Source organism: Squalius cephalus (genome assembly GCF_949319135.1).
Source record: "Squalius cephalus genome assembly, chromosome: 15".
Taxonomy (NCBI): domain Eukaryota; kingdom Metazoa; phylum Chordata; class Actinopteri; order Cypriniformes; family Leuciscidae; genus Squalius; species Squalius cephalus.
In genome coordinates, this window is record NC_137136.1 from 20,354,972 (window position 1) to 20,473,971 (window position 119,000).

General features: G+C 36.7%; 12 protein-coding genes across 19 annotated transcripts; 7 read left to right on the forward strand and 5 right to left on the reverse strand.

The window, feature by feature from the left end:
• Window positions 1-2,466: 2,466 nt before the first annotated feature.
• ube2s (ubiquitin-conjugating enzyme E2S) lies at window positions 2,467-7,786 on the reverse strand. The gene is made up of 4 exons (XM_079894769.1): window positions 7,309-7,786; window positions 6,347-6,494; window positions 6,066-6,256; window positions 2,467-3,997 (listed from the first exon to the last, which is right to left on the reverse strand). Exons 1-4 carry the CDS (start codon window positions 7,309-7,311, stop codon window positions 3,653-3,655), a joined length of 687 nt encoding a protein of 228 aa, XP_079750895.1. The 5' UTR covers window positions 7,312-7,786; the 3' UTR covers window positions 2,467-3,652.
• A 1,237-nt stretch (window positions 7,787-9,023) lies between these two features.
• Window positions 9,024-12,699, forward strand: josd2 (Josephin domain containing 2). Its single transcript, XM_079893972.1, has 5 exons — window positions 9,024-9,199; window positions 9,328-9,456; window positions 10,146-10,271; window positions 10,356-10,550; window positions 12,219-12,699. Exons 2-5 carry the CDS (start codon window positions 9,335-9,337, stop codon window positions 12,328-12,330), a joined length of 555 nt encoding a protein of 184 aa, XP_079750098.1. The 5' UTR covers window positions 9,024-9,199; window positions 9,328-9,334; the 3' UTR covers window positions 12,331-12,699.
• A 1,885-nt stretch (window positions 12,700-14,584) lies between these two features.
• On the reverse strand, window positions 14,585-42,248 carry ttyh1 (tweety family member 1). 3 transcript variants are annotated; one of them, XM_079893644.1, is made up of 15 exons: window positions 41,509-42,247; window positions 37,282-37,450; window positions 31,494-31,723; window positions 29,477-29,588; window positions 26,608-26,948; window positions 25,442-25,537; window positions 25,117-25,189; window positions 23,406-23,481; window positions 21,693-21,748; window positions 20,975-21,067; window positions 20,778-20,870; window positions 20,518-20,657; window positions 18,562-18,729; window positions 16,300-16,378; window positions 14,589-15,163 (listed from the first exon to the last, which is right to left on the reverse strand). In XM_079893644.1, exons 2-15 carry the CDS (start codon window positions 37,414-37,416, stop codon window positions 15,080-15,082), a joined length of 1,776 nt encoding a protein of 591 aa, XP_079749770.1. In that variant the 5' UTR covers window positions 37,417-37,450; window positions 41,509-42,247; the 3' UTR covers window positions 14,589-15,079. The 3 variants fall into 3 exon arrangements, with proteins under 3 accessions (XP_079749771.1, XP_079749770.1, XP_079749772.1); XM_079893646.1 differs by having other exon boundaries at window positions 14,591-15,163; window positions 18,669-18,729; window positions 41,509-42,246; XM_079893645.1 differs by lacking the exon at window positions 16,300-16,378 and having other exon boundaries at window positions 14,585-15,163; window positions 41,509-42,248.
• Window positions 42,249-43,003: 755 nt separating this feature from the next.
• leng9 (leukocyte receptor cluster (LRC) member 9) lies at window positions 43,004-48,729 on the reverse strand. Its single transcript, XM_079893807.1, has 7 exons — window positions 48,440-48,729; window positions 48,212-48,298; window positions 46,681-46,771; window positions 46,335-46,465; window positions 46,086-46,243; window positions 45,831-45,999; window positions 43,004-44,709 (listed from the first exon to the last, which is right to left on the reverse strand). Exons 2-7 carry the CDS (start codon window positions 48,276-48,278, stop codon window positions 43,706-43,708), a joined length of 1,620 nt encoding a protein of 539 aa, XP_079749933.1. The 5' UTR covers window positions 48,279-48,298; window positions 48,440-48,729; the 3' UTR covers window positions 43,004-43,705.
• Window positions 48,730-49,392: 663 nt separating this feature from the next.
• On the forward strand, window positions 49,393-60,464 carry flcn (folliculin). Of its 4 annotated transcripts, none has more exons than XM_079893951.1 (13): window positions 49,419-49,613; window positions 49,907-49,954; window positions 50,743-50,943; window positions 51,031-51,177; window positions 51,259-51,480; window positions 51,593-51,759; window positions 52,772-52,863; window positions 53,277-53,440; window positions 53,531-53,644; window positions 54,961-55,084; window positions 55,680-55,805; window positions 55,943-56,045; window positions 58,779-60,464. In XM_079893951.1, the coding sequence occupies exons 3-13, from the start codon at window positions 50,743-50,745 to the stop codon at window positions 58,984-58,986; spliced, it is 1,668 nt and encodes a 555-aa protein (XP_079750077.1). In that variant the 5' UTR covers window positions 49,419-49,613; window positions 49,907-49,954; the 3' UTR covers window positions 58,987-60,464. The 4 variants fall into 4 exon arrangements, with proteins under 4 accessions (XP_079750075.1, XP_079750077.1, XP_079750076.1 ...); XM_079893950.1 differs by having other exon boundaries at window positions 49,425-49,700; XM_079893949.1 differs by having other exon boundaries at window positions 49,393-49,954.
• Window positions 60,465-60,927: 463 nt separating this feature from the next.
• LOC307172036 (uncharacterized protein) lies at window positions 60,928-63,813 on the forward strand. The gene is made up of 5 exons (XM_079894045.1): window positions 60,928-61,438; window positions 61,610-61,722; window positions 61,907-61,975; window positions 62,393-62,524; window positions 62,710-63,813. The coding sequence occupies exons 1-5, from the start codon at window positions 61,426-61,428 to the stop codon at window positions 63,055-63,057; spliced, it is 675 nt and encodes a 224-aa protein (XP_079750171.1). The 5' UTR covers window positions 60,928-61,425; the 3' UTR covers window positions 63,058-63,813.
• A 953-nt stretch (window positions 63,814-64,766) lies between these two features.
• grwd1 (glutamate-rich WD repeat containing 1) lies at window positions 64,767-69,946 on the forward strand. Its single transcript, XM_079894629.1, has 7 exons — window positions 64,767-65,017; window positions 65,993-66,110; window positions 66,239-66,401; window positions 67,227-67,437; window positions 68,181-68,323; window positions 68,411-68,602; window positions 69,378-69,946. Exons 1-7 carry the CDS (start codon window positions 64,804-64,806, stop codon window positions 69,684-69,686), a joined length of 1,350 nt encoding a protein of 449 aa, XP_079750755.1. The 5' UTR covers window positions 64,767-64,803; the 3' UTR covers window positions 69,687-69,946.
• A 955-nt stretch (window positions 69,947-70,901) lies between these two features.
• Window positions 70,902-74,874, reverse strand: cdc42ep5 (CDC42 effector protein (Rho GTPase binding) 5). The gene is made up of 3 exons (XM_079894630.1): window positions 74,724-74,874; window positions 74,500-74,568; window positions 70,902-72,865 (listed from the first exon to the last, which is right to left on the reverse strand). The coding sequence occupies exon 3, from the start codon at window positions 72,855-72,857 to the stop codon at window positions 71,952-71,954; it is 906 nt and encodes a 301-aa protein (XP_079750756.1). The 5' UTR covers window positions 72,858-72,865; window positions 74,500-74,568; window positions 74,724-74,874; the 3' UTR covers window positions 70,902-71,951.
• Window positions 74,875-76,488: 1,614 nt separating this feature from the next.
• atg12 (ATG12 autophagy related 12 homolog) lies at window positions 76,489-81,316 on the forward strand. Of its 2 annotated transcripts, none has more exons than XM_079894634.1 (4): window positions 76,489-76,645; window positions 77,756-77,892; window positions 80,054-80,116; window positions 80,774-81,316. In XM_079894634.1, exons 1-4 carry the CDS (start codon window positions 76,543-76,545, stop codon window positions 80,831-80,833), a joined length of 363 nt encoding a protein of 120 aa, XP_079750760.1. In that variant the 5' UTR covers window positions 76,489-76,542; the 3' UTR covers window positions 80,834-81,316. The 2 variants fall into 2 exon arrangements, with proteins under 2 accessions (XP_079750760.1, XP_079750761.1); XM_079894635.1 differs by having other exon boundaries at window positions 76,505-76,821; window positions 80,774-80,993.
• LOC307172333 (germ cell-specific gene 1-like protein) lies at window positions 81,290-91,372 on the forward strand. The gene is made up of 7 exons (XM_079894631.1): window positions 81,290-81,616; window positions 83,873-84,184; window positions 86,254-86,433; window positions 87,502-87,549; window positions 87,662-87,814; window positions 87,966-88,077; window positions 89,027-91,372. The coding sequence occupies exons 1-7, from the start codon at window positions 81,607-81,609 to the stop codon at window positions 89,397-89,399; spliced, it is 1,188 nt and encodes a 395-aa protein (XP_079750757.1). The 5' UTR covers window positions 81,290-81,606; the 3' UTR covers window positions 89,400-91,372.
• A 950-nt stretch (window positions 91,373-92,322) lies between these two features.
• On the reverse strand, window positions 92,323-96,962 carry rcvrn2 (recoverin 2). 2 transcript variants are annotated; one of them, XM_079895835.1, is made up of 4 exons: window positions 96,273-96,581; window positions 95,911-96,177; window positions 93,287-93,398; window positions 92,343-93,018 (listed from the first exon to the last, which is right to left on the reverse strand). In XM_079895835.1, exons 1-4 carry the CDS (start codon window positions 96,282-96,284, stop codon window positions 92,933-92,935), a joined length of 477 nt encoding a protein of 158 aa, XP_079751961.1. In that variant the 5' UTR covers window positions 96,285-96,581; the 3' UTR covers window positions 92,343-92,932. The 2 variants fall into 2 exon arrangements, with proteins under 2 accessions (XP_079751960.1, XP_079751961.1); XM_079895834.1 differs by having other exon boundaries at window positions 92,323-93,018; window positions 95,911-96,962.
• A 7,405-nt stretch (window positions 96,963-104,367) lies between these two features.
• On the forward strand, window positions 104,368-105,833 carry LOC307173034 (transmembrane protein 100). The gene has a single exon (XM_079895836.1). The coding sequence runs from the start codon at window positions 104,410-104,412 to the stop codon at window positions 104,842-104,844; it is 435 nt and encodes a 144-aa protein (XP_079751962.1). The 5' UTR covers window positions 104,368-104,409; the 3' UTR covers window positions 104,845-105,833.
• Window positions 105,834-119,000: the final 13,167 nt, after the last annotated feature.

The window sequence follows — 119,000 nt, forward strand, 5'->3', positions numbered from 1 at the left end:
GTGGAGCCACATTACACTCACATATGTGCGAACATCTTCCTCCGGCCGCTTGCAAATGATTGAAAACATAAAATGTGACATGAACATGTCGAACATTTATTTTGTTGTTTTTTCCCCGCAGCGCAAACCACGAAACTTCGATAAACATAGAGCGCGTGAATCATAGCCTATGCGCGTGAACGATTGATCAGTCAATTAGATGACATGCAGCAATGTAGTTCAACTTGAGAGACTTACCTGAGCTGAATTCTGTTGATCCTCACGACAGTCTCGCATCTTACTCAACCCTGAGCGACGATGACGGCTGGGAAATTATTTCCACAAACTGTTGCAGCACTCCTCTATTGATGATAGTCTCGTCTTTTGGCAACAAAACAACAGTTACAGTCACTAATTTCTTTCAAGGATTTTCTCTCACCTACCCCGGTTGTTTCCATGTTCGTAGCTACTATAGAGAAAACATCGATTTTTATCTGATCGTGCACAACTTATTTGCGCGTTAACGTTATGTAGCCTACTATGAAAGTATTCCAGGTGATATAACCTTTGCCTAAGTCCCTCATATATTTTTTATAACGCTCAGAATGACGTGCGCCATGAATGTTTTCCCCCTCTGTGTTGCTCCTTAACGTTGCCGTTAATCGACGCCGCCTGCAAAGTGTGCACACAAGAACATTCCGACTCTGTCACGAAACACCGGTGGAATGAGGCGGGTGTTCTCACAGAGGTCCGCTGCGCTGAATAGTGCGTTTATTGGTTTCGCGAGACGGTGTTGATGAGGGTTTGATACGTTGATTCCAGACCGCTTCAAGTGTTTCCTTTCTCAAACTACTTCTCATCCTTGCCACGATTATGGCTGGCTAAGCAATATGGTGTGTGTGTGTGTGTGTGTTGAGGGGAGACACACTGATCGGTTGCCATGGCAACGATGTCATTTGGTTTGTGACTCTAATAATCTTGATTCCTTACACCCTTAAACAAGAATGGGTTGCAGAAAAACAGTAAGGCATCGAAATAAAGACATAATAGCGTTTGCCGAATGTGGCAGTGACGGATTTAGCAAAGAAAATGCAAATAAAAAAATGCAACCAAAAAAAAAAAAAAAGCCAACCCTGCATGATGACACAGCCATATCCTATTCTTTGCCACAGACTATGGTAAAAGCTTAACCTTCACATAATACTTAATAGAAAAAATAATAATAAAGATGCCCAATGATTTAAATACATACTGCTCGTTGCCAAATGATTTATACAACCTGGTGGCTGTAAAGATTTTCCTTAATTCAAACGAAGATAGGCTACTCATCGTGGGTTTCTTTTCAATAAATACAACTTTGTTTTAATTAGTCCTTAGTTAACTAAGATTACTCATCGAGTCAAATGAATGCATGATTAAATCGGCAATACATGTCTTTACTTAATATACTCCTAATCTAAATGAGTTGGAGTTGATAATCACACATCCTCTGCGGCGGTGCAGAATGCTGAACCTCTGCCGCCGGCTAAACGACAGCCGTCAATAACCATTTCAGCACCATGGAGAGCGATGCAATCAACTCTAAGCACAGCACACAATCCACGGAGGACATGAAATATTAACTAGCCTACTCGGTGCAGTTCATTTGTTTTTCTTGACACAGATTCTCACAGGTGAGAAGCGCGATCTGTTTTGCAGACTAGTAGGCCCTTATGTGCAACAGAGATTTTAAAACCTTTTTTAAAAATAAATAATTAAAAAAAATTATAAATAAAACTATTTGAATTTTTTCGATTGTTGTATATATGTAATTCAAACTAATATCTTCCCCCTCATCGGCTTTTCTTCCTACAGACAGCAATTAGCCGGTGTGCACTTAGCTATTCCTATACAGGTGGGTGGGCCGCTCAGGCAACCTGCGACGAGAACCTACCATCCGTTCATAACCCGCGCAAATTACAGCCCGCAATGCGCTCTCTGGGGGGTGGGAGGTAACCTGAGTATGGCATAAAATGTTTCAAGGGGCGAAATACACTAATATCTTGTTTTTGAACGTCTCCATCAATATACAATGCTTCAAAAGCAAATATTGTTGTGCTAGGTGAACGCAGCCTAAACGGAAAGACACTGTGAAAAGTGCAGTTGGCAACTTGAAAAAAGTGAGGAAACCCGTTGCCTTAAAATTATGTAAATAAACCGTAATTAAACGTTTTAATTACGCATGGTTTATTTACTTAATTTTAAAGCAACGGGTTTCCTCAAAACATTTTTTTAAGTTAAGTCAACTGATCACTTTTTACAGTGAGTGATATGGAATAAAAGTGCAATTCTGCAAAAACACTTACATCTAAATTGATTTCTGAAAACATCCTGCAAACATTTTCCAACACACAATGCCAAAGATAACTCCTGATATTCAAACTTTCTCAACCAGTTTCAATTGTTCAACATGCACACACAAGGATATACATTTTTTTTTTTTTTTTTGCCAAATGAAAGAATGAACCAAATTGCTCCCTAAAATTCTTTTATTTCTTATTAATTTAAATAACTTAATGGCCACAAAATGCCCCATTGTTTATCCACAAGCTTTCGAAACACTGGCAAACTGTTTCAGCAACATCCTGCCCAAAGTTTATGTTAGAGAGGATCTTTTGGAACCGAAGGCCCCATAAAGTGTAACAATGGGCAACAACAGACTACCAGAGAAGATTCCTTAACAGCCTTTTGATTGAGAGACCAGTAGAGCCAGAGGTAAATGCAGCTGTGGTCATATAACAGCGGGTAAATGTTCTTATTGACAAGTATAACTAAACAAATCTATTTCAAAGATGAGACAGATTGAACACCCCTTCTGGCTCATTTCATGATTAACTATTTGCCCCATTGCTCTACCTCAGCTGGCATAAAGGCTTTAAGAATTCTCTCTCAAGCATCAGTGTCGGGTAAAATCAGCCTTTCACTTAAAAACGGAAAAAAGGCCTTTTTAAAAGTGAACTACAAAATATAAAAGAACAGACAAATTGAGTAAAAACTGGAAACAAATTAAAAAAAAAATAATACCACACAAATATGCACTCACAAAAAAAGACATTAAAAAAAAACAGATTTTTCATGAATAATATTCAGACCACAATTTTGAACCCCCTCTCTGTTATTCCTGATCTTGCATCTTTCATCACAAACACAACGATCATATCCTGTGCAATGTACTATTCTTCATTAAACCCCTGAAAAATCCTCATCTGTAACGTAATGGGTTCAGTCCAAATGCAATAGGACAGAATTACAGTAGCTGTCCCGTCACACCCGCTATCTAAATACATTACATCAAAATCCTGCTGATGGTCATTACATAATGCTAGAGGCCACAAATTAATTTGTCCAAAAACTTTTACTACTTTTTTCATATTCTGAACAATTGTAAAACATTTGACAGACAGATGAAAAACCCTTTTTGTCAGTGAAACAGAGATAATTGCCACAAGGACAGTTCAAGTCCTGAGAGTAAGTTGAAAAGAGACATCCGAACAAAAACGAGAGGAGTGATCTGGTAGGAGCATGAGAAAATTAATGTGCTATCCTAAAACGGTATAACAGTTTAAGGAGGTGAAAAGGGGGTCTGCACACTTCAATATTTATATGTACACAAAAAACACATTTTCATTCTCTTTTATAGCCGCCTCAGAGCTCGTTTTTTATCTGTTTTCTTCTTTGCAACTATATTAGTATTGCTACTACTTGTGCCGCTGGAGCTGCCGTTTGAGTTGTTGACGCCAGCAGCCATTGTAGCCAAACCAGCCCCGGCTACACGTTTGTTTGGGTCTCCTGCATGTTTCTTAGGTTGGGGTCCATCAGCGGGCTCCTGAGGGGCCCCTGAAGTGCCTCCCATAGCGTGGATCTCTGTTAGAAGGTGAGCCCGGGATGCATACTCCTTATAGTCCTCCAAAAGTAACCTCCCAGCCTCTTCGTTCAGAGCCGACTCTGGGTTAGGATGGATTAGAAGGCACTTGATGGTCTGTGACAGAAACGGATAATTAGAGGGGTGTGGGTGATTCATAAGAGATGCATAATACATATATGAAGTCCTACAATAAGAAGTTCAAAATTTCTAAATATTTCGAAGATCTGATGATGACAAAATGCCTGTTTCCATGGCCACATCTAGCCTTGGCTGAAATTGTGGTCAGTTATACAATACAGCTACTCTTGAAATATCAATACTCTTTTTATATATTTACACTGACCATGACAATCAAGTCTGTTACAACAGTGTCAAGCAAACCGAACTGAAAGGAAGATTCAATGTCCAAATACATAAAGGATTTTATAAATACAATGGGATGTCTGCTAGAACTAATAAAAGGTTTATAAATAGCACTATTTAAATGATTGCTATTTTGCTTGTTTCTTGAGCCCCAAATCAGCACATTCAAATAATTTCTGAAGGATCATGTGACACTGAAGACCAGAATAAAATTGATCAAATAAATTCAGTTGTGGTGAGCATAACATTAAACGGAAAAATTATGTGATCCTTTACTCACCTTCAAGTTTTAAAACTATCATTTTCCTCCTGTTGAACACAAAAGATGATATTTTAAAGAATGTTGATAACCAGACAGTTGACGATAGCCACTGACTTCCATAATAGGAAAATAAATACTATGGAAGTCAATGGCTACCGTCAACTGTCTGGTTATCGACATTCTTTAAAATATCTTGTGCTCAACTGAAGAAAGAAAATCATATGAGTTTGGAAAAACTTGAGGATGAGTAAATGACAAAACTTTTATTTTTGGGTAAACTATCCCTTTAAAGGATTAGTTCATCTCAAAATGAAAATTTCCTGAAAATTTACTCACCCCAATGCCATCCAAGATGTCCATGTCTTTCTTTCTTCAGTGGAAAAGAAATTAAGTTTTTTGACGAAAACATTTCAGGATTTTTCTACACACAGTGGACTTCAATGGCAACCAGTTCAAATCAATGCAGTTTCAAGTGCTTCAAAGGGCTCTGCACGATCCCAGCTGAGGAATAGGGTCTCATCTAGCGAAACGATCTGTCATTTTCTAAAAAAAATAAATATGTATATACTTTTTAACCACAATTGTTCGTCTTGTGATGGTCTGCGATGCGCCACGCATTGCGTCATCACGTTGGAAAGGTCACGAGTCACATCATCCAAGTTATTTGTGTGTACTCCGGTTCAAAAAGGGTAGGGAAGGGCGAAAAATTCCATCTCATTTTCTCTTCCAACTTCAAAATCGTCCGACATCTTTGTTTTAATTTATTATTATTTTCTTCTTTTTTTGTGACCTTTCCAACGTGATACGTCGCAGACCAGCACAAGACGAACAATTGTGGTTAAAGTATATACATTTTTATTTTATTTAGAAAATGACCAATCGTTTCTCTAGATAAGACCCTTATTTCTCGACTGGGATTGTGCAGAGCCCTTTGAAACACTTCAAAGCCCTTTATTTGAACTTCAACATTCTGGTTGCCATTGAAGTCCATTGTGTGGATTAAAATATTTTCCTCAAAATACTAAATTTATTTTCCACTGAAGAAAGAGAGACATGAACATCTTGGATGGCATTGGGGTGAGTAAATAATCAGGAAATTTTCATTTTGAGGTGAACTAATCCTTTAATGACCAAATATTTTATACACACACACAGTGAGACACAAAATCGAATAATGTGGCAGAGCTTCAGAGACGATACATTTCAGAAAGTAATCATTTAATTCAGGGATGGGCAACTTCGGTCCTGGAGGGCCACTGTCCTACAGAGTTTAGCTCCAACCCTGAAAAAAAAAAAATCACCTGCCTGTAACTTTCTAGTAATCCTGAGGACCTTGATTAGCTTGTTCAGGTGTGTTTGATTAGGGTTGGAGCTAAACTCTGTAGGACATTGGCCCTCCAGGACCGAAGTTGCCCATCCCTGATTTAATTGGTATTGCCAAGATGTTATAGAGGTAAAAAAAAATCCTTGGTTATATTTAAGGCATTTTGTTTTAGCAGTTTAGTCTAGGTTTAAAGGGACAGTGTCCCTTTACAAAAAGAGTAAAACAGCACTTACTAGCAATACATGTCTCAGGCCCAGCTCTGCCTTCCAGTCTCTCTTCAGTACATTGACACAGATCTCACCCTTGTGCCCAACATTAGGATGAAAAATCTTTGTGAGGAAATAGCCTCTGGGAGGTGCAGCAGGAAAATCCTTCCCAAGGACCAAACGCATCCTGAACACCCCTCCTGCATAGGGAGTTCCTTCTGTTGTGTAAAAGGGGAAAACAAAGTTTAAATGTAAGCCAAGGACCTTATAAAAACGAGAAACGACCTCTTATAAACTGCACTTCTCACCTGGTCCCTCAATGGCAGTGTGCAGTTCTGTGATATCCTCTTCACTGGGGTAGATTTTGATCCCCTCCGGAGGGTCTGCTGCCAAGGCGGAAACCTCTTTATACACGAGTCTCAACACTTGAGGCGGCAAGTTCTCAACGTTTGAATTCTACAAGGAAAAAACAAAAGAACAGCTCACAAACAATTACAGCATTAGTTGCTACAAATCGACATTTGCTGGTAAGGCAACGCACGTTCATGACATGAAGAAAAAGACGGCTTAAAGGGATAGTTCACCCAAAAAAAAAATTGTCATTACTTATTCACCCTCAAGTTGTTCCAAACCTGTAAGTGTTTCTTATTTCTGTTGAACACAAAAGATGATATTTTGAAGAATGTTGGTTACCAGACAGTTTACAGCACCCATTAACTTCCATTGTAAGAATAAAAAAATACTATGGAAGTCAATGGCTACCGTCAACTGTTTGGTTCACAACGTTCTTTAAAATATCTTCTTTTGTGTTCAAAAGGAAAAAGAAACTCATTCAGGTTTGGAACATCATGAAGGTGAGTAAATGACAAAATTTGTATTTTGGGTGAACTATTCCTTTAAATTATAACATTTGTACTAATTTGTGGTACATTTCATAACACAAACCGCAAAAATAACTCGCTGAAAATGAATGGCACACGATCAGTGAAATTTAGCTAGCAACAGATAGTTTGACACCAGTACAGTGAAATCTGTTCCGTTAACTCAAGACAGTGATAATAGTTTAAATAAAAGTAAACAATCTACAAGAAATTAAAATCAACCATGTATGCAAAATCAAGTTTCAGTTGCACATTAAGTTAAAGCTTGTAACGTCTGCTAATGAACAAGATAAACTGCTAAAAAGTAATGAAAATAAACAGAAAATATTTTTTCTTATATTAACCAAACAGTTGAAAGCATCACTCATCGTCGCACAGTTTAAACGTACCATTTCCAGTTGTGTGGGGTTTTCTGATAGCCTCAAATGAGAAAGCTCAGGAAACTGCTACCAAACCAGCGACTAGACTGATCTGGTGATCTAGAGCTAAATATACGGAAACCACTTATAACGAATCTAAAAGTTGCAACCAATCAAGATTGCGAAATATATTAAGACGGTTAAAGAGTATGCAAATGCGCTAAATCTAAATTTCTCTATAATGTCGGTCGGCTTGCTAGTGTAGCTATCAAACCAGGCTAGGCTAACGGTGGGCTTGCTAAGTAATGTAGATGTCTGGCTATTCTTCAGAGCTTTCCCTTGTGAAACTGCTATCCGATGTTGTCCTCATACGAAATCTGCCATGTAGATGTTTTAAAGTCCAATGGGTTGTCAGTTTCGTCTCTGATAAAGTTGATTTGTTCGATGGCTAACTGTCACAGACGGCTACTGTAGCCTGTTACCAGCTAGCAGTCTTTGACACAGGAACAAAAATACAATTCGTCTAAGAAGCAGTTCGAAAGAGGTTTAACCAATCAGAACGCGAGAAAGACTGCATGTGCTCAACGAGCAAATTCATCCAACCAATCAGAAGCTTTTGTTGCGCTGACGTAGCAGCCCTTGGAGACCTCACGGACCAGAGAAAGTTGAGAATGCGAAAAATGCTCTTTGGTAATAGGTGCGTTTGAATAACTCGTGCCCTCCCAAAGGCAGGAACACATGTTGTTTCGATTGATGATCCAATGAAAGACTTCAGCGTGTTGTGTCACTCTGCTAAAATGTTGTTTAACCTAAATTATTTGTGAATCTAACCTGCTATAATGAGCCATCTCTTGTAGTGTGTTGTGAATCACATAATTCGAACGCGATAGTACTTCGGTAAAATCCACCCAAAAAAGTAAATGTAAAACTGATTGTAAAAGCTATTTATATAAACGATTTACAGTTTTTTAAGTTACATGCTTAATATTGATCATTTACATTATCAGTTAGATATATGCATTTCTCTTACCCAATGCCACTAAAATTTAGTTAAAACTAGTGTTTTACCCCATTAATCAGTCATCATTATTACTGATTTAATCAAGCCTGCTAATAAATAAGTGACTGAGAACCCACAAAACATTCAGACAATACAAATGTTTGTAGTACTAATTAACGGCCGCTAGAGAGCAATCGCTTCGTTGTTTGCGCTAATTTGAGTGTTGTATTCTTTTAGTCGTAAAAACACTTTGTAGATTGTTTACAACATATAAGGCACGACATTTTACAAAATATAAACAGTTTAAATTATACAGCAAAAAAATAAAAATAAAAAAATAAATAATAATAATATATATATATAAATAAAGGCACCGCTGTAGACTCTATCATTTTAAAAGTTCTGCATAGTTTATCTATTAATATTATATTTAATAACAAACTGATTTTTAACATGTATACAGTATTGTTTACAAAAAAAAATGCTTTGGAGCCAGACCATTTTATTTTATATACTATATTTTACTATATAGATCTTCCTCAATGCATTTCCTTATTCTATCCCATTTGTATTTAAAAAAAAAAAAAAAATCATTTCGCGTAGGCAAAAGAGGATTTTTATTTATATAGCAGTATTTATACAGAGAGTCAAGATTTATACAGTATATATAATAACAGCGCCCCACTGTGGAGCTCCCATGACTCCTCCATGACTTCACGGGGCGTTCCCTCAACTCAACAACAACACAACTTCCGGCCGATCCTCACGGACAACAATCGATAGCGTCCTCCTGTCAGAGATTATTGTTGGTGTAGTTATCAACAGGGGAGGTTTAATGGAACAATAAAGATTAGTTTAATCTCGGTGGTAATAGTTTTACTGTGGATAAATCATTACACTGCGGATTCTGTCTTCCAGAAGGTATGATTATGATGATGTTGTATTCAGTCATGTGCTGTCAGCTCGCGTGAACGAGTGACTACATCATGTGTTCTTTCTTGGGCGTGTTTATATGTTAATCGACGGGCTTAATGTACTTGTAATGGCAGGGCGAGTATGAGCGAGGGCGAGGTGTTTCATGAGAAACAGAGACTGGAGCTGTGCGCCATCCATGCCTTGAACAACGTGCTTCAGGAGAGAGTTTTCACCAAGGAGACCGCAGATGACATCTGCAAGCGGTGAGCGCGCGCTTCACTTCGTTTATAGTCCCCATCAGGATATTAACATTTACCGTTCTTACTTTTAATGTGCTATTGCAGTATTTATTATAAAAATAACACAATTTATATATATATATATAAATATTTATCCGTGTACAACTCATATGTCCTGGTAATCTTAAATTAAAAATAACTTCCCGTTGCAATGACTTCTCTTCTCCGATGACGTGTTTACTGGCGCGAGTGTGGGACATCCTGTCAATCACATGAAATCACAGCAATAGCAAACAATCAATCAAACAATCAAAAACAATCAATTGCTGATGGACAAAATCAAGGCTGTCTTACAGTTTTTCTTGTTCGAGAAGCCACTTCACTCGAATATATATATATATATATATATATATATATATATATATATATATATATATATATATATATATATATATATAAGTTGCTGGAATATGGCCATGATCTGTCGTCCTACATGGTTGTTTAAGAAATGAAAAGCTACACACTCCATCAATTAGGGTTAAAGAATGGTTGCCAAACATATAACATTTTAGAAACGGCAATAATCACTGCAATAATAATGCAATCAGACGTCAGTATACGTATACGTGACAATAGGGAAGAAAAGTCTGTTGTCTCTTCTCAGTCTTGTGCTATCTTCTCAAAATCGAAGTTGTCTGATTTGTTTCTTGCAGGCTTGCCCCACAATGTGTGATGAACCCACACCGCTCAGTTTTGGGCACAGGAAACTATGACGTCAATGTCATCATGGCAGCTTTGCAGAGTCGGGGGCTCGCTGCAGTTTGGTGGGACAAACGCAAGTGAGTGTGACTTTGTTAATCATGAGCTTCACGATGATCATGAAAGGTGCATTCACTTTTCTCCATTTCTGTCACACACTATAGGTCGATACAGAATTTGTGCCTGGACAAAATTGAAGGCTTCATTTTGAATGTCCCATCAAGGGTGTCACTGGGATTTGTGTCTCTCCCACTGCGACGCAGACACTGGCTGGCAGTACGGGACGTCAACGGGCAGTTCTATAACCTAGACTCTAAATTAAAGGGGCCTGCCTGTATAGGTGGAGAAACTGAACTCAGGTGAGAATTTTACTCAGAATTAGTTCTTTTTCTACTACTTCGAAACTACTTAATAAAAAGTGAAAGTGACAGTGACATGTAAAGGCCAAGTATGGCAACCCATACTCGGAATTTGTCCTCTGCATTTAACCCATCCAAGTTAGGTGCGCACACAATAAGAATAGTGAGTAATGAACACACACACACACACACACACACACACTGTAAACTGTGGACACACACACCCGGAGCAGCGCCCGAGGGTTAGGTGCCTTTCTCAAGGGCACAACTGAGTAAAAAAGAGCCATGTATTTCCAGATGTCACTGATAATCAGTGTACTGTTACCCAGACACAACTATAATAAGGTAATTTAATAAGAAAAAGAGCAGGATTATAATGGCAGGTCCATGGAAAATATCACAGGACACAACAGACATACAGTCAAACCAGATCATATGATCTCTCGGACTCCATTTACCCTTGTATTTATCGCGGTGATCGCATCATCTAAAGTTTTTTGAGATTGTTAAATCGCTTATGGTGCCCACCATTCGAAAGCGAAAGTAAAATGCGCACAGCCACATGGGCATTCATAACGGTGTGCTGGCGCGGAGCGGAGCGAGAGTTTTCAATTAACTGAAAAGGGATTTCGCTTTGAAATAAAATCTTCCGCCATCGTCTTGTCAGTCAGCTCGCCTCACTCTTGTCACTTGATAAGTGAAATCTGACTCCTGCTGCTGATCTGTGCTGTGACTCTCATTCGGCAGAATCGGCACACGCTGCATTGAGCAGACGGGTTCAGTTTTTAATTGTACTGTCTGTTCTCTAACTGAACTAAATTATTTTTATTACTATACAAAATCAAAACAATGGTGGGGACGGTGCCGCGGTGGGCAAGTAATGAAACTGGTGTTGCGGCTGAACACCGTGTAACACTGACTATCGAAGCAAGCCTAACACACAGCTCATATCTCCATCCCTTTAAGTTACTGAAAGTGGAACCACACACGAAAACCCACATTTCCAGATTCGATTCTGATTCACAAGCTCTTGATTCGATACTGATTCAGTTTGATTTGATTCTTCTACACTGTCTATTTTATGTGTAAGAAATTAAATTATACAGCGAACCTTCTAACCTTCAATAAAACCCACAACAAGCAGTAAGTTTAAGAGTAACCTTGTATTGTTGTTATCGTTATCTAAAACTATTGAAATAATTTTTGTTAATTGAAAGAAAGCTGAAATGAAAATATAAATATTAGATGAAAAACTTGGAAACGTTGCCTTGGGAACTAACTGAAATACGTTTAAGTTGAGGAACTGGCATAAGACTAAAGCTAAAACCGTAATAAAAAATAAATGAAAAGTATTTAGAAATATTCAAATAAAACAAAAACTAAATGACTCAAAAGGCGGGGCACTATCACATAGAAAGGGCAATGAAAGGCAGGGTGGGTGATTTGTTCCAGAAACATTTCTTTGTTATGCTGGTTGAAACACTCTTCACATCCTGATAGCAATAATGGTCTAAATGTATTTATATGTGTATATATATCGTCTGTGGAAGGCGTAGGACCATAAAAATAATTTTATGGATATTATTATTAGAAATGTACAGACACCTGTATGCAATTATTAGCAAATGAATCCCAATAAATCTTGATCTTCATTCTTCTTCCTCCCAGGTCATTTCTCATTGAACAGCTTTCTCAGGATGTGGCAGAGATGCTGCTTGTCGTTCAAAAGGAAGTAGACGACGATGGGACGTGGCTGAAACCAGATGACACCAGGAAGTGATTCAACCGAACATTCTCTCTCTCAATGCGGCGTAATCGTGGAAGAGAAACACTGGAGCGCCGAAAAGCTTTGTGGAGAGAGCGACACTACAGGAAGATGGCAGATTCATTCACAGACACTCACACACTAAGGGAAGTCTGAGAGAATGATCTAGTGTTTAAAGGGACATGTTTTCTCATATGAAGGAGCCTTTTATCTGAAGTCACACTGGCTGTGTGCTTGTGGGGAGACGCTACTATATCTGTGCCAGTCACTCTTCTCTTTCTCACTCTCTTTCTCTTTCTCTCAGGAACTACCATCTCTCTCTTTATCTTTATCTATGCACTCCACTGCTGAAGTAGATCAAAAATTTGTGTGTCTTTGTTACAACTATGCACAGAAAGGGTACTCTAGTGTTCAAGTATGTATCATTCATTGCCTTTTAGACATCAGTGTACAGTCTTACTATGCATAAACAAGGGAGATAAGAGATTGTAGCTCTATCTCACGTCCTTTACTCTTTCAAGCTTGATTGCAAACTGCCTCATTTACATCGACTCAGTGAAAACCACCAAATGGAGGGAGATTGAATACATTTGATTTGTGTTATTTATTTGAATTTGATTGAATTTCTACTTTGACTGTTTTTGCTCATGCAGTGCTTGTGGTAGTGTAGCAAAATGGAAGAGCTGTTTGAAATCGTCATTACGGCTACAAACGCTGTTGCTTTTGTCTGATTACTAATGTTTGTTGATTAATGTTGTCCGAGCTGGATTTTAATGTCATATAAATGATATTTAATCCAAGTCAATGATTCACTCAGTTGAATTTCACAGAAATGATCACATTAAGTGCAGAGCAGGTTCTGAATTTAAACACAATTTAGGGCAAATAGGCCACAAAAATGCACGAAAAATGTAGGCTATAAAATAAATATGAATTCAAAACATTCCCCCCCCCCCCCTCCCCCCCCCCCCCCCCCCCTATAGCTGTCAGATATTTGTGGTGGTGAATGTGTGGATAATATGAAGGTTTTTTTAATTGGAAAAAATCACTGAAATTACAGAATGTGAAGAAAACACTCCAAAACAGATTTTTTTAATATATTACTTTATACAATGTTTTAGTATTATTTATATACAGATTGAATTTGCTTTATGTTTATATTTTTAATTAATTAAAATAATTAGATACAAATAATTTAACAAAAACGATTTTAATCTTTAGAATGTAACATATCGCCGTATTTATATAATATCTTATAGGCTTAATATTGACTTAATTTTATAGGAAACAGCTGTAATTTATTTCATTTAATGATTCAGTACTGGACATAAATGGACAGCATGCTGTTTTTTATATGGTTAGCTGAAATTGCTTAATATTTAATTTTTTATATATATTATTTAATATAAGAAATAGGTAACACTTTACAATAAAGTTGCATTAACATTAGTTAACTACATTAGTTAACAAACTAACAATGATCAATACTTCTACATAATTTATTATTCTCAGTTCATGTTAAGCTCAACATTTAAAACTTGTATCTGTTAACAGTTAATGCACCGTGAACAAATATTTTTTAATAACTAACATTAACAAAGGTCAATAAATGCTGTAAGAATATATTGCAAACAAATGAGACCTTATTGTAAAGTGTTACCAATAAATTAAATATCATGTGAATTAAATATTTTGTTATAAATTAATATTGTGTAATATATAAATGAATATTATGATTGAAAATATTGCCCTTTATATAAAAAAGTTTTATATAGGTTAAACCCACTATAGTTTTATATAGCGAGATGCTTGTAGTGCTTTGCAACAAAAACATTTTCAGACATTCCACTTTTGTTACTCTATTTTTATTTCATTTATATTAGACTCTGTAGTGAAAAAGGATGCCATTCAAAAGGAGCATTAAACCATAGAAACTCATTTTTTAAGGATTAACAACAGGTTGATAGCCAAGAGAAGGGACCAATGTAATTTCCAATATATATATAATGTCTTGAAGACCTCTGGCACACACAGACACAGATGGTGTTTGCAAGATGTCCTGATGATTATTGCTGCTTACATTGTGGCCATTGCATTGCAATTGGCAAAACGCAGTTGTATTGCTCAGAGCCAGCAGAGGAAACACACACTAGCCCTCAACAGTTTTTTACAGGTTTTTTTCTTTTCTTTTTGATCATCAAAATGCATTAACAATCAAACGTTTATACAGTGAATATATATTCATATATTTATATTATATAAATAAATAATTATATAGTATCAGAGGGTATACAAGGTAATACAGAATTTCCACTTATAAAATAGGGTCCTGTCAAATAGTAAAAAAACAAAAGAAAGAAAGGTGAAGAGAAAACTGCATAATCATACAAAGAAATTGTGCCATCGCCACTATGCATCTGTGACTACATATAACAATATAAAAACTCCAAAATAAAGTGGTTATACATTTAAAAATAGACCACTACTGTAACGTCAATACCATCTTGTTTCCACCAGCTATATGTACAGCATGACACTAGAGGGAGAGGAAGTGACAGGGGCGTACGACTAAATGAAGCGGATGGCTTTATCTGTCACTCACTTTGTAAGTTTGTTACACCCAAAAGACTCAATGGTACTGACGTTACACACAGATATTTAACATCTAGAGTTTTAAATTAGTCTCTCGTCTCATAAAGTGTCCATCCATATGAAAACTAAACCTTGCTATATATCTTTCTTTTTCTACTATACAGAAAAATAATTAGTGCGAGTACAGGTTTCTTGAATGGGAGGGGTTGGGGTGTGATTGACTGGCGCCGTAGCCGGTCAGCATGCTGGGAGAGTACTGTACTTTCAGAGAACCGCATGGAAGTATTCGGAAGAGGAGCCAGATCCACAAGAGGAGGAGCACAAAGAAAGGAAAGAAAAGTAAATATTAATTAATTAATCAATATCCTATTTATCCTACAGTTGTTTTTTCACATTTTTTTCACAATGTTGCAAACTCAGCCAAGCTTCTATAAACAGCACATTTTTGTTTACTAAAACTGATTTAAATGAACCGGAAATTATTTCTGTACGACAATGCAAATGTTTTTCTGTAAACTATTAAATTATGTTTAAACAATACTGTTCAAAAGTTTGGGGTCCGTAAGATTGACGGAAATTTCCGGCTAGAATAAAACCGGAATAGTATTTTTTTTTTTTTTTTAAAGCAGAGGATCTGTTCTTTCTTTTGATATATTGCATTTTCAATATTCATACAACAAAATATTCTGTGGGCCATAAACTTTTGTGAAAATTATCAAAAAAGGCAACTTTTTTTCTTAAAAATGCTGGCGGGGAAAGAGTTAATACTTTTATTCAGCAAGGATGCATTTAAATGATTAAAAGTGACATTAAAGACATTCATAATGTTACAAAATATTTCTATTTCAAATAAATGCTAATCTTTTGAACTTTCTATTCAAAGACTCTTGAAAAACATTATATTGGTTTCCACAGTTTTCAACACTGATAATAATGAGAAATGATTTCTGAAGGATCATGTGACACTGAAGACTGGAGTAATGATGCTGAAAATTCAGCTTTGCATCACAGGAATAAATTACACTTTATTATGTGAATATATATATTTTATATAATAAATATACTATAATATATTTCACATTATTACAGTTTTTACTGTATTGTTGATTAAATAAATGCAGCTTTGATGAGCGTCTTCTTTCAAAAAAAATAAAATATCTTACCAACCCCAAACTTGAACGGTGGTGTACGTGTTCCACAAAACACGCAGGACTTTTATAGGATTATATTAAAAAAGAGCAAAAGCTTGTCTGATAATATGGACAGATGGCGATTGGTCAGTAACGTTTTGAGGCGGGGCTTAGCGAATGGTCATTCGGTCTGATCTGTCCGTCAGTCTGTTCATGAGAATGCCACAGATTGCAGTGATGTCACAAAGACAAGGGAACTCACAGAGGGGGGTGGGGACTGCCTGTCACTCAAAGGCAGGTTCTCATAACCAGGGTTGCCATTGGAGGAAACGTTTGGAGTCCTGCATAGAGAAAGAGAGAGGTGCAGAGAGGAACAAGGTAAAGGACAATGGAGAGGAAAGGAAGCGGACAGCAAAGAGACGGAAGAATGACATGCCACAGTACGGGACACAGAGCAGGGAAGGACGAGAGCCAGGATCCAGGGTGGAAACAGGAAGAGAAAAGGTGGAAGAGAGTTAGAGAGATGTGACATTTTCACTTTTAAGAACCTTTAGAATCTAAGAGGACAGAGAAGGATATTTAAAAGGAGACGTGAATGTGAAATATATATAAATATAAATTTAGCATATAGAATTTGGATTTATTTCATTTTAAAGCATATGGAAATGTGAATGAAGTGAGAAAAAGTGTTCGCGTCAGATCTAATGTTATGAAAATAGCACATGATCTTTACAAACAGAATCGGTGAAAGAGAGAGAAACAGGGGATGTAATAAAGCAGGGAGAGAGAAACTGCAAGGCAGATTGCCATAGATTTGAAAAGAGCGATGTATTTTGGACAGCATGATTTCTGACAGCGGACAGAAATATCAGAGGGGGCGGGACTTTACCTATATTGTGGATCGTCTCTGATTGGTGGATCTAAGTCTGTCTTGCAATGACGGACAGACCGATAGACAGACACACAGACAGACAGACCTCTGGACTCATGTCTGTTTTTTTGGCTGGACTGTGACATATACACCTGTCTGTGTGTCTGTCTGTGTGTGTGCATGTGTTTGTGTTTGTCTGTCTGTCTGTGCGCTCCATCTAACACCTACCTGTCTACCTGTCTGTGTGTGACTGGAGCTTTATGTGTTTGTCTGCCTGCATAACACTTTCTATATTTGTATGCATGTATGCCTGTATATATTTTATAGTGCAAAGGTCATTCATACACAACCTAGATGCATAGCTGCTAATGCAAGGAACTAGAATATGTGAGTTTCTAATGCCTAGACAAATATGGAAGACTAGAAGTGCCACTTAAAAATAATCAATTTAAGATTTCAAAAATAGAAATGTACAAAATGGACTAATAAATATACACGTTTAAAAGTGTTTATTTAATTCAGGTTTAAAAATGCACCATTCGAAAGTTTGGGATCAGTAAGTCTGTTATGCTTACCAAGTTTAATCAATAATACAATAAAAAACAGTAACATTGTAAAATATGACTATACTTTAAATTAAGTGTTTCTTATTTTAATACATTTTCAAATGTAATTTATTCCTGTGATGCAAAGCTGAATTTTTCAGCATCATTACTACAGTCTTCAGCGTCACATGATCAGTGTTAGGGAAAGTTACTTTTAAATTGCATTACTCCCTACTTAGTTACTTTTTATGGAAAATAATGTGTTGTGTTACTTTTGCATTACTTTTGTGTCACTTTTGGGTACTTTCACAGCAATAGTGCCGAACGAGCCCCCTGTCTGACAAGGGCACTTAAAATCGTCCTAATAGAGATTAATCGTCATTCAGAAATTATTATATGCTGATTTAGTTCTCAAGAAACATTTCTTATTATTATCAATGTTGAAATGTTTGTGGAGGCTAGGAGTTTTTTCACGACTTTGATGAATGGAACAGAACAAAAGAAAAGTGTTTATATGAAATAGATATCTAAAAACATTTAGAATTTACATTATACATTTCTTTTCTATTTTTTTTTAATCAATTTATTGCATCCTAGCTGAATATAATACAATGGTAGTGTAGTGACAAATTGCAAAAAATGTATTATGTTTTAAACTTTGAAAAATGGATAAAGAAAAGCATTTAGAAAATGTAATTGGCCAATGTTTTTTCTAATTGCAAGCTACTGAAATATTATTTTATTTCATTACATTTAGCTAACATTTCAAACTTAAATTAATTACATAGTTTTAAATATGTCCATTTAATTGTCAGTATGAAAAGTTATTAATTTTATTGTTTTATTGTTACATTTAACTACATTTTATATATAAACTGAAAACTATTTATTAGCATTTTTATTTTAAATTAGTAAATTGACATTTGATTCCTTCATTTAAAATGTGAGTGGCACTCCTAGTACTCCAGATACTTAAGTAAAATAATTAAGGAGAACAATTGAGGTTCTGCTGTTGAGCTATGTGTGAGTGATGTACACAACCTTGTGTTGGTTTATGGGTAGGGTCATTCTGTCTGTCTGTCTGTGTGTCTGTGCATGTGTTACTCACGGTAACGGAGGCGCGCTAGAAAAGGGGGGAGTCCAGCCGGCCCCCTGGTAACTATAGAAGGGGGGCAAGGCCCCTCGCTGGGAGCCCGTGGCCGTCGGTCTACGTGCCTGATGAGAAGTGAAGGGGTCCTCGCTTTCGCTGTCGGAGTCCTCGTAATCCTCTGAATCACTATGCCACCCAGTATGAATTATGGAAACATAAAAAAAGTGGGAAAAAAACGTCATGAAATAAGTATATGCTTTATGTGCTTTGTGTTATGTATGCATTTTTTAAAAACAAAGGCTTTAAAGACATTTACTGAAAAATTTCTCTTAACTACATACATGTTGATATTGTCATGAAATAAAATAATCCCAGTCTAGAAGGTAATCCTTTAATCTGTCCCGCTCCTCTTCGCCATTTCAGTAATCTAGGCATCTGCCATCTACTGTCTGTGCAAATGGAGTTTGTGCTCTGAACACAATTTTACTGCAATTAAGAACTGCAGTCACCTCTGTTACTTTAAACAATTTGATTTTCCAACATCAGGCACTTCGAGGGAGTGTACCAAGTCAGGCTGAATCAATAGTAAGTGACTGAGCTTTCTGAACTAATGGTAATAGCGACATTAATACCATACCATATCCAGATAAAAGGAGTGAAGTGCATTTAAGCTCTAATGCCCTTAAGTTGAGATCTTATTTCTCTCATCTGTGCATTGCTGATAAGAGCAGTTGTCAGTGTTTATTCTGTTACCACAGGCCCATTTAAGTCAAACCATACTGGACCTCCATTAATGCTCGGCTGCATTTGTAATTGAGGATGATGGAATCATGCATAAAAAATCTGGAGTTTTTCAGATTCCTGTCGAGCATTAGTCTCTATATTCACATTACACATACATCGACATAGACTATGCATTCCTATGCATTCCCATTTTTCTGTATAAAAAATGTGCTTTTTCATTCTCATCAAGCACCTTCTGCATTCATGAACACAGTGGGCTGCAAAAAGTCTAAGACCACAATGAAAATCTGGTATTCAATCTAATCTAATTAAAACTGCAACTACAAATAATGTTTTTGAAAAATGTAAAACAAAGAAACGTAATGATCAAAATTAGCTCGGGCACAGGGTTTTCCAAACTGGGGTTTGTGAGTTGATGAAGCAAATAATTAATTAAATCATGTAAATGTAAAATTAAAGTAAATAAATAATTTTTATTTAAAAAAAAAACACACTAAAAAAGATGCAATATTTTATTTGTTTACCTGGATGTCATGTGACCTTTAACGGACATAAGAGAACCATGAACATGCAAATGTGTAAATTATTGAAATATTAACTTAAATCTCATCCCATGTAAATATTTGGCTTAAAAAAAAAAATATTTTTGTTTGGGAATCCCTGAATTAAAGCAAAAGGTGGATATACCAATGGAAGCTTGTTTTCGCCACTGAATATATATATAAAAAAAGAAGTAATTCATTGTGAATTCTGACTTTTTTTCTAGCAATTCCGAGGAAAAAAGTAAGACAAATTGCAATTACCTTTTTTATTTTTTACTCAGTGGCAGAAACAAGCTTCATTATATACAAGATACTAGGAAATTAATGTAAAACATTTTATGTAAACATTAAATAGTTATGATATGTTATGACATGTAATGAAATTTTAAGAAAAATGCAAAATAGAAGCATTTTAAGCAGTTTTCTGTTTCTTGATTTATTACACGCTTTCTAGAAATAATAGAAATAAATAACGTCTATAATAAAATTAATAACAATTAAAAAATGTAAATATATATCACCATATGATATAGGCTGTATAAACTAATGTTTACTTCAAGTGCAACACTACTTGTTTTATGTAGCTCATCCATCTTAACTGTCGGCATGAATATAATCGGAAATGCCATTTCTGAAAATAACAGCAGATGGGATGATAGACGGGGTGGAGCGATGAAGTTCACCTAACCTGTGGAAACTCCTCCAGGCTCCAGGGAGGGAGCAAAGAATAGCTGTGAACGCCAAAGCGGAGAGAAACGAGTACAGGGAAAGATAGAGCAAGCCCTCCATCCCATCATAACACAGGCCTTTCAGAGAGTCAACATAATCCTGAGAGAGCGACATGAACAAAGGGAGGAGATTGAGACAGTTTGTTTTAATATAAAAAAAGTATAGTTTTAGTTTCTCACTTGCAGTCAGGCTGAGGTGAAAACAGGATGCCATGTTTACCTTGTTCAGCCCTCGACAGTTGAGAAGTGCCACCAGCTGGTGGAAGTTTCCCTCAGTGGTGTTGAGGATCTGCTGTACCTCCCTGAGTGACTTCTACAAGGGAAAATAACACCGAAGCTAAGCAGTGTGTTGTGATCCACTTAACTGTACGGCTGCTATTGATCTTTCCTCTCAGTTTGAAAGCAGTGTTAACATACCTCTGCCTTTGGGAACCGTGGGAGGGCGTCTCTCTCCAGACTGGAAAGGTGAGAGTGGATGCTGGAAAGCGCTCTCTGGGACTGGGTCAGTATCTTATGCCCGTTCAACAAACAGAATTTCACTGATTTAACAGAATTTCACAGGCTAAAACCTGTAACTGCATTTTTAATGCATATTCTGGTCTTAAGGCATGATTGCATTTCAGCCTCTTTATGAGAGAGAACCTACTCAAATGGATTTATGAAGCAATATAATAATTTCCAATGGCTAAAAAACAATTGTATCATTTATGGACTATATTAAAGGAAATATTCAACACAGTAACTCAGAAATCATTTTCTTTTCACTAGAGCAGCAGTTCTATTACACAGTCAGTTTGAAACTGGCCTTTCGTTTTCACATCAATATTGTTATTTCACTGTCCTTATAATTTCATTTATGACATCAAATTCCTTTCTTCATTCATCAGTCCCTCTAAATACACTGTCAGTCTAGGTCTTGATTACAAAATCTTGATTACAATGTCATAATCCTCTTTATTCTGTTCATCCCCACCGTGACATAAATGGCATTGCTTTTTAATCTTAATCTGTGCTTTGTGACATCATTATAATTCTTTATACTTGGGGAATTCTGCCACGTGATATCATCAACTTTCTATTTTTTGCTGCTTTAGTAACCTCTATGACATCACTGCCATGTAACAAGATTGCGCACCTGTTGAAAAGGGCTGCTCATTTTCCTGCTGCAGGTTAGGTAATAATCCAGGATTTCTATTTAGAGAAAAGAGAGAGCGAGGAAAATAAAAAAAGATACAAGGCGTGGGTAAGACTGTGTGTGCGTCAGAGATGAGGGCAGATGGACAGGTAGCTCTGTTCCAAAACTTAGTGAGTTGCCTCTCTGCCTACATATGCAGCTGCCTTCCAAGTGGCCGTTCACACGGAAGCATTTTTTGCATTCCACTGTGCTACTTTTCCGTTGTTTTCTATGACAACATCATGGACTGTAAAAAAATATGGACGTAGTATCCGTGACGTTACCCATAGGCTTCTCAAGAGCATTTTTGAAGCCCAAAGTGGGCGGAGCCGGCCATCGCCATCTTGGCTGCGTCAATGCGCGTCACTCCCGGATAACCGAAAATGGCCAAAGAGGCGGGATTAGCTGAGGTGACGTGACAGCTAACAGACAGCAGATAAACGGCTATCAGCGGCAATCCACCTGTCACTCAAGTGGCCACGCCCTTAATTATGCAGAACTTTAAGGCTTAATATATTTTAAACGGATGAGTTATAAAAAAATTCACCCCCTTCACAGTTGTCATGAAGGGCAAAATTAGTTATATAGACCAAAACCACTTTTTGTACCAGGCTATAAACATATGTTTTTTCTGATGCAAAGTTGGGCATTTTAACATGGGGGGTATATGGGATTGACTCTCTTTTGGAGCCTGTCTCTAGAGGCCAATCGATGAATTGCATTTTGATTCAAGAAAAAGACCGGATGGTTGCCGCTTGGTCAACATGAACTAGACGGACACGCTTGACAGAGATATTTTAGCATGCAGAGTTTACATTTACTGTTGTTTGATGAATTTTCACAATTTTGCATTCCACTTTTCTGTGTTTTGACTGTTTTCTATGTCAATGTTAACTAGACAGACACGCTTGACAGATATTTTAGTAGGCAGCTAAAAATATGTTTACATTTAAAGCTACACTGTGTAGGATTTTCTCCCATCTAGCGGTGAAATTGTTTATGACTACCAACTGAATAGTACTTTCTAGCCCCTCCCATTCCGAGGGCGTTTTAACTCCTACGGTGGCCGTATTATTTCAAATCTGCCGGCAGTCGCGAGTAATCTCCCCCTCGCATTCGTCACGGCGCCACTGAGTGTAAAAACGCGAAAGGCGAAGCTTGAATTTCCAGGTATGTCCCTCTTTGGCTAATATATTTTCAAGATGGAGGCGCAACATGGCTGCCGCCATTCGAACGACTTGCTCGTTTGTATTCTAAATGGCAGATTCTACGCTTACGAGAATACTTGCTTAGTTGGTAGAAGTAATTACACATTAATGAGTACATATCATTTTGAAAGAACAAAGTGTTTTTTGCAAATAATCAACGAATCCAGTCATTTCATTAGGAATCCACAGGATCAAGATATTTTCATGAAGGTGAACCATTTCTCCACACAGATTTTGCAATGGGTTCAAGTTGGTCACAATGATTTGTCACGTCAACCTACAGAATTTGGACCTTTGGACCATTTTTTAGCCATAATTCAGTTGAAAATTTGCTAATGACACAGATTGTGCTTTTTTGAACAGCCTTCACATTGGGACTATAACTGATGCCCTACAATGCTGCCCATGTAGGCAACTCAATAAGTTTTGAAACAGAGCAATTGCGTATGAAAGAGCTTTACAGCACCTGTGCTTGTCCTAGAGTTGAAGTGAGTGGAGTTAAGCACAAATGTGTTTGGGTCAAAGCAAAAATCACTCAGGGCCTGAGAGAGAAAGAGAGAGAGAGGGATAAAAAAAGAGCAAGAAAGGGAATTGAGCAAAAGCAAATACAGAAGAGAGATGTTAACAGTGTGGCACAGTGACCAAGTGACATACTTCCCTCAGTCTCACTCGTCCCACTGCTCAGACTGCTATTGATCTACAGTATTCACTGACACATATGCAAACTGCCCCTAAATCCTCATCTTTTTTCTCATCCCTCAACCAGTTTTCAGATCTTTCCTCTTGTCCACTCTGCACTGTCTGTCTCTTTAACACACACTTTAATTAATCAAAGTGAATAGCACTCATATTACCAAGAGATTAACAAGAGGACTAAAGAGGGTCAGGAGAAAGAGAGAGAGTGAGCGCTGGAGAGAGGACAGGAAAACTGAGAATGTGTGTGTGTATATATTATAAAGGGGAAGCACTAGGCGATTGTTCCCGTTGGCTGGAACTGGACAATGAAACTCTTGTTTTGAAGGCCAGCAACTGCCATCTCGTCCTGTCACTTTCTTTCTTTCTTTCTTTCTTTCTTTCTTTCTTTCTTTCTTTCTTTCTTTCTTTCTTTCTTTCTTTCTTTCTTTCTTTCTTTCTTTCTTTCTTTCACATCATCGGTATGGCCATTAAAGATTTTGGTTGAGGTTCTTACTGGTGACCCATAATATTTATCCTTCATATATACTCTACCCTTCAAATATCTAAGCTTGGTGAACTTTTTAGTTTTAGTTTTTAAAAGAAGTATCTTATGCTCACCAAGGCTGCATTTATATAATAATAATAATATTGTGGTTTTTTTTTTACAATTTAAAATAACTCTTTATATTTTATATTATAATTTATATTTAAAAATGTAATTTATTCCTGTGATCAAAGCTGAATTGTCAACATCATTACTCCAGTCTTCAGTGTCCTATGATCCTTCAGAAATCATTCTAATTGTCTGATTTGGGGCTCAAGAAACATTTCTTATTATCAAAGTTAATATTTTTGTGAAAATAGAAATATTTTGTAACATATTGCCTTTTTGCTGAATAAAATTATAAATTTCTTCCCCAAACTTCCCTATACCGTTTTGAACAGAGTATTTACATTTGTAGTTTTACATTTATATTTTCATATATTTTTGAAGTCCAGCTGACCATTACTGCTGTATTCCTTTCAGCACACTCACTCTCTCACTCGCTTCTTTTTCTTTTCCTATTGCTTTTAAGATCTCTTATGCTCATCTTCAACACAGCATCCATGTTTCCTTTTTTTTTTTTTTACAAAGAAACACAGACACTCAGATTCACACACATTGAAGCTTTAATCTCTGCCCTATTTTCCTCCCTTTTTGGGATTGTGCCATGACTGCTGAGTTCCCAGAGTGGAAAACCGTTTTCATTATAAAACACGCACAAACACACTCTATTCCTCTCTTCCTCTTTCATAAGCAGACAATAAGTGACTGCATCTTGGCTGGTGTGACCTTTGAAAACTTAAAGTCACATTCACAGAGCTTTGGCTGGACACAAATGCCTCTGCAAAGCGAGCTGACACACACTCATTCACACACAGATGGCGGTATTCTGTGCTGGATGTCCGCTTGCGGAGAGCTGTTGTTTTTCTTTCGGGCTAGATGTTGCTTGAATACTCACCACCACTGTGGCCGTCTCCAGGCCGAGAGAACCCCAACTCAGAAACAGAGCCAACCAGGCCAGCACTGTCATCCTGCAAATGCACGCACACACACACACACATTTTTACCATCTGCCTCTCTGTGGCTGAGTGGGTCAGTACGCAAAAATAAAACTACCCTTTTTCTGTACGCATTTTCTATCTTAGCATATTCAGAAACATAATATACATAATAAAACATTACTATGAATGTTTATGTTCTTTTTACATTATGCAGGAATGCTGTGTGCATATCAAATCTACCAGACACTCACTTAAAGCAGTTCAGAAATGAGTGTAACTCACAGAATAAGTAGCCAGCGGGCCTGTTTGGCTAAACCCAGAAGAATAAAGAAACACACCACCAGATCCAGTAAAAGCAGCAGCACGTACGACAGCCACCTAAACAACAAACACAGAACAGACATTTTCAGAACATCTTCAATACAGTGCTTTTCAGACAGTGAAATCTCAAAACATACACCACATTTTAGCAACACCTGCCAATGGCAAATAAACTGAATGAAAAATAAAATAATAATAATAACACTAGAAACCAAATTAATTTGCCACTATTTATTTTCTTATTATTTATTAATTCCTCATATTGTCAACTGTATATATATATATACACACACACACATCCTGTTTCAAAGTTTGGGGTCAGTAAGTTATTTTATTTTATTTTTTGATTTAGCAAGGATGCATTAAACTGACCAAAAGTGACAGGAAATACATTTATGATGTTAAAAAACATATTTATGTTTCAAATAAATCCTGTTCATTTGAACTTTGAACTCTATGGTTTTCACAAAAATATCTAGCTGTTTTCAACATTGATAACAATAAGAAATGTTTCTTGAACAGCAAATCATCATATTAGAATGATTTCTGAAGGATCACGTGACACTGAAAACTGGTGTAAAGATGATGAAAATTCACAGAAATAACTGACATTTAATAATATATTAATATAGAAAACTGAGATTGTAAGAATATTTCACAATATTACTGTTTTTTGAGCTTCACAGGAATAAATTACATTTTACAAGAAAATAGAAAACATTAATAATTAATAAAAATTAATAATATCTCACATTATTACTGTTTTTACTGTATTTTGATCAAATAAATGCAACCTTGATGAGACTTCTTTCAAAAACACTTACTGAGCCCAAACTTTTGAACAGCACAGGTCAGAGTATCATTCTTACACTACAATATTTGAATCAGTTTCAAAGGATTGTATTATGGACAAAAAAGATTTTCTTTGCTCTTTTACAATAAATAACTTTTATGGACCGTGACAGTTTAAGCTTCAAAAATCTTGACTAAGAATAAAATTCTTCAAGGCATAGAATATGGCCCTTTTGAGCATAATGTTTTACGATACATTTTTATCAACTAAAGATCAACATCTATCAACACTGAACACACAAATCTGGACAAATCTGCTTTTGACATCTCCTCACCTATAGTCTTCATTCACCATGAGGGTGTTGGCTGCCCAGCCTGGGGAGAAGGGCGCAGGAATGCTGTTGGCGGATGGACTGAGAGTGTTGGCTACAGAAGGTGGGGCTGGGGTAAGTGCTCCTACTATACTTTCACTTCCATTCGCCCTGTAAAATCCATCTCCGATGGGAATCAGACCTCTTCCCAGAGTCAGGTTGGAGAGGATAGACACGACCCGCTCTGAAAGACGCCTGCAGGAGCGTGTGGGCACGAGCGCCGGCTTATGTCCGCCAAACACATCCTCCAAAGAGGTCAAGGGTCCTGAGACAGACTGCTGCAGCCCAGCCACGGTGTCTGAAACCTGGACATTCAAGAGGAGAGGATTATAATGAAATATTTCACTTTGAATGGCATGAACCCAATGCATTTGTACCCAGATCTGATTTATGAACATACTAGCTTAAATACAAAAGAAAAGGGTAACACTTTACAATAAGGTCCCATTAGATGACATTAGTTCATGCATTAACTAACATTAAAGGGTTAGTTCACCCAAAAAGTATGTCATCATAAGACTTTCATTCATCTTCGGAAAACAAATGAAGATCTTTTTGATGAAATCTGAGAGCTTACTGTCCCTCCATTGACAGCAATGCAACTACCATTTTGATACTTCAAATAGTTTATAAAGTGGTCGTAAAAAAATAATCCATATGAATTGGATTAGCGGTCAATTCCAAATTTTCTGAAGAGTCAATTGCTTTATATGATGAACAGATTCAATTTAGGCCTTTTTTCACATATAAACATTGATCAGCGAACATAAACAGGTTCAACCAAACCTGCTTGAAGCGTGAAAACAAACCTCATTGGTTGCTGCGGAAGCTCAAAAGTGCTGAGTAACACGAGAATGAGCCTCATTGGTTCTTGAGGAAGCTCAAAAGTGCTGAGTAACACGAGAATGAGCCTCATTGGTTCTTGAGGAAGCTCAAAAGTGCTGAGTAACACGAGAATGAGCCTCATTGGTTCTTGAGGAAGCTCAAAAGTGCTGAGTAACACGAGAATGAGCCACATTGGTTCTTGAGGAAGCTCAAATGTGCTGAGTAAAGGCCCGTTCACACCAAGCACGATAACTATAAAGATAACGATAAAGATAACTATATATGCGTCCACACCAACGACCAATAACGGCCTTTTTATTCTAAGCACGCGCGCGTCCGGATGATCCAGATCCATTTTAAATGCGCGAGACCTTTAAATTAGAGTGGATTCTGATTGGCTGTCAGTGTTTTATCGTTCGACAGCTGGAAAAAAATCGTTCTGAAAGTGATCCCAACGATATCGTTCCTCATATCTTTATCGTTATAGTTGTGGTGTGAACTCTGTTATTCTTTAATATGGAGAACGATTTTTAGAATTATATCTTTATCGTTATCTTTATAGTTATCGTCCTTGGTGTGAACGGGCCTTAACACGAGAATGAGCCTCATTGGTTCTTGAGGAAGCTCAAAAGTGCTGAGTAACACGAGAATGAGCCTCATTGTATTCTCGCACGTCAAGCGAACATGCTTGAGCTTCCGTTTATCACAACTGATGTGTGAGTTCATGAATATTTAAATGTGAATAAAATCCTAAATTCAATCTGTTCATCATATAAAGCGATTGCGTCTCTTCAGAAAATGTGGACTAAACCGCTCAATTCATATGGATTAGTTTTACAATCTCTTTATGAACTTTTTGAAGCATTACAGTGGTAGTAGCGTAGCTGTCAATGGAGGGACAGAAATCGCTCAGATTTGAATAAAAATATCTTCATTTGTGTTACGAAGATGAACAAAAGTCTTACGGGTTTGGAACACAACATGGAGGTGAACAATTAATGACAGAATTTAAATTTTTGGGTGAACTATCACTTTAATAATGAGCAATACAGTTACAGTATTTATTAACCTTTGTTGAAGTCGGCATGAAACAAAAGTTGTGATAGTCTATTGTGACGCATGTACAAGTAAACCGGCTTTTCGAACAAGAAAAAATATAGGGCGGGACTTGATTTTGTTCGTCGGGATTTGATTGGATCGTTGGACTGTTGTGGTTTTCTGTTGCTGTGATGTCATGTGAGTGACGTCATCAGAGAAGAGAAGAGATGTCGCTGCAAGAGGGAGGGGAAGTTTTTTTGATTAAAGATTACGACGGCACATGAATTTATAATAAATACTGCAATATTCCATTATAAAATTCAAATTCAAAATCAAATTTGATTTCACTGGGCCTTTAATGTTATTAACTGTTCATTGTTAGTTCATGTAAGCTTAGGCCCCTATTATCACAACATTTGATTTTAATGATAGTAAATGTATAGTGTAAAGTAAATGTTGAAATTAACATTAACTAAGATTACTAAATGCTTTACAAGTGTTTTTGTTTATGTGGTTAACAAATGGAACCTTATTGTAAAGTGTTACCAAGAAAAGAGTAGAGGAAAAGATGTGTGGGATATAGAGGACAATGGAATGGAGTGGAAAAAGTGGGAATGAATGGAGAGGGTCTTATAAAAGTACAGTAGAAGTAAAGTAGGTCATTAATCAGATTGACACACATTCATCGATTGACCATTTGAGCAACCAGCCAAATCAATACACGGAGAGGATTTTATCTCACATAAATGCATTCAAACACTCTCTCCCTCTCTCACACACACACACACATTCAAAACAGATAAGACTCATCTGAATCCCCCTGTTCGGCAATCACAGTGTAATAAAATCATGGAGTGTGTTTGCTGAACATCCTGTATTTCTTTTGGTCCCCTGGCGCTTCAAAAGGAGATGGATGGAATAAGCTTTTGTGTATGTATGAGCGTGTGTGTGTGTGCATTTCTGTTCTCACCAGAAGATCGATGGAAGCCAGCGTGTAATTGGCAGTGAGCAAGGATGAGGTCAACTGATACATCCCATCGTTCGCCTCACTGTTGCCGTAGAAACCAATGCCTATGGCAACACTACAAAAAGCAGAAATATGAACAAGGAAACAAGGAGAGGAGACAAAGAAGGAGAAAGTGAGAGGGAGGAAAGACAGCATAAATAGAGAAATGAAAGAGAGAAAGAGAAAACCAAATGAGACATGTTTAATCTAGTTACACGTATACACTACCCTGCAAAAATATGGGGTTGGTACGATTTTTAAATGTTTTTGAAAGAAGTCTAATGCTCACTAAGGCTGCATTTATTTGATCAATAATACAGGAAATTTTGTAAAATATTATTACAATTTAAATAACTGTTTTCTATTTGAATACATTTTAAAATGTAATCTATTCCTGTGGTGCAAAGCTGAATTTTCAGCAGCTTTTACTCCAGTCTTCAGTGTTACATGATCCCTCAGAAATCATTCTAAAATGCTTTTTTAAATATATTTTTGATACATTTCAAGAAAGTTAAAAAGCTTTTGAGTATGAAATCTTATAGATTTAATTAAATACATAAGATAAAATTAATACATCCTTGCCTATTCTTAAAAAAACAACAACATTTGAATGATAGTGAACATATTAAATGGTTTTCATGCAAACATACTAAAAAAAAAAGAGTACTGGAATCTAAACCATCAACACTGAAAATCCACTCATTTACATATCTATTTCACATTCAAATATTCAGATTAATGCTTAGACCAGATGCTTGTCCAATCCTTTCCAACCTGCCAAAAATAGCACAGCCCAATCTCTCGCTGTTTGACCCAGATTAAGCCAAAGAAAGCAAAAGAGTGTGTTTATGTGTTTTAAACTATAATTAATATTGCGATGCGAGCAGTAAAGGTGTTTGTATGCCTATATGCAGTCCTCGCTGTAAATCAGCATGTAGCTTTTGAATCCCTCAGAAAAAGAGGTCAACATGGATGGGAAGGGGGTGATGTCATGGGGGGCGAAACACGTGCCACATCAGAACGTTTGCATCATGAAATCACGCACAGAGCAAACCAAACCAACTCTTACAGAAACAATGATAATTTACACAAGCATTTTATGTGTGACATAAACAGCATTAATACATCATGCTGATGGTTCAGATCAATGAGGCTTGAAAAACCATTGGGTTTCATATTCATAAATATGATAAATGGGATGTTTCTGTATAATTGAAGGAAACCAACCATCCTTTGCAATTGTGCATATGAATGAGCTTAGAAGAAATCATGATATCTTTATCTAATGCAAGTCTAGAAATGGGGGAGGGAATAATATTTCGCTTATACAGATAAAGGCATTTGCTAATAATAGAAGCCCTGAACAGTTTACTGGTTCTGCACTCTGATGTGTGAAAGCACAACATGGCGCGAGTTAAATACAGTGGGGAACATTTCTCTTTTTCACTCATCAGTACTTTCCCACAGGGACTGAATAGATGATGTCAGGTGCTAAATGTCATCTAATCTTTAAATGATGCAAATTGCTTGATCCCTGAAGTAGTCATAAACAAGACACAGATGAAGTCCTGTTGTTGCGCATCAAAAATATAACACAATACACACAGAAATTCTGGAGGAGCATATATATATATATATATAAGCTGACTTTATAGACTTAATAAATCAAAATTTCGGGTATGGAACAAATATTGCAGTCCACCAAACTTTTCTCTGGTATTCTGCTACGCGAGAAAATTTTTACTTTGTATGTGCTTGTGTTTCCATTCTCCATATCTGCATGTGTCTCTAAAGTCTAGTGTAACCGCACTTTTACGCAAACAATATAGATATAATTTTTTGTATTGCATGATTATGGTGCCACAAAATATAAAATAGAACTTCAAATTTAGAATTCTGACTTTTGAATTAAAAAAATATCCTCAAAAGACAGTAGCCTAATCACTGGCATATTAAAATGACTGTCATTAACAGGTATTACCAACACAATGTGACGGCTGCAACTGATACCCATGTGACACAGCAAATGCCCCGCCCTTTTTTGCCACTGTATCCATGGACACCGCTGGCATCATCGTCTTCCTCCTCTTCCTCTGCATCCCTGCCCCCCTCACCACGATGGCAGCAGCAGTAGTGGATGAGGAAGGAGAGAACGACAAGCAACGAGAGGACGAGAGCAATGGCGGAGAAGCTGGAGAGGACCAGGAGAGTCTGTGAAAAGAGAAGATGGAAAAAAAGAGTAGGAAGAAAATACTTCTTACGTATTCATTTAAGTACTAGCTGGTTTAGCGCATGACATCAGTTTTTTTAGATGATGTCTTTGGTCTAAGAAATCAAGATTGTGAATCAAGTCTTGAATCTGATCATCATTAAACTCATTTAAGACTTGTCAAAAAATGAATTACTTAAAGATTTCAAATAAAGTTACACCGTAAAAAATATGTTTTACTTTTTACAAGAAAATACTATTTTAGTCTTTCCACTTCAAAATGTCATGTTTAAAACAATGTGTTATTTGACTTTTTTCTTCGAAATTATTTGTGAAATTTACTAGCAATTTCTGAGTACGAATTGTTTAAATTAAAAGTAAATCTTACTTTGGTGAAAACATCAAATTGTTTTCAGTGTAAAAAAAGCAGAATATAGGCCTACATACTGCATAGCTGCATACCTTTAAAGCACATGCATGTACTATATTGAAACCAGTGTGACATAAAATGGAGGATGTCTCTTTAATCTTATTGGCTAATACAGCATGGATGCTCCACTCAAAGAGAGAGAAAGGGGAGGTATAATTAAAGTCAGTCAGATTCATACACACATTGTCCATTCAGGTTACATATACTATACATCTGCAATCTGGTCCCAATCCATTTTCCTCATGTTCTCCCCATGATCCCCTTCTCCTTTCCCCATGGTTTCTCTCCATGCTTCCGCTCACTCATCCCTTACTGTTCTCCCCCTTTCTTTTTTTTTTATCCACGCCACTGGATCTCTATTAATAATCTGTGACCTACTTAAATACATTCACTGCTTTTCCCTCTGATTCTCTCTCTCTTGTTTTTTTATCTCCTGCTCTCTCTCCTCTTCGTTGATTTCTCCTCTCTTCACAATTCCCACTATTACCCAAAAGTATTTCGCTCTTTCATTTCTCCTCTCAACCATCTCTCTTGCTCTCTCGCTGTCCGTTATTTTCAAGCACATCTGTCTCTTATCATCTGCATCTTATCCTGTAAATCCATTCAGGCATCAAGCATAATCTGGCTTTGTCTCTTCCACCTTTATCCATTTGTGGTGAAGCTATTTCTTTTCCTAAGAGCAATCTCACTGTAGCTGTTTAGTTTCTGCATTGATAATGTCACCACTAGCCTGAAAAGACAGATCAACCATGAACTCTGAGGCTGTTTATCAATGATATATTCTTCTGTTAGAGTCATTGGTTCGTATTATTTTATCTTATTGTTTCACAGTGGAATTCCTGGTGAAGAAATACATTACCCATGATGCTGCAGAGAAATATCCACCAATCAAAGAATTGCAACAAACAAATGGGCGACTGCATTGATCGCCCGCTACCATAAAGCACTGCAAATGATGTAATCGATTTGTAAATTACTAATATTTTACTTATAATCAACAAGTGTTTGCACTTTTTGTGGGCAGTCGACCTACAATTTCAGTGTGACGTACTTATAACTGTCTTTGCAAATCTGAATACTTAGATCAGGAGAGGAGAAAGTATCATTTTAACAGAAAAGATTACACACTGAAGCAAAAGCATCAAACAGCATGCATCATTTTTGTTTCTATTTAATCTCTTAATGCAGATATATATATATATATATATATATATTAGTGGTGGGCTGTTATCGGGCGATAAAAAAAATATCGCTGTTAATCTATTCTCAAAGTTGGGTTGGGAGCTGGGTCTATACTAAGCAAGCTATGATGACTTTCACCTTGATATTTTAGCGCGGATTCGGTTCGGTGTTCGGTAAGCAATTTCAAACCGAACGGTTCGTTGGACCATTTTTCCTGTTGACCAAAATTTCGTTATTTCAAATGTAGGCGGGTCGCGTGTGGCAAGCGCGCTCATAGAGCTGGTAAGTCCCGCCCCTTCCGCTAACCCCACTGGACCTCTAGGTTGAAAAATCGTCAATGCAAGTGAATGTGAGAAAATAATTATTTTCTGGTCCCGTTTGAATTTTGCCATGAATGTGAACATATGTTGTCTGTGAATTTTTAATATAATTTTTCGTGTGAAGAATGCTACAATTTAGCGGGTAGAAGCTTGATACGATTAGACAGAAAGAAAGAACAGCCCATTTGGTTTGAATGGTGACATTTGGGTACAAAACACACAGGCATCTCGATCTGTCTCCATAGATTATCGCAGCATTAGCACCGTGATTTGACAAGTGGAGAGAAAATGTGTAATGGGGTGACGTCACATGGCGACATGTAGTCTTTCTCGTTATGTCTTTTCCACAACTGCTAGACAAAGAATCATACAATATACTGTCAAATTCATAACCGGTCATCCATGAAAACGAGTCCCGTCGTATTCTCCACAAGCTGTAGAGGTGAAGACAACAACTCCCATGATTCCGCGAAATCAAGGCGTCATCAAGCTACGCCTTTTTTTTAAATAAACGACCTCTAGTGGCGAAAAATGACATAGTGTGCCTTTAACTAGCAATTATAAGTTTTAGACAAATCTGAGACAAATTTTAATAGCATATATATATATATATATATATATATAAATTAGTGGTGGGCATAGTTTCATTTTTTTAATCTAGATTATCTCACTGTAATCTTGGAATTAATCTAGATTAATCTAGATTAAAATGGCTCATTTGAATTCTCCCGAAGGCATTCAGAATATGCGTGTGCTACCCAAATAATGACTAAAGGGCACGTGTTTCTTAAAGACAAAGTGACATTTAAAAGAACTTGTGAAGAAATGGCAGAGATTTTTTTTTTTTTTTATAAAACTAACATAATAAAGTATGATTTTTTTTTTTTTTTTTACTTTGATGAGCATATAAAAGAAAACAGCTCCTTGGAAAAAATGAAATGTAGCCTAATATTGTAGTAGTTATAAATAAAGGTCTATTTTTAGTTCAGATTAACATTTGAGGGCAGCAATTTTATTCATAATGTCAAAATAAAACCAACGTAATGTTACTTGAAAGCATTATAGCCTACTATTCCTGCCAAACTTCCATGGTTGCAGTTAGTTTTACTACAGTAAATCCATGGTAAATTTTGCAGATCTGTGGACACTGGATAGTTCATTCATGGCAGAATGTTTCTTCCTGGCTTACGCACTGTTTGATCCGTTAATAACGGAGAAATGTGAATGTTTCTCACTAGATCTCGCAGCGATGTTATTACTTAAGTAGCGAATTCAAATGATTTATTTACTGGATCTCTTGATCAAGATCGGCTCGCGCTCCTTTGGTCCAAACTGATAAACAACGGTCCGTCAACCACACAATAACGAGTAGCTCAGTTTCGTTCCGCTTGCATTACGTTTGCCATTTGATGTCGGACAATGTTGTGGTCCCGCCAGCGTCTCTTACATTATAGAGCTGGTAAGTCCCGCCCATCCGTAAAACCCCACTGGACCTCTAGGTTGAAAAATCGTCAATGCAAGTGAATGTGAGAAAATAATTATTTTCTGGTCCCGTTTGAATTGTGCCATGAATGTGAACATATGTTGTCTGTGAATTTTTTATTATAACATTGTTCTTGTGGTTTTTGGATATTTTGATCCAAAAAATCTTACATAGTGTGCCACTGCCTTTAAGTTCACATGTCATGTTAGAACTAACAGCGATAGTTTAGAATGTTTTTGAGAAGTTACTAAAGCAACAAGGAGGCGGCTTTTATACAAGAGTTCAATAAACAAGATATTAATAATTAGTAACTTGTAGGCACAATATTGCCATTTACTTTCTATGCTTTTTGCTCTGTCAACAAAGAAAAGCTCCAAACGAAGCCACAGCACAACACACCACTAGTTTTGTTTCATTCCTGAAGGCTGAATAATTCGGTTAAGTGAATTATTCAATGAATCATTCATATAGACTGTCACATGTTTTGTTCTGGCATTGATCGGTGTGGTTGAATGAATCTGTTGAATAAATGAATCAGTGACTCAGTCATAAAGTTACTTGTCACCACCACACGTATGCATGTTATTGAGAAAGTACTTCCATAGACTAAGAGCCTGTCTGAAATGGTTGAATCACGGACTTGGATTCAAATTTGAGAACCAAAACTAATGGTACATAAAAAAAAGCTACATATTTATTAATATTTTACATATTTAATATTTTCTCAACCAAAATGTAATGTACACATCCTCATTTAGGCCACAGTCACTGCTTCATGGTTCCTTTTCTAATGTGTCGGACATATATAGTCATATCTTTTATCAAAATGTAAGTGATGTGGAAACATACACTTAAGTAAACGGATCTCTGTCATAATGGAGTTTTTGCATCTCATTTTTACATCAGTCCATCATGCTTTTAGTCTCTGATAATGCAAATCTATGGTTCTTTAGCGACTGACATTAGATAATTTGAGATACAATTTTGAATTCATCTTTAAACTGCAGACAGAAAAGTGCTTTTAATGGTTTTGACTATGACACTCCAGTTTAATCTCTCTGAGAGTGTGTTAGAGTGTAAGAGAGAGTATGTCATGCGAGTCAATGTGTAAATATTTCTGACAGCATGAACAAAGACATTTCTGCAATTATTTTCAAGGAAAAGCACGGCTAAAGTAGTTCCAGGCAGGTATTTTAAAAGTCCTTACAGCCTACAACAGCAAAAGAACCAAAACCCACAATGACACTGACCAAGGAAATAAATATAGTAAACATAGGATAAAAATGACAAATTATGTCCATGTTTTTTGCCACAAAATTACGTTTTATTATGTACGGAAAGCACATAGGCTACTCTCTTTCTCCAGCTCTCTCTCCCACTCAAACGCACACACATAGAGTATGGACACACACCCGCACAGAAACGTGTTGTCAGCGCTGCTCTGATGATTTTATCATTAAGATAGTTTGACAACTTAAAAGCTACATGAATTTCTCACTAGCGAAGTAGATAAACTTACAGTTTCCTTATTAGTAGAGACGCTGCTGCCGAACACTGTTGAGAGACGCACCAGACTCAGGTAATTCACAAACGCTTAATCTCTCTCTCTCTCTCTCTCTCTCTCTCTCTCTCTCTCTCTCTCTCTCTCTCTATATATATATATATATATATATGTTATTAACTGCATTAATAACTGCATTAGCCTGCTATCAATGGCTCAAGCCTCCGTCACTAGCTCTAAAATTATGTTTTGGAGTTAGCAATGCGTAAGAAATTAGTGCCACACACAAGAGCATTTTAAGGACAAAAACCTGACAAATGTCTTGAAATACATCATTTGAACAATGTTTTGAGGTGCGGTTACCGTAGTGTAAGCGGAATAATTGACTCCGGGCCGTTGAATTATTGAAAAATAATGCATTACCACCTCAGGTATGCATTATTATTCTAATAATTCAACGGCCCATCGTCAATTATTCCTTACATATTGCAAACAAAGGAGAGAAAATAAAGAGCGAGACAAAAATATATGTGTGTCTCTACAAGCCTACCGCCAGCTGTCAGATGTGAAAATTGTATCTGAGAGTGAGAAATAAGGAAAGGGCAGAGGAGAATTGAGTGTGCTTGAGAGAGAGAGAGGGTTACCTGCTGGTACTCCCAGCTGTCTGGAGTGAACACGCTGTCTCGGGTCTGCAGGGTCAAGTCCAAGCGAGGAATAGCATGGCATAACCGTACCCATACCGATGGGGTGTAGTTGGGGACAGTTGCTATGGCCGCCATGAATGCAGTAAATCACCTCTGTTTTCTCAAATGTCTGTAATGGTTGAGAAACATGTGATTATTAAAGGTGCAGTAAGTGATTTCTGAGAAATGCTGTTAAAAGTGTATTGGACCGAGAACCACAACACACTTGGAGCCAATCAGTAGGGGGCGTATACACTCATGTTGGGGGAGGAGAGAGAGTGAGTGAGAAGGAGATTTGAAGAAAGACTGTAGAAAGCAAGATGGCTGAGAGACATTACAACAGAGAAATCACTGGAAAAAGAAGGGTTATGATCAGGCAAGAGCTTTAGGACCCGCGTTAATATTAGAAAAACTTTCCAGCGCTGGAATAAACTATACGGGAAGGCCGCTTAGTAATATTGAGAAACATTGGTTTTGCTATGTTTCACATAACTTTGCTGTTATTGTAATGTTAACTATAGTAACAGGACAGTTTTGAGTATCATTTTTGGTCTGGAGCTGGTCTGCTGCTCGCGAATAAACAACAAACTCTTGCTTGTAATGTATATATTCTTGTGTACAATGTTTTTTTGTTCTTCCTTGTCGTTTGTTCGTAATCTTTGTTTCATTTTTTGAGTAACATTATCTTGCATTGTGTATTTGTGCATTTTGGGGGCGGAGCAAAAATGGGAGGAGTGTGTTTGTTTAGGTTGATTTCAAATATCAACAGTGTTTTTCAGAAATCGCTTACTGCACCTTTAAGAGAACACACCAAGATTGGACTGTGAGCCAGCTATATAATACATCACTTAAAAGGTTTTTTTTTTTAATTAAAAACAGATTTCAGCTTTTTTACTTATATATAGTAAAGAAGCTGAAATCTGTTTTATATGAAAGTCACATTAAAACTACCTCAAAAACTAATTACACATCATTTATTTTGATACTTTTATGTATAGATTACATTTAGTCTCATAAATGTCCTAAACCTAGATTATGAAATATATCCACTATAAAAAAAATTTTTTTTAAATCTATTATAAAAATATAAATGTATTATTATTTTTTTAAAGAAAAATAAACTAACTGAATAAAGACTGAAATAAACATACATTATTTTAATATTTATTGAAATGTGAAATTCATTTCTATATTATACTATATTATATTCTGATTTATTTTTAGACGAACATTTTGTAAATTTGTGTATTGCATAAATATTACATATATTATTAAAGTCAGCATGAAATAGAAGTTGCGTGACATTTATGAGTGAAGTGGCTTCTCGAACAAAAAAATGGGATGGTTCATTGGATGGTTGTGGTTTGCTATTGCAGTGATGTCATGTGAGTGACAGGTCACACCAGCAAACACATCATCAGAGAAAAGATGTCGCTGCAAGAGGGTGAAGTTAATTTGATTAAAGATTACGAGGGGTTATTTTTAATAAACTGTAATATTCCATAGACAATAAAAATTGTCAATTTTGATTTCATGGTGACTAATTCTGTACATTATATATATTATGTTCACATGTATGTGAATAACTGCAGTGTGTGGACCACAGGTTTTCACCAGGTTGAATGACTATAAAGTGATTTGATTTATTTACTTGATTTTTATCTTTTAATGTGGGGAAAAAAAGAGGAAAAATCATTTAGAAGTCTCTGAACAAACCAGAACAAGGAGGAGGAGAATGTAGCAAAAAGGAAAAGGGAATAACATGCAGAAATAACAGGGGAAACAAGGAATGGGTTGAAAGTAGGTTAAGTAGAGACACACACACAAATGTTTTCATTACCAGTATAGAGGTCCACTGGGAAACAACATGGATTAAGTGCTTAGATCATCAATGTTAAGAGAAGAGGTTTCTAAGAGGATACTTGAGCAACTGTTAGATCTTGATACATTTGAAACATCACTATGGGGTTTTGGAGGGGGGCGAGTGGGTGCTACACACAAAATCATACAATTCATCAGACATACACAATAATTATGACCTCATCTGGGGCTATATTTTGAAATCTTGTTCTCAAGATGGGAAAAATCATTATGATATCATAAGGGTCGTTTTTACATTGTATTTAAATTATGATCTCATGATAAAACAAGAAGACTTCATCTAGATTTTCAGTAATAACTCATCATAGACCAAGTCCTTTATTGATTTATGGAATGCATTCCAATGACTTTATAACTTGAATTTGTAAAATTCAAATGACCTGGCTAGGTTTTATGCATTACTACATCACTATGACATAGTGTCTACTACCAAACTCACTACCGTGCCTTTTGCACCACCCCCTGTCCTGCATTGTTTGGACAAACAGCTGACCCTGCCCCAGTTGTCTAGATCTTTTGGTTAACAGAAACCTTCCAAAAATCATGTCTGTCAAATGTATGTCTGTCATATCTGATTCTGACCACTTAATCCCACCAAAACAGTTCACATCTCACATCAATAAATTAACAAGAAATTGCAGGCTCCATCACAAATATCCCTAACGATAGTGTCTGATGTGTTTTTGTTCATAATGATGTCTGTAGGCTATGCCTATTGATTTACTCTTAGAGAAGACTACCAGCATGCAGTGGGTCAAGACAATAAGCTGGTGAATTGTGGTATATGGTTGGTACACATTATCACAAGTGTCCTCTTCTCAAATGCATATGTGAATAAAAGCAAAATTAAAGTGAAACGGTGTTATGGAACGGTTAAACATGCATACTGTGACTCAGACTGGAACGCTAGCACATCTGAACATGATGCATTCTGTCAGCTTGTTATAAGGATGGTTCGCATTGCATAACGCAAGGGAAATAATGTGAGTTTGGAAATGGAGCAAGGAAGAACAATTTTGTGCAGAACAATAGAGGGACAAAACATCTTCCATCTTCTTTTTCATTCTTTTCTATTCTGGATTGAATAATGCTTAACATCAATCGTCCATTCTTTAGCTTCACTGTAATTAACCACAACAGAATTATGCTAAATAAAAAACTAAAATGGTTTCCAGGATTAATTATGATGGTTTGTCATCCAAAGCAAGCTATTTTAATCTCACTGAAAAGTCATTCGATTTGTTGGAATTGCCATTTCATGATACTATGAGGAAGCATTCATTTTTGGCTTAGCTCTAGCCTATGACATTTCATGAGCAATAAACCATAAATGTATGACAATGATATATATGTGTATCCTAAAAATGGTACCATGTCCTTGAAATATTTTCCCAACAAAAATTTAATAACAGTAGAGATTCAAAATTCTAAATATAAGCACTTCCCAGAATATTTTTGCCAGTGTCGTTAATTCAGTAGTCTGATTTAATAAAGAATGAATGAACTGATCATTGGTCACTAATACTGAACTATGCTATTAATAAATAAATAAAAGCATTTTAATTACTTATAACTCCATGAATATCCAAAGCCTAGAATATCTCTTGAAAGCAATAAATCTGAAATAATTGTCCAATAAAAAGAAAATGATGAGGGTATAATATAGTTTGTCACACACCATTAACATTTAAAAACGCTTTTATAGTACTCTGTTGAAATAATTTCTTAATCATGTGTTTTATACACATCTGATCATTATTTTTCTGCTTTACTGGACATTTTTTAGTGCTGCTGTGGCTCAGAACAGATGGATGGCCCAAAGGAGGGTCCAAAGGAACTTCATAAAGGTCACTGGAGGCCATTGTTTGTGTTTGTATGCACTTGTGTTTAGTGTCAATAACTAAAGGAGCCTATTATGAAGGTATAACGTATGTAAATATACAACAATCCACACACAACAGAACTGATCCTAATCAAATAGATATTGATGAAACCTTCAAAATGACCAGAAACAAAATAGGCCAGAACTGATTGATTGCACTTATGTGAGTTGACCCGGTGCGAGACTGGACCAATCGATCTCTCTCTGACTGACTTTACTTGTTTATGGCAATCATATTTAACCACGCTAGCGCTTTGTCTGGGCGCCAAGATACATTACATGGATCTTTTGTTTGAATGGACTCATGATTCCCTCGCATAATAAATTAACTGTCATACATTTTCGCACAGACCAATTGACACGGCAAATGAACCGCACAGCAGGCTATACAATTTTATATCGCACATTTAAAAAGGGTTGCCCACCTTAATTTGCAGCAGCCTAATGTGGTGCTTCCACGTCTCTCACGCTCGTGTGATTTACTTTGCGATTAGATGCTATTACTGAGACAGCTGACCGTTAGAACGGGTTGCATCCTGAGTGATGAGATCTGTTGTATTGGGCTTCAAGAGAAAACTATGTATTTTCAGTTCCAGTGTGCGCCCAGTCTTTGTGTTCGCTGATAGATGGGAAACAGGTCTTGAGAGAGAGATCGAGGCGAGAATCCCTGAGGGATGTTTTAAGAGAGAGGGATGAATCCTTCAAATCCCGACGCCTATCCGTCGGTTTCACTCTCTTTATTTGAAACCCGCTGAGAACTTGAATCACCGTCCACAGTCGCGCGAAAAGACGCCCAGAGTCATAAAAAAAAACTTCTGAAATTAATTGTTCCAAGTCAGAATTCGCGTTCAAACAATCCACAACTATGTCGTCGATGTCGTTTCCACAGAAAATAAATGTTCAGTCTGCAGAAGTAGCAAATCCATAACATCCAGGGCAAATGAAATCCATTCAGTGTGTTCGCTTTAAATACTAGCTAACTATGGCTATTAAAAAAATGGCTAAATATTTTGGGTGCGAAATGGTGTATTTATTTTAATTGTGCCATTTTAAAACTCAATACAGTCTAATTTAAGTAAGTGAATGACAAAAAACCGGTGTGGTCCTGAGGGTCCCAATGATCAGGACTGAACTTGGCTCTCTCTCTCTCTCTCTCTCTCTCTCTCTCTCTGTGTGTGTGTGTGTGTGAGTGTGAGTGTGTGGGTGTTTGTGTGCTAGAGACAAAAGGGGATGGAGGGATTTACACATGTACTGTAGTTTGAGTGCACAACAACTCATAATGACAGAGAGTAAAAGAAAGGTGATTGATTGTGAGAAAACCACATGTACTCCATATACAGGATTATATTTTGTGGGGGAAAAAAAAGACAATATTGGTTTTGCAAATGTTATCCATTCAGTTTAGCACAAACTCTCAGGGAATTCCCGAAAATGCTTATGATTATTTACCAGAAATTAAGTAGGTGATGGGTGGTGAAACAAAGGGTTGAAGGGATGCTAGACTCTCGGTGGCCCCAGAGGTTTAACCGAGATAGGAGGATTTAAAAAATACAATAAAAACAACAGATCGAGAGAGGGATGGAGAGATGGGTATTTGTGTGCCAAGGGAGTATGGGGGGTGGGGGGGTATATGTGAATGCATGAAAGAGGGAGGGTGGCGTTGGTTTTTCTGTGTCACTGAAAGAGAAAGCGAGTGAGGATGGGGGAAGGGTGCTATATAGAGAAGCACAAAAGGGAGGGATGGAGAGACTGCACAAGCATTCATATATGTGGGCATGTATCCAGGAGGAAAGAAAATTATGTTATGTATGCAAGACTTCCTCACTGACATCTCAGACAGAGCTGCTACTGTAACACGCATACATGCAAGAAAAAATATTAATAAAATGTGTCATTTAGGGTTTTTTTTTTTTTGTCTCTGTTTGGACATACTAGGTCTCAAGACATTCCAGGGGCTAAATGATCGGCTGAGTTGTTTGTTTGATCTTGAATAATTGAGAGCTTATTCTATAAAAACATAGCTGAAATACATGGTGTATTACTTATTTATATGCAGTCCACTTTCAACAACAAAAAAAATTACACACTCGCCCTCAATGAATGACTGAACAAGGACGTGAAGAAATAGTATTAAGTGAATGCGGTATGTCTTTACCTAAACGAGGGTTAAGAAATGCACACACAAACCTCAAGTAAGAGAAGACCTTGTTATATTTGTACAGAAATCTACAATAAAATAAACCGTTTCAAATTCAAGTGTCAAAGCTATTCAGTTATTTGGCCATTCAATTTAGCTTCTGCATTGAAATATGACTACTGTACATAAAACAAGATATCAAAAGATGACTAAATATAAAGAACATTCAATGTCGGTAATGCTTGTGTTGTCGAAATTTGATTGAGTTTGTGAAGAAAGAATATAAAGAATAGTGTCTGCTTTCCTCACTGCAACAGAGATAATTTAGAAATTATTGTAAACATATTTTTAAAATTCATTGTCTTTGCAACTATTAGATTTAAAATAATCAGTCATGCTGTAGGAAACCTGTTTGTCTAAAACACATTATTAAAATACATTGAGTATTTGATGTAGTTATTTAATAACCATCATCTCTGACACATTTACACATTGGGCAGCTGCACATCACATACAACCTGATAGAAACCGTCCTCTGTGTTTGTGTGACCATTCACACAAAGATAGAGTTTATTTACTTCAAGCTTGCCGAAATTCACGTCTTTGGCCAGTTTTATAGCCCCTATCCCTTCAAATATCTTGTCTGTCATGGGCTTCCTCACTTTGGCCAGGGTGAGATGGTACGAAGGGCATCGGGAATGGCGGTGAAGCCAGCCCTTCTCCTGGAAGGCTTCTTGGAGAGGGGAATTCAGGCTCTGGACATCTGACAGGGGTTGTGGGGTCACGTGGAGAACAGTCCCATTAAAGTGCCTTAGTTTTAGGGGGAAAGACACAGATATAGGGGGTTTGTGGGAGTTTCTGACTGTGGTATGCAGGAGCTCAGCAGCAGCGCTGACTTCCTCTGGGCTATTGAGAACAAGCAGAGAGAGAGTGATGTGTAAAGTTTCCGGGGTCACCCATAGCGGCTCTGACTGAGGAAGGTGGGAGAGGACCTTCCTCTGAATGCGCTGGAAGGCCAGGAGAGCAGCGGGAGAGTCCACACGGCAGCAGATGAAGTGAGTGGGTCTGCGTGGTGGTGGGCGCCTCGGCTGTGGTTGTGGCTGAACGAATGATACCGGCTCTGGTTCTGGACCACTCACTCCATCCCAGCTCTCCTTCCATTCCTCCACTATTTCAGCCGGTTCTTCTTTCTGAGTGATGGATAGCTCCTCTGCCAAATGATTCAAACTGAGATCTTCAGTATCTGCCATCTTTTTGTTTTCTGGTGCAGATTCTTGTTGCAATGGTAAGACGTCATCACTGGTTCCTTCCTCGGCATTTTCGGTTAATGAGTGATCTATGGCATCTTCCAGCTCTTGTTTATTGTTTGTTGTTGTAATTGTAGTTACAACCTCATCCTGTTCTTCAGAAAAGTCAGTTGCTTGCTCTAGGTCATTTGAAACATCTGCTGTGTTGGTGGTCTCTTCATGTTGTCCAGTATCAGGTGTGTCTGAGAATTAAATAATTCCAATATATTACGATTAAGTGGCATGATGCTATTTTTTTGTCCTATATTTGTTAAAAATTTCATGGTTTTAATTTCTGTATTAAAATTAAGGCATAAAGTCCTTATATCATAATAAGAAAAAAAAAATTATTCTTGAAAAGAAAACCTTATTAAGTAGTTTAATTATTATTACTGTTAATTTTTATTTTATTTTTTATTGTTTTACTGCTTATTCATATTTAAAAAATGTTTGTCTGCTATGTTTTATTAATAATATAAGTATTGTAATATAATGTGTCCCAGGTTAGTCTATAGGAGCCATGATTCCACTCATAAAAAGTCATGTGGTGCGATAAAAAAAACACATGGTCAAACTAACAGTCATTACATTGAAACCTTTCTTGAAAATGGTACTGAAGTTATTCATAACCATAAGAAACTGACATGAAACTGACATCTCTATGAACTTGGCACACATGTTTTAAACTGGATTTTTTAACTGGACTTTATTTTTTATTGTGGACATTCTTATATGGCATTGACCCAGTGACCAACTGCTGGACAATACAGAGCAAAATACTGGTGAATGTGTCTAGCATGAGGTTTACTTCGTTAGTTGAGTCTCTACCACTCAGAGTGACTGACAGACCTGTAAGACAGTCGACAACTGTCCCCAAAATGACATCTGCCCAAGAGCCTGTTTTCTAGGACAAAATAATAGTAGGGGACTTTAAGCAACAGCTGCTGATGGAACGGCAATGGCTTTCTGCCATTCTATTGCGCATGCGCGACTTTAACTGCTACTTCGTGACATTCTCCTGTAACAGTCTACGACAGGAGAACAGCTGATTTGCCATAGTCATTAACATGTGACAGATTAGATCATTAAATGTTCTGTTTTATGGTTATGTGGTATCTGTATATCATTTAATTCCAAAAGCAATCCTGCTGTTGCTGTTTTTATGACATTTTTTGTACATATAATTAAATGATCCGTTACGCCCTCCTCTTTATTGTTGCTTAGTGATTTATGTGTTCTTTGGCTACGGCAGTTAACAGTTTACTTCCGTTCGCCGTTGCCATTCCCTCAGCAGATGTTGCTTAAAGTCCCTACTGTCGCTCACCTTGCTGCTGATCCTCACCGCCAAAAGGGGGCAAAATAGTCTGCCCAGTGGAGCCGAACACCCTGTCAGTGCGACTGTCTCTATCCCACAACCGCTGGCCTTTGTAGGTGAAGTACTGGATCCTGTGACGAGGGAGAGCTAACTCCTCAGAGAAGTCACAGTCACACACCTAAAGATGAACAAATGAGTGTTAAGGCTGGGTGTGACCATACATGACACATGATAGTGAACCACATTAGTACTGATGTAACACACCTGAGTGTCCCATGAGAAGTCAGAGAATGGGCGTTCCAGCACCCCAAGGAAGCGGTCCAGGTGACCAACTACAAAATCAGCTGGGTCCACTGAGGCGTCCCATATAATTCTGGAGATGACATCATCGGCTGTACGCATGCGTGGCTTCTTCTTACACCCTGAGACAGAAAGGCATCTATTTGTAGTCATGAAGAGTGAATTTGGAAGGTAAAGTGTGTCTGCACTTCCTCACTAAATCTATCATCACACCTTCCCTCTCAGTTTTTATATGCTGCTTTTCAGCATTAATCTTTTTTCCATTTTTCCGGCTCTTGCTCTGCTTTTCTGTGATGGTTGTTTCATCTTCCTCTGAGTGTTTGCTTTGAGGGACGTCAAGCATGCTGTGAAGTCAGGAAAGAGCAATGCATTATTTATCCACTAAGCTTCAATGAGTATGCCCAACATCTATCAAATTTTACATCTTTTATGGCAGCTACAAGACGACAACTGCTGTACACCAACTGTTGTTTAAATGAAAATATACAGATAATAAAGCATGTCTACCATAAGGCTAGTTCACTAGTTGCATCTCTATGATCCAGAGTGATTGACAGACCTGTGAGACAGTCGACATCTGTCTCCAAAATGACATCTGCCCAAGAGGAAGTGCTGGCAAATGTTTTGGCTAGTTTCTTGTTTCATCTCATCTGGTACGAAGGGAAATGGAAAAAAAAGGTTCAGTAAAATCATTCACACAGCAAAGTGAATATACAGCAGTATGATTATGAATACATTCATGCACCAACTGATAACACAAGATAAGGTTAATTTATAACTATTTGGACAATAGAAGTTAAGTTCTCCCAGAGCAGTTAAGGTAGACATCATGTAGTGGTTTGTGAAGATGTAAATGGAGGTAAACAGGCAAGTTTGCAAGGGACAGAATAAACGTCTAAGGCCAAACGTTGGTTTCAGTGCAGCATGTTTGAACTCATGAGTCATGTCTTCAACTCCACCCACCACCTACACTTTTACTTTTACACACCCGTTGTGGCAAAATAAACAGACGCACTACAGTTCGAAAGTTGGGTGTCAGTTCAATTAATATTTTTTTTTTTTTTTGGCAAGGACAAATTAAAATGATCAAAAGTGACAGTAAAAACTTTTACAATCAAATAAATGCTGGTCCTTTTGAACTTTCTTGTCATCAAAAATAAAATATTTTTTATCACAGTTTCCACAAAAATATAAAGCAGCACAACTGTTTTCAACACTGATAATAATAAGGAATGTTTCTTGAGCAGCAAATCAACATATTAGAATGTTTTCTGAAGGATCATGTGACACTAATGATGCTGAAAATTCAGTTTGCCATCACAGGAATTATTATGAATTATTTTAAATTGTAATAATATTTCACAAAATTACAGTTTTTACTTTATTTTTGATCAAATAAATGCAGCCTTTGTGAACGTAAGAGATTTCTTAAAAAAAAAAAAAGATCTTAGAAACCCCAAACTTTTGAACGGTATTCTATGTACAACATTTACCTGAAAGGTTGGTACAGACTACGAACTAAAACTCCTCATGTAACAAAAGATGACAATTTGGTTGCCTCAACAGAAACACAGCACAATTTTCCCCTTTGAAAGCTTTTGGACCAGGAGGTTTTAACTGAAAATAGCACAATAATGGCGTGTCCCTGTAAGTGCTCTTAAGACTTGTGGTGTAGAAGCAGAGCTTTCTTTGTGAAAATTATATTCTCTACTCTCCACTTAGAGTAAGCCTACAGCAATTTTGTTCAAAACAAACCTATACTTAGCGAGAAATCATGAATAAATTAAAAAGGCTTTTCACTGCCATCTTCAGGTCATTTGCATTGTAGCCTCCACCTCTTCAGTATTTGTTATAGGCGGTGACATAAAAGTTTTATTATCAAAGTAGATCAATTTGTAATTTTCAGCTAATTTTGAAGTAATATATTTTTTAAACTAGTAAAAATAACAACAAATGAAACAGTTTACTAGCACTACAAACCATAAAATGCTAAATATAACCTTTAGAATTACATGGTTTTTATATTTTATCAACTTAATTTCCCGATGACATGTGTAACTCAGTGAAGTGTAATGTAACTTATGTCTTACCTATGAGGATTTGTCTGCCAGAATCCTCTGTGATGTCTTCCTGAGTTCTCTCTTCCTCAAACTCCATATTTGACAGCTTCAACAGAGCTTCATGAAAAAAATGTGTTACATTAACAGTCATTTAGAAAGCAACCTAACACCAATAATTTTGCCATATTGTACTGTAGTCGGTAAGACAATATATGTATAAAAGCTTTTTGGTATAATGAAGAGCATGAACCATCCTACCTCAAGTCATAAAGAGTAAGACAAACTAGGTTCGAAGTCGAGTCGACTGGTTAGTGTTAATGTTGACCTGTACATGATGACATCATCTGGTAATGACTCATATTCTTGCGCGAATGATTTAACCAAATACATTACACGCCAAAACAATGTTTGTTGTCTGAACATACTGTTTTTATTGTTGGCTGTAACATTCACTGTACATTTTATAATGTAGTTCTTTATTATTTTCAATTCTTCTTACTATGCTGCTAGGGCAATGTCCACAAACACAACTTCCGGTTTCAGGTCATGGGTATTGTAGTTTTTTCCAAAAGCATTATTAATGGGATGTCCGATTCATTTCCGCGAATCGATTCTTTCGAACACTTTTGTTCATACAAACCTGATTCAAACGCATAATAAATACTCAATTTTCCAGCACATACTACGGTGTATTCGTGATTCAGATGTTTTATTAATAATAAATGTGTTGTCATTTAATGTGTCCCAGGTCAGTCTATTGCAGCCATGACACTCATAAAAAAACATTAAATATAAATTGCATTTACAATGAACAAAACTAATTTACATATCTCGCCTGAACTTTTGGAGTTTTTTTGGAGAAATTTTGGAGATGTTAAAGGGATGATTCACCCTTCAAATGAAAATTATGTCATCATTTATTCACTTTTAAGTTGTTCTAAACCTGTATGGATTTCTTTTTTCTGCTATTTTGAAGAATGTTTGTAACCAAAAGGTTGTGGTGGGGCATCATTGACTTCCATAGTATGGAAAAACCCCCACAACTGTTTGGTTATTACTAACCTTCTTCAAAATATTTATGTTCAGCAAAACGAAGAATCTTACACAGGTTTAGAACAACTTGAGGAGAGTAAATGATGATATAATTTTCATTTTTGGGTGAACTGTCCCTATGATTCATGAGCGATTCATTCAGACCGGTTTTGTAAACCGGTTCAACTGAATCGTCGAAAAGATCCGATTCATCAGAAGATTCTTTCATTGACCAGGGTTCTCAAAAGGCATTCAGCGGATTACGGTAGAGCCCATAATTAATTAAATTACTCGAAATAACAAACATATAAATGTTTGCCACCATGTAACTACAACAGAAAACCGTATTCGTGGATTATTTGGCCTGTACCGATGACCATTGAGAGACAAGAGCAGCTGTGTGAGTCACGCACACGTTGTTGTGATCTTAGCGCGTGACTTCCCCATCACATGATGCATAAGACTGAAAAAGGATGGACCTAACAATGTAAACACGATAAAACTTATTATTACGATCGCATTTCAGCGCCTATTTAGTAAACTGTACATCGGCGAGGATAGTTTGCCATTTATGTTTACTTGTAACAAATTACATTGTAACGTTAAGCGACATTGATAAATAGCCATGCAAAACCTGTAACATTAGAGAGTTGCTATTGTCAATACTCCATTGCAATGTTTTGCTGTTAATAGTTGACTGGCAGTACCAGTCGGCGCAAAAGCTCTACCCAGCTGATAAAGGTAAGGATATTGTGTTGTTGTTTTTTCTATATATAATTTTTGCTTGCATTTAGATTTAGTCATGGTACCACATGTGAATATGTCACCATACTTCCCCAGTTGATCACAACACATTAACACTTTAAATTTCCTGAAATGTTATGTTTAAAAATGCAAATAAGGCACTATCTAATTAAAAATGCCTTAATTTGCAGAACAGAAATCTGAACATTGGATTTTGTTTCATTTTGTTGACACTTTTTACAGAGAGGATTTAAGATATCTTTTCATCACTCAAGAAAAAAAATCACCATACTTTTAGGAATCAAATATTATATAAATAAGTCGAATGTATATATGAACAAACCCCTCTGTGAAAAACTTCAGAATGTATATAGGAATCAAACTGATATAATTAATTCATATATATAACATATATAAATAATTATGTGTGTTACTGAAGTGGAGATTTCTGGCTCATTTTGAGAAAACAGCCTTTAAACATGTTTTATTGAAATCTACAGACACAAATAGAGAAAGTGTAGCACTTGGATGTTTTCCACTAGTCTGGAAGAAGATATGTTATGGAAGCAAAATCTCAAAATGTACAATGGTTTTGCCTGTACAGTTGATAATGTTATATTTAATTAGTTATGTTTAATGCCATAGTCATTGGCATCACTGTTAGGTCCCTAATCTAAAACTTACCCTTATTCTATCAAAGTCAAAATGTAATATATATATATATATATATTCTTTTTTTTTATGATATTGCATTTTCTCATATATAACCTTTCAATTTCCTCCAGATGAACGCTTTAGTTGCCCTTTGCCACTTCTGTGAACTCCATGGCCCTCGGACGCTATTCTGTACAGAGGCCGTCCACCCTCCATCCCCATCTCCTGGTTCAGCCATTCCTGGTGACAGGGACCGAGATGGGGACCGAGAGGGCGAAGGTCTCACCATGAGAGCCAACAGCTCTGCCACACAAAGAGCAGACATGTGTGAAGTGAGAAAGTATTCTTGTCACAGCCGAAATATATAAAAAAATGTCCTTCTCTCTAATATTGTATAATCTCTGACTTTCTCTCACCAGGGCTGTCGCTCCCTACCTGCATCTCACCCAGGCTTTGTGAGTGTGGACAGTGAGACAGGAATCCGCTATCTGAGCCATCAGCATCCCCGCCAGCCACAGCTCTTCAGTGTGGTGCGTCAGGCGTGTGTGCGCAGCCTCAGCTGTGAGGTATGTATACACTTGATTGCATCAATGAATAAACAAAAAAATGCATCTATGAGATACTTTTTATATCATCTGCTTTTGCAGGTTTGTCCTGGTCGAGAGGGGCCCATCTTCTTTGGAGACGAACAGCATGGATTTGTTTTTTCTCATACGTTTTTCATCAAAGACAGCCTGGCACGGGGCTTCCAGCGCTGGTACAGCATTGTCGTGGTAGCTATGGACAGGATCTACCTCATCAACTCCTGGCCATTCCTGTTGCGCCACCTGCGGCTAACCATTCAGAGTCTACAGAACACAGCACTCAAGGTACTGGACTGCAGACCCACTTTAGTACCGTGACTGATGGAGTGCCTCTTGGAGTGATGAGCTGCTTGCAGTGTTGAAAATACAATGTTTTGTCCTGTTTGTTACCCTGCAGGTGTTTGACAGTGAGCAGTGTGTGTGTCCTCAGAGGGCTGTGCGTATGAACAGTGCCTTTTCTCCGGCAGTGTTCCCCCACCAGCGCAGCGGCAACGCAGCCCGCTCACTCACATCTCTAACCCAGCACCAAAACCTGTGGGCTAGTCTGCACTCCTCATTCAGCTGGTGCGTAAAACTCTATTCTGAATATTTTTGACTTTATAACTCATTTTGTGACTTAATATCTCACAATGTTACTTTATTTCTCATAATTGCCACCTTACGTCTCACAATTGTGACTTTCTATTTCAAAATAGTGGCTTCATTTCACATAATTGTGACTTATCTCACAATTGTCGCTTTTTATCTCATTATTCTGACTTGATATCTTACAATTGCAACTTTATATCTCATAAGTGTGACTTGATATCTCACAATTGTAACTATATCTCACAATTACAACTTTATTTTTCATAATTATTACTATTTCTCATAATTGCAACTTTGTCTCACAATTGTGACTATTTCTCTCAATTGTAACTTTATATCTCACAATTACAACTTTTTTTCTCATAATTGCGACTTTTTCTCATTATTTCAAATTTGTCTCACAATTGTATGTCTCACAATTACAAATTTATTTCTCTTAATTGAGACTCACAATTGTGTCCATTTCTCATAATTGTTACTTTATATCTCACAATTACAACTTTTTCTCATATGTGACTTTATAGCTCACTATTCTAACTTTATTTCTCCTACTTGCGACTTTATTGCTTCCAATTGTGACTTTATATCTCAATATTACAACTTATCATAATTGTGACTTTTCAAAAAAATGTATGCATTTCTCATAATTTTGACTTTATTTCTCATTATTACGACTTTATTTTGTATAATTGTGACTTTATAACTCAAATTGCTACTTTATATCTCACAATATGTGACATTATTTCTTATTTTACACTTTATTTCACAGCACTGTTTGAGGTATCATTCATGTACCTGTGACAAACATTTAACATTTGGGGTTAGGAGTTTGGTCAGATCCCTAACCCTAAATGTGTATGAGCAATAGTAATAGTGATTCTTTTCTTTGGCAAACACCACAGCAAACACACATACAATTTAGGCCTATCTATTTTGTATTTTTAAATCATAATAATTCCTCTTACTTTGTTAATTGTCTATACTGTAGGTTGCTGAAAGCTTGTGGCAGTCGGTTGACTGAGAAGCTTTTAGAAGGAGCACCAACAGAAGACACACTCGTTCTCATTGAAAGACAAACTGGTAAAATGAATACACAAAGTAAAATAATTCAAAAAAACATTGAAGAAATAAAGATAGAAATTTTGTTTAGTTAAAAATGTGATAAATGTTATGTTTCTATTCACAGCTCAGTTTTGTTTTTTAGCATAGGATACTATTGATTCCGTAGGAATATTTTAATTAGTGTGTCTGCTAAATTGATTTTTAAACAAATTGATTTGTGAACTGTTAAACTGGGTGTCTGGCCCAGATTTTCCTTTTCCAACATTCTGCTCCTGAGACTGACAAACAAACAGCTCTCAAGAAATTGTTCAGCTTTTTGCTCATCTTTTATAGTCTGAATGATAGCAATGACTCTGCATAACCTAAGGTTATACTGTAGACTTCAGCATTAAAAAAGGTTCACCGCAACATTGTGTACAATTCTCTCACAGAGCAAGAGGAAGAGATGAGTGGCTGGGATGGTGCTGAAGGGGGCGGATCTAACTCACAGGCCAGCCAATCAGAGAGTGTACAGACTAAAGACTTTCAATTTGACGATGGAAGACAAGAGGACCTTATTGGGCCGAAGTTCAAATCATTGAGACATTTAAGACAGGCAAATAAATGTTTACTCTGTTACCAACATCAATTTGAAAAATATATATAAATATTACATTTGACAATGCTATTTTGGATTAATTGGCAGGTCCTTGGTACTACAGATTTCAGACAACTGACATGGCACGTTCTCATGGGAAACCAAGTCATATGGAGAGGTGCAGACCCTGGTCTTATCCAGTCAGCTTTTAATGTGCTGAAGGTTAGCCAAATACCTATATCCATCACACTAATCAAGTGATTCCAGGTCTACACCATAAAGCACATCTGTGTTATATACAGAGCCTGCTCTCCCTATAAGCGAACTAAGCGGCTGCTTAGGGCCCCGCCGCCACTAGGGGGCCCCCTAACTACAGATGGTACTCGCCGGTGTCGCCGCGGTTTAACAGTCAACCAAAATCGTAAAATCGTTGTAAAATCGTTGTCTTCCCTGGACTTGGAAATTTGACCGCAAAAATGAAATCGGGTGCAGAAAAAAGGAGAAAAAAATCCCATTATAGTAGAGCTACTACTCTAACGAAATCCAAATTTTAAGAAGTTTTTATTGTAGAATTATTTTTGCATGAATTTTTGAACTTGGCACGTTACACAATGCACAAAGAGCCACCTATTGCATTTTCTGCACAATTCGCGGTGCTATTTCACAGCAGCCTCGGAGGGTGCATTAAATTGGACATTATCCCATTATAGTAGAGGCACTACTCCAACGAAATCCACATTTTAAGCAGTTTTAACTGTAGAATTATTTTTGTATGAACTACATGTAATGTGCAACAATGACTCTGTAAAATGTAAAAAGTGTTACCTAGAGTTTTTATTAGATTTATGTATTTATTTTATAACTAAACATTTTATATACACATTTGGCTAATGCTTGTTCGCTGAAGTAGTATTTTTGTAGTTGGAATATATTAAAAATAAATACCAACTCAAACTAGAATCTTTTGCAGAATTTTTAATCTCTTTGATACATCAATATAGAAGAATATGTTTAAATCACTTTAGAAGGAAGCAAAGAAATTACTGGTCCAACTTCTCCCTCTTTTTAAAGTGTGGAAAAGGGAAAAGAAGTTCAAAGATGACTTTATTGAAGATTTTTTAATACTAAAGGTTCTAAGCTGCCTAGTGGACAAAAACAGTTAGTGCTGTTTTAAAATTTACAAAGCATTCAGACAGTAATAAAGTAGATGTAGAAATTTGGCAAATCTGTAATCTTTACTTTTACTGTTTCTGTGAGTGTACTTTAATAAGCAGTAAAATAATTGTGGGCAATCATGTTAAAAGAGGTACAGATGAAATGTGTAAGGGTTAGATTGTATACAGTTGCTGGTTTAATACTCCATTATTCACTGCAAGGCAGGGCACCAAAATTATCCTGCTTAGGGCCCCCAGATTTACAGAGCCGGCCCTGGTTATATCTATACACTTCCAGTCAAAAGTTTGGACACCCTTGACTGAATTTGTTTCTTATGATCTTTAAAAACGTATCCTGAATTCAGTTTTCTGACCATTTCACAGGCTTTGCTTCCAGTTGGCTGTGTCCGAGCAGTTCCGTACAGTCCTCACTATGAGGAAGCATATCGATGCAACTTCCTTGGCCTTAGCCCTGATGTACCAATCCCAGCCCATGTCAGCTCTTCAGGTACTGTACTGTAAAATAATCTGCTGTTTCTTTTCTGTTTCACTGCAAACCCCCTTTTGTATATTTTTGCTTGACACAGCTAGTTCGTTTAACTTTCGTATGTCTACACCACATTAAAAGACACTTCAGATCCAAGCCCTGAGGGATTTGAGCCCCATTAACCTATTGTATTCTGATTCCATCTTTGCAGTGCTGCCGTAGCTGAGATCACTTTGGGTCAAACATACACAAACAGTAACACTATGCATAAGTGACACTGAGAAATGGCAGCAGTGCTCTCGTAATCTTTATCCATCAATTCAGAGATTCATATTGTTTTTATAACATGATTGTATTTTATTTTAATCAAGACAAACACACATGGATGTAGCAGAGGCCTCAAACAAAGTGTTTTGGTGTTTTCTTTGTCGGAATGTGATTTACATCATATTTCTCAACTTCTGTGTGACTGTTTTCTTACTAAACATAGTGAAATTGTTTCATAACTCAGTGTCAGGTTCATCTCAAAGTTCAACACTCATTAAGAATCCTAATGGTGAAACCCCTTTCCCTCTTTCTTTCTTTCTTTCTCTCGCTCTCTCAATCTGTCTTCCAGAGTTTTCTCTGCTGGTGGATGTACTTAACGTTGAGCGCGGTTGTGTAAATCCTGTTTCGGATGATGACATTCTCTCACTTTACCAGTTCAACATTAGCAGTGCCAACACACAACCAACGGATAAAGGTAAACACATGGGCAAATGTAGGATTGCCACAATCTTTAAAGATGTATACCCCTATTCAAACAGACACACTGTTTATTGCATTTGTACTATATACTGTATATAATGTGGCTTCCTTCCTGGTTTTTCCTTCTCTTAGGTCCAACTCTGTTGAATAAGATCGAAGTGGCTCTTTCTAATGAGAATCTGTCGGTGGAGGTGGTCTCTCTCTGCCTCCTCTGTCTGAAAGAGGAGTGGATGAAGTAAATTAGCACTTTTTCTTTAGATATACCACTATTTCATTAAAATATATCCTTTTAGAAGCAGATGACAGTCTGTATTCCATACAAATATCAACTAATTTATCCAAAAATGCTTGCTCAAGAGTCAAGAGTTGCTTTTCATTTTGATTTATATAATTTTGTCTAATTTATTACATTTGTATATAAACAGTGTGTGTATATATATATATATATATATATATATATATATATATATATATATATATATATATATACACAGTACAGGCCAAAAGTTTGGACACATTACTATTTTTAATGTTTTTGAAAGAAGTTTCTTCTGCTCATCAAGCCTGCATTTATTTGATCAAAAATACTGAAAAAAATGTAATATTGTGATATATTATTACAATTTAAAATAATTGGTTTTCAATTTATTATACTTTAAATTATCATTTATTTCGGTGATGCAAAGCTGAATTTTCAGGATCATTACTCCAGTCTATCAAATGATCCTTTAGAAATCATTCTAATATGATGATTCATTATCAAAGTTGGAAACAGTTCTGCTGCTTAATATTCTTTCATAACCTGTGATACTTTTTCAGGATACTTTGATGAATAAAAAAAAGAAAAAGAAAAAAAAAAGAAGTAACTGTTTTCAAGATAGAAATCTTTTATAACAACAATATACACTACTGGTCAGTAATTTGGGGTCAGTAATTTTTTTTTTTTTTTTTTTAAATAAATCAATAATTTTATTCAGCAAGGATGTGTTAAATTGATAAAAAGTGATAATAAAGAAGATTTATATTAAAAAATATATATATATATTTTGAATAAATGCAGTTCTTTTTAACCTTTTATTCATCAAATATATTAGGCAGCAGAACTGTTTCCAACACTCATAATAAATCAGAACATTAGAATGATTTCTAAAGGATCATGTGATTGACTGGATGTCACATGTGACACTGAAGACTGGAGTAATGATCCTGAAAATTCAGCTTTGCATCACCGAAATAAATGATAATTTAAAGTATAATAAATTGAAAACCAATTATTTTAAATTGTAATAATATATCACAATATCGCATTTTTTTCTGTATTTTTGATCAAATAAATGCAGGCTTGATGAGCAGAAGAAACTTCTTCGAAAACTATAAAAATAGTAATGCGTCCAAACTTTTGGCCTGTACTGTATATATATATATATATATATATATATATATATATATATATATACACACTTTGATGAATAGAAAGTTCAAAAGAACAGCATTTATCTATAATCTAAAGCTTTTGTAACATTAAACACTACCGTTCAAAAGTTTGGTGTCAGTAAGAATTTTAATTTTATTTTTGGGGGAAAGAAATAAAATAAATCAATACTTTTATTCATCAAGGATGAGTTAAACTGATCAAAAGTTACAGTAAAGACATTTATAATGTAATGAATGAAAATATTCTATTTTAAATAAATGCTGTTCTTTTGAACTTTCTATTCATCAAAGAATTTTGAAAAAAAATTGTACACAACTGTTTTCAACATTGATAATAATAATGAATGTTTCTTGAGCATCAAATCATATTAGAATGATTTCTGAAGGATCATGTGACACTGAAGACTGGAGTAATGATGCTGAAAATTCAGCTTTGATCACAGGAATAAATTACAGTTTAAAATATATTAAAATAGAAAACAGTATTTTAAATTGTCATAATATTTCACAATATTACTGTTTTTTTCAAATAAATGCAGCCTTGGTGAGCAGAAGATACTTCTTTTAAAAACATTAAAAATCTTACTGACCCCAAACTTTTGAACGGTAGTGTATATATATATACCGTTCAAAAGTTTGAATAAGTAAGATTTTGAAAGAAGTCTCTTATGCTCATAAAGGCTGCGTTTATCTGATCAAAAATACAGCAAAACAGTAATATTGTGAAATATTCTTACAATAACTGTTTTCTATATTAATATACTTTAAAATGTCATTTATTTCTGTGAATTTTCAGCATCATTACTCCAGTCTTCAGTGTCACATGATCCTTCAGAAATCATTCTAATATGGCAATTTGCTGCTCAAGAAACATTTATTATTATTATTATTATCAAGTTTGAAAACAGTTTTGCTGCTTAATATTTTGAGGAAAGCAAGATATATTTGATCAAAATTCTTAGAGGTATAGAAATAAACCGCATTTATTTGAAATAGAAATCTTTTGTAACATTGTAAATATGTTTACTGCCACTTTTGTTTAATTTAATGCTTCCTTGCTAAAAAAAAGTATTAATTTCTTTCAAAAAATTGTTGCAACTGTTGAAGTACTGTTACAGTATTTATATACGGCACTTTCCACAATTGTTTACAAAATAGGGCCTGAAATGTGGGAGTTTTTGGTTGCGCCAAAGATTTAGGACCACTGTTACATAATACTTTTTTGGTAGTTAAAATGAATGAATCATTAAAAATAGCTTTTACTACAATGAATGAACGGTTACCAAAATATACTGCATTTGTGGAATGTGCCATTATATTTATTTGAAAAGTCAGGTAGCATTCACAAAGTGAAATATTTTGCCAGTTCTCCTTTTTCCTGTAATTCTCCTTTTTCCCCCTCTCTCTCTCTTATTCACTTACTCGCTTCTTTCCAGTTTCCTCTTTGTCCTGTTTTCGTCTTGTCTGTTTATTGTTCCCTTGCTAACCTTCTGTGCTTCCTCTCACCACATGCTCTTCTTTTTCTCTGTTACAGCAAAGTAAAAGTGTTGTTTAAGTTCTCCAAGGTGGATGGCAGAGGTAAAGAGGACACTCAAAAGGTTTTGGCCCTGCTGGGGGCCACGGGGCCCGGGGAAGAGGACAATGTGCGTCTTCTTAAGTTTTGGATGACAGGACTCAGCAAGCTCTACAAGAGCCATCTGATGACTGCAGTCAGAGGTGGAGAAAGAACTTTGAGCCAGTGAGAAAGAGAAAGGGGACAATAGACCCATTGCTAGAGTTAGATGAAAGGAATGTGTGAGTGCGTGTGTGTGTGTGTGTTTGTAGTCAATTACGGGAAAAAGGGGCCAAGCCTGAGAATCTGCATGGTACAGAGAGAAAGTAAAAGCTACCATAGTGATTGAAACCTAAAAAAACCTTTTACTTAAGGCATGTGCATTTAAATGGAATGTTTTTTTTACCGTCATGACTAGACATGTCCATTCACTGTCTTTTTCACTGTGTTTAATATAGCACATGGTACACTGACTTCATGAGAACTATGCAGAGTATCAGTTGACATGATGCTGTTAATGTCCATTATAATTCACGTCATCATAACATATCTCTGTTCATCTGACATGTCTGAGAGAAACTGTCTGTTTTATCAGCAATTTTATTTATCCTTATTTGTTAACTTATTTTAAATAAATGGATTTTAAACTCACACATGCTAAATAAAGACTGTACGCTGTTTGTAAATCTTTGTAAAGTGCTACTTTAAGTAATGTAATTATTCATTAGTGGAATGTGATTATTCTAGCTACTGACCACAATCGTGATCATCTTGTGGCGAATAATTTTCACATTTCTTTTGGAACACAAAAGAAGATATTTTGATAAATGTCTCAATGTTTTTTCTCGCCATGCAAAAAAAAAAAAAAAAGAGGTCCAGTGTTGTTTTGGACTCCATTGACTTCCATTGTATGGACACAAATAGTTATTGACATTATTATTAACTATAAAAATAGTTAATAATAACATTATTAAACATGTATTCAAAATATCTTCTTTGGAAGGACATGATAGTAAATCATAACAGAATTTTCATTTTTGGGTGAACTGGCCCTTTAATTGCTGAACATTTCTGAAATATTTAGCAGTGACCCTAAACCCATTAAAGTTTTTACAACTTGTCTCAAAGTGCTACAGGACCTCAAGTTTTGTAATAAACACTTCTAACATGTACCCCTACCATAAGCACCTCTTACATAAGGACATACTAGTGTTTCACAATTGCATGAGCGTAACTCAAAGGATCAGGTTATTTCTTCCTGTATTACTGTACACCGTGCAGAGCAGAAGTGATATATCACTCTACACACACACACATATTTAGGTATTTTGGATGTGCAAAATCATTTTAGATTTAAAAATGTGTAATGAATCTATAAATGCAGGTTAAATAATAATTAAAAATAATTCAGCTAAATGTGTTGTGTAGGTGTGAATGTCACCCTTAAGAGGATTGCAAGATACTCTTTCCTGTCTGCACGGGTTGATTGATGATGGCATAGTAGGAATTGCTGGATCATTGCCACGATATCTATTACTCACATAGATAATCATGAATTTATTTATTCCAGATGGTAAAAGGCAAGCTTTACTTTGCATAAAACTTTCTCATTTTGTTTTTTGTTTACTCGTTACATTGTAACATTACCACACTATAAAAAAAATTCCCAATACAGAAAGTGTTTTATTTCACTCATTAATTATGCACTAAGAACAATTCTTTCTTTGATGCCATCTCTCATGTAACTCTATTTGAACTAAATGCACCACAAACTGACTGCTTTGTCTATATAAATGACGGCATAGCTGAATCTTCTCATTTTATAGGCATCACATGCCTAAATGACTAATCTAGAACAGCATGAATTACATAAACATGTTAAAATATAACATCCTTTTATTACAGACGTGAAAGCTTATGTGCTTAGTCATCATTTCACTTGATGAGTTGTGGGATTGAGAAAGCAACAGACATGGATACTTGAGTGGGGAGGAGGGAAATTAAAAACAGACTGCCAGAGTGCATGACTATGACTAAGCCCGGGAAAGGCCGTGCATTGAGTACAGATAAAGAGAGGAGAAGAGGGGGAGTGCATGCTGTTTAATGAGGTAAAGGGGTGGGGAGCTTTAAAGAGAGCGGGGAGAGAGATTGAACCACCAGGACTTTCACTTTCAGTGAGCAAACAGCCTCCACACAGTCTGCTCCAGTAGCCTACAACAACAGATCAAATGTGCTGCTCACTAGCTTGCCAAGCCTCAAAACCAAGGGATTTATAAAGGAAGAAGGAAAGTAAGAGTAAAATAAACAGGAAACTATCATCTCACAGGAAATAGAGGAATATCTTGCTCTCCATCAGAATTTTCCCCCCAGAAGACTTGGGAGTTTCCAAGTGAGTGACTGGGATTGAGCCAGAGAGGGGCAGAACGCAGTGCAGCTGTCAATGAGGGATCGAGGAGAAAGCGCAGCAGTAAGAGGAAGAGGAGACGTTGGTTAGTAGTCTCTGAAAGAGGCAGCTGGGAAACCCACCGAGACTGAGATTCTTCCATAACTTTCCTGCAACAATCTGTCGCGCAAAAGGACTTGGTTAAGAAGAACATGGGGAATATGGGCCGCATTGGCCGGTAGAAGCATGTCACCAACAGGTAACGTGATACGCGCGCAGCACTGACGAAGGTCCATCAATTGATGCGCGTATTAAAATGGTTGTATAATCAGACAGTGTGTATGGTGTTCGCGACACTAAAATGCCTAGTTGTTTTGAAAAATCTTACGGCTTTTAATGCTCTGAACCTTTGTTTACCTTTGCCTTTCAGTGCTGTTACTTCTATCAATATTGACTGTTCAAGGAAGTGGGTGCAATGATTTTATGAAGACGACGATCAGAAATCTGCAGGACTCTATAAACATTGAAAGAACGAACGGATTCGTGAGTTTCGCCCTTTTAAAAAACTGCTCATTGTTTATTAGAAAGTTCACAATCTCGTGTATCTCTCCCGTGTCATTTTGCACTGACCTTATTGTTGTTCTGCGGTTTTGGTAACGCTTGAGAAGCCCATGCAACCTAAAGTAAAGATCAAAGGATGTAAAATGACATTTTAAATGTGTTGCAGCCACAAGTGTTTCCGAAGAACTACGTCGTGTCTCACTACTTCAACGACAGCGCGCTGTGCAATGAGCCGGTAAGAATGACAGTTCTGTACGGGTCATTGACGTGACGCTCAATTTTGATACATTATACTTGAATTTTACAACACTTGACATTTTTTGTCATTATGAATCATTAAATCAAAATGATCTGTTGGATATGGTATATATCCCCCCCCTAGAAACATTTCCCCCAAATCCCATTCTTACTATCATGTCTCAAAAATGATAAAAAAAAGTACCAAAAAAAGTTCTTAGAAAATTACATTTCTAAGAACTTGTTACATGTTTTTAAAACTAGAATTTCTCCTGATTTATCATCTCAGCCATCCTTGTTTGTCACAATGACAACAAACATTTATGATTTTTGTCAAACATCATAAATGTTTACTATGATTCATTGTTTGTTACAGAGAACCAATTTTGCTCAAGATTACATTGTGTGTGTTTAGTGCTGTGTGTTCAGTGCTGCTGTGTTCCTGTCAAATTCCTGGAGTCAGCTCTTCCAGCACCTCAGTAGAGTTCACCTCAAGTACAGGTTCATCAGTGAGCTGATTTACACGCTGGACAGGATAGCAAAAGAGGTATATCATCATATACAGCTATTTCTTTCTAACACACTTTGATCAAACCCTACTTCTTGCTACAACACTGTTTTATCAGATGTTGTAGTAAGTTTTTCATTCTTTATTGTAGGCTTGACAGCTTGAACATATTCTGTCATCTGAAGTCAGTGGGTTTTTTTTTTTCCATATCTTTTTGTAAACAGAAATTCCCGGATCGTCCAGAACTTTCTGATTTCCCATCTGTTCAGTCATCGCCTGAAGGACTTCTCTCCTTCACCTCATCCTTCTTCACACGATGGCTCGATTTGAATTGTGCTTTCGGAGAGCATAACTGCATCTTCCCCACACCAAGTGAAGAGGATCAAGAAAATCCAAAGGAGGGAGAGAATGTGGAGAGTCGTGAACCGGTGGATGAGCAACAGCCTGTGATAGAAGGAGAGACGGGTAAAATACAGCTCGACCGGGGTCCGACCAACAGCTATACACGTTGCACAGCTTTCACTCACTGGAGCTTATCTTTTCTATGGATAATTTCAAGTCTGATCTGGTGAAAGTCAAGAAATCTGTTTTAAATATGCCTCAAAACTTGCCCAGAAGAAGGCTTCACTTTGAAAGGACAGCTACTGTGTTGCCTTGATTTTAGTCAGTTTGGATGCTAATTTTGTTTTACACTGATAAATAAAGCTTGGCATTTGCATGAGATTTCGAAGAAATGCTCTCTGGATAAAGTGGCTGGATGCAGTTATCAGTTCTGTTGGAGAAAGGGGATATTTTGGAAACCGGCACATGGCTAATATGAGGTTCTCTTTTATGTACAGTATGTGAATGATGTTTTTTTCTCCTCCATCATGTCTTTGCACTGATTGTTTCTATCACTTATCCAGTATTTCTATCATCTTATACAGTGAATTGTGTGTCATCCATGATAATTCAGGTAAAACCTGTTGACTGAATGTTTTAACATTGAATGTTGTGAAAAAGCAAAGAATAGATGAAGCCAAAAAGCTCTGCTTATCGCTCAGTGTTCAAGAGCGAACAACTACACTCATGTAATACAATTAATTCAATCCATATTAAATACAACTGTAGCATAGGAACCACAGCACCTGCTTCTTTCTGAAAAAGAAAAGACATTTACAAAAGGGTTACACAAGTCATGTTTACAAGTATTGTCTTGCATAGAGAAGGTTACTACTATAAGCAATGTTTTACTCAAATGAATTTAACATTTTTTGGTGTACATGTGTTGTCTGTTTTTACATGTAGATTTTTATACATGAATAAAATCTTCTTAAGATTAATTCGGTGTTTGCCTGAACTGTCTATTTATTGCGATTGTTTTTGAAAGAGACTATACGCTTTTGTTTGTCAGAGTGTTTGAATGAGGACTCTCTAGTATCAGCTGGAAGGAGGGACTTGCAAATGAGGGCACAAATAGCAAGACAGCACAGAGACCTATTGTTCACACAATTCTGCTGTCCTACCACAATAGCCTAGGGCTGACACATCTCGAAAACACGCATGAAAACACAATTTCAACACACAATAATTTACATTTCAGTTGCATATTGTTGAAATTAAACTAGGTTGTTCATAATGTTGCAGGATTTTGCCCCGTTACATTTCAGCATTTGTTTGTATTAGCACAATATTTATCCAAACCACATGCAAACTAGCACCAACCCATCTGGAGGGTAAAATAAATCCAATCTTAATTCTACTTAGATGGATTTAGATGGATTTTGGGCACTTTTCAGTTGGACTTTATGAAAGAGAATGCTGGCCATTTTAAGATTATGATGGCCAGGTTAGAAGACTTAGACCAAGACTTTAAAATAAGGTCCCTGTAGTTAACATAATCAGTTACTATAACTAACAATACATTTGTTACAGAATTTATTATTCTTAACATTAGTTTGTAGGCTATATAAGCTAACTGTTCTTTGTTAGTTCATGTTAGACCATTAGCCTAAATAATATTAACAGATACGACTTTTGATTTAGATAATGTAGCCTATTAGTAAATGCTGAAACTGACATTAAATGCTTTACTAGAATTTTTCATTGTTAGTTCATTTTAACCAATGCCATCGCATAGATTATATTTCAATGACCAGATTTTTAGAAAATGACTTAAATGTTAGAGATATAAGAATAAGAAGGATTTCTGGAAAACACTCTGTCTGGGACAACAATTCCCGCTAGCCCGGGGAATTGGGTGCTTTCCAACTCTGTACAGGGCTCGGCGTGCGCTTTAAACCACGTGATGTGAAGCGGAAACAGTCCGTTCTCTCAAAATGTCCGCGGCCGATGAAGACACGTTGCCTCAGGAGGATGATGAGTTTGAGGACATGGAGGCGAGTGGAAGCGACGAGGATGATGTGGAGGGAGGTGGACAGAACGGGGACGTAGAGGAAAAAGTTTATGTCCCCGGTCTGGAGGCGCTTCAGCCGGGAGAAGAGCTCGAGATGGACCGCTCCGCTTACCGCATGTATCACGAGTGCCAGACCGGTCAGTTTGCTGAACATGTCCGACCACTAGACATAGACAAGCATGAGCCATTTATTCATAGATGTAGTTTGCTCTATGCACCATATTGCATACATCTACCAACAAAATAAAGTACTATGGCAATTCATTTGGGACATGTAGTAACTTTATTAGTGTCGTCGTGGTACAGTTTGAAGTTCTGTCCAGAGAATGACCATGGTGTTTGTATTACAGTCTGTTTGTAATTCTACAATACCCTGAAACTGCCACAGTTTTTTGTTTGCATCTGTGCTAAGAGAGTCTGGGTATGTGATCCTAAAGTGTATTTCACATGTGTATATCATCATTGAAAATTAAAATGTCAGGTAATTATGTGCAATTGTCCTGAAAATACTGTCACAATATCCTAATGGCAGTGTAGGCTTTGTTTTTTTCAAAATAATAATAATTGTTTTTGTTTTTGTTATTATTATTATAATATTTTGAATTGAGGCATTATTTTTAGGACCATTTACAAACTCTCATTACACGAATGCATTCTGACATGTCGTAATACATATTATTACAGTAAAAAATTTGCACAATAAAACAATAATGCTAAACAATTATTATTATTATTATTTTTACAAAATTAACAAAAGCTAGTCAAACAAATTGTATTGTCATTAATGGTACTTTTTTATCATTTTTGTCACATGATAGTGAGAATGGAATTTGGGGGAAAATTAAGGTGTTCTTCATCAAACCGATTATTCTTTGAGCAAAACTTTTTTTATTTTCTTACTTAGATTTTTTTTTTTCTATTCTTAAAATGAATGAAATACTCATTTTAGTGAAAATGAGTTCTTGACCGGTTTTGTGAGAATGTTTTGAAGCCTTATTAACGTGAATTAAAATAGAAGTTTTACGTTAATAACCAGCTGTATCTGTTTTAAAACCATACTTGCTCTCTTCTTAAATACATATATAATAGGTGAACTTCTCGTTCCCCTGCAGGTGCCCCATGTCTGAGTTTTGATGTGGTGCGTGATGGTGAAGGAGAGGGGAGGGAGCAGTTTCCTCTCTCGATGGTGCTTTGTGCTGGAACACAGGCGGACACTGCGTTAAGCAACAGGTAAACTGGCAACAATACTGGCAGAGCTTGTTACTTTTCATTAACTTCAGCAAACATCTAATACCTTTATTATGTCTGGCTTCTTACAAAGACCTAAAGATAATGAAATGTTCTCAATCTCAATCCAGGCTTATTGTCATGCGCATGCACAATCTTCATGAAACTGACAAAGAAAAAGATGAAAATGAAAGCAGTGATGGAGAAAGTGACGAAGATGAGGAAGACGAGGATAAGAAACCACAGCTGGAACTGGCCATGATGCCACATTACGGTGGGATCAACAGAGTCAGAGTAAGTCAAGTTGCTTTCATATTTAATCTACTTATTTATAAACTCAGCAAAAAAGAAACGTCCCTTTTTCAGTCTGCTTTGTTTTAAAGATAATTATGTAAAATCCAAACAAGATTTACAGATCTTTAGATCAGGGTTTAGACAATGTTTTTCATGCTTGTTCAATGACCCATAAACAATTATAGCATATGCACCTGTGGATCAGTCCTCAAGACACTAACAGTTTACAGGTGGTAGACAATTAAAGTCACAGTTACAATAACTTGGGACATTAAAGAGACCTTTCTAGTACTGACTCTGTAAAACCTGAATCCTGCTGCAGGACGCATGAGGACTGCAGAGGTGAACAGTGCGATAAACTGCAATGAGGACTGCTATTTTTGATATTGACCCTTCCTTTTGTTCAGGGACTAATTTGCCCAGTTTCACAGACAAGGTTTAAGCCTAGTCCCAGACTAATATGCGTGTTTGAGCTGTTTTAACTGAAAGCAACTATAAATAAATAGATGCACACCACCAGTAATGTTTTTTTCTTTTTCTAAGGCATGTGTATAAAAGCTTTTTAAATGTCTAAAATTAACTAATCCGATCTTAATCTAAGCCCTGTCTGTGAAACCAGGCCTACATTTCATTTCTGTTTGTCCAAAGTCTGTGAAATTTGTTCAGTTTGTCGAAATCAGTTTGTTCATACAAATGTTTACTTATAAAAAATTTGCTGTGAAAAAATGATTTTTTTTGCCGAGCAGATATCAGAAATTTAATCCAGCCTAACCCGTTTAATGTTCTCACTCATCTAAAGTTCTTATTATCTTAATACTTGAATAGGTCACCCAGCGAGGGGAACAGGCATTGGCTGCTGTCTGGTCAGAGAAAGGCCAGGTGGAGATTTTTGACCTCCGACCTCAGCTTGAGGCAGTACATAGTTCATCAGTGATGTCGGCCTTTATCAAGCAACAGAAGGAAGCCACGCCCCTTTTCAGTTTTACTGGTCACATGTCAGAAGGATTTGCCATTGATTGGTCACCCAAGGTACCAGGTGGGTAATATGAGGTGTGTTCGACTTGAAGTGGCGCAGCGCTGACCAACTGGTGTATGACATCAAAGTACCATGAGATCAATTAGAGAGCAGACGGCTCCATATGCTTTTTAATCCCTCTCGCGGTACTTTGATGTTATACACTGTTATACATCTGTCTGCGCAGCACCGCTTCAAGTTGAACACAACTATGGATTGTGACTTTATACACTGTTCCAAGTTATTATGCAAGGGACATATCAGTACAATACACATTCAGATTTTAGTTTTTCAAAGAAAGTGCTTGTTTGTTTTGTTTCTCATATCTTTTTAGATAACTGGTATCAATCTCAGACAGGTTTTTTTAAGTAGTTTGCCAGGTCTTGTTCTGGTTGTTCCACATTATTAAGCAAGTCTCAAACATCTTTCTTCCTCCTCCCCATATTGCATGAGAACTGTAACTTGCTTAATAATGTGAAACAACCTCTTTAAGAAGGTTTTCCATTTACCTAAGTTGACCTGGCAAACTACTTAACAAACCTGTCTGAGATTGATACCAGTTATCTAGAGAGTAATAAAACAAACACTTTCTTTGTATAACTAAATGTTTATTGTACTGAAATCCCACTGATATGTCACGTGCATAATACTTTGGAACGCAGTGTATATGAAAGACAGAACAGAGTCTTATCTCTATATAAATAGATGTCTAGCGACTAAAGGAACTACTAAGATTCAAATAATTTAATGTTTACCTACCTTAGGACGCCTGGTAAGCGGCGACTGCAAGAAGAACATTCATGTCTGGGAGCCACAGGAGGGTGGAACTTGGAAGATTGACCAACGGCCTTTCAGCTCACACAGCAAGTCTGTTGAGGACCTACAGTGGTCACCTACTGAAGCCACGGTGTGTCAGTCTACAGAGTAAGATGATATGAATGGATATTGATTGATGGATGTAATGTCTAAATGAGTGTTTCTCTCCCACCCCCAGGTTTTTGCATCGTGCTCAGTGGATCAGTCCATTCGCATTTGGGACTTAAGGGCACCACCTAATTCTATGCTTTCAGCCAATGAGGCTCATTCTTCAGATGTCAATGTTATCAGCTGGAACCGGACTGAACCATTTATTTTGTCTGGAGGAGATGATGGCCTCCTGAAAGTCTGGGATTTAAGGCAGTTCCAGGTGAGCATGAGCAAGAGGAAACCAAATATAAGGTTTAATATAAGGTTTTATTATCCAACTAAAGGAAAATAGCAAAGTGAAACAGGTCAGTCTGGGATCACGTGAAGAGACTAACGCAATTGAGGCCATATAAACCCATAGCAGAACTGTGGGAACTGTTTGCCTGGTATATTGTTCCAGGATGTTTGGAACAACCTACCTGCAAAATACAGTACTCTGAAAAATGCTGTTAAGTTCGGATATTTTCAAATGTATAGCTTTTAATTGTTCATCGTCTCTAGGATTTCTGGAAAAAAAAAACCCCCAAAAAACTCTTATGCCCACCAGTAAGGCTGCATTTACAGTAATATTGTAAAATATTATTTCAATTCAATTTCTGTTTTATATATTTAGAAATTTAATTTATTGTGATTATTATAGCTGTATTTTTTAGCAGTCATTACTTCAGTCTTCAGTGTCACATGATCCTTCAGAAATCATTCTAATATGCTGATTTAGTGCACAAGAAAAAATGGTGTGTTGTTTAATGTTTTAGTGGGAAACATGATGCATTCTTTTAAAGGATAAATGTTTCTTCCTGGTTGAATATAAAAGTACGAAAGAACAGTATTTATTTAAAATATAAATCTTTTATAACATTAGAAAAATATGTAACTTTTTATCTATTTAATTGGTTCTTGGTAAATGATTTTTTTTTTTTTATCTTACTGATCATAGAGTTTTGACTAGTAGTGTATAGATATGTTTTTTATTATTATTATTATTATTTTTTCAGTCTGGACATCCAGTGGCCAGTTTTAAGCAGCACAGTGCACCCGTGACATCGGTCCAGTGGAGCCCTGTTGACTCTAGTGTGTTTGCCGCCTCTGGAGCTGATGACGTCATCAGCCAATGGGATCTGTCAGTGGAATCATGTGACGTGGGAGGACAGGCAGAGGGCTTAAAACAGCTACCACCACAGCTACTGTTCCTTCACCAGGGCCAGAAAGAAGTGAAGGAGGTCCACTGGCACCCACAGATTCCTGGAGTTCTCATTTCCACAGCGCTGTCAGGATTCAACATCTTCAGAACTATTTCGGTTTAAGTGTGTGTGTGTGTGTGTGTGAGAGAGAGTGAAACAGACAGATTTGTTTCAGGCAGAAACGGTGTGCATGTGTATAATTTTTAATGTACATATACATAGATGGATGAATGGAACATCTCGGTATGCATGACTTGTATGCATTTCTATCATTTTTCCACCCTTTTCTTGTACTTGTGGAACCAATTTTTCAACCTTTGAGACAGAAATGATGTAATTGTATGTGACAAATTACTAATTCGTTAAAACTCCGTTCTGAATCATCAAGTCTATTGGTTGTCTGTTAACTTCATTTATTTTACAACCAGCATATTTTCCAAAGAGCCACATTTCCTTGGGTATCTGTTCAGTAAAAAAAAAAAAAAAAAAAAGTTTAGAATTGTTTTCTCAGGCAAATTAATGGACATAACAGGAAGATGTTTCGGTCTGAAGGCAGACTGCAGGTTTTTGTTAAGGTTCATTTTCAAAAACCATAGTAGCCTTTTCACATATTATATAAAGAGAAAAATGTATTGTTAGTCTTTATTTCTTCATGGAAAAATTAGAAAACTCCTCAATTCCTTTTATAAGTTTTGCACAAAACAATTGTAAAGAGTACTGAAGGAAATTTGATAAGCTTAACTAGATAAAATCACATTATATGCAAGTTTTAAATACAATTTAGGTTTTTATGCAGCCAATGAGTGCTCTGAATTTTCCCTCAAGGCTGAAATGAAAACTAATATCTAATGAATTCAGTGATTCTTGATGGAAAGAGGAAATGGTTTTAATATAAAGGATGCCCTCCAGTGCAAGTATGAAGAAATAGCTTGTTTACGGTTTTAACAAATTAAGAAAAAAACAAATTGCAAGTACTCCACTTCCAGCAATTGTTCGCTTTTTCCTTTGATCCTTGGTTGATGATGGTCATGAATGTGATGTTTGTAGATGGAGAACAGGAATTACAAAAATAACATGACACGTCATTTAGAATTATTCTGAAAAGTTTTGTGTGGAACTAAAAATCCATCCATTCGTCCACCTACACATACATAAATAAAAACATCAGGAAAAATTATCCCTCACTGATACTATCAAAATAAAATGGGAGGGAGATAAAGATAGTAAAGAATTCATTTATTTACCTGATTTTAAAATAAAAATTATATATCAATAAAAATAGCATTACAGAAATGCATTTACCTTCCATCAGCACATTCAAAGAATACAAAATGCTAGTTTGCAGTTTTATAAAACTTTAATTACACATTTTGGTCTATCTACATTATTTCAATTGGCAGAGTGGTTTTGAGTGTAAAATAATTACTGATTGTCCGTTATAGTATTCAAATCATACAAATGTGAAAGCAAGATAAAAGCAATTGCTTTAAAAAAATAAACCCAACCTATTAAAGCTTTTCATACTTCCCTTTATGAATCTGGTCAAAACCTACATGATCAACCAGAATATGAGTTTTGTTTGTCATTCACAGTTTAAAAACTATGCATTTTGCACTTGTTTAGCTTTAAGACTATTTTGTAGTGTGTAACTATATTGTGTGCATTTCATTTTTACACTTTCTAAAAGACTACATCTCCAAAAACAAAAAGCAATCTGATTCCTTATTGCATTTTAGGATATGTATGTATGTATGTATGCATATGTAATAATGAAAACTCCCAGGAGAAAATTCCAGCATTTGTGAATGCATTCAGCAACCTTGCAACTTCCCACAAAAAGAAAAGCTTCTTTGCTGGCTTTTCAGAGAAACTAAGCAAGACAAAGATGGAAAACATCTTCAGTGCCTTCTGTAAGGCACTGTATATAACCATAATATAAACAATAATTAATGTGGTGTTTGGCTTTAAAAAAAAGAGTCTGTACTGCAGGTGTTCACTCTCCACTGAGATTAAAGCTGTATCCAGTTAACTGAAGAAGGTAAAGTGCCCTATAACGGAACTATTAAGTGGAAATATTAAACAGTTTTATATACCTTGGGAATATATGCAGACAATTTTTCTTGGGTTATTCTTTAAGACGACACTGACCATGGGAGACTCTCAAAATTTGTCTTTCTTTCATAAAATAGACTTGAAAATGAGCAAACACCATCATAAACTTCAAAAGTGTGGAAAAGAGAGTTCCAAATAGTCCAGTTATTACCTCAAGAAGGAAATTTTCATTAACTCTCTGTGTTTGGATTTTTTTTAAAGATTGATTCTGTTCACATGATCCATCAATTCTGCTAATTGCTTATTTCTGGTCCTCAAATCGCTCGTAATGTCCTCTTATAGGCCAATCTCATCATCGAACTCGTCCTCAAAAGTGTATCCTTGTTCTCCATTGACGCCCTCCTCCTCTGAATCTGTTTCTGAAAGATGTTGGTTTTCTCTCCTCCGGTCCAACGGTGAGACTCCCTCATATTCTGAGCTCATTGAGGAAGAGATGCTTGGAGAGTTGTCCTCCTTCCGATTAACCATCTCTGCTTGTCTTGGGTCTTTGTCGTAAACTATTCTCCCACTAATCTCCTGCATCTCCTTATTTGGTCTCAAGCTCATTTCTTCTTCACCTTCCACGTCCAGCCCCTCAATTGCTTCCTGCCGACCGATGATCTCATCACGCTTGTCGCTGAATCGCACTTTAGGCCTCAGCCCTTTTGATTTCACGCCATTCATCTCGTTCAGTTGCTCATCTTGTTGGCTCACCTCTTTGGTCACGCTTTCCATTCTCATCCTCTCATTCAACTCATTGGCAGCACTCCTTGGCGACATCATCACATCTCTTGTGCTCTTGCTGGGACTAAACACCTCTTCGCTGTCTTTGTGAAAACCCATGGTCAGTCCATCCATCACTCCCAGTACATCTCCTAAAATCGAAGGCCCTAAATCAAAGTCGAGGTCAAAGGAGGAAACTGAATCGGCGTGCCGGAGCTCACTTGGACCGATATCTTCTTTGGCATATTCAATATCATCATTATGGTTCATCTGAATGTCTGTGGTCTCTACAGTGGCTTCCCCGACTGGTTGCACAGAGTTGGGATCAGGACTAGAGGGGCCATGGCTGGACAGGAAGGAGGTGTCACCAAAAGCGTCTCCACCACGACCAATGTGCATGGTGTGACGGAAATCACCCAGGGGAGCAGAGATCATGGTGGGGTCCAGACGAGGGGCTCGAGATGATTTGTGGAGTGGCATGGTAGCAACTGAGGAGCAAAATTGCAAAGTAAGATGAAGGGAAAGGTGTAATAAAAACATTTAAACAACTAAATGGTTTCCATTATATGATATATTATTATACACTGGCCGGCCCAAAAAAAGTCGCTGTTTAGCTTTATATAGGCAACTGCTTAAGAGTCAATGATTGGATCATTATTGCAGTGATTATGTTTCTAGCATGTTATATGTTTGGCAACAGTTCTTCAAACCCTAATTGATGGAGTGTGTAGCTTTTCATTTCTTAAACAACCATGTAGGAAGTCACTTACATATTTAAATCCTCTTTTTTTTTTTTTTTTAGTCAGGCAGTGTATTATATTATATTATAGTTAATTATTATTTAAAGTTGCTAGTTATTCACATTCCTAAATCTCATTATACTGTATTAACTGTATTATAATATAATATAATAACACAGTAAAAAAATGATATGATCAAAGAGTTGACAACATATGTTTTACATTGCTTTAACTCATCAAAATAAGTTAATATATTTTCATACAAGATTCAGCTCATTTTTTAAGTCAGTTTAATGTCATTTAAGTTTAAATGACTTAAACAACCAAGTTGATTGTACTTACTGTAAAAATTTAAGGCAGCAACTTTTTGTCTTATGCTGGTATTATATTATAATTATATAATGTTGCTTGATATCCACATTTCTAAATTCCCTAAATCATAAATAGAATATATTATATCACTTTATTTATTATATTATAGTTAATTATAATTTAATGTTGCTTGTTACTGACTTTCCAACATTTCTTTCCTCAGACTGTTTTCTCTGTAAAAGCTTCAGTTTCAGTCCAGTGGGACTCAACTGCTCTGTTTTGGGTGAGGTGAGATTACAGTATAAGACTCATGTTCTTCAATTTGTATATTTCCAGATTTGATCAATAAACAGGTTTGAAATCATTACGTTGCACAAAAAAAGAGCTATGATTGCGTAAAGGTAGTGAAAAAGAGGAGTTGACAGACGCCAAATCCAAGCTCGGACTTGTATGTGAAGAGCGTGCTTAAATGCATTCTTGCCTCGAGCATTCTCGCGAGGTTGAGACCTTTTTTTTTTTTTACAGTCTATGGTTGAGACGCAAAGTCTGAGAAACATTATAAACGCGCCCACGGTTAGCCTACATCTTTTAAAAAATTAAATCTATTAATTAATTGACAGACAGAAATGTCACTCGTTTCTGGAGCCTATAGGCTAGAACACCTTTGAAGCCCAGGGATGGTTTATAATTAACTCCCAAAATTATTTAATAATTAAATAAAAGTTATTCTTTGCCTAGTTGTTAAAATCCATTTTTTGCATCATCCGAGAAGCTTATATATATATATATATATATATATATATATATATATATATATATATATATATATATATATATATAAAGAGTAATTATCGAAATGTCTGTCCTAACCATAGACTCCTAACCTTTTCATAAACAACTGCAACAGCTGGAAAGGGTATCAGTTCTAGTCGTCTTTACCAGATCTATTAACCACGGGTATAAAGTAAAAATCTTAGGTTTAACGTACTTTCTGAAGTAAAACACCTTTATACACATTTTATACACATTCGATGAAAACGAAATAAAGTAATTGCAGCCAAGTAACTTACCAGTGCTATTAAAATTTTAAGCAGAAGACCTGCCTGTTGCCCAGGAAAGCGTCGCCCTGTCCAATGAAGCTGTAATAGAGCAAAAATCAACGTGTGTATCAAATATTATTTATAGTTTAATGCAATGAAGGTTTCTTAAAGTGGGAGTAACGTTAACTGCAAAAGTTACGCGCCCAACTGAGTTACCGAATCAGTTTCCTTCCAAACGAGGGAATTAGACTTACTTTGATCACCGTGTGCTTGTCAACGGGATTGTACCTATTTTCTCCACTTTTAACCAAATGATTCTTTAAATATCGCTTTCCTTCTTTTACAGACTTTTCTGGCGTCGCTCTTCTCTCCGATATTTCTTTTTTTTTTTTTTCCTTTAGGGATGGGCAAGGAAGTGACGTGATGCTTTACATGGGAGAGCTCTGGCAACAGCTGTAATAGTGAATGAAAGTAGTATTTACTGACTGACGCAGCGCTGCACTGTTTTCCTTTCACAATGATTTCACATGAGTTTTCTTTTTGAATTTTAAACCTCACTCAAGTGTAGAATCAGGAGTAAAAGTGGGGCTTGTTAGGGTTGAACAAGTGAAAAATGAAAAGTTGAACAAGGCAATTGGTCATTTAAAAAAGTAATGAACTTTTTTTTTGTGAGGAGAGGAGACTATTTAAAATATAAGAGTTATTGTTATACCATTGTGTAGGACTGTTTGTACATTGTGTGTTTGAGTTTATTGCCATGGGTGAATCACAATGAAAACACATTTTGGAATCCCGTCTGTCAACATTTTGCACACAGAGCTTGTCGAAGCAGAACCTGTTCTAATGCTCTGTTTTGTTTTTGTATCTCCATGTATGGGCCTATCACTTTCACCATCAATATTATAATAGAAGTACAAATGTTTGATTTCTTTGATTTCTTTGTGTTAAAAGCGTGACATGAAATAATATAAATATTTGAGAATGGAACAGTTTATTCAACCTTTAGACACAATATAAAAAAATAGGCCTTTATACATTTTTATATAGCCTATAAATTATACATTTTATAGGCTAAATTATATAAATGTATCAATCAGAAGATAGAAGGTTGTATACAACAGGTCTTTCAGCAAAATTTTAATTTTGTTGACAGTTTAGATTCCTTTCATGCATCAAATATGATGCTATAGGGTTAAGGAAACTGAGATCTTTGAATGAATTAGATTAAAGGCTACAACTGACATTCTTTCTGCTTTGGTGGCCTACATATCCTGCCTGGAAAGAGAATTCAAGGATGCTGCAGCTGAGCCATGAATCACATCACATCACTTCCTCTTTCTTAGCACAGCTTATGTCACACACTATCACTAGGGTTACTAATACAATGATGAATGGCTGGAAGTGTTGTCAGTGCATGAGGTCACATATAAAACCCAGCATTACTGAAGGAGTGGTTCACTGGATTAGAGAATATCCATTTTCAAGAATGAAACAAAATCCATTTTTATCTTTACAATGCCAAAATAAGTCTGAACAATAGGCCCTATTTATACATGGATTTATATTTGCTCCCCTGTGAATTCTCTATCTTTTGAATGGAATACTTGCCTTGTGTTGTACTGTGAGTAAAAAAATGTTAAGGGATAAAAATGTCTGTGGAGTCAAGAAGTGTTGGCTACTTACATTTGAAGTGCAATGAATGCAGCACAGTAGATCTCTTTAATACCAGCACGCATAAATATCTATTCATCACTTGTCAGACCTACACACTAACAAAAAGCTTTCCAGGAGTTCTTATCTTAACTCTTAACTATCTATAACCATTCTTATGGAAATGTTGCCATCTTGTGGTTGGATTAATACGGTTTCTTATAATCTGCTGGCACTAAATTAAAACGAATTTAATTTACTAAACTGAATGGATGCTAATTATATAAACTAGATAAAATGTACGTTGTATGATAGCCTATTTAAAAACAGAACGCCCTCAGAGACTTTTAATTTGAAAATTCAGCTCAGCTCAGCACGCATGCGCAGTCTTATAGTGTTGCTGCCAGCCGTGTACGTCGGAGGATGTCTGACAACGCAGAATCTCCTACAGAAAATCAAAAAGATGAACCTTCGATACAACAAACTGTCACTGAACACACTGGATTATCGGATGAGAAGAAAAAGAGTATGAGTTATATACATGACCTGAGAAACTGTTATAAATTAATTTCTAAACGCTGCTGCAGTGTTTATTTCGGCAGGTCATCCGCGAGCTACTTCCGTGTTTTCGCAAAGATTGATAGCTCTGCCAGCCAATGAACTTCTCGTTTGTATGTAGGCAGCCAATGGCTGGCCAAGCAGGCATGTGCTTCTTTACCATGAAAGTGTTTGTAAGAGTTGTATTTTTGTTAAGATTTTAAAGAAAATTAGGCATAATCGCTATTTTAATTAAGCGAATGCCCTAAAACATTTTTGTTGAATCATTAAACAACAGGTGACAAGATAATACAGAGGACTATAATCACAATTTATTGTGACGTTGGGAACCCCTTTGTGGAGACTATGGCCATATCGTACCTTATTATTGTATTTATATAATGTTTTATTGCAGATCCTTTAGCACCATTATTGATTAACAGAGTAATATACTTATACATTTTAATATAACTTATACATTTCTACTTTACTTGCTTTAAATTTTTACAAACAAAGTAGTTTGACATCAAACAGTAATTGGCTGGCCCTTGTGAAAAAATGCAGTTCATTTTATTGGGTGTCACTTTATATTAGGTGGCTTTAGCTACTATGTATGTCTTGCATAAAAATACTTTTTAGGTACAATGTACTCATTGTTTTTTATGTTGTATTGCAAAACACTTTAGCTTCTATTGAGGGGGGATACTGGTAAGGTTTGGTACAGGTTTGATGGTCTGGTTTTGTTTAAGGGTGGGTTTAAGAGATAAGGAAACTCAACAGTTTAATTATAGATGTAATTAAATTAATTACAGCTGTAATTACATGCATGTTCTTTTTTAAATATAAGTTCAATGTAAAAAATGCATGTACACAATAAACAGAAATAATACATGTTAAAGTTACTAGTAGTTAATGACACTTAATGTAAAGTTGGACTGTGTGTTTGTTCATTTTAAGAGTACATTTTCGTGTTTCGTAACACACTTAAGTACACTGTTAAAAGAGCAATCTATAATAAGTTTCAGCTTCTTAATAAGTATGGTCCATAAAGATTTTCTGAGTATGTTGTGAATTATTTTACTCTCATTTTATCTTTCAGTTGATGTGCTGTTGAAGGCTGTCGGTGATACGCCCATCATGAAGACCAAAAAATGGTCCGTGGAGAAAGGGAGGACCGTACAGTCACTCGCTCAATTCATCTCACGCTTTCTTAAACTGGAGCCTAGTGAACAATTGGTATGTTATTCACCCCACCATGACCAACTGGCTTCATTAAAAAGCAGTGTAAGGCAGAGTGGGCTCTCCCTCCTCTGCCAGACCACTGTGCCATCAACAAAAGAACACAACCACTAATTTTTCCCAGTTTGAAAGCTTCTTAAAGATATTCATATTGAGACATAATTTTCGCCATCAGGAGGGTCCACGTACAACAGCACATGCGCAAGGTGAATGTTGAGACAGAAGAGTCCAGTAGGTGGCAATACGCAACTGTGCATATATTGTACAGTTGTTGTACAGAGCGATACAACACAACTTACTGTTGCAAGAACAGTAAACAAAGCAGTATATCATTCTCCGTTGTTTTTATTTTTATTTTATTTTTTTACTTTTGCATGCAAGCTACTTTTCTTCTTCTATCCCTCTGAGTGAACATCCTGTATATGACATGACTCAGTGCTGCCCTATGATATCCTGTAGAGTCTGGAAAAGCAATTGTGTCAAACATGCCCGTCTGCGCTCATCCTGTTGAGTTAGTGTACTTCTGAAAGCTGTGCGGACACGGAACATAGAAAATGAAGTATGTTCGGGCAGTGGGCTTAACTTTTTTGACTCGTATGCTTCCCGTTGTTGTCCAACACAATATTTGACGGCCATTATAAGGGCTGTCTCAATCGCAAAATCCTTTCAGTGCACTGAAACCTTCGCCCCCTAAAAATCCCACAATACACTGCAAAAACCAGGGAGCATTGATGCTCCCTTACTGGAAAATTCATCGCATTTCTGAAGCACAAATCATAAAACGCACAAGCCAACTCAATAAATATAATGACACGTGATAGAACATTTATGTTAGCATAAACGCACATCACTAGACAGGAAGTGAACACATCTAGTTAGCATTTATTATTAATATTCAGCTGAAATGTTGCAAGATTGCAACATTATACAATGTTATACTTTGATGTGGTATGTAGTCATGTTGCCGGAACCAGGGTCCTTACCAGCGGCCGGATTTGTGTACACGATATACTGATTCACGAGCTAGGGAGCTGATTGAGACGCACCCTTTGAGTCTTTACTAATGAGCTGATAAGTTGAATCAGGCGTGTTTGATTAGGGAGACGTCTAAATCAGAGATGGGCTGTGTTTTAAATCGCCACCTATACCGTCATTCACTATTCCCTACATTACTCCATATAGTTCACTTGAGGGAGTGAAAGAAAACGAGTCCGTGAATTCGGACACTGAGTGCGCCGGAAGGGTTGCCGCTTTTGCATAGTTTGTGATTTCTGTTTAATAATCATTTGAAATTGAAGCAAACTGGCATCTTGTAGTAATGAAAACATTTATATTAAACTCTGTCATGGAAACTATGTATAAACCTTAATTAAACAATTTAATAATCAATTAAAGGAATTTATAACTATATGATATTACACTGTACCCACAAAAATGTTTTGTTTATTTTCTTTAGACAATATACAATATCACTCAATATTACGCAACAATTATTAAATACAACTACACATCTGCTGTTGGTAATGCCGTATATGAGTCCTACCTGTCGTGACATTCCCTACTCTGCCTTCTCTTGTAAAATAACATTTCTATTATAGTCAAATCTACATACGGTTACCAATAAAAGTATTGTTTGGCATAAAACACATTGAAGATTTATTAAATAAGCTATTTCCTCACAAAAGCGGTTTATTCAGCGTAGTGAAGCCTCTCTTATTGACATCCATTAAAAAAAGGCCTCTTGTCTCCTTTTCTGCGTACCGTGTTTTTTTTTCTTCTTCGCCTAAAGTTGCAGGCTTGCCTTCAAGTGGCTTTTTCTAAACTGTGCAGTGCTGCGGTACTACAGGACTAGAGCTGCCATGCACTGTGCTATTGGGCCCTGGCCCTCGGTTGAGAACCACTGCTTTAGATCTACATTCCTAGACAATACATTTTGTTAAGTTAAATATCTGTTGTCTATTTTCATAAATATGTTTAATAAATACATTTGTATTAACCTTATTATTAATAAATAATATATATATATATATATATATATAATCAAAGTAATTTTACTCATGAAATCAAACAGAAAAAAGAATTATGAGATGAACTAGTTTTTTTCGTATTGCTCTTCTGTACTGAATGCTTGATCTTTATTTTTCTGCTCTTCCACCAGTTCATTTATGTCAATCAGTCATTTGCTCCATCACCAGACCAAGAAGTGGGTGTGCTTTTTGAGGTATGTTTTTTGTGTGTGGTTGTGCTTTTTGAGGTATGGTTTGTGTGTGTGTGTGTGTGTGTGTGTGTGTGTGTGTGTGTGTGTGTGTGTGTGTGTGTGTGTGTGTGTGTGTGTGTGTGTGTGTGTGTGTGTGTGTGTGTGTGTGTGTGTGTGTGTGTGTGTGTGTGTGTGTGTGTGTGTGTTGTGCAATGCTACTCTGCCCTCATCTGACTTTTTAAGGAAATTGAAAGTAGACTGAAATCATTTCAGATGTCCATTTGGTTGCACTTTATTTTAATGTGTCTTAGTCACAGTGTAATTATACATTTAAGAAGTATCGAGTAATATCAATTAACAGGTACTTACTATAGGGTTAGGATTAGAAGCATGGTTTGGTTTAGTTGGATGTAATTATGCATAATTTACTGTCATTACTACAGTAATTACATCTAACATTGTTTTGCTGACAAATTCAGCATTATTCAGAAGACCTGAAACTCGTAACACTCCTCTATACGCAACTGACTAGTTTCAAGTTTCTGTTTTTAACATGACCTGTGTAATACTGTATAATGAATATATAATAGGTTATTGCAATTTTGGTGGGGATTTCTGTGAAGGAACAATGTGTTTCTCTGATTTAATAGGTAAACCTTGTTCTTCTACTCTGTTTTACAGTGTTTTGGAAGTGATGGGAAACTAGTTCTCCATTACTGCAAGTCCCAGGCCTGGGGATGACCGTGCAGCTCTCTTTTTTCCCCGTTTCCGCCTTTCATTTATACATCTGTACACATACAGTAACAAAAACATCCCATACGCATCATCATTGTTTTTATAACGTATACATTTTTCATGTCTTGTTTTTTTTTTGTAAATAATAAAGTGTAAATAATATTATAAAACAATGCATCATCTCTTGGGACTTTTTTAAAGCGCAGTGGAGGTGGGAGGAATAGGTGGAAATCATAAGAACACCAAATACCTTGAGCAACAAATTCTGATGAATGTTTTTTATATTTAAGCTCGTGTTGAAGTGATTTACAGGGACAAGGACAATATGTGATTCTCAGTAGTACAGAGTGATTACTTTTTACAGGAGGGGTGGGTAATGCCCCAGGACACAACCGGTCACGTAAGGGCCGGTGGAGACACAGAGGGGTGTGAAGAACAGGTGGGACAGGGGGTTGTTTAAAAAGGGTGGGATGGAGTGATGTAAAAGAAGACAGGATAGAAAGATGGAGATGGCTCTAACAGATGGACTGAAGAGGGATTATGGATGCTCTTGGTAGAGTGTGACACCAATTTCCAAGGAAAGGCAGGAAAAGGAGGAGATTTGGGCAGGATTGTACCAAAAAAGGGGAAAAGCAGAAATAATCGCAGAAGGGTAAGGAGGGAAACTGCATGCTGAACCAAAGAGTTGTTTAACAACTGCACAGAAGGAAGAAAACGATGAAAATGAATGGATCGAAACAGGGGGGAATTATTACGATGGACATGATGTAAGAAGATTAATGTGCACAGGTAAAAATCAGCTTTTTTAATGCAGAATAATGTTGATTTTCTTGTGAAATATAGCTACGTTTAATTCTCGATACTGCAGATATAACTGGTACTACTCTTAAACAATAAATGAATGATTCAAGCATTTCTTTTGATTAGCACACATAATGCTTTTTGTATCGCTTACAAACACATTAAAATAAAATTACATTTAGGATCTGTTTTTCTGTAAAATGTGCAAATGTTGCCTTAAAGAACTGTTTTTAGTTGATCTGACTTGAAAATGAGTTTTGTTGATGTAATCTATAATGTAGTCTGGTTTATTCAGATATATTAAACTATAGTTTTTATGTTACATGCTCGTATAGCTCAAGTTTAATGTGAGTTTAAGGATAAAAATAATGCATAGGAATCCTTAAAAGCATAATAAAAAAAAAACATGCACACCTACAAAGCCCAAACAGATTAAAACAGATTATTAGAGGATTACAAGTAAAGTTAGACTTAATGCAAGAGCTTAACTAATAATTTCATCACGTAACTTCAAACGTAATCCTTTGAATTCCCTCTCTTTCCTTTTCTCATTTTTAATCCCATTCAGTGTTAGACTGGATGATGCGTTAGGGAATATCAGAAATAGTTCCGTATCATTTATTCTGCATTTCATAAACATGTTTTACCTTTAAATTACAGTTCTGCTCATAAATTTACATACCCCTTGTGCAAAATTTGCAAAATTGCATGTTTTTTTTAATACTGTTCTGAATAAACATAACAGGCTGTAAAACTTCCCACTGTTCTTCAGGTCCTGCACATTCTTCTGCATATTTGAACCCTTTCCAACAGTTACTGTATGATTTTGAGATCTATCTTTTCACACCGAGGAACAACTGAGGAACTACACAACTATTACAAAAGGTGCAAATATTCACTGATGTTCAAAATGGTGCAGGGGGTGTAAACTTTTTGAATTAGATTATTTTGTATTCTGGGAAGTATGTCTTATGTAGTCTCTGAAGTGCAGTACTAAATGAAATGATCTTTAAACTAAATAAGAAAAATACACCCTATAGGTTCCTAATACATCATGGTGCTGCCTTGAACATCAGTGAATGTTTGTACCTTTTGTAATAGTTGTAAGTTCCTCAATTGTCCTCAGTGTGAAAAGATGGATCTCAAAATCATACAGTCTCTGCTGGAAAGCAGAAGATGCTATAACAAAATAATTAGATTTTTCTGAAGAACAGTGCATGATTATTATTGTAACTAACTAACTAAAACTAAAACCATTAAACAGACATGTTTGTTACTTAAAATAAAACAAACAACTAAAATAAAATAAAGTTTAAACAAACGTATTTTATCTCATCTAGCTGCAACATTTCTCATTTTCATTTAGTTTAAAGAACAAAATAAACTAAAAATGAAATAAAAATGTATAAAAACTTATAAAAATGACAAAAACACAACAAAATGACTTAAAATTAAACAAAACTTTAAATGAAATGAAAAATATAAACATAATAATATATAAAAAAAAAAACTGTAATAGTATCTCAATAAAATAACACTAGAACATTGGGCAGTTTAACTGCTCCTGACAACAACTCATGAACTACTATCAAAACATAAAATTGTTGATCATCCAGGTAACAACACACAGTATTATGTAAACTTTTGAACTGGTTCATTTGTGTAAATTAAGTGATTATTTTGACTCTAATGTGAAACAGTGCATGCAATTTTTTATGATCCCTCTTATTTTATTATAATTATTAACATCTTACATATTCTGCAAGGGGTATAACCCTATGAGAAGAAATGTATATGATTCATATTGGAAGAAGTAATTAGTACATTTATTTGCCTTTGGTTTTCAAAGCAACATAACAGATCAACTAATATAAAAAATATTTTAATATTTTAAGAATTCTTTAAAAAACAAAATTATGACATGAAGTGATTTGCGTTACAGAATTTGGCGATAGAAAATAATAATAAATTATTTCATATAAAAATATCAAACAAATAATAAATCTGTTAGCTAACAAAATCCATAATGCCAAACCATAACACATAGTGCTAAAGTAGTAAGATGTGTCTGTGTAGTTAATGCAATCTGTCTTTTAGAACTCTTCAAGATTTTTTTCATTTGTTGCTTTGGTTAATAAACCTGCCAAGAACAAAGTTTAAATGCATACCCCTGTTTTTTCTTTCCTTATCTGACCCTCTCCTTTAATAAATCCACATCTTCATTTATCCTACCATCTGCCACAGGGATCTCTTTCTCATTTCTGCTTTATATAATTTTCTCAATTTCATTCTCATCCCAAAAGATTTTTTTGTGCGTGGACACTGGCATCCCTGTTTGTCCTTCCTTACCTCTGGGTAGCATGTTGGACCACATGTCCAGGCGTTCTCGCTCCCTGCTCTCTCTTTTCCTGACCTCCCTTGCCCTTGCTTTATCTGTGCTGGCTTTCTGCACGTCTTACTGGTGTGAAGGAACGCACAAGGTGGTCAAACCTCTCTGCCTTTCACCTGTCAAGATGAAGAACTGCGGCCAGAACAATAGTGAGCCTTACACTACAGGTATGATATATCACATGCACCTTAATCTTCTGGTTTGATTTTACCGGTGTGATAAATCACAATCGTGCTGATATTCAGACCAACATAACTATTGAGAGTGTGATATTACAAGAAGTTATGACTGAGTAACTTACTTTTTAGAGACAATATTGTTCTGCATATTTGACCCATCAACATAAATAGTCCCAAATTAAATGAAAGTATCTCCAAGCAACAGTAGTTTTTCGCTCCTGAATGAATGAGCCAGTGTTTTGAATGAATTGGTTGAGTGAATGATTCAATGACTCATTCATAAACAAAAAAAAAGTTATATTTTTGGCAAATGTAAAGGCCCTTTCGCACCAAAAGTGAAATGAATAAGCCTCAGGATGAAGGAAATACAAATTCGCGGCTGTACAGTAGGGCGAGCTGAAACAAACAGTTCATTTCAGCAATAAAAACAAAATTAAACACAAATGTGATGCTTTTCTTAATTCAGTTGTATCATGGAAGGTCAGCAGCAAAGACACTGGTTTATAAAGTGAGATTAAATACATAAAATATATTTGTGTTTTTTACACATTTATTTATCGCTGGTTTGCGTAATATTCTGAGTTTTGATTTCGCTGTTGTTTTATTTATTTTGAGGAATACTCAGTCTGTCTTTATGCAAGTGCGATGAGTAAACACATGCTCACATTTAGTCTAGAACTACAATAACTATGTTTATGGCGCACACAACAGCTCTGGGGTGCGTTCTCCGATAACGTTGTCTCTTAGCGCGCTACGAAGACTCAAAAGGTACACCTTAACTACAGGTATACCTTTCCTACGTGTGTTCTCCGAACTATACCTTAGGATGTTGCTTAAGGTAAACCTTCTTAAGTTCGACCTTAGCAGGCGCTGTCCATGGTGGAGGCGCTGAATAGGTTGATATCGATGCCTCGATGATCGATTGTGCGCTCTTTCCTTCACAGCGGTATAGGTAAAGTATTGAGAAAACAATGTTCTTTATAAAGAAGTGTTTTAGAAATAGTACAAACTGCATTTATCGGGCTCATTGAAATATGTACATGCAGAAATAAATATGAGTAGTCCTATGTGTTTATAATTTAGCAAGTGTGCAATCCCAAACCCTCACGGCCATAAGTGTGTTAATGTTCTCCACAACGTATGCTGATTATCCACCAGCCATGTAGTTGACATACACTAACTGGCTCCGCGGACGGCGCCGTCTTTGATTTAAAACAAGTACTCGCTGTCTCGCTGCCATAGCTATAAAGTTTGTGCAACTCATCTTTCTTTATATAGACTCCTAAGCCTTTTCTGTCAAATAGTTCGCCAGCTGATGTGCCTTAGGATAGTAATTAAAAAAACTAACAACCATTAGTGTATGGAAACTTTATTAATGAAAACACTTCCATACACTGGGTGTAGGCTATAACAACTTAAGTATTTTATGTGTAAAATTTTAAAGTAAAGTAAAAATGTAATTTTAATACTAAATCAGATTTTATATTAAATGTTCATAATCAATTTTCTATGTGTAATTAAACTGCGATGTAAAAAAGCTTTTTGCGTAGTGGTGGCCACTAGCGGTATGAACCGTCAGCAGCGATAAGGTATAGCTAAGAGCGCTCCAGACCAACCTTACGAATGTATGACTTACAGAAGGTATACTTAACTAAGAAGGTTTCGGAAACCACGTATTAACGATAAGGTACTTCTTAAGGTACAACTTAAGAACGACGTAGCGTTAAGGTAGTTTCGGAGAACGCACCCCTGCACATTAGTCCTGATTTGGGAAGGAACTTGTGTTACTTATTTGAAAAAGTAACCAAGATATTTTGTTGTAAATTTAAAAGTAATGCATTACTTTAGTTACTTTTAAAAAGTAATCTGATGGTCGCCACCTACTGGTGTAATAATGTAGTCTGTAGAAAGAGTCAATGGATAATCTCCAATGTGACTGACAGACTGTCTGGATTCTGGAACACAGACAGGCGGAGTGATACAAGCAGTGAAAAGTTACAGTGCACGTATTTAAGTAACTAACAGGCTAATTGGTTGTCTTTTTTCTTTCTTTTCAGAAAGCCCCACCCCAGATCCACGGGGCACTTTACCACCAAAGCGAAGGGAGGAACTAGCTAGGATTCGTCAAAGGCAATTGGCCAACGCAGTTCACTACATTTGGGAGACGGGAGAAGACAAGTACACCTTCAGATATTTCCACACAGGATTTTGGGAGTCTTGTGAAAAACACGCTGATGGTAAGAAAAAGTCTCATCGAGAGACATCAAAGGGGTAGTTCGCCCAAAAATGGAAATTCTCTCACCCTAAAATGATCTACTCACCGTCAAGTCACAATGTCGATTATGTCATTCTGTTTATGGACCACAGAAGGAGATGTTAGGCTGGACTTTCACACTGCTCTTTCCCGTAAAATGAAACTGAATGCAGAGTTTGCGCTATGTTTGAATTTATCCAAATGTGTACAAGATTTCAGAGATGCAGCAATGCATTTTTTTTTTTTTCAAATCTTTAGAAGACTTGCAATAGTGCATGAGTTTATGGAAGAGCTGGATGAACATTCTGCCAAATGTTTTATTTTGTGTTTTATGGAGGAAAGAAAGTCATAGGGGTTTTGAGCGACATGAGGGTAAATGACTTTTTTTTTTTTTTTTTTTACAAATTATTATTATTATTATTTAAATAACTTTAATACTAATTTCAAGACCTTGATGGCATTTTTCAAAATCTAGACACAAAACAATCACTTGTAACGGGCTATCTAATGTTCAAAACATTTTTTCACCCCCCTTTTTTGGATTCTCAACAAGGGCCTGCACAGTAATGTCAAATCTGAAAACATGGTATGGAAAAGTGGAACATGGGACCATAGAAACCGTGTCTGAAAAAGAATTGTGATGAAGTATTACATCCAAAATAATGTAGACCAGTTGGTTCATGTTCCACAGTAATTGGTATAAGTGGATTTCATTATCCAGAAACCTTCTGATCATAACGTGGAATGTTCATAAATTTTCATAAAGCTATGCCTTTATGTAGTAATGCAGCAATTACTTATCATTTTGAGCAGTTGTGTTAATTGACAGTTAGATCATTGCAATGAATGAAAAATGTGTATTTTGATCATTGGTTGGGAGTTTAATGTCTTGAGTTTTGAAAAATTAGTGCCAAATTTGTGTCAAAGAAATGGTAAAAACCAAAATGGCACACCCATTTTAAAATGCTTTATATGTCATTAAAATAATTGTATTGTTGTGTGTCAGACATTGGATTTCATTGGTATACTTGTTCATTCTGCTACATTACAGGAGAACGATGTCGCCGGTTCTTAGATCTTACTCCTGGAGAGACTCATGGTGAGAGTGCAGTGCATGTGTGTGTTCATGAAATTATATAAGTCTCCCTCTCTTTGTACAGTATATGCTCATATAAGTGTACCATGCATGTGTTCCTCTGTGCCTGCTGCAGGTGTTCTGTGGTTGTCAATGATTGCTGAGTTCATGTACATCAGTTTGTTGGGGATAGGGTTCCTACTCATGTGGGTGGAAGTTTTGTGTGCTCATAAAGAAATGCATGCGCTCAAAATCAACGCTTTTGCAGCCATGTGCACTGTGCTCTCAGGTAAGAGATTGCTTCTCTCTTGTGGTACATTTGGGTATTGCAGTTTTTGGTGATTATATTATATTGAATTATATTTTGATCATTTGCATTACATTGTCTAGATACCAGACAATCTTATATTGTCCTAATTCCCTCTAGTTCTATCTTTCAGGACTGTTAGGGATGGTGGCTCATATGATGTACACCACCGTATTTCAGCTGACTGTGATTGTTGGGCCCAAAGACTGGAGACCTCAGACCTGGGACTACGGTTGGTCATTTGCGTGAGTACACTTGCATGTTTACACAATATCTCATTTTGATTGGGTTGGGATCCGATTAAAAGTGTAGTTTGAATTTTAAGTATAGTCAAATTTATTTTTATAGCACTTTTTACAATATATATTGTTTCAAAGCAGCTTTACAGGAAATCATGATGTTATCATATCTTAAGTATTTTCATGCCTTTTAGTTGCATTTAGCAGATTAGAGCTGGGTGATCGCCTAATATAGTTGATGTTTTACAAGGATACTAGCAATCAAGCAGTCGGGATTTGCTATTTATGTAGTATATATTGCTTTATTTGAGTGTACTGTATGTGAGCAGATATAAAGTTGAATATACTTTGCGATAATATAGTTTACAATTTGCAGCAATAAAAAAAAAAATAGCGAAGCAGGCCCAGGTCAGGAATAAACTTTAGAAACATACAAATGTTTAGGAATTTTTCTCAGTTCATGGAATTAATAGGTTGCTTCTATGTATTTAATCAGTGAAATTAATTGAATGTGTTCAAAGATTTGTTTATGATTCCATCACTTTAACAAAGCCTTTAAAATGTTCATAGTGAATGAAAATTCTGTCATAATTTAAACATCACCATTTATTTAAAAATATCCAAATAATAGTAACATGATGTAACTATACAAATATATAATATAATATAATATTTGTAAAGATTTTTTTCGCTTCCCCTTTGCCATAGATATCAAATATCGTTCAACTTTATGGAACGTCAAAGCTATGATATACATACAGTATATATCCAAATATAGAAGACATGTTGTGCCCTGGTTTGTCCATGATGTTAAATGCCACTTGAATGTCAAAAATTAGATATTTTTGAGAAATAGTTCACTGATTGTTGACAAAAGCCTGTAAATCCTGTCTAGATCTTTGTTAATCTCCCTCTTTCTTTTGCATGGTCCTTTCTCTCACTTCTCAACTCCAAGGTTGGCATGGGTGTCTTTCAGCTGCTGCATGGGTGCTGCGGTTATGACCCTTAATTCTTACACCAAAACAGTCATTGAGATGCATCACCGCCAGAGACTTCGATTAGAAGAGGCCCGCGCTACAACCCACGCTCCATCCTACGATGAGGTGGTCCCAGGGGGCGGGCTCTACTCCGTCAGTGGCCTGTTACAGTGCCCGAATGGGATGATGGACTCTGTGTGGGCATCCAATGGGAGCATGAGAATGGTGCAAGAGGAAGATGTGCCAACCCTGGTACTGGTTGGGGGATGCAGACCGGATACGTGTGAGGACTGCGAGAGAGAGATAGATGAGATGAAGGAGGCCATGAAAGGAATGGATTCTCCTTGCTGATTCACCCAAAAATGATTTACTCAAACTCATGTTGTTCCAAACCTCGATTCATTTATTTTGTCTGTGGAATACAAAAGAAGATATTTTGAAGAATGTTGGTAATGAAATAGTTTTGGTTGCCATTAAAAAACACTGCAACATATCTTAAAATATCTACTTTTGAGTCATGCGGGTTTGGAACGACAATAGTGTGAGTAAATGATGTCAGAATTTGCATTTTGGGTGAAATATACCTTTAAAGAGTTTTTACAACAAAGGCCTTGTATGTTTCGTTTGTCTGATTAACTGACTGACTTGCAAAAATTGTCTATGCAAAATGTCCCTATAGATGATTTTGTTTAGGTATGTGTGTGGCTGAAATTCAGTCAGTATGAGTGAGAGATACTGTATGTAGACACACAGCAGATGTGAGAAAGGAGAAAGGTGTAAATCATTCAGTGATTGGATTTCCAAGTGTGAGAATTCCAAGAAATATTATTTATGTATTGAAAGGTATGAAACTCTTGAGTGGATTACATTGAAATTGTGTCAGATCACGAAGCCTGTATTATTTTTAGTTATGCATCTCATCTGTTATATTTTAAACAAAAATGTGTTCTGTTATATCTAATCTTTTATGCTATATCTGTGTTATTGAATAACTCTGTTGCTCAGAAAAGCATCTGGCTAATGTACAGACTTGCTTAAAAGAATATTATTACTAACAAAATCTAAAATGCTTGAAATATTTACTAAATGTGGAATTGTTGCAACCATCAATTTGTGTCAAGGGGTTTTCTACTACTTCTGAGAGTAGAGCATGGTATAGTCAATACTGTAAATGATATTGTAACTTACATTCACTGTTGTCCAATGTGACATTCTTTGTGTTCCTTGTATTTCTAACGGCTCAAGTTCATTATCACAAATGTTCAATATGGCAAAACAAAGGTAAAAATGATAGCCTATATTAACTCTTTCCCCGCCAGCGTTTTTGAAAAAAGTATATTCACAAGTTTCATGGCCCCTGGAATATTTTGTTGTATAAATATCTGAACATGTAATATATCAAAAGAAAGAACAGACCCTCTGCTTTTAAACAAACAAACAAACCAAAAAACACTTTATTCTAGCTTAATGCATTCTTTTTTATACTTGAATGTGGGTAAGTTTCATTAAGAAAATTTTGAGCAAAAAGCTGAGAAAATCGTGATTTTGTCAGACTACGTCTGGATCGGATTCAGAACGATGATCAAAACATGGAGTAGATCGAGTCCATCAACACCCCTAATGCTTGCTCAGTCATAGCTCGTCATGGGTCGGCATTTCATATAACATTAAGCAGTTTTGATTTATATGCTGTTTAATATTGATGATCGCGTTATTTTATGCATTTGCTTATCTCTTGATCTTCTTCCCTTCACCTGTGTTAGTGGGCCCTATTTTAACGATCTAAGCGCATGGTCTAAAGTGCACAGCACAAGTGCATTTAGGGCGTGTCGAAATTCACTTTTGCTAGTTTAACGACGGGAAAAATGGTCGGCGTGGTCTAAAAGGGTTGTCCCTAGTCTCTTAATGAGTAATGGGTGTATTTTGGACATAACGTGCAATAAACCAATCAGAGTCTCATCTCCCATTCCCTTTAAAAGCCAGTTGTGCGCGCGCCATGGCGATTCGCTATACTTACATGGCAGAATGTGCAAGCGGAAAAACTGAACGCGTCTCCAGAGAGGAAAAAACGGATCTGCTCGTGCGCAACGTTAAAGCGTGCAAGCAGACCATCTACTGGACGAGCCGGATTCCACCATATCTTTATGTACACAATAATAATCTTTTACACTGTAATCCTTTTATTTGTAATATTTTGCATGTTTGTGTGCTGCTGTGCCCTGTGTGTGTAATAAGCAGAGTGTACGCACATTGTGCACCCGCCTAGGCTCATATTACTAATGTGCCCTTTAAATAACAAAAAATAAATAAATCCTGCGCCATTGACTTTAGACCAGGTTTTTGTTGGTCAATGGTGCAGTCTATTTCAGTTGCCTCAAAATAGCAACGCACCAACAATGTGCCTGAACATATCTTGCTTTCAGACCAGCACGCCCATGGGCGCAAATGCATTTACTATTTAAACAATGTGGCGCAGGACGTGAAAATGATAACTGCGTCAGGCTGAAACTAGCAAAAAACACTTGCGTCGCGCATTGCACCCGGCCGGTGTATGATAGGGCCCAGTGTGTTTTTGATCAGGAGATTCAGTAGCCTACCCTTTCAGATGATGTGTAATAGCGCCCCTTACCATATAACAGTGAAAACACGGAAATCAGGTGTTGTGCCGAATTCTGATCCCCGCCAAGTTATTACCCCCCTAGTATTGGTAGGTTTAGAATTAGTTGTGGGGGAGGGATTAGGATTAGGGGTGGGGTTAGGATTAGATAATCAAGTACTGACGTCAACGAGGGAGGTAATAATTTTGCAAGGAGTTGAAATTGAGCATAACACTGGAAATTCGCGTCAATGGCGGAGAAAGAGTTAAAGAGACTGGAGAGAGAGGATGGACTGTGAAGTTGGAGATTTTGAAATGTCTACTTTGCAATGTTGGACAGGCGATTATGTTAGTAATCCTGACTTGGACTAAGACAGTGAGGAAAGGAACGGTTAGTAAACAGTGTTATAAAGAGCATAATGAGGACTTTCTTCAACACAATATTAGAAAGTACTCACATACAGACTCGCATTTACCTGTGTGCTGTGCATGAAGTATATATCTGGCCCAAATTTGCCATGCGTTGACACACACAAAGATAATCTAGGATTACGGGTAAATATTGCCACGAGAATGTTAAACCTCTCGGCCGCTAGCAGACCATCAGAGATTAATGTGCTGCCCATTCCAGCGGTTCACTTGAACTCTTCACCTCACCCAAACAATTACACACAAATTCACTCATACTGACACAGAATAGTGAGACTCATGGTAGCCTTTTATTGTTTTAGTCTTATTCCTCAGCTATGGACATCAAAAAACAGATTTGCACAATTTAAATGACAAACATTATTGAATATATTGTGCAATCATCCTGGATGATAAAGTTTTTTGTTTTTTTAGTTTTTTTTTAGTTGGCCTTCATCTGCATTTTACTTCTTTTACAAGAGGAACATGAATTATCTAGCTCTCATTTCATTTTATAAAGAAAAAAAAGATTGCTTACAGCTCAAGAGTATATCGTTATAATTTCATCTTTCAGAAAGTGTTTTTCACACAGTTAATGTTCCCAGCAGTGACACTTTACTATCAGTTTGCAATCTTTAATAATAATCACTTTAACCTACCCTCACTCCATCTATCATGACTCGCTCCAAATATATTGCAGTTAATGGGCTTTCAGATATTGACAAAATAATTTCACACTAATACAAGAAACAGACAGATGTGGCCAGATTAAAGGGGTAAAAGTTAAAAACAAACTAAATGAAAAAGAAAGGGGTGGGGGGGAGCACAAAAGGACACCACATGATAATAAAAATACAGTGTTATTGTTCTCGTTTTATTGTTACTTTTTAGGCTCATATTGAATAAGGTGGATAGCGTCTTCATTGTCAAGAACACCTTGAATAAACTCGCCCTCAGCCAATCGCTCTGAAAAAAAAAGAGAAAGAGAGGGTGAGAACCCTCAATGTTACTGGACAATATTACATAGCTTTTAACAGCAGCTTTTTGACATTACCATGGTACCATCTACCATCATGAAAATTTATATTTAAGTAACAGACTTGAAACTTTTACCATGTATCCAGGGATGGCAGATATTTGATAATAATACATCCATTGTATTATTTTAAAAGATATACAAATAGTTAAACAGTTAGCCTATTTAAAAACTAAAATATAAAAACAAAGACATTACCATTATCTTTTTTATTGAAGTACGACCACAGTTTGTCTGCTCTCTTCTCAGCAGTGTTCGCGTCTTCTGGAAGATCCTCTTGGGCCTCTTTAGGGATCAGCTTAAAGATAGCCTGAAGATCAACAAGATGGAAGAAAAGTGAAGTTGAGAAGGGAGGAAAAATAACAGACTAATGTTCATGCTCTGTTGAATACTTGTAACACTTTATTTTCGATAGTCCACTTTAAACATTCTACCTAAAGTAACTTTGCAACTATATCAACTATACCAGTCATGTCTATTTAATATCTGCTAACATTTTATTATGATGCTCCCCTAACAGACATACTACTGACTATAAGTACATGTCATCTTATTCTACTAACCCTAACCTAACACTCTACTAATACTCTAATGAGAGTCAGTTGCCATGTAGTTGGAAATTAATGCGACTTAGTTGACAATCTTGCAAAGTTACTTAGTAGAATGTCCAAAGTGGAAATATAGTGTAACCTGAATCATTTTTAAAACCTCTCTCTTTCATTTACACATTACGGGCTTGGAACTCAAAGAAAATTGCACATCAATCAACTTGAAAAATGTTGGTTTATATCCAAACACAACGACTTAAATTTAACTGATATTAATATATGAAGAGTTCAGATTCAAAAGCCTCTAAATGCCATCTGAAATTTTCTTATAAAATGATAATTTTTATCAAGCTTGTATATTTAAGTTCAGTAATTTCACTTAAATGACAATTAATAGGTAACCTTCATTGCCATTTAAGTGAAATTATTGAATTTAAATATACAAGCTTGATAAAAAAGATCATTCTATAAGAAAATTTCAGATGGCATTTAGAGGCTTTTGCATCTGAACTCTTCATATATATATATTGATGTAATATTTTATTACATTATTCATTTTGAGACAGTGAAAACCACAGCCTTTAGTCATCAGCCATAATTGGGAGTGTCAATGAATGACCATCTGCTCTTCCGATGATGCTTGTCTGGAGGTAATCATAGATTAGGACCACTAATGCCAAGGGTTATTAACATAGACTTTAGTTTTGCCTGACCACAGCTGACCTGGATCTGAGCGGTTCAGTGATCTGAGGAGATGTTTATCTCTGACACATAAGACACGTAAGAATAATACTGATTAGATGCAGTACCAAAGCGCCTGCCAAAACCACTCACTGGCCTCAACAAGCCCAGTCTTTAATCAGCTACTCTTTGGCATTTAGTCACTGGCATGACGACAGAGACATTTACACTTATAAACCACCAAATCAGTGATCACAAAGCCTGAATATGAGGTCAATGCTTATCTGACACTAGCTGTGTGAGAATAACCATTTTAATATACATCCACAAATGCCTTAATGCCATAAACAATGCATCAAAAAGGTAAGTGTATCTCCTGTCCAATAGTATCCATATTGCATCTTAAGTTTTCGTGGTGGTGTACTCTCTTCCAATGCTTTAATCTATATTACTGTACCGATCTCCGTTACTCTTTTCTTGCTTTTTTCACATGTTTGTCCTTCTGGACATTTAATATGCAATTTATGTTCCCACTGTTTACTGTGACTTCTATGACCCACTGATCCAGTCTTTCTAAAAAAAGTCTCTCACACTGTAATCCCCCCAGCCACCTGTCTGTCCACCTCTGAAAAGGCCTCTGTGTGCATTTATTGTTCAAGCTAAACCATGTATCAGATGGATTATTCTGGGATCGGCCAATTCCATTAGCCATGCTCCGAGGCACTGGCTTATTAAGTCAAAGTTACAGGATAAGACATTTGGCTTCTTTTTTAATGATGCCTTGTGCTTGCTTTGTGTTCAGTACATTGCTGACAAAACAAAACTTAGAATGAGAATAGAGAGAATATTTAAAGTCTGTTTCATTGATCAGGAGAAAGGTTAGAATGCATCTGCACTATATTGGGGCAGGGGCAAGTTGTCACATGGGGGAAGTGGTTTGTATTAAGACTGCATAAGGGATGTATTTCAGTAACTATAAGGATTTGAGTTTAATGTATTTCAAAATGGTTTCAAACATCTTAAATCAGAATAATTTTGTCCTCTAAAATGTTAATATTATCATTTGTAACAAGTGAACTCTAAAACCACACTGGGATACATTCAGAAAAGAGTCAGCTATAATGAAGACAGAGTTTAACCGAAAAGTTGAACTTTTTTCAGGACACATATTTATTATAAATGACTGGTTGGGGTAAGTTGGCATCTTAGCATGTTGTCGCTTAATGTTTGTTATACATTGAAAAATTGTACAACATTGTTCCTACATTCTTTTTAAATTCTTTCATTTAATAATTGTTTTACTGAAATGACATTACTTTTTACTGGCAGGTTCCATTATGACAACTTGCCCCTGTGTGAAACATACCCTGCATATTGGGGCATGTTTTCACTAAAGGTCAATTTTTTCCTGGGGAATAAGGGTGAAATGTTCAATAATATGTGATACTCTGAGAAATTGCAGTAAAATAGTGTGACAACTAGCCCCAGTCTCCCTACAAAAATACACTCACTCATTTATGCTATGATTTTGAAGGGAAGCCACACAACAGTGCCACAAACGTTTCATATTTGTGAAGATAGCATTTGACCTACCTGGCAGATTTCTCTCACTTCTGACTTGGTGATGTAGCCGTTCTTGTCAACATCGAAGAGTGAAAAGGCCCACTCCAGCTTCCGCTCCGTCTTTCCAGTTGATGTCATGTGTAGAGCGATGATGTATTCCTTGAAATCCAACGTTCCATCATCATTCGTGTCAAAGGAGCGGAAGACGTGCTGGGCATATGATGCGGCGTCACTTTCTGGGAAAAAACGTTCGTAGATCTTCTTAAACTCGTCTGGTGTGATACGGCCAGACGGGCACTGCTTCTGGAAGTTCTCGTACCACTGTGCCAGTTCATCCTCTGAGAATTTGGTACTGAGTTTGAGATCCTCCAGGATCTCTTTGGACATAGCACTGCTTTTGGCATTCCCCATTTTTGGCAGCTGGTGGAGGGCACAGGTAGGGGTTCAGGAAGTGTTGTTTGTCGGGTCCTCCTTTCCCAATCAGAGAAACGCTCTACTTTGAAGCTGCTCTTGTTGAGATGTTCTCAGAGAATCTCTTTTTTAGTTGGGTGCCTGTAATAATGTCCCCAAAATGTCCCTCAAAACTCCTTTAAAAATGATGGATTTATAGATGTTACTCCAAAGAGTTAGCAGAGAAAGAACAATGTCGGTTGTAATGAAGCTCTCAAATGTACAGGGAAGAATGACCACTGATTTATGACGGTGGCTGCTGATGGATGGGTGAGTGAGTAAATGAGTGAGTGAGGGTGGGGCAGGTGAACTTAGGCTATTACCTTTGAATGCAGGTTTAAGTCGCTAAAGAGGGATTTGACATGGCTGAGCCTCTGAGCCCCAAATCAACAGCTCGGGACTATCCCCTTCCATTAATTATTACAGTAATAACCCTGAATACAATCAAAACAACATCTCATATCTATCTATCTATCTATTTGTCTATCTGTCTATCTATCTATCTATATCTATCTATCTATCTATCTATCTATCTATCTATCTATCTATCTATCTATCTATCTATCTATCTATCTATCTATCTATCTATCTATCTATCTATCTATCTATCTATCTATCTATCGTTTGTGTAAATGAGTTCTGGGCCAGTTGATAAAACTGTCACTTGCCTACATCTTAAGCTTGTTGATGATAAACATTTTACGTCACACAAAATAAACATTTAGTTTGTGTGACGTATCAAGCCTTATTTTGAATTCTGCTCATTTAAATATGTCACAATTTTAACATTATCTAGCTAACTTCCATTTTTATTTACAGTAACATGTTGAAATTGCAAAACTGGCTTGAAATCAAGAAAACTTTGCACAAATCAGTAAGGTTTCACACCTTATACTATAGGTGTGTTTATGAATGTATACATTGCATTGAAGTGCAATTTCCAGCTATTGTTCCAAATCGCATATTTAACTAATTATCGATTTATTTATGCATCATACTGATTAAAAATGGCAGTAAATAAATATGTGATATAGTAGTAATTTTGGTTTTCTTTTAATCAACCTTGCAGGTAAACTCCAGAGAACCTTTATTTACAGAACTTTCTAGGTGGGCGACATATTTTGTTTGGCTCACATCTGACTGATATCAAGAAATACTATAAGGCAATTGTATAGAACATAAACAAATTCACAAAACAAGTAAATGTTTATTATTATGAAAGAATAAGATGACTCCAAATCATTTCAGCTGCAAAAGCGCAGTGGTAAAGTCATTAACAATGAGTCCTGAATATGCAGTCATGTCCTCAATTGACAGTCTTAGTCCTCTTAATGAGACATCCATGCACGTTGGCACAGAAAGCAACATCCAGACAACCAAACTGACCTTTTGTGACTGTAAGGCGGGTGCCAGCAAGTCTGGGCTACCCCTTGAGAAAACAAAAGACTCTCATGAGAATTACCATTTGAACTCTCTCTTGCAAATGTAACAGCAACATCTGAGATGCAGCACACAGTGCAGCTCACACCTCATTTTTACAGTCTCATCATCTCCCCCTGCTCCCCCTCTTCTCCTCCTCACTTAAAGCTCACCAAAAACCAATGTTAAGTGTGTACAAAAAAGTAACTATACATGTTTGGTATCATTTAAAGTGTCTAAGTGTGCCTGGTAAAATGGTCTCATTCTCCCAGCCATAATGAAAAGCTAAAATAAGTTATAAAATATGAGAAATGTGGTGGTGGAAAAAAGGTGTGCCCTCCCCCAGATCCTCCATTAAAACTACCTCCTGTATGGAAATAAGTATTCTTCTACAGGTATCAAGAACATATTCAATTACAAATTCTGATCTCATTGTTGTGAACCCCTCAATAGGGGACCAAAATCTAATTATAATGACAGACTCCACCATTTGGTAAGCTTATTGAATTATCTGGGTTTATAAGGAAAATTGGCAAAAGGTTCGAGGAGTCTGTAGGTAGACTTCCCACACGATCGCCGTGTGTAGTTTTCATTGCCAGGTAAATATTTCTATGACATTTGATTTTATTCTGACTGACCCAAGTAGATTAAACAGATTCGTATGTTACCGTGTGATTCGTATGTTACTAATATTTGGCATCAATTCAAGTGTACTTGGTTTGCAAAGACAAGAAGTTAATTTCCATTTAGAACAGCAAATGCTGCTTGACCAATCTAACTTTGGGTGTGTCTTACCTCTGTTTTAATTTAATGTTACTTTAGATAAGTGTACGTGGGAAACCACGGCATGGCCAATCCAAAGCTATTATAAGAGAAGAGAAATATAGCAGCACCTGCTATAGGTTTTATATGGCTTTTTAAAAAATCAGATTTATCTGTTTTATTTGAAGCATCTACGAACTGTCAACACTTTCACTGAGCGTGAATCCAGTGACAGCAGCTTTTGCTGACGTCAATATCAAGTTCATTGAGGTTAATTCGAAACACCTCTGGGTTTTGTTTGATGGTGTTTCAATTGCAAGTTGTAATCAGGGGATCATTAACCCTGGACCTGACATCTGCCGTACCTTCATTTCCAGGAACAATCCCTCTTTTAATCTCATTCCTGTACTCCTCACCTCTCTACAACTTTTCTTGCCATCTGTCCTTTATTGGGTCTGTTGTCATCTCTGGTGCTGGTTTTCGTTTTTTTTAGTTCGGCGTCAAACTCATAAGCAACATGACTTTATCCTGCTCACTGATTGTATGTTGCCCATGGTGTCCTTTGACACTTGCACATAAACTGTTGTTACTCCAATAAATTCATGAGGTCGTGTTTGGGTAGTGACTAGCTGTTTTAGTAGCAGCTGTGTTTAGGTTCATTTGTAAATATCATTAGATTGTTGAACCTGTGACACACGACAATTCTGTTGGGTCATTCTAAATAAAAACTGGCAGTATTTTAGCTGCGTGTAGCAGACATTTACTTCTCTCTGGGCTTTAGTGACACACCTCTTTAGTAATATTATCGGCCACATTGCTTTTAACGATGCATTTACACTGCTGAGGAGCGAGCAAAGGGGTGTTTTCAATTCATTGCTATGAAAGAGCAACACGCTTGGGTGGTGGATTGTGGGATTAACAGCAGACTAGATTGAGAGTATGAAAAAGTGATCAACTTTATGCAAATGTAAAGAAAAAGTAACACATGTCATGAGCATTTAAAGGGGTGGTATAATGCCCCTTTTTACAAGATGTAAAATCTCGGATGTCCCCAGAGTGTGTAAGTGAAGTTTTAGCTCAAAATACCCCATGCATTTGTGGTACGTACTAAATTGCAATTAAAGTTGAAAAGATGGATGCGACAGCTTGAGCTCTACTACAACAACTCTTCCTCTTCTCATAGACTCAGGGGCAGGGTTTATGTAAATTTGAGGGTTTGTGATGTCACCCGGAAGGAAGCTTGTGTAGTCCCTATCCGTTGTTTGTTGTAGTCCATCAGAACTCCATTGCATGTCTGTAAAATGTAGTATAACTCACACAAAATATTTAATTCATGCTTCAAAACCTAGTTATTGTGTCAGTAAATTGGTCAATATCACCTAAACAAAAAGTGCATTTATTTTTGAACAAATGTGTTACATGTAAACTGAAAACTTTTACTTGTCCAATTGTATTTTTCATTTTACAGTAAATTTCATGTTACTGTAAATACTGAACAGAAAATTGCCTCAAAATGACATTTATGAAAAAAAATCTAGGTGGAAATCCTGTCACTCTTGTTGGTCTGGCCAAAGATTTTCATCATCATCACATCTGATGTTTCCCCTTGCCATGCACCGGGGAAAAAATCTCCTTGAGTGATGCAATCAACCCCTGCAGTGATCACCTGTGATGTCCTCACAAGCAGCGTTCATCGTATCTAACAGAGACATCTGATCTTGTGGTCGATGGTCATATATTTTCCACCTCCATGCTGAAAAAAACTCTTCTATCAGATTCAGGAATGGAGAGTATGGTGGAAGGAACTACCTTGTTATCCTTTCATGTGCAGCAAACCATTCCCTAACAATGTTGGTTCAGTGGAAGCAGACATTATCCCGGACAATAACATAAATTGGCAAATGGTCTAACTAAACCTTTTTCTTGTTCATGTATTAGGTCTCTGTAAAGTGTGTTAAGGAAGGCCAGGAGAAGTTGGGTGTTATAGGGCCCAATGTGTGGGATATGTGTGCTCACACCATTCTCTGAAAGGGCAGCACACATTGTAATAATACCCCCACGCTGGCCTGGTGTGCCAATTGTTGCTCGGTGACCAATGAGATTGCGGCTGCACGTCTCTGACCTTTGGCCAGACTGAACCCAACCTCATCCTCAAAAACTAGAATGTGGGTTGTTTCATGTCCTTCTAACTCCATTATTCTCTTTAAAGTAAAACAGAAACAATATAAAGTTAATTTTACATGGCTTTTTCTATACAGTTTAGAAAATGTTTTCTCTTCTAATGGGTATCTAAAACTTTTAAGAAATATATACTGGTATCTTAAGTACAGTAAAACTCACTGGACAATGTACTAAGTGCACACCTGGACATACTACCACAGCTCCTTTACTCTTTTACTATTCCGCTCAAATAGCACCTTAAATATTTGTTTCATAGTCATTGGATGTCTTTCACTATTCTATAGTGGAAATGCTGACATAATTTATATTTGCAAAGACATCATTGTCATTTATGTCGCACTTTGGATGTCTTAGCCTGATGGAATTGTTGGTAATGACCGTTGCAAATTTCTTGTTCTTGCTGATGGCTAAATACTGCTGCTCTGTCACCAACATGTAGAATGTACAAATAGACTTGCATTTACCTTTACAATATTGATGTGTATAAAAAAATGCTGTAATAAAACTAAGGTCCTCCATGTTCAAAAATGGTAGTGATCGTGTTGTAGGCAAACTCCATATATGCTTCCAAACTTGATTGGTTGATTGTGATTCCTATTTTATTGCAATGGCAGGTCATTTGCCAATTTAGCAGACATACCATGCCAGATATTTTTGGAAAATACATGCATGTCTGTCAGATTTGGATAACTGAATGGATAATTTTGCATGTGATGGCTTACACAATGAAAGAATATTTAGAAGTTGTGAAGAGATTGACAGTTTCACTGAGAATCAACTCATCAATTTTGATCAACAAGCATGTGCATTTAGTTATTGTGCAAATTGTAGACAATTGTACTTTTGCACACATGTGCCAAAACACTTGCAATTTCCTTAAATTAATAATAAATTCAAATCCGACGTCAACAAGAAACTAATTGTTCAGAGATCTTAACTTAGGCCAATTGTTTTTTAAAAAATCATTAAAAACTGCAATTTGTGCTATAGTTACATGACAACGATGTACTGAAAACGGAAACGTTCTTAATTTTTCGTGGACAAATGACAACGTTTTCAAAAAGGTTTTCACATGGATTCACAAAGACAATTAAAAACACTTATGCTGCTAGCCCATTAGTTGGCGATGCCACTTTGTAGCCTAACACCATGCGCCTATAGACTGAACATCCCATTTTCAAAAGCTTGCATTTTCAGGCCCCCAAAATGCCGTTAAATGAACGGCCCAAACGCGTGAAAAGTTTTCCGTTTTTAATTGAAAACGGTGTCTTGTAAACGACCCCCAGTCTATTCAGCATTCAATTTAAACTGTTTACTGACAGGACAAAAAAGGGAACATTTCACACTTGGTCTGGATTCTTTCCCCCTGTGCCCATAAATTTCCCCATTTAAATCTTAAGCTGCATTTGAAACTTTCCAAAACACTCTTTTGATACAGGTCTGCCCTGCCTTTAATCACCCTGGATTTATTTAACTCCCTTGGAAACACCAGACATACACAACTGTTCCTTCTTTTAGCACAGGGATTTTCTCTGTGCTATTCCAGGAATTTCCAGAGCACATTTATTGGATTACTTGTCAGAGCTAATTACAATGTGCCCACATTAACAGCAAATTACAAGGATTGCTGAGACTAGATATTTAGCCTATAGTTGTTGTGGATGTTATGTGGTTTCATGTCACTGTAGTGAATCTAAACATATTGCAAATGACAACATAATAAACAATCTCAAAAATACTTTGTACCCTTTCCTGAAGGTGCAAAGCATCAAACAGGCTGACTCGTCAGTCATTTGAAACAACAATTATGCCACAAGATTTGGAAGGAGACACCCTCTAATGCAAGTGTTTACCGACATCAAGGTGTTTTCAAATGTTTAATGAACATCTTTGGGTGTTCAACGGATCAACTTGGGCTTTGAATGAGTAGATCTTTAGGAATACCTAAACAAGAACAGATGTCACTGATAAACAAATTCAGTGTTTCTTTACTGAAAACACTCAAACCCAACTGGCTTCTGATATTTTTGGAGCTTGGAAATGATTATGAGCGATATCTCAGAGGTAAATCAACAAAATTAATTTCTTGCTCGCAAAGAATGAGGCACGTAGACAGGATAGCGATTGAAATGTCAAAAGGGCAGGGGAAATTTCTTTCGAAGGAAAAACCAAACTTTCTGCCTAGAAAACAATACCTCTTTTAAAAATGCAGCCGGTTCTTAAGCAAAGGCAGGAGTGAGGGTGGGAGCAGAGGAAGGGAGGGAGTCTTAGATAAATACAAGTTAATGGGTCATAATGTTGTCTAATGACAGACATCGCTTTCCTTCGGGACACAAAGGGGCGATGGAAACAAACAAATGATAAGGAAAATAAAAACAACAGTTCACCGGCTCTGTGGTGGGTACAGGCTGGTCTGCAAGTAGTGATACACTATGTGAATGGTCGTAGAGCACCGCACTCGCATTTAACATGCTCTTGTCTGAGAGAAAACATGTCCTTGGAGAACATTTTTTACACTGGTAAAATTTAGGAAAAAGACTGGATTAACAATATTTTATTAAAATAAAGATTTTTTTTCTTCATGTTTTGAAATACAAAGATATTGGTGTGACTCTTTACATGCAAGAAAAAGGTGAGAAATGTATACATTTGACTAAATACATATTTATGCATTTGATATGTTTGTTTTCAATCAATATCTATTTATAACATTTCAATTTTAAGGTACAGTTTGGGGTCGGTAAGTTTTTTTAAAATGTTTTTGAAAGAAGTTTCTTATACTCAACAAGGCTACATTTATTAGAAAGAAATGCAGCAACAGTAATACTGTGAAATGTTATTACAATTTAAAATAAGTGTTTTCTATTTGAATATATTTTAAAATGTAATTTACTCCTGTGATGGCAAAGCTTAATTTTCAGCATCATTACTCCAGTCTTCAGTGTCACATGATCCTTCAGAAATCATTCGAATTTGATGATTTGCTGCTCAAGAAACTTTTCCAATTATTAGCAAGTTTCGCTGCTTCATATTTTTGTGAAAATCATGATACATTTTTTCAGGATTCTTTGATGAATAGAAAGTTCAGAAGAGCTACATTTATTTTAAACAGAAAACTTTTGTAACATTATAAATGCCATTACTGTCACTTTTGATCAATTTAATGCACCCTTGCTGAAGAAAAGCATTAGTTTCATAAAAAAAACCGTACTGAACCCAAACTTACAATAGTGTAGTGTACTTTATATGACACTTAATGATTTTTTTTTTAACTAGTCAAGATACTGATAGATAATACTAATTTTGACCATTAACAGAACAACATAAGTAATTCTTATAATGAGAGCTAAAAAAACAATCAATATTTCTAAAATGTATGTGGTCTACATTTTCATACATGGATATTGATTCACTTAATAGTAGTCTTTCTATAATTTATAACTTTATTTGTCATCACAATGTCATTTTCTATGCATAGGCTATTATGCTGATGTATATTGTGCTTTTGTATCATTTATAGGGAGTATAGAAATGACTGACACAACCCTATGAGGAAAGATAAGGACAACCACAGAAGAAGCACAGTCTGTGTGGACAACTGCTTCCTAAAATATTTATTGTGTTAAAATCATCAATATTTAAGGAGTTTATAAAAATCACACATCAACAGAAGAGGCAGGCAACTTCGGGAAGATATTACTTTTGTGGAGCACATTAATGATGGCAACATCCGAGGACCTTTCATCCCAGCCTAACCCGTCCCAAACCGTAAAATATGATCCAAAGTCTCAAACTGTCACGTTACCAAATGGGTTGGTTTCTGTGGCCGGTGTCACGGTGGTGACGGGGGGAGCGGAGCTGTCCTGTGGCACCTGTATGTTGGCCTTTGGGGTTTGGGGCACTCTGGTTGGTTTGAGTATTGTGTCATTGGGTTTATGGGACCATTTGGAGTACAAGAACAGTGGTCTGTCACACCTTCTGGCTCTTGGATTGGTACTGCTGCTTACCAGTTTGAGTCTGGTAGCCGTGATCTTTGTCCTCCGTTTCTTAATGAAAAAGAGAAGAATGATGGCCAGAAGAGAGAGGGCAGAAGCAAATTTAGTGTTGGTTAATGATTATGCGGAGATTGTTTTAAAAAGAGTCACGGTGTAAAAGAGCAGTGAAGAGAAAAAATACATAGCAGTTTTGTTCTCGTTGAATGAGTCAGACTCCCTGTTACTTCATCCTTCTTTTTCTCCATCACAGTTTGCTTAATCATGTAGGAATGTCACAGGAAATTCATTGGGTTCACTGTTACAGGAAACACTTGGCTATGTCCTGTGTGATTTCAGAACGCTCAAGAGACATTTCTTTATGCATTCGTGTGTATTTATTAAAAACAGTTTATTTACCACTCTTATTAGACTTACATTTTTAATTTAAGTTTGAATTCATATTATTCCACAGCTTTTTAACTTTTAAACCTAAGCCCTTGAAACCATTTTTGTATTTATTTTGATATATCAATATATTACATAAACTACATTTTCTTCATTGCCAAATGCTGTCAATAAAATGACAAGAGGCCCAAATTAATCACATCTGCATAGTTTAGCAATATACAGTATGGGGTATCTAAAATTGTTAACAGCTTGTGTGATTGAGTAAACCCACTGCCTTTCTACATATGCATGCACTGTATGTGTTATTTGAGTCATTTATCAATGTTTTTCTGAAAGCACAAGGTGGATTTTATAAACAATGATCCACTACAAAAAAGACATTACAGATTTTTTTCAAGCCTGTTGTTAAGTGTTATTTTGTTTAACATTGTTATTCTTACTACTAATAATTTTACTTTATACCATGTGCCAGTGCTATTTTAAATGAATTGTAAATTAAATGAACGAATTGTAACAATGAAATGGTTGAACAGACTTCAAAGATTTTTTTTTCTTGCTTTTAAGTATCATTAGGTAGGCAAATTTACAGTAACAGACAAACTTGTGTAACATGTTAAAACATCTTTGAAACTTTACAAATAAATTGTTCAGTGTAAAAACGTTAATATCTGTCTCCATCTGCTGGTCACTTGTATTATTCTTTGCAGTGATTTACTTCATACTGTAAAACGTTATACTGCCTCTCATAAAGATGTATATTTACTGAAATAATCAAGTTATTATTCTTTTTTATATCATGATGATGATGATATGTATTATTAGCAGTAGTGGTGATAAATGATTATTGCTATATTATATAATAGTATTATCATTAATGCTTTTATCACTAATACTAGTGAGAAAATGAACAATGTTACATAAATATGTTATACAATGTAGAAAAAACATTGAAAAAACATTAATCAAAGAAAGCTAATATGCTAAAATATAGGCTACTTTAATCACGCACAGCTCTGCACTGACGTTGGCAAGTCCTTAACTTTTCTCATTTTCATGTTCAAATGATCCATCTGTGTGCAATCGGTTGAAGACAAAAATGAGAAGATGTAAAAACAAAACAAAACAAAAGATGATCTATTTGGTTGCAGCAGACGAAGCTCCACTTACAGTTACAGCAATATTAAAAAAGCATGCCTGAAAACTATCATAACTGTCATCTATTTGTCTAATGTGCTGCTCCTAGTGGACACTTACCAAACTACAAATGTATTACCAAACATTACATTTTAAATAAACGTTTTAATAATCCATCAAAGAAAACTTTAGAATGACAATGGCACTCTTTCAAATTATAAAGCCTTTATTATCGGATGGCTACATACAAAAACATCTAAACACTTTTCGGCGTTTCGGCCAATGCTCTCCTCAGCAGCACAACAAACTCAGCAACAGGTGAAAGCAGTATCATTTACTATGTCTTCTGAATAGTTAAAGAGGTCATCGGATGCCCATTTTCCACAAGTTGCTATGATTCTTTAGGGGCTTCATGTAAAGTTTGTAACATACTTTGGTTAAAATTCCTCAATGGTTGTGCAACACCCTTTTTACCTCCTCAAAAACAGCTCTGTTCACAGCGACCCGTTTCGGTGCATGTCTCTTTAAATGATAATGAGCAACTGCTCACCCCACCCCTCTCTTCCATGGGGCCTGTCAACAAGACGAGACATGTAAAGTGCAGTATACAAACCAGTATACAAATGGCTAAGGGCAGAAATATGCTAATATGGGACAGTCCGTCAGCGGTTGTGGGCGGAGCATGAGCAATATGACATCATATTGCTAAGAAAATCCAAATGGCTTGATTATTGAGTGTTGATTAAATGGCTTGATGATTGAGTGTTTCGGCTTTTTGAGGATTAAAAAAAGGGTTGAATGGATATTTTTCATTGTATGGAGGTTGTGTCCACACACTGCAAAGACATATTTGTACGCAAACCATATAAAAGTGAATTTTGCATCCGATGACCCCTTTAACATATGTCATGTGACCAGCATCTCTTTACAGCATTTAAAATTCACCAATACAATGTATTTCCATACTCAAAAACACCACTTCAAATGTAAAAAAAGAAAAAAAAATATATTATATAAAAAATAAAAAAAAGATTATAAAAATTAGTTAAATCCAAGTCCTCATTCAATCCCAGCTTAGCCTTTAGTTTATAAATCCAAAACGTCTCTCTTTGATTCAGTTTAAGTTCTCTGTTCCCTTTCCTAATAGTAGGCCTACAATGATAAAAATGATTTTGTGGTGAAGTAAATACTACAGAAAAAAACAATGTAATTTACATGAAAAATTTAGTTCAGGCAAGAATAAAAAAAACTAAGTAAATTCTATATTAGTACTCAATTCAAGCGTGTAGAAATGAAAGTGTAAATATCAACGTTATAAAATTTAGTAAAATTACTCAACTTTTCTGATACTGGTGTTCCCATCATGCACTGGGCCTTGAATAATTAATGAGGTTGATTTTTCACTGTTTTCCAGCTGTATTTACTCTGGTTTATCATTGCTTTTGTTGTTAGGATTAGTAACGTACCATTTTGAGTTCATTTTCTAGTCAAAATGACACATTCAAACAAAAAACGATCCATCAAATGTTACCATCATTGTGTATTGTCTACCACACTCTAAAAAATGCTGGGTTATTTTTTAAACCCAAATGCTGGGTTGAGCATTTTGACTATGTTGCTGGATTATTTTCTCCGTAATCAGCTGACAATGACCCAGCATTTGGGTTTGTTTTGGAAATTTTGACCCAGCGCTTACCTACTCGCGAGTCGCGCGCTTTTGTCCACACTGTTCAAATCACTACGTCAACAGGAGGACGAGAGGTTCAAGCAGTCCGAGCGAGCGTAAAGGTGAGCAACCCTGTTTTATTAAAACTATCCTATCATTAAGTAACGTTAGTCAAAGAAGTCAGAAAGTCAACAAGAAGTTATGTTGAAATGAACTATGAATTATTGACGACGGACCAAATGCTCTAGTCTAGATTTTGCATCTGTCGAATTAGCGACCGTTATGCTAACGTTACGTTACACATAACATTCATTATTTTTACACGGTCTGTCATCAATTATTCCACTTATAACACGGTCACAATGTCTAAGTACAGTTGTTGGTGTCTGTTTTATCTCCAGAAATGTTGCGGGTTACTTGACTCGGCGGTGTTGGATGGATGCAGTGTAACGTCACTGGCTAGTGGCTGGATATGCTAAAGAAGCTGTAAGTCTAACGTTACCTATTATTTAACTGTTTTTGTTAGTCATTTTCGAAAGGTAGCTTTACATAAAATATTTTATTATGCTGCAGTATGTTCTCTGTGTTTGGGTGCGTGCGCCTTAGCCTATAAGCCTTATGAAAACCTATAAGACACACTTATTACACACATAATTATCTGTGCCTGATATTGTCTTTCCCTCATTTAGTCTGAAACCAACATGGTGCTTTACCTGGAAAGGCAGAGAGAAGCAAAACCCTTCCCCTTTGTCTTGGAGCTTGGAATGGCTGGACAGTTTTTTGGTGAATGGGGAAACTCTGGAACAGTTGACTCAGTTGACTTTTTTATCTTTTTGTGAAGATAATTTTTAGCTAGGCTATTTTACAGTTTATAGCTATAGAGTTTCATGTTTTTATTTTGCTACACAGGACTAAATGATTGCTTATTTAAAATAAATTGCAATGTATGTACTTACTGTTTATACGCAGAGTTTTTATGTGTCTCCCATTTTTGCTGCACAGGACTAAATGATTGCTTATTTAAGTGAATTGCAATGTATGTACTTATGTGTTTTTTATTGTATTCATTGTGAAGAGAATCTTTAGCTATAGGCTATTTTACAGTTTGTAAATATAGAGTTTTGAATTTTGAGAATCTTACCATTTTATAATCTTTTAACATACCAACATTTTAGCACAAATGATTTTTGTGGGCCTCCGTTTATGTTGCAGATGTCTAACTGTTTTTTTTAACATGAATGTATTTATGATTATATTAATTTCCTGGAATAAACACATTAATTGAATCAATAAACAGTAGTGTTATTATTGTTATTAATATTTTTGTGTGTTTTTTTATTCGTTTTTTTTATTAATATTATTATCTAAAATGAATAACCTGTAGCATGGGGGTTGTTTGACCCAGCACTGATTAAAAACAACCCAGCAGATGGGTTAATGTATAAAAACCCAACCTGCTGGGTCAAAATAACCCAGCATGTGTTCTGTCCAATATTTACCCAGCGCTGGGTTGCCAGATAACCCAAATTGGGTTGTTTTTAACCCAGCATTTTTTATGCTTTCTTACACAATATCTATTGTTTTAATTATGTAGGTATTTTTATGTAAAGCAAACACTTTAAAAGTATAGCTTAATTCACGTATGGCTTAAAAGTATGGCTAAATAAACATTACTCAACCTTTAACTAGCCAAGTTAAAATGACTTATTTTCTTTGTTACTTTCACTTAACTTAGTTAAGCAGATTTTACTTAATTCCATATGTGAAATTTACTTTAAAAATATGCGTGTGAAATTTACTTAAAAAATATTTGTGCAAAAACTTAGAAAAATTAAGTAAATTTGATTTTTTTTGTGTGTGTGATATTCACATGATCAATACAGTTTTAGGGTAGATGGACTACCATTATGCATTACTTTTTAAATGTTTTGCCATTTGATATTCTTAATTTACCTTCTTGGTGGCATATTTATGTTCAGCCAATCGATCCAGTAAACGTATTTTTGTTCTCCCAAACCTTACATTGAGGACATTCCAGTCTATAGCCTAAATAACATCAGTAGTTTGGCAATTAATAAAATGTTTAATAGAATTTATCTTGTTTGTTTTCACATATAAAAACGTTTTACCTTGCACAATATTATATCACAGTGATTACAATGGTGACATTTAAAGTAACCCTTAGGTTTAACCCCTAACCAGGAGCTTTCACGGTGGTAAATAGCTATACTAATTTGTCCACTAAGGTTGTACTTAAAAAAAAAAAAAAACTTATCATTGGGATTATGTTTATTTTATCTGGGAATATATTTCTCAATAATTCATCACTCTGTAATATATATATATATATTAGTGCTGGGAAAAAATTAATCGCGATTAATCGCATCCAACATAAAAGTTTGTGTTTGCATAATATATATGTGTGTACTGTGTATAATTATATAAATACACACATGCATGTATTTAAGAAATATTTGCATGTATATACTGTATATACATTTATAGATAATTTATATTATATATAAATAATTTATATATAAATAAATAAAAATCTTAAATATATACATGCATATGTGTGTATTTATATATACAAAATAATTATACAGTACACACATATATATTATGCAAACACAAACTTTTATTTTGGAGATTAATTTTTTCCCAGCACTAATATATATATATGCATAAATGCATAAAATATAACTTAAAATGTTTATCAATATAAAAAACAGGTAATAGGTACTGTTACCATTTACGATATAAAAGTCTTACTATGATATTGTTTGTTGTTATACAATGCTTTAATTTAGAAATATCACATTTTGCATGTCAAAGTCTTATGCCTCATTCTCATTATTTGTTTCTTGCCTTGCTTGTAAGATGGTTTCTATGCATTCTACATTTAGATGATCAGTAATAGCTGTCATATTCAGAATTTTTTGGTGAGTTGCATAAAGCTAGCAGTCCTCCAACATTCTCCTTCAAAGTATTTATGAAGCCTGGTACACCCTGCCTATAAAGGAGCCGATTCTCTCCAACATTTCCTGCTGCCTTTATCACATCTTCCATGCAGTTCATCACAGGCCCAGAGAGGATGGAACGTTGAGTTTGCCTCTCAAATACAGTGGCTCTTCCTCTAAGAACACTCAGAAGTTTCACAGCTTTCCTGACTATTTGCTGAAAATCAGCTGTGACCTCTAGATGCTGCTTCACCTCTTTAATCTCCTTCTGAATTTTATTTAGCGTCTTATCAGTCTCTTTAATCTCATTCTGTATTGTAGAAATATCGGATTGGTAATTAGACACCTTTATGCTGTTGTCATTCACGTGGGACTGATTTTTTTTTTTAGCTCATCTTCAGCATCGCGTATAGCCTTTGAGGCATCATCACGTACACATGCTCCCGTAGCCATCATTATTGGCCCTAAAGGAAAGCAAGAAATCATATCAGCCACCAATACTGGTTAGTTTTACTCATTATGATAATATATAATATATAATAGTCAGAGATGATCAGAGATGATTTCTCACCAGCAATCCATCCCAAAAATGGTATTGCAGTCACTACTGCCCCTGCAATTGCTACACCTTCACCTGTGCTCTTCCTATCTGTCTCTCTATTTATTTCATCTTTTCTTAAAGCTACATTTTTTTTTGCCTGCTCCAAAGCTGCTTTAGAATTCTTTAATAAATCTTCGGCAGATTTCTTCTTGATGTGTAATTTATCCATGGCCATGCGTTTTTCTTTGTTCCATTGCTCAACATTTCTTTTTCGTTAGTAAGTTGCTCCATGCGTTCATCCAAAGATCCCAGTTTTCCTTTAATCATTGTCTCTGATTTTTTCAGGCGCTGCTCAGCGTGCTCAATATGTTTCCTGATTTGTTTGTAATTGGAGCATTTGCCAGTGTTGGGATCTACATGTGCATCCAAGAGGGACTTGCAGATGTTGCAGATAGAGACAATTCCCTCATTTAGAGGCCCAGAAACTGCCTCCATGTCCTGCAAATCCATTACACTGCGAGTTCGAAGATATGGAAAGAGAAAAATATTTTGACACCTTGAATGGCATTTACAATGGAAATATTTGTCATTTTTATTGTACAACATCATATTAATAATTGATCATTCACTTTTAATATCAGCAACACTTTGTGAAGAGATTAGATTAAAAAAAGCTTACCGTCTCATTTCGACTGCCATACTGAAACACAAAATGAAAGAGACTTAAATGTATAAAATATCTGTGGTCTACACTGAGCCAATTAGTGAAAGGATTAAATAACAATATCACACAAGCGTGCAGTTGTTCTCAGGCACATAATGATAATCTTCTGTCACAAATTATGTATTCCTTGTGCTTTTGTTTTGTGATCTTTTCGTTAGTTCTGTCTTGTGCTTTGTGTTCCTGTTTCCTGGTTCCCTTGCCTGATCACTCTCACCTGTTTGTTGTTACCCTCCGTCATGGAAGTCAATGGTTAAGCCAAAGTTATGAAATTTGGCACACTGATAGAGGACGATCTGAACTGTCACCATAGCAAATTTGGAGTCTCAATCCATCTAGTGCCACCATCTGTCCAAAGTTTCACTCATGTTTATGCTAATAACTTTTGAACTGTAAGGGCTAGAAACAAAATTCTAATTTCCTCGAATTCCTTGGCTCAAGACAATTCAGTCTTGCACCATTTGATGTCTTTTCCATCATGAAAATTGGTCCACCATTTTGAATTCTCTGAAAACCCTACTTTTTCTAACTCCTCCTAGGCCGTTGCTCCGATTTTCATGACAATTGAACCAGATCATCTTCAGACCATGCCGACAAATGTTATGGAATTCATGTTGATTCGTCAAACGTTCTCGAATACCGCGCAAACTAATTTTACATAGTGCTTGCAAAAACAGACGTAAGGCTGTATCTTCGCAATGCTTTATCGTATTCAGACGAAACTTGGTACATGTCATCACAAGAATGACCTGAGGCTACATGCTGCGTTTCGGCGCAGTGGCACCCTCTGGTCCGGAGATATACGAAAAATCGCTATTTTAGCTTATAACATTTGAACGGTGTGTCCAAAACTCATAGAAGTGGTTTTATTAGATTCAGGACATCATGCTGAGTCGACTGATATCCAATTTTTCCATATCGACCATTTTAGGCGTCGGCCATTTTGAATTTTGTATCAAAATGCTGTATTTTATGAATGCATGAACGTATCGTTGGGTCATCAGTACGATGCACTGCAGGAGCCAGAGAAGTTTATGCGAAAAAAAAGTGTGTGTGTGTGGGGGGGGGGGTGACAGTTAAAGGGTTATTTTAGTGATAACAATGAATTAATAAATTAATTAATAAAGCTGTCAGTTGCCAGGTTAGGTGTTCATATATCTCTGAAAATATGTGATTTAAAAAGCCCATTTCGAGTCTTGACTCAATTTCGAACAAATACATAACGTTAGCAAACTGTTACTGCAGTTATGGGATAGCTTACATTAACGTTACAGCACCTGCTATCGTTGACGTTAGCTCACTTTAACGTTAATAAAAACCTTTTCTACTTTACCTCTCTGGATCTTTGGGGAATCTATGAAATGCTAGTTGATTGGTTGTACACTGGAAGTTGTTGCAGTTGATGGCAGAACACTGTTTTCTTTGTTTCCAATTATTTCCAGACATAATGTTAATGCTGTATACGGTAGTTGTGCTAATGGTAAAGCCGTAGGTTCAGTCCAAAATGGCGACAGCAGCGCCATCTAGCGATTGTTGTCAAAACTGCAACGGAGTTTCGCCTCTTGGTACTTCTATACTCTTTGCTTATTCTACTATTATGATCCAACAATCTTACATTTGGGAGCAATTTAGCGAGAACATACACTGGGTGCCTTTTTGTAATAATGGTCTACCAATACATACTGTATAGGCGGTACAATGCCCTTTTTACAAGATGTCAAATAATTATTTGATGTCCCCAGTGTATATATAAAGTTTTAGCTCAAAATACCACACAAATATTTTTATATAGCATGTTAAAATTGTCACATTTTTAGAGGGTCAGCAAAAACGCTCCGTTTTTGTGTCTGACCCTTTAAATGATCAATGATCAATCTTATATCACTGATTCAGAAACCTTTATTTAAAAAACAACTTATTACAGTTGGTCTGAAGTGTTAGTCTACAGTTTAAAAAGTATAAAATATTGTAATTTTTCTTACAAACACTTATCGTTTCACTTCAGTAGACATTGATCCATCCATTGGGGCCGTTTGGATTTCAGCAGTACGCGCTGTTTGATGCTCCAACTTTTAGGAACACATGAGCTTGCATTATATGTATTCCCAGAGGTGTTTTTTTTCCCTAAAACCCTTCATTCGTGTTAATCTGAAGAAGGAAAGTCGTATACATCTTAGAGTATGCCATGCTGATATTGATCCTCGTTTTAGTTCTCCTTTTGTCCCAAAGTCTGCTTGCCATGGTCCATAATGTTTGAACGAAACAACAACAGCGTGCCGCTAGACGTTACCCACTAGGCAGTTGTCCACATCTGTCGTCATGGTTACTATGGCAGTACAAGCGGAAACCAGGGATAACGCGGATATTGTTATTGACAGGCTCCAAGTAAACAGGGACGGGCACTTTTTAAAATTGTGAATTTCTCTGAATTTACAAATTCTTGGAAACATTTAGGATAATGGAAGTACACAATTGAAAGAAATATATAACACTGTGCAAGTGGTTTTTGGATATTTTGATACAAAATTCTCATATTGTACCTTTAAATGTGAGCACGTAAATTTACTTTAACTCAAGTACATTATTAATGAAAAAACTGTTCATTTACTCTGTTATGCTGGGCGACGTTCCTCTCATTACTTTATTTTGATGCAATACATGTTAAGAAATGTGGGTTTCCCTATCGATATGGTTCACTTCGTACTGCGTTGCTAGACTCAATGGGAAAACTCCTTTTCTCTGATTTAAGTTTTAATGCCCGCTTAAATAGAGAGCTGGCCCTGCCCATTTCGGCGGGCTCTGGCTTTCACACCAGGTTCGTGCAGTTATGCTGCATGGCTATTGGTCTGTTTCTCTCTGCGGGACGACCATTGACTCATGCAGTTTTTTTTAATTAAAACTTAAATCAGAGAAAAGGGAGTTCCCTTTCGAGAGGTCTCGCATATTGCGTAAGGCTAGCTTACGCTATGGGAAAACTAATTTTCTCGAGAATATTGAAGCAAAAATGCACAGCAGACACAGATGAGCGTCCAGTGCGGTCATTGGCTGTGCTGCGGCAACTGCACGAACCTATGGCGAGGCGGATCAGACACGTGAACCACTCAGGGCACTTCCCGCCCTGACACGTCAGAGCCAGCCAAAATGGGTGTGGCTTTAGCCTATAAATATCCCATACCTCGCCTAGGACAACCAGATATTATCTCCTTCAGAGAAATCACCACTTCACTGATCTCCGGAATAGAAGAATCTTCGAATAGAAGAATTAAAAAGCCTTCAGCGGACCAAGCAGCTGCATCGCAGTTCTGAGGACGCCGGCTTCTTGTCGCCGCCTTCAGCCCACTGTTCTGCTGTGCCATCCGGGCGCACATATCCTTTTAAAATGTAAGTGTGTTGTGTAAAATGCCGTCGTGTCACATTTTTTGTCTAAAAGAGAATTTTTCCAGGCGTTGTTGCAAATGCCTTGCACCGTCTGCGCCTCGTGCACAGGCCCTCTCGTCGGTGGAGACCGTCATATCCTCTGCGCTTCCTGTCTGGGCCGTGACCACGCGGAGGCTGCACTCGCTAAGGGCGGCTGCCCTGAGTGTGATGTGATGGATCTCACCACCCTGCGGGCCCGACTAGCTGTCTTCACAGACGACGACACTATTCCTGCTCTCTCTCTCCCTTTGCTTGAGCTGCGCAAAAAGAAGCGCCGTTCACAAAGGATGCCAGAGCGGACGGAGACGAGCGAGCACACGCCGGCCCAGTCCCCGCGTGCCTTGCTCTCTCCTGAGGAAACTCCCTTGCCGGTCCTGTTCACACAGGCGGACCAACGTCCCTCTCTTCGAGCGGCGGGCCTCGTCTCTTTCAGGGCATCGGACAACGAGGACAAAAAGGATGACAGCCTTTCCATCGCTGCATCTGACTGTGACGAGTGGGCGGGTTCCGCTTCCGGCCCCGCACCGTCAACACAAGCCAGTGGCCTCGAGTGGTCTTCGCCCGAGGAGCCCACGCGCAGCAGGCTGGATGAGTGGTTTCGCCGACAGGCCCCTCACCAGAGACCCGCCCCCTTCTTCCCAGAAGTTCATAACGAGCTGAGGAAGTCGTGGAAAGCTCCTCACTCAGCTCGCTTGAAGCCTTCCTTTTTCTCAGCGCTCTCCACTGTCGACGGCGCGAGCGAAAAAAGCTACGAGGCGATCCCTCTCCTCGAGGAAGCGGTGGCCGCCCATCTCTGCCCGCCCACCGCTAGAGGATGGAAGGCTAAGGCGTCACACCCGTCCAAGCCTTGCCGCGCTACTTCAGCTTTCGCCGGCCGCGCATATGCCGCCGCTGGCCAAGTTGCGTCATCGCTTCACACAATGGCTGTCCTCCAGGTGTTTCAGGCCAAACTTCTCCGTTCAATGGACGAGTCTGGACCTGAACCGGAAGCTTTCAGGGATCTGCGCAGCGCAACAGATTTGGCCCTGCCATCCACAATAGCGACAGCCCAGGCAATCGGACGAAGCATGGCAAACTTGACGGTGCTCGAGCGGCACCTTTGGCTGAATTTGACGGACATGAAGGAGGCAGACGGCAGCTTTTCTTGACTCCCCTATCTCCACCACCAGTCTGTTCAGCCCAGTGGTCAAGAGTTTCGTGGAGCGTTATACCGAGGCACAGAAAGCGTTGCAGGCTATGCGTCACTTACTCCCGAAGCATTCCAGCTCTGCTTCGAGCTGCCACAAGAAGGCGCCACCTCCTCAGCAGGTAAAATCAGCGCGTACGGTCTCTCGGCCCCGTCCAGCGGCTGAAGTCCGTCACCGCTCATGCTCTGCAAAGCACCAGCAGTTCGCTGAGAGGCGGGGACCCCGACCCAGGATTGTGTTGGACCCCGAGCCTTGCAAGCCTTTCTAACCAGAGGGAGAAAGAGGGAGAATTTGAGTCCCGCCGAGGCCGGACCAATCTCCCGAAAACTTCTCAAACGTTCCCCAGTCCCCTCTTTTCAGGCGGCTGCAAATGTAAATACTGCAGTAAATGGGTCTGTAACAAAACACGCACACCTGCAAACAAACACTGTTTTCACGGCGACACAAATAAAGCACGAAAAGAGCCCTTTTCTGTCTGTGTCATATGTAGGTCACGTGCCCACTACAATGTATGCACTCCTACACACAAGCACTGTTCCCACAGTAACCATTCCTCTAGCTCACGCTGCGAATGCAATAAGTGTAGGTCGCATGCCCACTATGAAGTGCGCACCACTACACATAAGCACTGTTCCCACAGTTTCAAGCTTCCCCTCACCTCATGATGTAGGTGTAATGCATGTAGTTCGTGTGCCCACTATGACGTGCACGCCCCTACACACAAACACTGCCAACACAGTATCAACTCTCCCCCAGCCAGCGAGGGAGAGATATTAAATGTAGACCGTGTGCCCACTGTAATGTACGCTAGAGGTCTGCGCGGGACTGTTTTTTAAGTCCCGCTCCCGCCCGCTCCCGCTGGGGTTATATCCCGCACCCACCCGTTCCCGCTAAATATACACTATTTGTTCACCCGCTGTCTGCTTAGAATAATTTTCTTCCCGACCCGACCATCCCGCTTAATATAGATCTCCCAGAATTTCACATGTACATTTTCACAGAGAAAATAAAAATGTAGTCTGCACAAACATTTTTTTATTATTATTTTATTCGCCTTGTCAATATACAAAATTTAACATTTTGCTGCAGACAGTAGGGGTAGGCTATTATTTTTATTTGTATTATCAAAATTCGTAACATTTTGCTGTCAACACAGGAAAAGTGTCAGAGAAAGAAAGAAAATATGACATGTCATTAAGCAAAATATGTAGGCCTTAACCGAACAATATGTAGGCCTTAACCTTCTCATCCCTGAGAAGAATGTGCTGACGTACGTCTCTCCAACAAAATATATAAATTCAACAATAACTAAAAAAAAAATTAACAACTCAAAATTGTAGGCAATATGAAATGAACGAAAGCTGTTTACTTACTTGGAAAAATCAGCTTTTTCCAGACTATTTTAAATATCCATGCAAGAAAAGAATGTCATTGACAAATGATCCAGCAAATACAATGCATGACAGAAAGAACCGTTACTGGTCCGTGCGTGCAGCGTGTGCATAATGGTCCTGAGTACAGGGCAGACTGTAGCCTATACCGGGTGGTTGATAAGATTAAGATTAGGTAAAGCGAAGATATGCTGTTCTTAAAGAACGTCGGCGTCGGGAACGTGATATTGAATGACCGACCGCTCCCGTTCAAATTACACCAGAGTTACCGACCGCTACCGTTTTTTAGTCGGAAATTTAATCCCACAGCCGCGGGAATGCAGACCTCTAATGTACGCACCACTACATATGAAAACTGTTCCCACAGTATCAGTTTTTCCCCTAGCTTGCGCTGGAGATGTGATAAAGGATGCGCCCGCGGTAAAGTGCGTGCCCCTGCACATGAGTGCTGTTCACACAGTGTTAGAAGCACAAGACTTAAGTTAAACTACCTCGACGATTGGCTGATTATACCTCAATCGAAGGCTCAGTTGATAACGCACAGATCCTGGCTCCTCAGCCATCTAGAATGCGCTCTCCATTCAACGCCTAGCGGCATCTTTCAGAGTGGGCGTGCGCTCCCCCTCAAAAGATTTCAGAGGATGTTGGGTCTCATGGCTTTAGCATCATCAGTACTCCAGCTAGGACTACTGAACATGCGGCCTCTTCAGCACTGGCTGAAAACCTGTGTCTAGAGTGCCTACATATAAACTGTCTAGAGATGAGAGCGGTGGCTCTATCACTGAAAGCTTTTCTCCCATATCTAAAAGACCACCATGTCCTGGTCCGGACGGACAACATGGCAGTGGTGTCTTACATAAATCGCCAGGGTGGTCTCAGGTCATACAACCTGCACACCATGGCCAAGAG

What these genes read in the sequence shown, in the direction of transcription:
- atg12 (XM_079894634.1), top strand. Translation starts at nt 76,543, where the DNA reads ATGTCTGACAACGCAGAATCTCCTACAGAAAATCAAAAAGATGAACCT. An exon ending in ATCGGATGAGAAGAAAAAGA is followed by an intron (nt 76,646 to 77,755) that starts GTATGAGTTATA and finishes TTTATCTTTCAG; the next exon opens with TTGATGTGCTGTTGAAGGCT. An exon ending in TGGAGCCTAGTGAACAATTG is followed by an intron (nt 77,893 to 80,053) that starts GTATGTTATTCA and finishes CTCTTCCACCAG; the next exon opens with TTCATTTATGTCAATCAGTC.
- LOC307172036 (XM_079894045.1), top strand. An exon ending in TTGAAAGAACGAACGGATTC is followed by an intron (nt 61,723 to 61,906) that starts GTGAGTTTCGCC and finishes AATGTGTTGCAG; the next exon opens with CCACAAGTGTTTCCGAAGAA. An exon ending in TGGACAGGATAGCAAAAGAG is followed by an intron (nt 62,525 to 62,709) that starts GTATATCATCAT and finishes TTTTGTAAACAG; the next exon opens with AAATTCCCGGATCGTCCAGA.
- LOC307173034 (XM_079895836.1), top strand. Translation starts at nt 104,410, where the DNA reads ATGATGGCAACATCCGAGGACCTTTCATCCCAGCCTAACCCGTCCCAA.
- grwd1 (XM_079894629.1), top strand. Translation starts at nt 64,804, where the DNA reads ATGTCCGCGGCCGATGAAGACACGTTGCCTCAGGAGGATGATGAGTTT. An exon ending in GTGGGATCAACAGAGTCAGA is followed by an intron (nt 66,402 to 67,226) that starts GTAAGTCAAGTT and finishes ATACTTGAATAG; the next exon opens with GTCACCCAGCGAGGGGAACA. An exon ending in TTGGTCACCCAAGGTACCAG is followed by an intron (nt 67,438 to 68,180) that starts GTGGGTAATATG and finishes TACCTACCTTAG; the next exon opens with GACGCCTGGTAAGCGGCGAC.
- leng9 (XM_079893807.1), bottom strand. Translation starts at nt 48,278, where the DNA reads ATGGAGTTTGAGGAAGAGAGAACTCAGGAAGACATCACAGAGGATTCT. An exon ending in TGGCAGACAAATCCTCATAG is followed by an intron (nt 46,772 to 48,211) that starts GTAAGACATAAG and finishes CCTTCGTACCAG; the next exon opens with ATGAGATGAAACAAGAAACT. An exon ending in CGGTGAGGATCAGCAGCAAG is followed by an intron (nt 44,710 to 45,830) that starts GTGAGCGACAGT and finishes TTTAATTCTCAG; the next exon opens with ACACACCTGATACTGGACAA.
- cdc42ep5 (XM_079894630.1), bottom strand. Translation starts at nt 72,857, where the DNA reads ATGCCACTCCACAAATCATCTCGAGCCCCTCGTCTGGACCCCACCATG.
- flcn (XM_079893948.1), top strand. Translation starts at nt 50,743, where the DNA reads ATGAACGCTTTAGTTGCCCTTTGCCACTTCTGTGAACTCCATGGCCCT. An exon ending in AAAGAGCAGACATGTGTGAA is followed by an intron (nt 50,944 to 51,030) that starts GTGAGAAAGTAT and finishes TTCTCTCACCAG; the next exon opens with GGCTGTCGCTCCCTACCTGC. An exon ending in CAGCTTTTAATGTGCTGAAG is followed by an intron (nt 53,645 to 54,960) that starts GTTAGCCAAATA and finishes ACCATTTCACAG; the next exon opens with GCTTTGCTTCCAGTTGGCTG.
- ube2s (XM_079894769.1), bottom strand. An exon ending in CACTGCCATTGAGGGACCAG is followed by an intron (nt 6,257 to 6,346) that starts GTGAGAAGTGCA and finishes TTTACACAACAG; the next exon opens with AAGGAACTCCCTATGCAGGA. An exon ending in GCCTGAGACATGTATTGCTA is followed by an intron (nt 3,998 to 6,065) that starts GTAAGTGCTGTT and finishes TTTCTGTCACAG; the next exon opens with ACCATCAAGTGCCTTCTAAT.
- rcvrn2 (XM_079895834.1), bottom strand. Translation starts at nt 96,291, where the DNA reads ATGGGGAATGCCAAAAGCAGTGCTATGTCCAAAGAGATCCTGGAGGAT. An exon ending in AAGTGAGAGAAATCTGCCAG is followed by an intron (nt 93,399 to 95,910) that starts GTAGGTCAAATG and finishes GTTGATCTTCAG; the next exon opens with GCTATCTTTAAGCTGATCCC. An exon ending in CTTCAATAAAAAAGATAATG is followed by an intron (nt 93,019 to 93,286) that starts GTAATGTCTTTG and finishes TTTTTTTTTCAG; the next exon opens with AGCGATTGGCTGAGGGCGAG.
- LOC307172333 (XM_079894631.1), top strand. An exon ending in TTGTGAAAAACACGCTGATG is followed by an intron (nt 86,434 to 87,501) that starts GTAAGAAAAAGT and finishes GCTACATTACAG; the next exon opens with GAGAACGATGTCGCCGGTTC. An exon ending in GACTACGGTTGGTCATTTGC is followed by an intron (nt 88,078 to 89,026) that starts GTGAGTACACTT and finishes CTCAACTCCAAG; the next exon opens with GTTGGCATGGGTGTCTTTCA.
- josd2 (XM_079893972.1), top strand. Translation starts at nt 9,335, where the DNA reads ATGAGCGAGGGCGAGGTGTTTCATGAGAAACAGAGACTGGAGCTGTGC. An exon ending in GTTTGGTGGGACAAACGCAA is followed by an intron (nt 10,272 to 10,355) that starts GTGAGTGTGACT and finishes CACACACTATAG; the next exon opens with GTCGATACAGAATTTGTGCC. An exon ending in GGTGGAGAAACTGAACTCAG is followed by an intron (nt 10,551 to 12,218) that starts GTGAGAATTTTA and finishes TCTTCCTCCCAG; the next exon opens with GTCATTTCTCATTGAACAGC.
- ttyh1 (XM_079893644.1), bottom strand. Translation starts at nt 37,416, where the DNA reads ATGGCGGCCATAGCAACTGTCCCCAACTACACCCCATCGGTATGGGTA. An exon ending in TGGCTTCCATCGATCTTCTG is followed by an intron (nt 26,949 to 29,476) that starts GTGAGAACAGAA and finishes TTGAATGTCCAG; the next exon opens with GTTTCAGACACCGTGGCTGG. An exon ending in TGGAGACGGCCACAGTGGTG is followed by an intron (nt 23,482 to 25,116) that starts GTGAGTATTCAA and finishes TTTCTCTCTCAG; the next exon opens with GCCCTGAGTGATTTTTGCTT.